At 44.2% G+C, this 128,668-nt stretch overlaps 6 protein-coding genes across 9 annotated transcripts; 3 read left to right on the forward strand and 3 right to left on the reverse strand.

The window, feature by feature from the left end:
* Window positions 1–19,580: 19,580 nt before the first annotated feature.
* On the reverse strand, window positions 19,581–30,949 carry LOC130373810 (uncharacterized). Its single transcript, XM_056580439.1, has 4 exons — window positions 30,850–30,949; window positions 27,561–27,793; window positions 20,791–20,923; window positions 19,581–20,229 (listed from the first exon to the last, which is right to left on the reverse strand). The coding sequence occupies exons 1-4, from the start codon at window positions 30,947–30,949 to the stop codon at window positions 19,703–19,705; spliced, it is 993 nt and encodes a 330-aa protein (XP_056436414.1). The 3' UTR covers window positions 19,581–19,702.
* A 2,014-nt stretch (window positions 30,950–32,963) lies between these two features.
* Window positions 32,964–40,927, reverse strand: LOC130373834 (zinc finger protein 665-like). The gene is made up of 9 exons (XM_056580468.1): window positions 40,608–40,927; window positions 39,653–39,786; window positions 38,773–39,056; window positions 37,821–37,887; window positions 36,960–37,243; window positions 36,011–36,077; window positions 35,296–35,408; window positions 34,976–35,042; window positions 32,964–34,736 (listed from the first exon to the last, which is right to left on the reverse strand). The coding sequence occupies exons 2-9, from the start codon at window positions 39,741–39,743 to the stop codon at window positions 33,235–33,237; spliced, it is 2,475 nt and encodes an 824-aa protein (XP_056436443.1). The 5' UTR covers window positions 39,744–39,786; window positions 40,608–40,927; the 3' UTR covers window positions 32,964–33,234.
* A 19,703-nt stretch (window positions 40,928–60,630) lies between these two features.
* LOC130373813 (melanoregulin-like) lies at window positions 60,631–64,847 on the forward strand. The gene is made up of 6 exons (XM_056580443.1): window positions 60,631–61,008; window positions 61,299–61,530; window positions 63,174–63,264; window positions 63,834–63,991; window positions 64,092–64,162; window positions 64,814–64,847. The coding sequence occupies exons 1-6, from the start codon at window positions 60,932–60,934 to the stop codon at window positions 64,824–64,826; spliced, it is 642 nt and encodes a 213-aa protein (XP_056436418.1). The 5' UTR covers window positions 60,631–60,931; the 3' UTR covers window positions 64,827–64,847.
* A 5,258-nt stretch (window positions 64,848–70,105) lies between these two features.
* On the forward strand, window positions 70,106–72,679 carry tent5c (terminal nucleotidyltransferase 5C). Its single transcript, XM_056580232.1, has 2 exons — window positions 70,106–70,240; window positions 71,358–72,679. Exon 2 carries the CDS (start codon window positions 71,381–71,383, stop codon window positions 72,512–72,514), a length of 1,134 nt encoding a protein of 377 aa, XP_056436207.1. The 5' UTR covers window positions 70,106–70,240; window positions 71,358–71,380; the 3' UTR covers window positions 72,515–72,679.
* Window positions 72,680–79,106: 6,427 nt separating this feature from the next.
* gdap2 (ganglioside induced differentiation associated protein 2) lies at window positions 79,107–107,242 on the reverse strand. 3 transcript variants are annotated; one of them, XM_056579265.1, is made up of 14 exons: window positions 107,008–107,242; window positions 106,138–106,371; window positions 102,329–102,468; window positions 101,493–101,646; window positions 100,612–100,700; window positions 100,367–100,443; window positions 100,110–100,269; window positions 99,440–99,590; window positions 96,669–96,745; window positions 96,366–96,442; window positions 95,956–96,095; window positions 94,227–94,281; window positions 88,369–88,512; window positions 79,107–82,266 (listed from the first exon to the last, which is right to left on the reverse strand). In XM_056579265.1, the coding sequence occupies exons 2-14, from the start codon at window positions 106,317–106,319 to the stop codon at window positions 82,225–82,227; spliced, it is 1,488 nt and encodes a 495-aa protein (XP_056435240.1). In that variant the 5' UTR covers window positions 106,320–106,371; window positions 107,008–107,242; the 3' UTR covers window positions 79,107–82,224. The 3 variants fall into 3 exon arrangements, with proteins under 3 accessions (XP_056435240.1, XP_056435241.1, XP_056435239.1); XM_056579266.1 differs by having other exon boundaries at window positions 106,794–107,242; XM_056579264.1 differs by having other exon boundaries at window positions 106,817–107,241.
* A 261-nt stretch (window positions 107,243–107,503) lies between these two features.
* Window positions 107,504–121,073, forward strand: wdr3 (WD repeat domain 3). Of its 2 annotated transcripts, none has more exons than XM_056579262.1 (27): window positions 107,504–107,589; window positions 108,140–108,342; window positions 108,791–109,000; window positions 109,348–109,466; window positions 111,710–111,788; window positions 111,961–112,056; window positions 112,290–112,388; window positions 112,759–112,860; window positions 112,989–113,089; window positions 113,316–113,420; window positions 113,708–113,962; window positions 114,893–114,986; window positions 115,378–115,479; window positions 115,785–115,867; window positions 116,157–116,295; window positions 116,873–116,929; window positions 117,074–117,174; window positions 117,405–117,516; window positions 117,730–117,864; window positions 118,235–118,285; window positions 118,443–118,508; window positions 118,654–118,746; window positions 119,110–119,160; window positions 119,364–119,407; window positions 119,936–120,064; window positions 120,272–120,365; window positions 120,777–121,073. In XM_056579262.1, exons 2-27 carry the CDS (start codon window positions 108,169–108,171, stop codon window positions 120,930–120,932), a joined length of 2,847 nt encoding a protein of 948 aa, XP_056435237.1. In that variant the 5' UTR covers window positions 107,504–107,589; window positions 108,140–108,168; the 3' UTR covers window positions 120,933–121,073. The 2 variants fall into 2 exon arrangements, with proteins under 2 accessions (XP_056435237.1, XP_056435238.1); XM_056579263.1 differs by lacking the exon at window positions 107,504–107,589 and adding an exon at window positions 107,668–108,021.
* The last annotated feature ends 7,595 nt before the right edge of the window (window positions 121,074–128,668 follow it).

Genomic DNA, 128,668 nt, shown 5'->3' on the forward strand with positions numbered 1-128,668 from the left:
ACGGCGAGCGGCCAGCGAAGGCCCTGGGCAGCGGGCTCATGGGGCTATGTCCCGCCCCACAAGCGCCGGCGAAGGCAATTACGGGGCAAGGGAGAAGCGTGTGACAGCGAGAGACCCCTCTTTGCTAAAGACGGCTGTTTTCTCCCCACACCCCAGTTAACGCCGGAGCCTATCGGCTCGGCCATAACTGTTTCACACGCAACTCCCGCTACATAATAGGCAGGCCGTCAATAAACCTTGTATTATTGATCGAGCCAGCCCTTCATTGCTTTTTAAAAAGGCAACCTCGCCCGGGTAACCAGCCCCGCCCACCTCCATCGCAGGCCGCGGCGAGTGGCCAGCAAAGGCCTCGGGCAGCGGGCTCGTGGGGCGATGCCCCGCCCTGCAAGCGCCGGCGAGGGAGAAGCGTGTGTCAGCGAGAAACACCTCTTTACTAAAGGCGGCTTCTCCCCACACACCAGTTAACGCCCGAGCCTACCGGCTCGGCCATAACTGTTTCACACGCATCTCTCGCTACATATAGGCAGGCCGTCAATAAACCTTGTATTATTGATCGAGCCAGCCCTTCATTACCTTTACAAAGGCAGCCTTGCCCGGCTTACCAGCCCCGCCCATTCAATCGCAGGCTGCGGCGAGCGGCCAGCAAAGGCCTAGGGCAGCGGGCTAATGGGGCGATGTCCCGCCCCACAAGCGCCGGCTAATACGGGGCGAGGGAGAAGCGTGTGACAGCGAGAACCACCTCTTTACTAAAGACAGCTGTTTTCTCCCCACACAGTTAACGCCGGAGCCTACCGGCCCGGCCATAACTGTTTCACACGCATCTCACACCACATATAGGCAGGCCGTCAATATACCTCGTATTATTGATCGAGCCAGCCCTACATGACTTTCCCCTCACCACATCATGCCTGGCATGACATCTGGCGAGACGGCCGCTAAAACGAGCTCCCTGTCTACGAATGACACGCAGCTCGTTCACAGTGTCAGCAGTCTGCTACCCAGTCACAGTGTTATTCCTCCTCGCGTCCCAACGCTCAGGAGAGAGGAGGCTACACTCTTGTCACAAGCTGAGCAGGCAGAGCATGCCTCTGCTAATGACACACACACCCAGCCCTTTCGTATGGAAAGCCAAGAAGGCCACAATCCGGACCTAGATTGGCGCAGTAAAAGTGCAAAACCGTACGGAAACCGTACGGAATCCGTACGGTTTCCGTACGGTTTTGCAAGAATTCCGTACGGAATCCGTACGGTTTCCGTACGGTTTCCGTACGGATTCCGTACGGTTTTGAATGACTAATAGCCGCGGCTATTAGTCATTCACTCCGGCTATTAGTTATTCACTCCGGCTATTAGGTATGCAGAACGAGCCCCTCCCCTTCTTTGCTTGACCACTAAGTTTGAAGGCTGTCTAACCAATCAGTGAAGAGAAAGACCAGACTAAAGTAACGCATTGTCGAAACTAGAGCGGCAGTCAGTGCCTCCATGTTTCGCCGTAACATAAGGCTGTGTTGTCTTTACTAGTTTCACTACAATGTAATGACCACCACTAGCTAGTGGAAAATATATTTGTGTCTAGTACAGTGATATATTTGTATATGTTAGGCTATATATTGAGATGGCAGTGTGCGAAATACCCATCATTATTCGGGGATGCCCTCATCCCCAGATTGTTCGCGATATGCAGTAGCCAGCTCGGCCATAACATTACAATATTTCATGGATGCAAGCAAGCCAAGACAATCGATCTATATCTATAGCCTACATGACAACACGCAGACACACACACACACACACACACACACACACACACACACACACACACACACACACACACACACACACACACACACACACACACACACACACACACACACACACACACACACACACACATTAAGCACACTGGTAAAGCAATAGGAGCCTGCATTGGCTAAAGTTGTTGGGATGCACCTTATTTTATAACAGGGAGGGGCAAAGTTGTGCATTACAATGCAAACACGACAATAATTGGCACCGTTCTTGCGCACTCAGAAGAACATGCAGTAGGACCGATCTTGTGACATTATTTAACCATCCATCTACAGCTAATACGATCAGACAGATACATCATCGATCACATAAAAGCCCACAACAAGCCCAACATCACCACGGCAGGTGCGCTCTCTCTCGCACATTCACACAATCACTCCAACTTCTCCAACTCCAAGGCAAGGCTGTTTCACTAAGACCACAAACAACCACAACTAACCAGCCTACATATCCACAATAATGCACAACAATCAGTTCTATACATTGCGTCTATCTTCTGTTTGGTGCACATGGCTAATTTGCATAGTTTGCACCGGACTGTCGGCTCCGCTTGTCAAAAAAATAGAACGTATTTGTGAATAAATGCTTTGAATTCTGAATACTGGACTTGGTGAGCTTGAATAGGCTAAATCTAAGTGACCTTTAGTGAGATGGCCTAAAACGGAATACAAATGAATTATTCTAGGACATATAGGCTTTCAGGATCAATTCAGAGGTTCAACTGTTCGTGATTAATTTTGCTTAGCCAGTGAAAGTGACCAGCTGTAGATTCCGCACTGTTAAAAATACTTCACTACAAGTAGGCTATAAGTCCTCCAAATAATTCAGCAGAATTGCATTACTGCCACACGCATAGGCAGCAGTAGTCATTATGCGCTGAAATGGTCCCTGCCAGTGTTTTTCTATTCTGATGTTTGTGGATGAATCTTTCAGCTACAGCTTTGTTACATTTCCTTGCGATGGTTTGCTGGTTTAACTATACAGCAATAAATCAAATGATGCAAGATGATGTGTCCGTTGCGTGGCTGTCATGTGAGAGCCGTATACGCATTTTAAAAACACCTGTAATCAGCGTGACTATGACTTTCCGAGCGGATCATGGGGGGCTCTTCAATCATTTATTTTTCAGGATTTTCTCCCGTCATCCTCCAGTTTATTGCAAACATCTGGAGATAAGTCGGTTTAATTAAATACTCAAGTGAAATACAAGTGTACCTCCAAATTGCACTTATTGTACAGTACTTCGGTAAGGGCATTTACAATCCATCACTAAAGTTTTAATAGAATATTCTGATTCAGCGGATTTAAAATGTATTTGTATAATCTTCACAAATCTTGCAGCAATGCAATGTTAATATATCATCATGGGAAATGAGTATTCTGATTCAGCACATTTACTATTTATTTGTATAATCTTCACAACTCACAGCAATGAAATGTTAATTTATCATCATGGGAAATAGCATATAAACAAGCTTCATAAAAATTCATTTCTAAGCAGTAGGCCTACTACATATTTCTCAACGTAAGCATCATGACCATAAGCTATCCCAACGTTTCACACCTTTCACACAGTAGGGCAGCATTAGTCATACATGATTAACAACACATCAAATAAACGTTATTGAGGGATAACAGTGAATAAAACATCTGCGTCTTGGGTAAAGATGGGCTATGCTTAATGTGAGGAGCAGAGCCCGATTGGAAGGAAGCCCATTCAGGACGAATTTTACCCGGAGAAGGCAGCTTCCAGGCAGATGAAGATGGGGGGCTGTAGATGGATGGTTAAATAATGTCACAAGATCGGTCCTACTGCATGTTCTTCTGAGTGCGCAAGAACGGTGCCAATTATTGTCGTGTTTGCATTGTAATGCACAACTTTGCCCCTCCCTGTTATAAAATAAGGTGCATCCCAACAACTTTAGCCAATGCAGGCTCCTATTGCTTTACCAGTGTGCTTAATGTGTGCTTAATGTGTGTGTGTGTGTGTGTGTGTGTGTGTGTGTGTGTGTGTGTGTGTGTGTGTGTGTGTGTGTGTGTGTGTGTGTGTGTGTGTGTGTGTGTGTGTGTGTGTCTGCGTGTTGTCATGTAGGCTATAGATATAGATCGATTGTCTTGGCTTGCTTGCATCCATGAAATATTGTAATGTTATGGCCGAGCTGGCTACTGCATATCGCGAACAATCTGGGGATGAGGGCATCCCCGAATAATGATGGGTATTTCGCACACTGCCATCTCAATATATAGCCTAACATATACAAATATATCACTGTACTAGACACAAATATATTTTCCACTAGCTAGTGGTGGTCATTACATTGTAGTGAAACTAGTAAAGACAACACAGCCTTATGTTACGGCGAAACATGGAGGCACTGACTGCCGCTCTAGTTTCGACAATGCGTTACTTTAGTCTGGTCTTTCTCTTCACTGATTGGTTAGACAGCCTTCAAACTTAGTGGTCAAGCAAAGAAGGGGAGGGGCTCGTTCTGCATACCTAATAGCCGGAGTGAATAACTAATAGCCGGAGTGAATGACTAATAGCCGCGGCTATTAGTCATTCAAAACCGTACGGAATCCGTACGGAATCCGTACGGAATCCGTACGGAAACCGTACGGAAACCGTACGGAAACCGTACGGATTCCGTACGGAATTCTTGCAAAACCGTACGGAAACCGTACGGAATCCGTACGGAATCCGTACGGTTTCTGTACGGTTTTGCACTTTTACCGCGCCAATCTAGGTCCGGATTGTGGCCTTCTTGGCTTTCCATACTTTCGGGCAGCGCTCCTCATGGGCTGTGAGGAGGACTCAAAACAAGAGGCTGCACAGCCGTTTTCAGAGCATTACTCAGAATGGCTGAACGCATGCACCCTGGCCCTCGCAGTTCATGTACTTCAGCGAGTCAAAGCCAAAGTTCCTTTCCCCCAATTCCTTCTCAACCATGGCTCAGATAACCCCCACAACAGTCTCGTTGTGGAAATACAAGACACGTCAAAGAACCGACAAGAAACACTTGCGTTACAGTGTGTGCTTCAGTGGAGGCTTCTCCATTGAGGAGAGGGAGATCCTCCCTAACATTGTTGAGAATAAAAAATGTAGATTGCCCAGACTATTGTAATGAATTAATGCCCTTAAATATGACTACTTTATTGCCTTTGACTATATAATGTTCGTTTCCCTGGGTAAAGGGACATTAGCACCCCCTATCGCCTTTTGACATTTACTTCAGGGAGGAACGTCCTCCGTCAGCCTCCGTTGACTCCCATTCATTTTCCCGAAAGTACTGGCGGCCGGTGGATAACATGGGTTTCAATGGGAGAGAGGAGGAAAGTCCTCCTCTGAGTGGGTGGGACCTTAAGGGGTCTGATTGGCGCAAAAATCTATCCGTCTGCGCTATGAACCAATAAGCAGGATCCCTGGATGTTGAGCAGTGTTGCCAGATTGGTCCGATTTCCCACCCAACTGGGCTACTTTTAACCATGTTAGGCTGGAAAAATTATCATTGGGCGGGAAATCTGCCCAATCTGGCAACACTGTCGATAACAAACCCGGTCTGCATTGCCGCGGTGCTCAGTCTGAGAGACGCAGAGCAAGTGAAATCTGCGATAGCGAGATCCTAAATGCACAATGGAAACATTGGAAACGGAGGACATTGTTAACGTCTTATTACAAAAAGCATTCCATTCATTCAGTTACAGTGCTAAGTTAGCGACCAAAGAAAGAGGTAGACCACTTCCCAAAATCAAGGTCACCAGAAGTAATGGCAATGTCAGTGTTGTGAGTGCTACATGGTTTGCTAGGTACGCATGACTTACTGGTAGCATTACAAGCAATTGTAACTGAAAATAAACATAGCTAAATAACTTCAGTCAGTGAGGGCAAAAATAGGCCCAATGATAGGCCCAGATTTTTTTATTTACTTTTACAAATCAATAGTAGGCCTGATTTGACTAATATGCTTTGCATCCTTTCCTTCTCAAATTACAGTGATGCCACTGGTGGCTTTGTATACATTTTATTCACATAACTCCCTCCCTGCTATTTTGTAGTTCACCAAAACACCCTGAAACAACTTGAGTCTCACATTCTTATGCCACCATACACATACAGTGCAAGCAGGCCAATGGCAACCAAGCACGCAGTCCTTCCTCCCTCACTTTAAAAACCACCAGCCGCCACTGGTGTGTATTCACACACACACACACACACACACACATGTGGCGCTCGCACGGTCGAGTCTCATTGGCGGGCCAACGTCTCTGGGTGGGCCAGGCAGAGTAAGGGGAGGAGCTTAGATGCTTGATGACGTCCTAAATAAAGACATTCCAAATCAGCGCGCTTGAGCCTCCGTTTTTTCAAAGGCGAGCAGAACAGCTAGTGCTCGTTTTACACCAAACGCAAGTTTTAGCCACTGGGGGACCATAGGCAGGCTAGGGGAACTCATATTTATGTTAGAAAACCTCATAAAGTGAGATTTTCATGTCATGGGACCTTTAAACAATGGGAGGTGGAGTCAAATATCCATGCTGAGAGCTCTTGTGTCTTATCAGACACATTAGCGCTGCTCGTTGATGACGTGCCGTTAGACGCATGACGTATGTTATGCTACGTCTGACGCATGATACTAGCGAGTATGTAGCTGTGTTTCTGGTACTGATCAATAGCGATAGCCTTAAAAGGCGAAGCCTATACGACATAGAACGATAGTTACGTATTGTAACTCTAGATTTTATGAGTTACGGCGCAGCCTTTTAAATGTCGGCCTCATTGTCCTTTAAATAGCTGAAGAAAAGCTGTTTATTGGGAGCAGAACGTCCGCCGGCGCCCGCGTATATCTGCGAACTGCGGACGTGATTGAGGCCTACGCCGTTGTGGTGGGTCTTTTTTTTCTTTCTGCCCCTTGCTCCGGCCTGGAGCATAGGCCATCGACGACGACTCTCCACTCAGCACGGCTCTGGGCTCTCTTCTCCGCCTCCCCCCAGCTGGATCCAAGCCTCTTCAGCTCCGCCTCCGTGTCCCGTCTCCAGGTGTTCCTGGGGCGTCCTCTCTTCCGCTTCCCCTGGGGGTTCCAGGTCAGGGCTTGCCGTGTGATGCTATCTGCGGTTTTTCTCAGTGTGTGGCCTATCCACCCCCATTTTCTTCCCCGAATCTGTTCTGTTACTGTCTCCTGGCTTCCTCTCTCCCACAGCTCTTTGTTGTTGATTTTGTCTGGCCACCTGATTCTAAAGATGCGTCTCAGACAGGTGTTTATAAAGGTCTGGATCTTCGTCATTCTCCACGTCTCTGAACCATAGAGAAGGATGCTTTTGACATTAGTGTTGAAGATGCGCACTAATTGATGTTGCTATTTCTTTGGAGGCCCAAATGTTCTTCAGGATGATGAAAGCTACTCTGGCTTTGCCTACCCTGGCCAAGACGTTGCTGTCTGTGCCCCCCTGATGGTCTATGGTGCTGCCAAGGTAGGTGAAGGAGTCAACTTCCTGAATGGGTCTATCATCTATATTGACAGGGTTGGTGGTAGGGGTGTTAATCCTCATCAGTTTAGTCCTCTCCTTGTTTATCCTGAGGCCTGTTCCGAGGGATGTTGTTGCCAGTTTTGTAGTCTTGTCTTGCATCTGCTTGTGATTATGGGAAAGACTAGCCAGGTCATCACCAAAGTTGAGGTCTTCAAGTTGTTTCCAGAGGGTCCACTGTATGCCGGTCTTGCTTCCTGTTGTGAGGGTCTTAATAATCCAGTCAATGACTAGAAGAAACAGGAAAGGTGACAGTAGACATCCCTGCCGAACTCCAGACTTGACCTCAAAACTGACTGACAGTTGGCCTGCGTGTAGGACCTTGCAAGACATTCCCTGGTAGGTGTTTTGAACCAGGGAAATAATCTTCTCTGGGATGCCATAGTGCCTCAGTAGTTTCCACAAAGTCTCTCTGTCAACACTGTCAAATGCTTTCTCGTAGTCAATGAAGTTTATGTATAGGGGGAGTCCCATTTCTATTGACTGTTCTATAATGATGCGTAGGGTGGCGATCTGGTCTGTACAGGATCGATTGCTCCGGAAGACTGCCTGTTGGTCTCGTAACAGGGGATCAACTGCAGCCTTTATTTTATCTAATAGAATTCTGTTCAGGACTTTGCCTGGTGCAGACAAGAGCATGATTCCCCTGTAGTTGTTGACCTCGGCACACTTATCGTACAGGCGTCTCTCCGGAGACAGAGGGTTTTTCGGGACAGAACCGATCCCTTGGCATTGTCTGACGATATTCTTTATGAGAGATACAGAGGGTGTTCGTTATTTGATCGTCCTTGTTGGACCGTATGTAGGCAATGCTACACAAAGAAGCCGTGCACTTACTGTTGCGCAGTATGTCTGTGCTTCAAGTTCAAGGGTGGCCCCACGTTCAATGTACATTAACCTTGGATCAAGTGTCGTGTTGTCCATTATCCCTTACATCAGGGGTTTTCAAAGTGTGAGAGTGAGCCCCCCCTCAGAGAAAAAAATTCAGCTGAGCCCCCCTCCAAATTTTGAAAGCTATCTTAATTATTGTACACATTTTAAACATCTCTGATCATAATTTTAAAACATTTGAAACATATTTTTTAAACATTTGAAACATATTTTTTAAACATTTGAAACATATTTTTTAAACATATTTTTTAAACATTTTAAACAAATTTCTGAAACATTACAACATCTTTGTGCGTTTTTAAACACATTTCTTAACACAATTTAACAACTTTATCTAAGCATGTTTTAGCTATACATAAATACATTTGAACATCTTAATCTGTGTAAACTGCCAGTTTACACAGATTCATTCAGGGTCCCCGACTCTGAATTTTCAGAGTCGAATCAGATCTGCTTTTTCAGTCCAGAGATTCGACTATTAGGCAGGGTTTGTTTACCGGCGTTGCTATGGTGACCTAAATTATTATAAGCAACTGAAAACGATGCCGGTTTGAAACTAAAACTGTGATTCTGAAAAAAGTATAAATGCTATCAAAATTCCGTTTGGGTAGTATTGAAGATACAAGTGTGTAGATTTGTTCAATGGTTTGAACGATAGTAAACGGTTGAAAAATGAATGAGTTACGATGTCTAGAAGTAGGTGTATCAGAATGGGCAGACGTCTTCAATGAAAACAGCTGAAAACGAAGCGGTATGAAACTAAAACGGTGGTTCTGAAGAAATTTTAAATGATATCGAAATTCTGTTTCGATATTATTGAAGATACAAGTGTGTAGATTTGTTCAATGGCTTGAACGATGGTAAACGATTGAAAAATGAATGAGTTACGATGTCTAGAAGTAGGTGTATCAGAATGGGCAGACGTCTTCAATGAATCAGCTGAAAACAAAGCGGTATGAAACTAAAACGGTGGTTCTGAAGAAATTTTAAATGATATCGAAATTCTGTTTCGATATTATTGAAGATACAAGTGTGTAGATTTGTTAAATGGTTTGCACGAAGATAAACGGTTGAAAATTGATTTAGTTAGGTTACTTCTACAGTTGAAGTACGATTGATGATTTGAATAATCGACTTTCAGGTTTTTCTTCGGGTTTATTTTTTTCTCACGTCGCGCCCCCCCTGAAGAACTCTGGCGCCCCCCAGTGGGGGCGCGCCCCACAGTTTGAAAACCACTGCCTTACATAACCGCTATGTCAGTGACTCAATTAGGCCTAGGCATTTTTTATTCTACAAATTCATATTATAGCTGTGAGAATTGTTAAGAAAAATCACCTCTATAGTCGCCCTGGAGTCACAGGCCGACAGTCTCCTGCAAGAATCAGGGAAACCTAGACATTCTTTCCAAAAATTAAACATTTAGAAGAATACGTGATACTTTGCTTTGATAAATACCTCTAATTGGAGATTGATTGTCGGTGGCTCCTCCAAAATAATGTTTGTACCTTCAACTAAAAATGACACAATTAATTGACACTCAATCATTTCACATTTGATTAGCAAGACAATTATTTATGTCCATTGCCAATACATGAATACATACTCATTACAAACGCCTTGGATGTCGAGGCAGTGGGGTCAGAGGACATCCCCCCTTCCACTCCTACCATCATCGGCCGACCTTCGTTATTGGCGTGAGCCAGCTCCTCCGAAGTGGTGAAGGCTGGTGCAGCGGTCCCCCTCCCAGTCGTATTCATTTGGGTTTTATTTTTATTTGCTACAGGTTTTCAACATGAGATTAAAGGTTAGATTAGATTAGAATCATAGGCTAGATTCACCTGAAATTATAAAAATGGATGCTTACAATTTGCCACATTGAATAATATTTATATATGTTTTTTTTACATTGGCCCCATGTTCGTAGGAGGGTGCTGGCACCACATCTATGGGGGTAAAAGGCATGATGATACATGATATTTTTTAGACAATATACAGAATCTTTTCACTTACGAATTAACACGGTCGGCTATTTTTTGCCAGCATGCCACCCTAGCCATATTATGGGCAACCGTGTTCCCCTTGGCTGTGATTTGAACTTTTAATTCCTCGTAGGAGTTCATAATAATACACTGCTCGCCTTGGGTGAAATACACCGCTCTTGCTCGATTCATTTTGCATAAGGGTGAGTCAAATCAAATGACGCGATAAACGCCCCTTTTATGTGAACGCGCATTGAACCTAAAGCGGAAAACCTGGTTCAACTAATTGAATCTAAAGTGAGCGTCATGGTACCATTTAACTCTGATTGCGAGTTGCGTCTCTGTCGAGCCAGGTTTTCCCAAGAAAGCCTGGGTATGTTCAGCGAGGTTCATGGTATACCCCCCAGGCAATTTAGGCCGCATAAATCTCAAAAAAGGCCCGCTGTCATGGTCTGTCTGTTTCCTTGTCTTGTTTTGGTGTGTTTCCTGTTTTACTTGGGTATCTCTGTCTGGTTTCTCCCCAAGTCAGGTCAAGTTTCCCTCCTGTGTAATTACTTCTCCCTCCCCTAATGTGTTTCAGCGGTTACTCGTTGCGTGCCGTGTGTTTGTTATTGAAGCCCTTGTCTTTCCTTTGTTCCTTGTCGGATCTTTGTAGTTCGTGGTGAGTTGTGTCCTGTGCGTTACCTGTGTTCCCGGTTTTCCCTGTGTTGCCAGCGTCCCCTGTGTTCTCGGTGTTCCTTGCCTTTTGCGTTAATAAATTATCCTTTACCCGAACTGTCTGCTATTGGGTCCTACCTGCCTGCCTGCCACCCGCTACCCGTGACACCCGCGAAATCCTGGAGGGACTGGATAATGGCCCCATGTCAATGGACCACATGGGTTTCATGCAGGCTCAAACTGGCTGTTAGGTGGGGCCTAAATAGGCCACATACATGTCAGGTGTTTTTGATGTTTTCAAGAAATATACTTTGCAAAACAAGGCATTCACCTCAAACAATTACAAAAATATATTCCTGTTTTCAGGAGGAAATGAAAGATTTTTTTTTTTTTGCTGTTGTCAAAAACATTGGGTTATAAATGAGGAAGTAAGAAAAGGGACATTTTCTATAGGGAACTGACACTCTTTTGTAAGTCTTCGGTGGACATGAGCCCTCTAAGTCTTGCTACATTTTTAAGGTGATAATATGCAGATTTTGTAACTGATTTGATGTGACTGTCGAAATGTAAATCTGAATCCATGATAACCCCTAGAAGTCTGGCTTTGATTGAGGTTTTCAGGGACAGAGAGTGAAGGTGTTGGGCTACTTTAAGCCTTCCCGTTTTAGAACCAAATACAATTATCTCTGTTTTGTCCTCATTTAGTTGAAGGAAATTTCGGCACATCCAGTCTTTCACATGCTCGATGCACTGGCACAGCAGATCTATGGGCCGATAGTCATATGGTGATGGCGATACATAGATTTGCGTGTCATCAGCATAGCAATGATGGTCAATATTGTTATTTTGCCTGATTTGCCCTAGTGGGAGCATGTAGATGTTGAATAAAGAGGGTCCTAAGATCGAACCTTGTGGTACTCCACATGTCACATTGGTTGATTCTGATACAAAGTCGCCAATGGAAACAAAGTTGTTCCTATTTTGTAGGTAGGACCTGAGCCAATTTAAGACTGCCTGAAAGCCCCACCCAGTTTTCTAACCTGTCCAAAAGTATTGCATGGTCTACAGTGTCGAATGCAGCACTGAGGTAAAGTAGCATTAGTATTGAGGTTTTGCCAGAGTCTGTGTTAAGACGGATGTCGTTTACAACTTTAATAAGGGCGGTCTCAGTGCTGTGCAGGGGTCGAAATCCTGATTGGAAGGGGTCATAGCAACCAGTTAATGCCAGGAAGTGATAAAATTGCTGGAGGACAACTTTCTCAATGATTTTACTTATGAAGGGCACATTTGATAGTGGTCTGTAGTTGTTAATAATAGAGGCATCTAGGCTCTGCTTTTTTACACACACACACACACACACACACACACACACACACACACACACACACACACACACACACACACACACACACACACACACACACACACACACACACACACACACACACACACACACACACACTAAAACAACAACTCGGGCTGCTTCTAGGACATTTTGGGTGGATTTTGAACGGTATGTGGGCAGGACGTTTTTTGCAGGCAGGACCTGGCAACCCTGCGCTGTTGCCCGAGGTGCAGAAATGTTCTGGAACAGATCTGGATCCACCATGGCCAAAATAATTGTCATGAATAGCATGAATAGATTCATGCATTATCATTCAACTTGAACATGTGTTTTTACAGTATAGAGTGGTGGAGGGATGACGTATGTTGGCCAACCCAGAAGTGAGCGTCGACCTGGGTTTCCCTTGACAAAAAGCCAACGGGTTTTTCCATTGGATTTTGGATTATTGCAGAAAAATTAGCATCTTTGAAGCACCTCCACAAAAACTGAAAATAAATAAATAAATAAAAATAACTGCTCCAAAGAACGAAATGTAAACCAATGCATTCTGAATGGTAGTGTTTCTCCGATTTTTCCATGCTACACAGAACGAAATGTAAACCCATGCAAATAAAGACTTCATGGTCATGATAATTTAAATATCATTATTCTCCTCAGTGTGTAGGGTGGTATTCAGTGGTGTAGTCTACGTGATACGCAGGTATACGCCGTATACCCACTAGGAACGCACCAGGATTTGCGTATACCCACTTAAAAATGTGCACGGATACGTATCAATCGTCTTGTGACAGATCTTTCACTTCTGTGTTTATTTTTCGCAAATACCGGTTGGGTATAACTGCAATAAAATACTTTAAGCAGGGGAACTTATCTCCTACATTCACAACATTCATAAAATTCCCCCTGCGCGCTCTGCCCTGTCTCTGTTACGAAGCGCGAAGCTGCCCATGCGTCTCTTCACGTTAGTTGGCGGGCCGAGCCCCTCCTTCTCGCGTGTGTGTGCGTGCGCATGCGCGCGTGTGTGTCTGTGTCTGTGTGTGTCTGTCTGTGTGTGTGTGTGTGTCCAGTCCTCCCATATTAATGTGTAAACCACATAATAAGTAGTCAACAGAAGACAATGTTTTAATCCCACTTTATATCTCCTTGTTACTTTTAGATGAGAACCCCTGGCCAGCCTTTCAGACTGGGTGTCAGGCTAGGGAATTTAAAAACAGGTATCCTTGGTTAGAGTGGAGGGGAAAAGAGTTAGGTAAATGTCAGCCAACATACAGTTGGTATACACAATTGAAATTCATAATGTTAATCACTATGCAAATGAGAGTATAGCTAATTCATGGTCATTTTTAAGGTGCAGTAATTTCACACTTTTACACAATTCAATTACTGTATGGTATGATAGATAACAACAGTAAGAGCTCAAATTAGAGCAATTGAAAGAGTGAAACATTAGAGCAATTGAAAGAGTGAAACATTAGTCTCCTGTCATCTCCTTCTCATGCACTGGTTAGCCATGGTTGTAAAGAGTTCATTAAATTATTTTGAGTAGATTTTTTCCTTGTTTAGCATATGCCACCTATACTATAGATATACAAAGGACAACTCGTCATTTTTGTGTTGTATTTGTTCATACTGTTATTAAAACGGATAAACCTACTCAGCTTTCCATGATTGCTCATAAATAATCGTTATACTCTTAAATCAGTGGGTTGTAGACCCCTGCGTTAGTGAGTGTGGTGCGACACCCCATAAGCGCCACACGCGTACACGTACCGGTGGGACGGGATTGTACGAGGCTGGGAGGGAATCATCACAGTATACCCACTACAATAAAATAGACTACACCACTGGTGGTATTCTATTTTTTTCAACGGGGCTGCATCCAGTCACTTGACTGTCATGGTTTCTATGGTGGTTGCTATCGACCAGCCCCACTAATCCTTACATGGCTCTAAAAACCACGCGGCAAAGGAGCTGCCGTCCATTGTGTTGTTTTTGTCGTAAACTAGGGTCCGATGGTTAAAAAATAGACAGATATTCCAAGCAGTGGCGATTTCTCTAAGACTGCAAGGGAAGCTCAGCTTCCCCTAAAATTTCGAACATTAAATTGTCAAATATGTATTGTTGTGTTAACATTTCATTGACTACAAATTCGTTAAAATACGTTCATGCCGAAGACGAGTTCGATAAGAATCTTATCCAAGACTGACTCGATTTTGTTAACATACATTCCCGTAATGTCAATGCATTAGACCGTAGAAGCCGAGCGTCCATTCACTTCAATGAGACTGCATGGAACAGTTTTTTTCATTGCCTCGAAACTCGACGGTCATTGGATAAATGCCCAGATTTGTCCCGCCCCCGGACGCTCAGCGTCTCTGGGGGTGGATGGAGCAGTGGGCTGGCCTGTGCTAGCCTGGACGCTGGGCTTCCGCGTTATGATTGGAGGATCAGTCGAAAGTCTGAATCACTTTTTGATTGACAGCTATTTTGAGATATACACAATCACTTCACTATCTGAGTTCAGTCCCATCGCGGATTTTGCAAGTAAAGTCTCATGACAAACTGCAACACATTTCTTGGTATTTGCTTGGCGAAATTGCTTCCATTATTAATTTCTTACACTGTGAATAAAACACATTTATTGTATTTCCTTGTTTCAGTTTAACATACTTTCCGCATTTCCTTGTTCCGAGATTAATATCGTTTTGTTAGTTCGTTCATTTATACTGTTGGCTAGGTCGGAGTGAACTAGCCAGCTAGCATTTTCTTGAAAAGGAACGGAGGGCCGAATTGAGGTATAAATAAATTGACAACTATTTTGATGTAGGCCAAAAATGAGCTTCCCCTCTTTAAAAGACCAGCAGCCGCCACTGATTCCAAGGTATCCTTAAAAGGCAGCTTGGATGTTTTTATTTTCTGCAGTTTAGACTTCTTCTATAACCTATTTTTGAAAGCAAAACACCAAGCTCAATGATTTAACGAGGCAGGGTTATTTGAAACAATTTATTAAATATATATTTGTGAGACACGTTAACGGAGCACTGAACTAGGCCCTCTCGGATGCCATTAGTTTCACTACGACTCCTTTCAGAGTCGTAGTGGAGACACAATCCTATTCCCCACTTGTATTGGAGTGGACGGCGATATCTACTTCTGGGCCACATGAAATGACGGACCCCGTCCACAGCCAGCTTAAACAGCTGCAATACCAGGCTTGGCCTCTGAGCACTGGTGGATTGCGGAAGTATGTGCCGCTCCTGGTGGCCTGAGGTAAACCGATAAGCTAATTTAAGGTAAAAAGCTCGTCCCTATATAGTGATAAAACAAATGTAGGACGATAGAATGTGTTATCAGTTTGTTTGTGTGTTTTCCTCCGTCCAGTATGGTAACAAGGACGTTTGGTTGTACGTCGTTTACCTGGGAATAATGCATTATTACAACTAGTTAAGCCAACAGTTATTGTTTGATAAGGTAAGCTAGTTAGCACGGGGAAAGAAAGCAAAAGGCTTAGTGACGAGTAGACTTCTTCAGTAAATCACCGATGTCACAATAGCTCATTTATTAACACCACTTGAATTTATCTGTTTAACGTCATGTAATTACACCTTTTGGCTTTTAAATTAAACGTAAATTAATTTTTGATTATATTGCGCCCCCTACTGGTGCAAAGCCTGACATAAATGATGTGCAATCAACTTCAACTTTGACAGATGAAGGCTATTACTTGACAGAAAATGTCCCTGTGTATGTATATCAATATAGGCCTATAAATAATCCTATTTTAAACCTGTACGTGTGCAATGTTTTCTCTAACAGCTGTCAAGCTTTAGTACGGGATAAAACCTTTCTTATAGCAACAGGCTTTAGCTCAAATCAGCATCTGGCACCTGCATTCAGATGTGACATGTAACTCTGCATTCATGCTTTTGATTAGAATTCTTATCTTCCTCCAGTAGACTACTATGAATACAGTTTGTAAGTGTTGATATGATAAAAAGAAAGTGGAGAACAGTCTTTTACTTTACAGCTTTCTTTGAAAGCCAACACTTGGGTCACTTCATAAATAAGGTTTTCTAAGGTTAAATACTTAACCTCCCATCAAATTACTATGAGTGAGAGAATTGTGTAGCCCCTAATACAGTATGCAGTGCTCTAAAAAAAAAAAAAAGCTGCTCTCAAAGCAGCCTTATAAACCCTTTTTAACCCTATTTTCCTCCGACATTCCTGCGTCTCCCCCTGCGTCATAGCCCGTTTCAGCACCATGTCAGCGGACAGGTACAATCCTACGATCGTCTTGAGTGAAGCGAATGCGCGTTCACGTTAAGAGGAGTTTCGGGAAACGCTCCAAAGAAATTATTGATGGTTCGAAAGATCCATCTTTCGAACCATCTTACGAGCGAAGATCCATCTATATCGGGAAACGGGGCCCTGGTCTCTCTTCCTCCAGGACACATGCGAGCCTTGACTCCGTTGCTCTTTGCTTTCTTTGAAGGATAGAAGTAAAAACAAGGATAATAAAATTGCCTGTAGTGGAGCGGGGCATTATAAATTTAAATAATTGTAGGTAAATCCTATAATGCAGATCTTACAGAAAAATAAAAACTACTTTTTTAGTTGCTAACTCCTCCATCAAGGCTTCCCCCGCCTCCAGCCATTCTTTCAATTGTCTATTTGACACAGATGCCATATTTTAGACAAATATAAAACATAAGACAAAAAAAAGGACAATCACAATAAAAACTAAAAACAAGGACAATTTTTGCTAAAAAGACATAATGACAAAATGGCCCTTAATAGAGCCGTTGGATTTCTAAATTGTGTTATGGAGATTTGAAAGGTGGCTTGATGTGCAAGAAGAAACACATCAAATTAGTTCAATAAAATTATTGTTGGCACTCAACAACTATTAGGCTAAATATAATAAGCCTATATTATTATTCCTAGCTGTTATTTCACTATTCACTTGTTTAAAAAAAATAATGCAGCGTTTGACTTTCTAATGACCGTTTCATTCTGTATTTTTCCACGTGTCGTGTGTGCTGCTTATTAGAATAAAATTGACATGAATGATGAGGATTGGACTGTATAGGTTGGAGCAAAAGCACATTTTAAATACCATATATGGATAGCACTAGCTAGCTTTTACGTTAGCATGTTAGTGTTATAGCTTTAAACAAGGTAGCCTTAAATAACATCTTCCAGAATCCTTTGCAAATTGACTGTAACAAAACATGAAACTGAACCAACTTTATGTTGCGTGATTTAAAGAAACATCGCTAAAAACAGATTAATACCTGACAAAAACGCTAATTTAAAAACAAATATTACAAGAAGCTAACAAACTTACCAGAAAGACGGCGTTGAATCCATAGATATATATAGAACACTAGATACGCCGGTGTGGCGGCGTATCTAGTGGATCTTCATGTGGATCTTCAGGTTGCTTGTCTGACTGAAGCGCTTCGTGCATTGGTCACAACTGTAGGGCATCTCCCCAAAGTGAGTCGACATGTGGAACTTCAGGGCGCGGCCTTGACTGAAGCGCTTCGGGCATTGGTCACACCTGTAGGGCTTCTCGCCGGAGTGAGTACTCATGTGGATCTTCAGGTTGCTTGTCCGACTGAAGCACTTTGTGCATTGGTCACACTTGTAGGGCTTCTCCCCGGAGTGAGTCCTCATGTGGATCTTCAGGTCGCTTGTCCGACTGAAGCGCTTCGGTCATTGGTCACACCTGTAGGGCTTCTCCCCAGTGTGAGTCCTCATGTGGATATTCAGCTGGCCTTTCTGACTGAAGCACTTCATGCATTGGTCACACTTGTAGGCCTTCTCGCCGGAGTGAGTTGTCATGTGGATATTCAGGTGGCTTGTCCGACTGAAGCGCTTCGTGCATTGGTCACACTTGTAGGGCTTCTCCCCAGAGTGAGTCATCATGTGGCGCGTCAGGATGCCTTTCAGACTGAAGCACTTCGTGCATTGGTCACACCTGTACGGCTTCTCGTCGTTGTGGGTCCTCATGGGGACGATCATATTGGCATTGTTGGGAACAACCTTTCCACACAAGACACCGGGCCGGCCCTTGCGGCCGCCCTGATGCCCAGTCAGCTCCTCAAGGGGGACGAGCCGTACGCTGCAGTTCAGGCTCTTGGCCACGCTGTGGTCAGCGGACAGCGAGCTCAAGGCCTCCGGTTCTGACTTGGCAGGGAGGGTGTCATGGACGTCCACCGCCAGTGGGCCCTCCCCTTGTCCGTAGATGCTCAGGATGCGCAGCTCCCTGTTGTGACTGGACATGTGGGAGGAGCCAGGGGCGTCCACACGCAGACTCTCCGAGGTGGCGCTGTCACGTTAAAATTGTACCGGGGGCGAAAATTGTACCGGCCTACGTCATCGTTTGTTTACATCCTGACAACCTGACAACCTGCCCTGCAACAGACGACGCGATGCAGAAAACATGTTTCCAAACGACGAAATAACATAATACAGATAGCGGATCGCTATCTGAATTATGATAGATAGCGATAACACTTGTTTTTACTTTATATTTGTATTGTATTTAATTGTTTAATCGAAACAATAAAGAAAATTGCCCGCAAAACGGGCGATCGCGTCAAATGACGCGTCAAATCACGTAGGAAGGTTCTTGAACATTCTAGACTATGAAACCTGCTTAAAACACTCAGTTTACTAGCTAAATTCGATTAAACAATTCAATACAAATATAAAGTAAAAACAAGTGTTATCTAGCGATCCGTTATCTGTATTATGTTTCAAGAACCCCCTGCGTCATTTGACGCGATCGCCCGTTTCGTGGGCAAAACATTGTCATTTGATGCGATCGCCCGTTTTGCGGGCAATTTTTTTTACTGTTTCGATTAAACAATTAAATACAATACAATAATAATAAATACTTTTTACAATGAATTGCGAAAAAATTAGAGCCGTCAAGTGCTTAAAATATTTAATCGCATTAATGTCATAGTTAACTCACGATTAATCGCAAATTCTTTTTCTATGCTAAATATCCCTTGATTTTTTTGTCCCATAATTCTTCTCATTTTAATTCTCTTATCAACATGGTGAAGTGCATCGGCTTGCCTTGTGCAAATGATTTTTTATTGATAACAACATTGGCATATACTGATCAAAACAGGACGATACAAAAAAAGAGCCTATAGTGCAATTAAACGACTGCTTCATAGCAGTCGTTTAATTGCACATAGCAGTCAGGCTACTGCTTCTTTGTTTTGAGCCAAAGAAAAAAAAAATCTTTATTTATTTTATTATTTTATTAATAAAATAATTGCGTTAATCGCGCAATACATTTTTTAACGCTGTTAAAATTGGTTTGCGTTAACGCCGTTAATAACGCGTTTAACTGACAGCTCTAGAAAAAATATATACATAATTTTTTTGATTCAAGACCCTCGCATGCAAGAATGAGTTCACATCTGAGTGTAGGCTAAAACGCGATGAACTATTTACAAGTGCAAAAATCCCAACATATTCTTTATTTTGCTAACCACTTTGCTGACGAAGCATTGTAAGGAAAGTTTGTCTGGTACATTCGATTACCTCGCTCAGTGTAAACGTGCGGATCACACAGGGGAAAAATTGTGCATAAGACGGGCATATTTGGCGGTATAAAAACATTTACTGAACCATAAAGGTGTGGGCTTTCTATGGGTTTGTTATAGAATTGTAACAGAGGAAGCCTCTCTTTTGGAGGGTGAATGAGAAGATGATTTCCAACCTGCACACTCAGCTCCTCGCGGCAGACCAGCCGCTCACCGCGCTCCAGGCTCTTGGCCACGCTTTGGTCCGCAGACAGCGAGTTCAGGGACTCCACTTCTGACGCGGTGAAGAGGGTGTCATGGCCGTCCGTCGCCAAAGGACCCTCCCCTTTTCCGTAGACACTCAGAATCTTCAGTTCCTCGCTGTGGCTGGACCAGTGGGAGGAGCCAGGGGCGTCCACACCCAGACTCTCTGAGGTGGCGTTGCGCTGAGTGCTACGGTCTCCAAAGGCATCACAGTCTTCTGCAGAAGGAGAAAAAAAGGAAAAGGTATATTTACATTTAGATATTGCATAAAGGGAGGCATTGTGTATTTGTACACGTGAAAGAAACTCTTTAAATGTATGCAACATTGACACAGAGGGTTTAAAATGTGTACTGCTGACAAAGATTCACAGTTTTGGAGAGGGACATCTCCTCCAGCACCCTCCTCCCTAGACTCAAAGCTCAAGTGGTTGGCCAGGTTAAGGACACTCAACGAACACCAGCGCAAAATTATCTGAGCACCACATGACATTCGAGGCAAGCGCAATAATTATATTTTGACACTAAAAAGCAACAACGTGTCCTTCCCTGTAAGCTGCTCAGCTAACATTTATACATTTTTAACCCTTCTGGGCTCTTGACTGATTCCATCTTTGAATTGCAACTCCAAGTTTAACTTTTAGCAGGGTGCTGGGCATGATGCTTTTTCAAAGAGGACCAGGCTTTTTAGCGCAGGTAGAATCTAGCGTCAGCCTAGAATCTATGCTGCCTAGAATCTACTACATCAAGGGAAAAAATACTCAATGTAGAAAGCACACACCTTCACTTTTAAAATGGGGCTGCGAAGTTTTTAAGGATAGCTGTGTGCCTACAGTACGTGTTTCCAGGTGGTCTGTCTGGCAGGCAACATCCCTTGAGAGAAGCTGCTGAATGTAAGCACTTGATGAGCTGGCCTGCGTAGAGACAACAAAGTAAAATCAGTACTCAATTTATTACATTGTATATATTCCAGGTGCAAGTTGTAAGAAGATATAAGATAAGCATGTTTCGTGAATTACATTAGCCTAATACTTAAAATTAGTTATATGAAATGATATTACATCCTTGATTTGTTTACATATTTTATAGTTCATCTCATCAACTCAATACCATGACATCAAGCTCTGCAGAAATCTGCTAATAACCCTTTGATTTGAATCAGGTGTGAAGGAGAAAACATGCCTATAATAGTGTTCCGTAATTGTCATATTCAAACCACACTGGGTGACTCAATAAAACTCCCTCAAGAAAAGATTTGATAAGTACATTTAGTATAAATGATAATGTGTCATTCAATTTGATATCTCATTCAACTTAAATTGGAGTGGATAAAAGTGTGATTAACCGCGAGTTGTCTCACCAAACGATGTGATTATAACTTGTAATCTTTGTCCAGCCGTAATAAATACACTATTGATGGAGATGGTTTCCCCTATTTTTGTCCTTTAATCGTATTCCTTTGCAAAGATTGACAATGAATGGTCTAACAAATACCTTCATGAATAACGTGTGTGTGTTATAGTTGTGTTGTGACGCTAAAATCAACGTAGCAGACTAGTAGACGACTACTGCCGCACAGCCTGGTGTGAGGTTTGTCCCATTTCCGTACATCCAGCTGTTTTCGATTTGCGTTTCTTCCTCAAGTACGTACGGTAACACCGGGATTCCACCGGACGCGTTACGGCAACGTTACGGCTGCGGCACGTCTTGGCCGCGACTTTGCCCTGCTCGCATTTCCACCGGGCGCGTTACGGCAGCGCAACGCTGCCTTGCGAGCCAGCCGTATTCACGCGAGATCACGAGATCCCGCGATAATCCTAAACCTAATGTACTAACCTTCCACTCCCAAAACTACTGCAATTAAATGCCAGGCTTTGTCCTTTCTGACATTGTTCTTATAAAAAGGATGATTTGAGACCCTTTGATTGATTGACTGCTGACCTGGGTCCAGTTGCACCAGCAGAACGTAAGGTCCCACTTAGGCTACGTTGAACGTAAATCACCCAAACGTTCGACTTAACACTCTACTAAAATAATAGCAGTTGCACCAAGCAGATAGTTTCAACTTAACACTAAGTTATAACTTATCTTTTACACCTCCCCTCTAGCTGGTGTAAGTTCCATACTAACGATTAAGAACCGTTAAAAGAAAAAAACGTAAAAAAATTTCAACACTAACGCAGGGTAAAGATGATGGCTATTCGTTTTGAGCAATGGGAAGAGGAGTTTCAATGCGATATGCGCCGGGAACGGATTGTCCGTGACCGTATCGATCCATTTCTTTATTATGATGATGTTGAATTATATGCGCGATTTCGGTTTTGCCAGGTGGAATATTATATTTATTTATTTATTATAAAATCCGCCATCAAATAGCTTAACCTCACGCCTATACCGTCCAAGCAAATTTTAGAGAATAAATGACTGAAAACTGTATTGTTTGCCCTCTCATTTGGGTGCTAACGCGTCTTCACTCGGGTAAGGTGGAAACTTGTATTTCCTGTTTACATTGTTATCTGTCAATGATTGGCTTGAAATTATCTAAACGTCATTAAAAGCGACACTGGTACACTTTATGCACTACTAGTAACGTTACAACTTAAGTTATGGTGGTGCAACCAAAATTTAGAACACCTTTAGTTTGACACTAGCTACGTCGAGCGTAGGGTTAAGGCAGACTTTACACCCGAACTTATGATCGGCTTTACGTTCTGCTGGTGCAACCGACTGCTGGTGCCACCGGTCATGACGTAATAATGTTGGTGTTTTATTTATTGTGTTTTATTTTGAAAATTGAGCGGAATGCTCTATGGCTTTTACTTTTTCACTTCCTGCCCTAATCAATCTGCTCTGTTGAAATTGACGCGGTTCAGCAGCGGCTCGCGGCAAAAATAGGAATGCTACGGAATGATAGCGCTGCGGCGCGGCACGCCCCTCCTGGGACGCTGCTGAGACGTTCCGCAGCCGCGCCCGGTGGAAATGGTCTCATTGATTAGAGTGGAACCTATCTGCTGCGGTGACCGCGACCAAGACGTGCCGCTGCCGTAACGTTGCCGTAACGCGTCCGGTGGAATCAGGCCGTAACATAGCAACTACGCACGGCTCATCAGTAAATCAGCGTAAAGGTACGAACACACCAGACGCGTACCCGCGTAAAGATTTACGCGCGTAACGCACCTAAAATGTTGCTTGACCATTTTGTGTCAAAAATGGTCCTACGCATACGCTCCTAACGCGCCTACGCTCCCGCGCCTAGATGAGTCCATGTCCATGCAAGTGAACGGAGCGTTCCCTCTTCGTCATAACTATCAAACCAAACATCCTTCACATTCACCGAGCGAACATTACGAAAGTAAAATGCACATTTCTCGCTAAAAATGTTTCCATAAACGCATTTAATGGCGTAACTATGTTACTATTTCCAACCAGAATAAAGAAAGTTGTCGGCCGTGGCTGCGCTGGAGTCCGAGGTAGGAAACCCAAACGCCGCCGTGTTTGGGTGATAGAGTTTAGATCGGGTTAGATTAAATAATCTCGGATATAAATAACAATAATCTGGTTAAATAACTTCACATGGTGTGTCTGGTGTGTTTCCAGCATTCGTAGTGTTGATCAGCAGATATATAGTCCGCCAAGACGTTGAGGTTGCTTAGTAACCAGAGACTCTGTCCATGCAAGTGAACGGAGCGTTCCCTCTTCGTCATAACTATCAAACCAAACATCCTTCACATTCACCGAGCGAACATTATGAAAGTAAAATGCACATTTCTCGCTAAAAATGTTTCCATAAAAGCATTTAATGGCGTAACTATGTTACTATTTCCACCCAGAATAAAGAAAGTTGCCGGCCGTGGCTGCCATGGACATGGCTGCGCTGGAGTCCGAGGTAGGAAACCCAAACGCCGCAGTGTTTGGGTGATAGAGTTTAGATCGGGTAAGATTAAATAATCTCGGATATAAATAACAATAATCGGGTTAAATAACTTCACATGGTGTGTCTGGTGTGTTTCCAGCATTCGTAGTGTTGATCAGCATATATAGTCCGCCAAGACGTTGAGGTTGCTTAGTAACCAGAGACTCTGTCCATGCAAGTGAACGGAGCGTTCCCTCTTCGTCATAACTATCAAACCAAACATCCTTCACATTCACCGAGCGAACATTATGAAAGTAAAATGCACATTTCTCGCTAAAAATGTTTCCATAAAAGCATTTAATGGCGTAACTATGTTACTATTTCCACACAGAATAAAGAAAGATGTCGGCCGTATGCTTCTGTCCAAGCTCACTACTCTCTGCCAGTGACGTCGGGTCAAGCTCAACGCTGATTGGGCAACGCGGCTAATCGTCATGCGTATGAGCGTAAAAAGTTCAATTTTTTGAACTCTTGAAATGTACGCGCGTATATATACGCGCGTAAATATACGCTCGTAAATATACGCGGCTAACGCGGGTAAAATGTTGCTTTAGCGCATGTAACGCGTGTACGCGTCTAATACGCGCGTAAACCAATGGTTCCCTATGGAAAAATTTACGATTTTATACGCGAGGTACGCGGGTAACGCGTTTGGTGTGGCCGTACCTTAAGGGGGAACAGGAACTGGGAGTAACTGGCAGTATCATGGACCAGACGGAAATACGTTCTCCCGCTTCTGTCTTTGGTTTATTTGACTTAGCTAATATAATTGTGTACGAGTGTACGAAATAATATGTGTCTATACTAAAAAATACATTTGAAATGACAAGTTAAAAGTAGGAATGTCTTAAGTCTATCAAATGCATGAACCCTTTTCCATATTTCCGGTAAGTCATTGTGCTGTGCTGCTGTGCTGTATTGATGTTTGAGAATGTGCTGCCGGATCCGCCACCAGATGGCGCCCGAGATGGGTTAAACGTTTAGACCCGCCCACATTTAGCTCCTCCGCTCGAAAGCGGGAGAATGTATGATACTGCGCGGAATTTTCCTTAAATGTGGGCGGAGTTAAACGTTTAAGCCCGCCCACATTTAGCTCCTCCTCGATCTGCGGGTTGCAGTCAGGGGCACTTGGGAACTGGGGGGGAACCAAATCGGGTGCTACAGCGGCCATGATTTAGGCCCAATCTCAATCCTTTTCTACATAGAAAATCTCAACCCTAGCCCTCGCTGTTGCGCGTTCACGCGCCGTGGAGTCATGTCCCAATACTGTTTAAATGTAGCTTAAGGGGAAGGGGGAGGGCTAACATCCCCTCAAAATTGCGATTTTCGATGGGCACCCTCAAAGCGATTCAGTTCTGACTTGCTCCCACAATACCTTGCGAGAAAACGGAAAATCAAGAAATATCCTAGACAAGATGGAGGACGAAAAGATGCGAAAGGATTGGAAAAACACAAATGTAAGTATTTTCTCTGTAATTAACTAGTAATTATTTTATTAATTATACTCTGCAGCCCGGCCGAGGACTCTCGGAAGATCGCGAAAGTCTGTGGCCGATTTTCGCGGAAGATCGCGAAACTCCCCGGCCGACTTTCGCAGGCCGCCCGACCCCGGTTCTCGGCCGGGATGCATGCCCGATCACGGGCTCTGCATCCCGGCCGTCGACCGGGCTGCAGACCGGGCTGCAGACCGGGCTGGATATCATGTCGTATGATATCCAGATCTTCCATGTTCTAGTGACTCCAGGTTAAAAATAAGCTTTACTATACTAATATATTAGATTAGATTAGATTAGATTAGATTAGATTAGATTAGATTAGATTAGATTAGATTAGGCTTTATTGATCCTTTTGGGATGACTCCCTCAAGGAAATTGATTGTCCAGTAGTTTACAGAAAGAAACACAACACAATATTAAATTATATACAATACAAGATAAACAATACACTCTAAGATAACTATAAAAAGTAAAATAAAAAGTAAACAGTAAAGAATAATTATAATATAATATAAGATAAACAATAAACTCTTAACTAACTATAAAAAGTAAGCAAAAAACAGTAAACAGTAAACAATAAACTCTTCTAACTCATCTAATATAGAAAGTAATTTTAGTAATATTATTAGTTATTAATTATTAATATTCTATAAGTGATATTATATATACTAATATATATATTATATAAGTGATATTATATATACTAATATATATATTATATTAGTAATATTATATAAATATTATTATACTAATATATTATAGTATATTAGTAATATTACATGGTTAATCAATGTATTTTTTGGCAGTACTATATTGTGTACATAGCTATTATATATTGTACATAACATATGGCCATATCAACCAGTTCTGGAATATAATTTCTGTTTCCTTCTTATTCGTTTTCTTTCAGGACTTCGTTGAGTCCACTGCCACCAGCCCCCCCCACCTCTCCCTCATGCTCCTCCACCCCTGGCACCTCTTCCACCACCCCAGACACCCCTTCCAAGAGGAGAGTGCCAGGGGGCAGGCGAGGCATGAGGAGAGCGAGGCAAAGTTGGCGGAATGGTGGAGAAGAAGTGATTCTCCACCATTCTCTCAAAAGCTGAGAGAGTGTGTGTGTGTGTGTGTGTGTGTGTGTGTGTGTGTGTGTGTGTGTGTGTGTGTGTGTGTGTGTGTGTGTGTGTGTGTGTGTGTGTGTGTGTGTGTGTGTGTGTGTGTGTGTGTGTGTATTTTTAGGTGTGCGTGTGTTTGTATTTTTAGATGCGTGTGTGTGTATTTTTAGATGTGTGGTTCAGTGTTTCTTATTTAAATAAAGTGTTTCTTCTAAAGTGTTCTTGTTCTTAACCGATTATTATCTAAGGGTGCACTCACACTAGGCCATCTGTCCGTGGCCGTGGCCGTTTTAGCACCTAACCGTGCTCAAATCTGCCAGTGTGAGTGTGGCCAGTCTGGCTAATACCACCTTTAACAGTATTATTATTTTTTTAACACTTTATTTAAACATGCCAATTACAAAATATAAATACCATTTCAGGTTAAACATCTTTACAATGGGTCTTGCTCGTTGCCCGAGACAATGGCAGCCAGTCTGTCTCTTGTAACATTACCAGGGGTCTGGTTATCTGCTAGGGGGCACGGGGAGGCCATGATGACGTCACAGGGTAGGGTTGTCCCATTTGGTAGGGGATCGGTTAGGGGTAGCAATGAGGGGTAGCAATGAGCATGAGCAATGAGGGTTAGGGTTGAGATGTAGGGTTGAGACAGTGAGCAAAGAAACGGGATTGGGCCTTAGTCCGCTGTCCTTTCTTATAGGTCCATGGTATTTACACACATAACTGTCTTGTTTTTGTTTTATTTATTTCTTATTGATTATGTTTATTTATTTATTTATTTTTTCCACAATGTCTTGTTTTTTTAAAAAATGTTTGATGACTATATGCTATGTAAGGTGACCTTGGGTGTCTTGAAAGGCGCCTCTAAATTAAATCTATTATTATTATTATAACTGATGCTATCTACCGTAGCATTAGCGACAGTAACTTGGCTGTTAGCTGTAGCGCTAATGCTAAAGTAACTTTATAATGGTAACAACGGAACAATATACAGTAAAGCAACACAATGATATGGCGTCAGTTAACTTACTTTTTCGAGGTTTGTAGCTGAGCCATGGAGAGTTGGTACTGATCCAGACTTGATTCTCAGACGTTGAGCAAGTCCAGCTCTGTATTGGCCCAAGTTGAGGAAGCAGTCGTCAGTGAAATGTTTGGCGCAGACAGGCGCATTTCCAGAGACAATAAAATTAACCCACTGGTTCTTCAGCGGCTCGGAGGAAGGAACAAAATATAGACTTTTGTGTTCATTTGTACATCCAAACACTTAGCAACTGCTATGCTTCGCTCGTTTGCGAGCCGGTGCGTGTTCCAATACCCGTACTTCCATGAGTACACTTAAAGGAAGTACACTATCTGCACTATCCGTACTCACTTGAGTACGCTAATTTTTCAGATGTGAGCGCTGTTCCAAATCGAGTACTCCGTGGTGCACTAACCGGAAATGACGATCACGACTGCCGCCGTGGCTCCTCCCCCGCAATAAACATCCCGCTTTGAACGGTGAACTCTTTACGCCTAGCAGCTATAAAAACTACAAAATGACTCTATTAATGCAGGCTATGTGGAAAATGCGCCGACTTTGTCTCAGCCTGGCTCCGCCTCTTCCGCTACGTAGCTAAGATGGCTGCCGTTGAGTACGGAGAGTGTCCTCTGCTTCGATCCACACTTCACGATTAGCCCATTTTGAGTACGGCATCCGGGTCCTTGAAGTATACTTCTTTTCGCCGGATCTGAATTGGAACGTACTGCGTACTCAAATTTTGAGTACGCAGTACGGACAGTACGGGTATTGGAACACGGCCATGGTGTCTCTCAAGGAAAGAACTACAGCCGTTTCTCAATTCGCGTACTTGTGCGTGCTCGTGTGCTCGTGGACTCGTGAAACGTCATCAGTCGTTGCCCGAGCACTGTTCCAATTCGAAGCACGCATCAAGCGAGTACTGTCGTAAAACCCGGAAGTGTTCTGGATGCGTGCTCGATATCGCCGTTTCACCGAGCATGCATCGGAGGTGGCTCGTGTGTGCTTGCTCCCGCTATAAATCCCAGGATGCATTTCGCACTCGCAGCAGTACGAGGGCGGACAATATGGAGAAGACGCACAAGTTAAAACTGTAGCTTAAATTACTCTTAACTTATATATATATTTATATAATATATAATATAATAATAATAATAATAATAATAATAATAATAATAATAATAATAATATATAAATATACATATGTAAGGTCGTGTGTGTATAGCTTATACACATGACAGGACACTCATATCTTTTCAATTGTTATTCATTCAGAATATTTACATACTATTTGAAAATGAAAGAGGCTGGGATTTTGTTTTATATCATTTGTTTATATTGTTCAGTAGTATATGCCTAACGCCCCGTGCCCACTACATGCGTCCGTTGCGTGATCCCCATTGACTTTAACGCCCCGTGCCCACTACCGTCCCCACGGACGCATGTAGTGGGCACGGGGCATTACGCCCCGTGCCCACTACATGCGTCCGTTGACTGATGTGGGAAGGCGTGGCTGACTGATGGGGGAGTAGTCTTTGCAGAGGCATCCGTCAGCCAATCAAATCGCTTCGCCGGGTTCTTCCCGCTACTTCCTGCTTGTTGCGATGCAAGATGACCCGCTTTCCATGCAGTATCGTCAGAGGCCGAGTCGCGTCACAGTGCTTAAATGTGCATACGCGATTGTTACGTCCCCCGCTAGGGGAAGGGGTGGCAACATAAAACCAGATGTCTTTGGTTAACTGGAAGTTGTTTATTTGTTTATTTAGCCCAGAGCATGGGATAAGTTCCCGTGTAGCAATTAACAAGAACCTCGATCAACCAACAAATAACCATTCGAAGACCCAATATGGCAAGCTTCATATCCAAGGCCAGCTGCCGTGGATGTTGAGCTCGCCCGTGCTTTATCCTCCCGGATCCTCGGCCCTCCGATGCAGCAGCCAATCACGTCCGGGGACAGGCACATCAAAATTAACATAATGGTCAACAAATCACACGCGGGGAAAAACACATGATCATTAGCATGAGCATCGACAAACTGAGGATTTTACCCATGAGGGCGGGGTGTCAATCAGCAACCGTACAGCGATCTGATTGGATGACGGATCCGTCGCTGCCAAAAAGTTGAAAATTTTTCAACTTTCTGACGGAGCCGAAGGCTCCAACGGAACGGACGGATCCACAATGCATTGCGCGTCCGTCCCCATTAAAGTCAATGGGGATCACGCAATGGACGCATGTAGTGGGCACGGGGCGTTACCCGCACATGTTTGAAATAAACTATCTAAACTAAAACTAAACTATATATATATATATATATATGGATATGGATATATATATATATATATATATATATGGATATGGATATATATGTTATATTTTATATTATATTTTATTCTTAATATTTATTTATTTATTTATTTGTGTATGTATATCTGGAGTTCGTGACAAAAATAATTTCCCTCTGGGATTATTAAAGTATTTATCTATCTATCTATCTATCAATGATGTGAAGACAGTCCATCAATTCCTTTGTTTTATCCACTGAATCCAGATTTAAAAGGGTGCGCATACTAAAAACTGATTCTCCAGCTGATCCAAGCCTCCGGTACAGTCCTCCTTTGCCTGGAATAGCGCCCCCACTGGAGAAGTACATGTTCTACAGTCTCTCTTTCTCCACACTCACACCTGCCATCTGGGTGTTTGCCAATCAGAGCCAGCCCACTCCTCAGCCCACAGTGTCCAAGCCTCAGTCTTGTGATTGCTACATCATCTTTTCTTATGCACCTAAAAGTGCACCTATCTTTATTTACATTTTCCTGTATTGTAAAGTACGCCCTTCCCTTCCTCTCCTTCTCCCAAGAGTTTTGCCACCTTTCCTTTAGAGCCCTGTTTATTTTTTCCATGTACTCGGGTACCCCATATTGCAGATGAATTTGCACTGTTTCCTCCTTCTTTGCTTCCTCATCCGCCTCCTCATCCGCCTCCTCGTTCCCTTTCACACCCACATGAGCCGGCACCCAGAGAAACCCCACCTCCCTCCCCGCCTTGTAAACTCTGAACACAGACTGTAGTATTTCCACAATTAAATCCGGTCTGGACTTGGATTTTCCTTCTTTTATTGAAATGAAAGCTGCAGCTGAATCACTAAATATTGTTGAATACCCCTGTTTATTATCCTCCACTCATCGTAAGGCCCATAAGACTGCCACCATCTCTGCTGTGAATACTGACATATGATCTGAGACTCAATACCCTATTCTGTACCCGATTTCAGGAATGCTAATACCCACTGCTACTTTACCACTCTCACGCTCCTTTGACCCATCAGTGTAAATGAGTAGATGGTCTCCCCATACTTGTTGCTGCCAGACTTCTATCTCTTTTACTACACCCTCTGACATCCTTGATTTGCTTACTCATAAACTTGGACAACACTGGGATCTGGGATCAGCCATGACGGAGCAACTGAGCGACACACTGGAGAACAAACACTAACATCCCTAATACCAATTTCCTGCGCCACAGATTTAAGATTTTCTGCAAAGTTAGTTTTAGTTTTTCTTATTCCCATAAACCCCCAATGATCACCCAGTAGGTCTTTTGTTGGTAACACTTCCCTTTGTCCTTTGAGCTTCATTAGGTATTTCAAGCCAAGTTTATATCTTCTTAATACTAGCGGCATCTCACCCATTTCTATTAGTAATGCTGCTATTGGAGTTGTACAGAATGCTCCACAGCACACTCTTAAGGCTTTTGCTTGGACTATGTCTAATTTGTTTAACACTGAAAGAGCTGCTGATCCATAAACCATGCATCCATAATCAATTGCTGATCTTATCATTGCTCTGTAAATCAAACCCTGTCCGACTTGTTCTGAACTATGTAGGTCGACCATCATTTAACACCACTAGCTGTTTTTTGTCTATAAACTCTTCTACAATTTTCCCATTCCTATTTCTCTTCTTGCTTCCCCACAGATCATTATGTGCATTAAAATACCCAACCCACACCATTGGTTCACTAATCCTATCCAAAATTTCCTGAAAATGAATCTCCTCCAACTTGATGCAGGGGTTATACAAATTAACAATGGAGATTTCCCCCCGGTCAGTCCACACTTCTGTGACAACACATTCCCACACTGTATCCATCTCCATTCTTCTATATTGAACTCCATTCTTAATAAAAGTTGCACACCCCCCTCCTGCCGTACTCCCTCCTATCACACTTATATCCCGGAATTCTAAAATCCAGTCTTGGTTTCAACCAAGTCTCCTCAATGCAAATTAATTCTGGCTTTTCCTCAAAACCATCCAACATTTGTTTAAACTCTTGCCCATTTGCAACCAGACTCCTGGCATTCCACTGCATTAAATAAAACATAACACAAGGGACACTAATCCCCATCAGAATCCCCATATGTACTTTCCATTTCCTCTTCCTCATTAGCATCCAAGCTTGGATGTTGACCTCCAGGCCGTCGGGAAAATATCCTTTTAGTTTTGATATAGTGGTACATTTTAATTATTTTGCATTGGTTCTTATTGGTTTGTTGAATATACAGGTTCCTATTCGATGAACGAAACATCAAAGACGTATCAAAGTTAATGCATGTGGAACCATTTGGGGGCGGTGAATCCTCCTCGGTGCAGTTCACCTTCTGAACTGCAGACACACACACACACACAGCAAGTAAAAAGAAGAAAGACCGAACACAAACCCTACCCCTGTTACTGAACACACAACATGATGAAGGATTCATCAAGATAGGCTTGTTCTCCTTTCCCAACAGTAACTGAATTACTCAGAGTATTGAAGAAACACTTGTCACTACACTGTCTTGTTTCAACACATTGTAGTAATTTGGAGCCGATTGGACAATTCAGCCAATGAATCTAATAGGCTACCTCCCTCAGCAGCATTCGTGCATTGCACAACATAACTACATGCAGAGAGAAGTGATAGTTTGTTAATTAGCAGAGAGCCGTAAAAGCACTTTCTACCCATTTCAGTGGAGGAATTGGACTCCTCAATCACGCAATGTTATACTTAAAAGGAACAAGTAAGTTACATATTAATTAAGTCTTTTGGCATGTAGCATATAAAAAACGGTCCCAAACTGCATTTGAAATAGACCTTGAGACTCGGGTAAAACACTATAGGACATTGATCATGATATGCCTCAATATCAGAATAACAAGCATGGGTCAAATAGCAATGGCTAGTGGAATGAAAGTGAAAGGGCCCTGCAAGTCAGGATGTAGGCTATGAATCAGAATACATTTTTAGCTAGTGGGCATCCCAGAAACCAATTCTATATTTTCTTGGGGAGGACCCCCGTCCATTACTGCACCCCACCCACGAATTGGATCACCAGCCGCCGCTGCAAACAGGGAGTGAAGGGGGACCAATGCTAGGAATCTTTGTGACTTTGTCCCGTTAGAATAATGCTGCATTCTAGAGGGAGGACCGGCTTAAACTGAGCATCACTGAGATCTAGACATTTAACCAGGGACCTTTTAAAATGGATCATCTTCAATCATCTTTGTCCTAGAAATAAGTTATTCAACACAGACATCAATTATTAATAAAAACAGAAAGCGAATCAAAATTGGAAAGCATTTAATCGTAATGAAAAGAAAAACTAAAAGCAGTAATTTCAACCAATACAGGACAGAGGTCTCAATCAAAGCGTCCCGCTGCCCCGTGCCAAAGTGTGCTTGAGCATGTGCACACGCAAATTGCTTGGGTCGCTGTAGCTGGCATCGCACTGCAGACACACGCAGGGCCTCCCCCGGGAGTGAGTCCTCAGGTGGATCTTCAGGGTGTCTTTCTGACTGAAGCACTTCTTGCATTGGTCACACTTGTAGGGCTTCTCGCCGGTGTGAGTTCTCATGTGGATCTTCAGGTTGCTTGTCTGACTGAAGCCCTTCATGCATTGGTCACACTTGTATGGCTTCTCGCCGGAGACCCCGGAGTGAGTCCTCATATGGATCTTCAGGTTGCAAACACGACCGAAGCGCTGTTTGCATTGGTCACACCTGTAGGGCTTCTCGCCGGAGTGAGTTCTCATGTGGCGCTTCAGGGTGGAGCTTTGAATGAAACACTTCGTGCATTGGTCACACCTGTAGGGCTTCTCGCCGGAGTGAGTTCTCATGTGGCACTTCAGGGAGGAGCTTTGAATGAAACACTTCGTGCATTGGTCACACCTGTAGGGCTTCTCGCCGGAGTGAGTTCTTCTCATGTGGCACTTCAGGGCGGAGCTTTGAATGAAACACTTCGGGCAATGGTCACACTTGTAGGGCTTCTCGCCGGAGTGAGTCAACATGTGGAACTTCAGGCTGCAGCCAAGACTGAAGCACTTCATGCATTGGTCACACTTGTAGGGCTTCTCGCCGGAGTGAGTCCTCATGTGGATCTTCAGGGCGGAGCTTTGAATGAAACACTTCGTGCATTGGTCACACTTGTAGGGCTTCTCACCGGTGTGAGTCGACATGTGGAACTTCAGGTACTCTTTCTGACAGAAAGACTTCGTGCATTGGTCACACTTGTAGGGCTTCACCCCGGAGTGAGTCCTCATGTGGATCTTCAGGTAGTCTATCCGACAGAAAGACTTCGTACATTGGTCACACTTGTAGGGCTTCTCGCCGGAGTGAGTCGACATGTGGCGCTTCAGGGTGGAGCCAAGACTGAAGCACTTCATGCATTGGTCACACTTGTAGGGCTTCTCGCCGGAGTGAGTCCTAATGTGGCGCTTCAGCCGGCATTTCAGACTGAACCGCTTCGTGCATTGGTCACACTTGTAGGGCTTCACCCCGGAGTGGGTCCTCATGTGGACGATCATATTGGCATCGTTGGGAATAACCTTTCCACACAAGTCACCGGGCCGGTTCTTGCGGCCGCCCTGATGCCCAGTCAGCTCCTCAAGGCGGACGAGCCTCACGCTGCAATTCAGGCTCTTGGTCACGATGTGGTCTGCGGACGGCGAGCTCAAGGCCTCCAGTTCTGACGCGGCAAAGAGGGTGTCATGGCCGGCCACCGCCAGAGGGCCCTCCCCTTGTCCGTAGACGCTCAGGATGCGCAGCTCCCCGCTGTGACTTGACGTGTGGGAGGAGCCAGGGGCGTCCACACGCAGACTCTCCGAGGTGGCGCTGCGCTGCGTGCTGCAGTCTCTGATGTCATTGTCTTCTTCAGAGAGGAAAACAGAGAAAGTGATGTTTTTAATTAATCATTTTCACAAAGGTATGTACTTTGTACACACTTGTGTGTTGGAAGAATCATATTTGGACATTCTTTCCAACTTCTATTTGTTGATTATGCATTATCCTTGTAGCCCTTTGGATGGTCAAGGGTTAAAGGCTCCTGCTGAGAAGGCAGAATCGAGTACATTCTCAGTTGATTTCTTTCATAGATGCAATGTGACTAACCTAGGGCGGGGAAGCCTCCACCAATATCCTCTTCAACCTTGATTGAAATGGTGTCTGGGGTCTGCTGCTTTCCACATAAAGAAGGAAACACACACAAGACATATTCTTTCATTTTCACAGAATAGCTGTTAATCCCCACTACCGACAGATTAGGCATTTTTACACTGCACTTGGAACGACCTGCAATTTCAATGTCTTCCCTGTGTATTTTTTTTTTTTGATCTAAGACCCCCGCATGCAAGAATGAGTTCACATCTGAGTGTAGGCTAAAACACTATTAACAAGTGCAAAAATGCAAACATATTCTTTATTCTGCTAACCAGCAGTTCCTCGCTGTGACTGGACATGTGGGAGGAGCCAGGGGCGTCCACACCCAGAATCTCTGAGGTGGCGCCACACTGAGTGCTACGGTCTCCGAAGGCATCGCAGTCTTCTGCAGACGGAGAAAAAAAGGAAAAATTAATTGTTTTGACACATTATTTGAATAAAGGGAGGCATTGTGTATCTGTACACGTGAAAGAAACTCTTTAAATGTATGTCACATTGACAGAGGGTTTAAAATGTGTACTGCTGACATAGATTCACAGTTTTGGAGAGGGACGTCTCCTCCAGCATCCTCCTCCCTAGACTCAAAGCTCAAGTGGTTGGCCAGGTTAAGGACGCTCAACAAACACCTGCGCAAAGTGATCTGATCACAACATGACTAGCGAGGCAAGCACAATAATTATATTTTGACACTAAAAAGCAACAACGTCTCCTTCCCTCTAAGCTGATCAGCTAACATTCATACATTATGAATTCAGTGATGTTTGAGAATGATAAACCAGCTCATGTGGCATCCGTCTTGAAACCCTTCTGGGCTCTTGACAGATTCCATCTTTGAAATGCAACTCCGAAGTTTGACTCGTGTTTTAGCAGGGCGCTGGTCATGATGCTTTTCAAAAGAGGACCAGGCTTTTTAGCGCAGGTAGAATCAAGTACATTCTCAGTTGATCATGGTGGTTTTCTTGCATAGATGCAATGGGTATTACTAACCTACGGCGGGCAAGCCTCCACCAATATCCTCTTCAACCTTGATTGAAATGGTGTCTGGAGTCTGCTGCTTTCCACATAAAGAAGGAAACATACACAAGATATATACTTTCATTTTCACAGAATAGTTGTCAATCCCCACTAACACATTATGCCTTTTCACACTGCCAAGCTGATTCCGTCACGGCTTGGAACGCCCTGCAATTTCAATGTCCTATGTAAAACTGAGGGGTAAAATCCCCCTTCGTCTTGGAGCTGGCTTTCTTGGTACACCGGAGAAGGCGGGCCTACACACGGAGAGTAGGACTCTTTACAATGAATGCAAAATATATTTACATATTTTTTGATTCAAGACCCTTGCATGCAAGAATGAGTTCACATCTGAGTGTAGGCTAAAACACGATTAACTATTTACAAGTGCAATAATCCCAACATATTCTTTATTTTGCTAACCACTTTGCTGACAAAGCATTGTAAGGAACGTTTTTCTGGTACTTTCTCTTAGATCGACCATCTTTCGTCTTCTTTAAATGCAACTGCATCACCTTCTCTCCCATGATGGTCAGCCGCTTATGGATTTCGCCGTCTCTCCAGGCATTCATGTTGATATCGCTGCATCGTCTCTGTTGTAGAGACAATGCAGCAACACCTCCACCCAAGCCTCGCCCCTCGAACCGCAAGGCTGTCTTATCGCATTCACATCAAAATGAAACCGCCAATATGTGTAGGGACAGAGAGGGTTAATAGGGGTGCGAAATACAGCCCGTAAATTACCTCGGTCAGTGTAAACGCGCGGATCACACAGGGGAAAAGTTGGGCATAAGACGGGCATATTTGGCGGTGTAAAAACATTTACTGAATCATAAAGGTGTGGGCTTTCTATGGGTGTGTTTTGGAGTTGTAACAGAGGAAGCCTCTCTTTTGGATGGTGAATGAAAAGATGATTTCCAACCTGCACACGCAGCTCCTCGTGGCAGACCAGCCGCTCGCCGCGCTCCAGGCTCGTGGCCGCGCTGTGGTCCGCAGGCAGCGAGTTCAGGGCCTCCACTTCTGACGCGGTGAAGAGGGTGTCATGGCCGTCCTCCGCCAGTGGACCCTCCCCTTTTCCGTAGACGCTCAGAATCTTCAGCTCCTCGCTGCGACTGGACATGTGGGAGGAGCCAGGGGCGTCCACACCAAGAATCTCTGAGGTGGCGCCGCGCTCAGTGCTACGGTCTCCAAAGGCATCGCAGTCTTCTGCAGACGGAGAAAAAAAGGAAAAATCAATTGTTTTGATATATTATTTGCATAAAGGGAGGCATTGTGTATTTGTACACGGGAAAGAAACTCTTTAAATGTATGCAACATTGACACAGAGGGTTTAAAATGGGTACTGCTGACAAAGATTCACAGTTTTGGAGAGGGACGTCACCTCCAGCACCCTCCTCCCTAGACTCAAAGCTCAAGTGGTTGGCCAGGTTAAGGACACTCAACAAACACCTGACATGACATGCGAAGCGCAATTCTATTTCGACACTAAAAAGCAACAACGTCTCCTTCCCTCTAAGCTGATCAGCTAACATTCATGCATTATGAATTCATTGATGTTTGAGAATGATAAACCAGCTCATGTGGCATCTGTCTTGAAACCATTCTGGGCTCTTGACTGATTCCATCTTTGAAATGCAACTCCCAAGTTTGACTCGTGTTTTAGCAGGGCGCTGGTCATGATGCTTTTCAAAAGAGGACCAGGCTTTTTAGCGCAGGTAGAATCAAGTACATTCTCAGTTGATCATGGTGGTTTTCTTGCATAGATGCAATGGGTATTACTAACCTACGGCGGGCAAGCCTCCACCAATATCCTCTTCAACCTTGATTGAAATGGTGTCTGGAGTCTGCTGCTTTCCACATAAAGAAGGAAACACACACAAGACATATACTTTCATTTTCACAGAATAGTTGTCAATCCCCACTAACAACACATTATGCCTTTTCACACTGCCAAGCTGATTCCGTCACGGCTTGGAACGCCCTGCAATTTCAATGTCCTATGTAAAACTGAGGGGTAAAATCCCCCTTCGTCTTGGAGCTGGCTTTCTTGGTACACCGGAGAAGGCGGGCCTACACACGGAGAGTAGGACTCTTTACAATGAATGCAAAATATATTTACATATTTTTTGATTCAAGACCCTCGCATGCAAGAATGAGTTCACATCTGAGTGTAGGCTAAAACACGATTAACTATTTACAAGTGCAATAATCCCAACATATTCTTTATTTTGCTAACCACTTTGCTGACAAAGCATTGTAAGGAACGTTTTTCTGGTACTTTCTCTTAGATCGACCATCTTTCGTCTTCTTTAAATGCGACTGCATCACCTTCTCTCCCATGATGGTCAGCCGCTTACGGATTTCGCCGTCTCTCCAGGCATTCATGTTGATATCGCTGCATCGTCTCTGTTGTAGAGACAATGCAGCAACACCTCCACCCAAGCCTCGCCCCTCGAACCGCAAGGCTGTCTTATCGCATTCACATCAAAATGAAACCGCCAATATGTGTAGGGACAGAGAGGGTTAATAGGGGTGCGAAATACAGCCCGTAAATTACCTCGGTCAGTGTAAACGCGCGGATCACACAGGGGAAAAGTTGGGCATAAGACGGGCATATTTGGCGGTGTAAAAACATTTACTGAATCATAAAGGTGTGGGCTTTCTATGGGTGTGTTTTGGAGTTGTAACAGAGGAAGCCTCTCTTTTGGATGGTGAATGAAAAGATGATTTCCAACCTGCACACGCAGCTCCTCGTGGCAGACCAGCCGCTCGCCGCGCTCCAGGCTCTTGGCCGCGCTGTGGTCCGCAGGCAGCGAGTTCAGGGCCTCCACTTCTGACGCGGTGAAGAGGGTGTCATGGCCGTCCTCCGCCAGTGGACCCTCCCCTTTTCCGTAGACGCTCAGAATCTTCAGCTCCTCGCTGCGACTGGACATGTGGGAGGAGCCAGGGGCGTCCACACCAAGAATCTCTGAGGTGGCGCCGCGCTCAGTGCTACGGTCTCCAAAGGCATCGCAGTCTTCTGCAGACGGAGAAAAAAAGGAAAAATCAATTGTTTTGATATATTATTTGCATAAAGGGAGGCATTGTGTATTTGTACACGGGAAAGAAACTCTTTAAATGTATGCAACATTGACACAGAGGGTTTAAAATGGGTACTGCTGACAAAGATTCACAGTTTTGGAGAGGGACGTCACCTCCAGCACCCTCCTCCCTAGACTCAAAGCTCAAGTGGTTGGCCAGGTTAAGGACACTCAACAAACACCTGACATGACATGCGAAGCGCAATTCTATTTCGACACTAAAAAGCAACAACGTCTCCTTCCCTCTAAGCTGATCAGCTAACATTCATGCATTATGAATTCATTGATGTTTGAGAATGATAAACCAGCTCATGTGGCATCTGTCTTGAAACCATTCTGGGCTCTTGACTGATTCCATCTTTGAAATGCAACTCCCAAGTTTGACTCGTGTTTTAGCAGGGCGCTGGTCATGATGACTTTCCAAAGAGGACCAGGCTTTTTAGCGCAGTTAGAATCTAGCATCAGCCTAGAATTTATGCTGCCTAGAATTTACCAAATCAAAGAAAAAAAAATACTCAATGAGTAATGTACACACCTTCACTTTTAAAATGGGGCTGCATAGACTTTAAGGACAGCTTTGTGCCTACAAATATGCGTTTCCAGGTTTTCTGTCTGACAGGCAACATCCCTTGAGAGAAGCTGCTGAATGTAAGCACTTGATGAGCTGGCCTGCGTAGAGACAACAAAGAAAAATCAGTACTCATTTTTTTTACCTTGTATGTATTCCAGGTGCAAGTTGTAAGAAGATACCAGAGAAGCATGTTTAGTGAATTACATTGGCCTAATACTTAAAATGAGTTCTATGAAATGATATTACATCCTTGATTTGTTTACATATTTTATAGTTCATCTCAACAACCCAATACCATGACATCAAGCTCTGCCGAAATCGGCTAATAACCCTTTGATTTGAATCAGAATAATAGTGCGTTTCAGGTACACTTTTTTGCCCGTTAATAACCAGTTATATCTGGGAGTACAAGAGGGTAGAAGGGGGCGAAAACACGGGTTACCTGGAACGCACCATATGTATTTAGGATGAGTTGAACAGGTCAATCTCCTCATCAGTAAAACGCTAGAACTACTGCGGTCCAGTGGCCGGTAGAATACAGTTGTATTCGTTTGTTGTAGTATGAGCAGACATTGTAAAACATTGCATTCCCTTGGTATCCAAGCAGTAGAGATCAGTGCCTGTAGCCCCTTTGTTGAATTGTGCCCATTCTCGTGTGATGCCCCATGCTTGCTGAGATGCACACTCGACTTACAGTGTGTGTATTTATAGGAATGATTGGGCGGCCATGTATTAGTCCACTGTCCTTTCTCTATAATAGGTCCATGGTATTTACACACATAACTGATACTATCTACCGTAACATTAGCGACAGTAACTTGGCTGTTAGCTGTAGCGCTAATGCTAAAGCAGCATTAAAAATTTTAACAAGGTAACCATACAGTAAAGCAACACAATGATATGGCGTTAGTTAACTTACTTTTTCGAGGTTTGTAGCTGAGCCGAGGAGAGTTGGTACTGATCCAGACTTGATTTTCAGACGTTGAGCAAGTCCAGCTCTGTATTCGCACAAGTTGAGGAAGCAGTCGTCAGTGAAATGTTTGGCGCTGCCGTGTTCTAGCAACGGGACGGCCATATGTTCCTGACCTCATCTGACTCCCGCGCTGCGTTTGTATCCAGTAGGCGTGGCCTATGACGTATTGGCTCCGGCTTCCTCATCCGTCAAAAGATGCTGCCAGCATAGATATGTGTTCTATATATATCTATGGTTGAATCTCGAATCTATAATCCGTCCGTCCATCTTGTTTCTTCTTCTTCTTCTTTTTTTGAGTTTATTTGGCGGTTATCAAACCAATATGGTGCATTACCGCCACCTACTGTTTGTTTTAGAGCTTCGATGGAGGTTATACGTTATAAACTATGCAAAAGAACAAAAGTAAATAAACAAAATCATATAGATAGAAAACAACAGATTAAATTATAATCTGTCAAATAAACCTGTTGCTTTTAGATAACTCAATACATGTTTCCATGCTGGTGGTCTCAGTGAGGAAAAGGAGAGTAAACCCTCTAAGGTCAAGCTTGTTTGACCCAAAGCTTTAACATTTTTCAACAGCTCCCTTCTCTCCAAATTGTACGCTTCGCATTGTAGTAAAACATGCTCCACTGTTTCTCTTCCATTGCATTTTGGGCAGACCCCTGTTTCATGTTTGCCTATGATGTTCATACTGTGGTTAAGACATGTGTGCCCTATGCGTAGTCTTGTGATGATAACCTCACATCTTCTGTTCCAGCAGCCCTGTCTCCTTGTTACCACCTGCCTCTGGATTCTATGCAGGAACCGACCCTTATTTTCCCTATCCCATTGTTCTTGCCACACCTTGTTGATTTCTGATTTAATTATTGTTTTAAAGGCACCCAGTGCAACTTTCGAGGCTTAAAAATAAACATTCAATTTCTAGTCTTTTTTACACGTAGTAAGTTTCAATAACTCCATACCATTACATACCGACATTCAAGCAGCAAAGATGAGACGTCGTTGTGTGGTGAGAACTGATAACAAATCGATAACAACAACAATGCCGCCATTTTCTTTATTTTTTGTAACCTACAATAAATAAAGCAGGCTTCCAGTCAATGGAAAAATGGCTTCTCCCCACCGGCGATTGTTGTTGTTTACGATTTTCTATCAGTTCTCACCACACAACGACGTCTCATCTTTGCTCCTTGAATGTCGATATGTAATGGTATGGAGTTATTGAAACTTACTACGTGTAAAAAAGACTAGAAATTGAATGTTTATTTTTCATTGAATGTTTACATAAAGTTGCACTGGGTACCTTTAATGGAACACCCAGCTGTATTTCCTGTTTCAGTGCCTTTTTGCCAACATGTCGACAACCTCATTGCCTTCTACTGCAGCATGGGATGGGACCCATAAAAAGCCCACCGTTATTTGCATTTTTTCTATTTTAAACAAACTCTGAAGAACCTCATAAACTAGATCAGGCCTACAGGTAGATTTGCCATTTGAAATGCTGATTAGAGTTGCCATTGAGTCTGAGCAAATGATGCATACTTGACCTTCCCTCTTCTATCCACCAGAGAGCCAATAAAATGGCTAACAGCTCCACTGTGAATACTGCTAAATGATCTGACGTTCTTTTGATAATTGATACATTAAACTGTGGTATGTGTACTGCTGCCCCTGTCCTACCTGTGTCTGGATCTTTTGACCCGTCTGTAAAAATTTGAATTGACCCGTTATACTTATCACTTATATACTGTTGTATCAAACTATTCATCCCTCCAAATTCATTACATCGTTTTGATTTCTTAATAATTTCAAGATCTACTGTAGGCATGGGGAAAAGCCACGGGGGAGTTGCTGGTAGTGGTACTGTACAGCTATGTGTTAGATTGGATATCCCTAACTCCCTGGCAGAGCTATCTCCTACCCATCCAAAACTATTTAGCTTTGTACGCCCATGCTCCCAGCATGGCTCTAGAACTGATTTGGTTGGATGATCTTGTTTGTGTCCAAATTAGTCCAGTATACCATGGACAACTGCATACGCCTCAAATATAATGGTAACTCTCCAACCTCCACCTGTAGAGCTGCAACTGATGAAGTCTTGAATGCCCCACAACACAGCCGGATGGCCTGTGCCTGTATTACATCACATTTGGTAAGATGTGACTTTGCAGCTGAACCATAAATTATGCAATACACGCATAGTCTAATGCTGATCTGATTATGGCAATGTACATTTGCTTAAGAGATTTCATGCTGGCGCCCCAGCTACTTCCAGCTAAGCACCTCATTACATTGATTGCCTTTTTGCATCTCATCACTCCTCTCTGGATATGCTCTCCAAAGGTCAGCTTACCAGAAACCGGAATAACTTGTACTTGCTTTACCATTTGTCCATAGAGTATGATTCGTAAGGTTGGATTTTCCCTCTTCCTGGAAAAACATATCACTTGAGTCTTCTCAACTGAGAAACGGAAGCCCCACTTATTACCCCATTTCTCTACTGTGCTTACAGCTGCCTGTAGCTTATTTTCAGCAAACGTACCATTACGGCCTTTAACCCACAACGCCCCATCATCTGCATACAGAGACCTTCCAAGACTAGCATCAACCTCTGAGAAAATGTCATTAATCATAACACTAAAGAGTAATGGACTGCACACACTCCCTTGTGGGACTCCATTCTCTGTAGGATAGACCCTAGAATGGGTTGCCCCCACCCTCACTTCCATAGTTCTATCCTTAAGGAAATCCAATACCCAATTAAACATCCTCCCACCTATTCCCATGCTTTCAAGCTTAATAAGGAGACCATCCCGCCACAACATGTCATACGCCTTTTCAACATCAAAAAGGATGGCGTCTACCATCTCCTTATTTGCCTGGGCCTTTCTAACTATATTCTCTAAACACAGCACAGGGTCCATGGTCGTCCTCCCTCTACGGAAACCACTCTGACTTGGACTAATCATGCTCCTGCTTTCTACTATGTAGGTTAATCTATCCGTAACCATACGCTCCATTACCTTACACATGTTAGAGGTCAGGGCTATTGGCCTATAGCTAGTCACTTCACTCTTATCTTTTCCTGGTTTCCCAATTGGGATAACCACAGAGTGTTTCCATGCCAATGGTAGTGTCCCTGATTCCCAAACCCTATTGAAAAGCTGCAGGATCACCATCTGTGCTTGAGGAGTTAAATTGACCACCATTTTATAACATATCTCATCCTTACTAGGGGATGTATTTCTAACACCTGCCAAAGCTCGTTTCAACTCAAACAAGGAAAAACAAACATTTGATGCCTCTGCAGTGTCATTCTTTTTCCTTACTGTGTTGGGATGTACCCTAATCACTTCATCCCTACCTGCTCTTGCCTCCTGGGTCAGATTAGCAGAGCTATGTATTTTAGCGAATGATTTAGCCAAAGCTTCTGCCTTGTCTTTGTTTGTCACCATGATTTCACCATTATACCTAATTGCTGGTAGGGCATATTCCCTCCTGATACAACCCATCCTTCGAATCATGCCCCACACATCACTGATCTTGGTATCTCCTCCAATAGTGTTACAGAATTGCTGCCACTGGTTTCGCTTGGCCTGCCTAATCACTCGTCTAACTACTGCTTGTGTTTTCTTATATTCTATCAAGTCATTAAAGGAAAATGAAGCTTTAACCTTCTTAAAAGCTTTGTTTCTTGCCTGTACAGCCTTTTTACATTCATCTGTCCACCAGGGAACCATGTGACGTTGTCCTGATCCACTTCCTTTCCCTATTATTTCTACTGCAGTTGACTGCATGGCTTCTGTTATCCTTGCATTAAAATCATCTATCCCTTCATTGTTTTGGTTCAGTCCCTCCAACTTCCCACTACACATCATGCTGTATGCCCCCCAATTAGCCTTTCTTAGTTTCCACCTAGGGAAGCTTCCCCCCTCAAGCAAAACTGGGCCCACTCCTACTTCACATATTATTGCCATCTTGTTTCGTCGCACGTTGATTCGTAAAGGAGGTCAAAGGTCTGAATAAGGCGCGTCCCGAGCAACCACGAGCGTCCACGAGCGGCCCCGAGACTTCAGAATGTCGTTATTTGCATGACCGCTAGAGGCGCTACATTTTGATACGCTCCAGTGGGTCGTAATTTGGGGCGGTACAAACGACCTATGCGGTCGTATTTTCTAGGAGGACAGGCTGTACATTTCTGTGTGGAATGGAGATAAAGTAATTTGTGTTGGAGGGTTGGTCAGTCTGTCAACAGTTGCAAATAGGGTTTTTGCAGTTTTAATGATATTGGAGAAAAATGTTTCTCTAGCACTTTTTAAGTCTAAATTGTAGGCACGGAGGCTCTCTTTATAGATATCATGGTGAATATGAAGTTTTGTTTTACGCCAGATGCGTTCAACCTTCCTGCATTCTTTTTTCTGTGCTGTTACAGAAGCAGCTTTTCTCCAGGGTGCCTTTTGCTTTCCAGAATTTTTTTTAACCTTATAATGTGCAATGACATCCATGACTTTCACAATTTTCAAATTAAAGTTTTCTACAAGATCATCAGCAGAACATGGGTTGAGAGGTTGTAGCAAGGGGATGGCCTTTTTAAAAAGTACATTAGAATCTTCATTGATATACAGTTTTTTGACAGTATTTGATTTTGTCTGTCTGTCGGGAATAAAAGATATGTTAAAGAAAACACAAAAGTGGTCAGACAAGGAAGGATCAGTCACAGAGATATCAGAAACATTGAGGCCCTTTGTGATAACCAGGTCTAGAGTGTGCCCCTTACAACGAGTAACCTCTTTCACATGTTGAGACAGTTCAAATGTGCCCAAAATGGTAAAAAGTTTTTTGCACACTTGTCATTCAAATCATCAGTATGAAAATTGAAGTCAAAAGTTATAACTAGACAGTCAAATTCTGTGGAGATGCTAGACATAATTCATTGTCATAGAAACATTTTTCAGAGTATGTGGTTGGCCTGTAAATAATTAATAGGAGAACTCTGGAGGAGCATTTCAATACAGCACTAAGGTATTTGAATGATGGAAAATCACCAAATAACATCTGTTTCCACTGAAATACATTTTTAAATTTCTAAATAAATTTACATTTATTTAGCAAAAAAAACATATCAACAACCACCCTATACAGTAAAATCAAATAACACAAATACTACAACTATCAAAAAGGTCTGTGCCTCCAACCAATGCATCTTCCCACTCTCTCCCCTCTCCCCATCCCAAAGGTTGCAGTAGGACCATAAAGAGGCCATGCCTCTATGGAACAAGTTTTGGGGCTCTAGAGCAGTGGCGTGCACAGACATTTTGGGGGGCAGGTGCTCAGGGAAAAATAAGGGCACATTAAAGTGTCATTTCGAAGTGAAGAGTGATCATTACCACTTTTCTAAAGCAGCATCCTCCTCAGTGCCATGTCTTGATGTTGATGACCTCACTATGATTGATCTTGATATATTTTTCTATAGCAAGCAGGAGAAGGTCAGAGAGACGTTCTTCTCCACACAGACTTCTTAGTTTAGTTTTGATAATTTTCAGCTTTGAAAATTATCTCTCCACAGAAGCAGTTGTCACTGGCAATGTTTCATCGATTTTTATCATCTTCACAAAGGCAGGAAAAATGAGCCGGCCACTGTTTTCCCTCAGTATGGCAAAGATTTCTTTGAGGTCTTTTGCAGGAAAGCTGGAGTGGAACACCTTTAGTTCTGTCTTCAGCTGGTCCTCGTCTTCTCCATAGAAATCAGGATGTGGACGGCTTCTTTGGCTTCTGCGTTTGGCGTGCTTACCCAGTTGGCATGTACCGTGAAGGGGTGAAAGGACTGAATGATTCTAGCAGTGGGACTTCAGCTCCTCAGTCACAGTATCCAGAAAGGAGGCTTAGGGGGCCAACAATACACTCTAGACTCAATTCATTTATGTGTTACATCGCCGGTTGGGCAGGGCAGGGGAGTAGGTGTGTGTGGGCAGCAGCTGTGAACTACAGCTGCAACGCGCCTCCGTTTGTGTCCGCTCTGCGCGTTCACGTTGCAAAGGAAGAGAGTTGTGTGCGAGGAGGAGGGGGGGGGGGGCATATATATTGAGCCATTATTATCACACGTTTTTAATTGTCGAGCCTTTATAGATGATAATGTCGGCATGGGCCACATACACAAAAATTCAGATTATTTTATTTTTTTCAAAAGGGCACTTGATTGGGTCAGGGGGCAAAGGGCAGGTGCTATAGCACCACCTTGGGTCTACCTGTGCACGCCACTGCTCTAGAGTCAATAATAGCGACGCTATTGAAATTGTTGCTAAATAAAAAATCCTCAAAAATAAGAAGAGATATATTTTTCAAAACTAGAGGTTTTAGTGTGACCATAAAGCGGCCATACCTCTATGGAACAAGTTTTGGGGCTCTAGAGTCAATAATGCTGCGCTGTTGAAATGTTACCATTGTGGTCATTTTCAGTTTTGCTCTTTGCAGACGGTCCCTAAGCTCGCGGCGAGTAGGGTCTGTCTGCGTCCTGCAAGACGGAGGCATGACTTGTAGTGGGCGTAACTTGTAGGAGGCGTAACTTGTACTAGGAGGCGTAACTTGTACTTTTCTAAATCGCGGTCCACGCGAGATCTTTCTCTTTTCGCGGTATATAAAAAGCCTTGTAAATCGGATATTCAGATAATCATGTCGGTAAGTAAAAAGAAGTGGATTAACAAGAATGATTTTTTTTTGTTTTTACAAGCTTAATGAACTCTAGAACTAGGGCAGACTACTTGTGGTTGTGATACGGTTTAACATTCTTTGAGAAATGTTTGCACGCTTAGGCCTACTGTTAACGTTGGGATCAGGCTGCATGAAATGATGTGAGGGGTGGTTTCAACCCTGGACCATATGTTTGACACCCCTGCTTTGTGTTATAAGGTCATGTTCATGAGGACCTTATGCTAGGACAGTCACATTCATATGCCCTCATAAAGACAAGATGATAGTGAGTGCAGGGGTTTACTGTTTCTTTCTGATTGGTTGACCAATACACAGAGATCTTGCACAAAGGATAAATCCTGGGGAAATGGACAGAGAAAACTGGGTACCATTTTGAGGTAAGTGATATTCATTTGTATCAAGCTTTTCAGCCTGCATTTATTTGCAATTGCAAACTTCAATCGGCACAATTGCAATCAATGCTGATGGTGGTATTATTCTGTTAGAAGTTTCCTCGGCAAACCAGTGGGAATGACCGTGGAGTCTTTATGATAATGGTAAGTCGTATTTAAATGTTTTCATGTCGTTCACCCATTACTGTTTTCCTTGTTTGTTGTTTTTTGTGCAGTTGACCTTGTACGTTGCACTTGATGCTCGATTCGACTACACCATAGTAAGGAAAGATCATTTATGTTTAGTGTGATGGAATTTATAATAACTACACATTTAAAGATGTCATAAGTCTACCTATTTTATGTTTAGGTAGATATGCCAGCCCTTAGGAGGTGGTGGTGTATCATGCTGATGGAGAAATTCGCACTGGACAAGTACTTATTTAACGTTAGGGCATTTACAGATTCTCACATGATTCAACCTTTATTAGCAGGATTCATGCTTCAAGTCATTGCATTTCTGATATTTTTTAGCATTTTCCACTCTTATCTCCCTCCACTACCTCATTTAGCCATGGCAAGCTTTTTGCACACTGTACCAAAGAATCCAGGGATCTCCTAAAAGGTCCTCGGCAGCCTGTGATGCATCTGAGGAAGTGCAAGTTAGAGGAGATGGAGGTAATACGTTTGTCTTTCATAGAATGCCTGGTCAAAAACAGATGATGGTTGTGTTTACATTTGATAGATGAAAATGTAGACATCGTAACAACAAGATTATTGGCTTTTATTAGTAACATCTGTGCTTACCTTGCTACTTCCTGGAAAACTGGCTGCTGCAACATGGGTCCATTAACCAGAAATAAATACCGGTAACATAATTAAAATAGTATGAACACGCTATACTGACTTTTGCATGTAGAATCACTGCCATTAACAGTAAGACCTAGCCAGGCAGCGCCGCCTAGTGGCTCCGCTCAATTCTCATTTCGTTCCACCACATACGAAGTGAAAGCGGATGGTCATATCAGGCTAAGTAAGACCCCCCTCACAACATACACAGTTCTGCCCATCCACAGTAAGCCCCCCCCCCCCCCCCCCCCCCCCCCGCCTTTCATTCTTCGTAAATTAGTCCCGTGTCCACCCTACTCCCTTCTGTATCGAAACCGCCATGTTGTATTCCCTTGAGTATGCGCCGAAGTAGTACAATTCACAATAAACATGAACATAGCTGTTGTAACTCGGCCTTTGTGACTCTGCCTTTGTATTCTATCAGGCCATGAGCGTGGAAGAGCCAGACCCCAAGGTCAGTTTTCTTTGTTATCATCAAATAAGCTTTCTAGGCTTTTCTTGAGGACACCCTCAACATATTCCCAAACATACCTTTTGCATATTTGAGCCTTTGTCTATCTAATTATATGACTTTAAGATGAAAGCTGCTTTTTAAGGTGCTAGCTATGCTTACAGTACTTTACGACCTGCCACATTTGAGATACACACGTTTGAGATGCACACTGAACCGTCACAAAATATTCTATGCTGTACAGCAATTTGGTCAAACATGCCATGCCAAGGGCCGAAATGTCGTTTCATTTTTCTAATTCGCCATTTGTATGTGCAAATTTAGCTTTAATTATAATTACTGTTTTAGCGATAATGCAGGAGGGCTAGATAAATTAGGCTTAAATAGCATCCAGGAGAGGTGCATCGATGAGAATGCAAGGAATGAGGAGGAGGAGGAGACGTAGCTTGCTTCAGACTATATTATGTTCAGCCTTGTTTATTTAAATACTCGGTAATGTCTTTCAGTTTCTATAAAGTTTCGATAAAGTTTGTTTATTTTGCCTGAGTATCTGAGCATACACCCCGTGCATGACTTCCCTCTGTACCACGACCACAGCTCTGCTTGATCTACCCATTAAATAAAGGAAACAAAGTAACAGGCACTTACATTGTCACAAACTTAATACCCTGAGTATTAACTAAGCTGCCTCATCTGTGGATGGCACAAGCCTTTTGGCCTTTGCAGTCAACTCGCCGTCAGCTGGCACAGAAAAAACGGCTGTCTCAAGAAGAGGAGGATGTCACCTGAAAGTTTAGGGGAGCTTTCAAATCGTTCCTTGAAGTTTTCTGCAAGGGTTGACACAAACTCCTTCATTGCTGGATCTTCCTGCATTTTTTCCTTCTCTAAATGCTCACACAGACGTGGGAAGTGCCACTTTCTCCCTTGAATGTCTCTCTCCTGAAGGTGCAGCTTCGAATGGAGGGCTTCAATCGCTTCGTACATGTCAGCAATAGTGTGGTTCTTCTTGCCTTGTAGCTGCAGGTTAAGGTGATTCAGATGAGACATGATGTCACACAAAAAATTAACATCTGCCATTACCTTGGCGTCAGCCCGCCAGAAATTCGCGGGCTTTTGGGCTCTGCAGGCTGGATAAAAATGACACAAGTTCATCACGCAGGTCGCACACCCTCTCCAACACAGGGCCTTTACTCAGCCAGCGAACATCGTTGTGCATCAACAGATCTTTGTGTTCAGCTGACATTTCCTCGGCACCTGCTTTCATAGCTCCACAACTTTTGTTTTGATTTTTTCCTCTTGATTTAAGATTTCACCAGCCATGTGAATTGCAGATTGTTTAATGAACTCTGCATCAGCAAAGAGCTTCTTAGCTTTAGCAAGCGTCCAGGAAACATGCAATGAAGTAGCTGTTGCGCTCTCTTGTGCCGATGCCCTTTTGCATATGGTTAAAACTGACCGCTTGCATGATGTCAACATGCTTGCAATCTTTTGTTTGCGTTGCTCAGATGTTTCTGGGAAACTTCCATTAAAGCTACTACACAGCATGCAAACAGTTAAAGTGTCAGGTTGTCAGATTTAATGACAGCCACGGTCTGCTTGCGTTGGCATGGTCCGGTAAAGAAAAGCAATACTTATCGGTCCATTCAGTTTTAAAGTGGCGGTTCTCCTGGTTAGCCTTCCTTTTCTTGGCAAATGACATGTTTCTTTCATCAATTTTCAATCCGTTGATTTTTGACAAAGTTGTAATTCCCTGGGATGACTAGCGGGAAAGTGACAGCATGCGGCGGCTACTCTCTGGCGTGTGACGCTAGTGAAGTTGAAAACACACAAAGCACGTCATTACGTATGCACGCAGTAACGTCAACGGTCAAGTGGATGGTGTGGGCTGAGGGGAAAATATAGCAGGCCCACCATCCACTTGAGCGTGGATGGTGTTATCTGTTTTTGGAGATAACATGTGAATGCGCTGGGTCAGCGCGGGCCGGACATTTGGCTCTCGCGGGCCGGATCTGGCCCGCGGGCCGCTAATTGGGGTTCACTGCTGTACAGGCTAGTAGATGTTGCTTGCTTCTTTCTGCCCAGAGTTTGCACAGTGCAACAGTGATGACGTACCTGAGAAATCCATGTATTGAAGACCGGCAAATATATATAAAATGAAGGCTTGTAATGTAAACGCTATAATATGAAGGCTTTCTCATAACTATCCTCCCTGTTAATGACATTGTTCTTGTCTTGTTTCTATCAGTAATATTTATTTTAATTCATTGTTTTCTATCATATGCAGGACCTTGAAAACATGCAGCAAGCGATCAATAACTATGTATTCAATAAAATTATTTGATTATTAATCTGCTGTCTTTAATTCTTTGAATTATTAATCTGCTGTCTTTTGGTTAAAAGTATAAAGGGATAAAGTAGGCTAAACTTAAGTAGGTTCCCCACGTTAAACTCCGATATGCATTACATGTCATTGTAAAATTGTAATAGGCTTCTTTTCTTAAATGCATATGACTCAGGGATGTCAGTTTCACGTAAGGCTATGATTAAGCTAATCAAGAGCATATCAAGATTAAGCTAATCAAGAGCATATTTTTAAATGAGCGGGTTGGGTGCATTATTTTTATATAAGGCCTAATATTTGAGGTCCGAGTTGCGGTAATTTATGTACCCGCGCACCACTGCTACATACTAGTGTTGGCTCGTTCGTTCGTGAACCGGTTCGAAGGAACGAGTCTTTAGGACGAACAAACCGAACCGGTTCGTCTCTCTCGTTCGTTCGGTCGTCTCGTTCACCATTCCATTCACCGGAAACTCGGCTGAACGAACGAACGAGTTTCCTGTCGCACTAATTCCACCGAGTCTGACTGACTCAGCTGAGAACCGTGCAGTGGCATGCATTCCATGATGCGATTCACCGTTACCGGAAACTAGGCTGAATCGCGAACGACTCCTCCACGTTCAGTCGAGTTTCCGGTGAATTGATTCACCGGAAACTCGACTGAACTGGGAGGAGTCGTTCACGAATCGTATGTTCGTTCAGCCTGGTTTCCGGTAGCGGTAAATCGCATCATGGAATGGACCCCATTGCAAGGTTCTCAGCTGAGTCAGTCAGACTCAGTGGAGTTAGTGCTACCGGAAACTCGACAGAACGAACGAACGATTCGCGAACGACTCCTCGTGGCGAACTGAATCACGTGAACTGGGTCACGGAAACGAATCATTAAATCTACCACTACTACATATACAGATCATTTCCGTGATTTAGAAAAGTACTAGACACGCCTCCGACTACAAGTTACGCCTCCGACTACAAGTTACGCCTCCTACTACAAGTTACGCCTCCGTCTTGCAGGACGCAGACAGATACTATAGCTGAGTTTGCACAGTGCAACAGTGATGACGTACCTGAGAAATCCATGTATTGAAGACCGGTGTTGTGCCGAAAAGTGATCAGCTGCCAGAAAGTGATTTCAGCCGCGGGAGCGAGCACAGCCTGTTAAAGCCAGGCTATATCGCCTTGAAACATGTGTGCGGCAGCAAAGTCAGAACAATCCTACTAGTCAATAGCACTACAGGACTATTGTTCGCTGTATTAACACAGATTTGTATTTTAAGGTGACAAGACATCAACGTTGTACGAGGATCGACGTCTGATCAGTCATAGGCTACACTGTAAAAATGAAAACTTAAAATTGTTGGTCTCATTATTATTTATGAGTAAAATGAATATAAAACATTAAATATTCATGTCAACTGTGCAATGCAATTTAGTCCAACCAACAATGTTGACTTTTGGGTCAAGAGTTGGGCTCACTGTAGCATCTTTGTTAGCAAGACACACGGGTTTAAGTCAGACATAGCTGTGTTCGAAATCGTTCCCTATCCACTCACTCACTATTCCCTATATAGTGTTCATGATATAGTGCACTATTTAGGGAACGAACAAACGAGAATTCGGACACTACGCTTACGATTTCTAAACGTCATTTGCGTCAGTAAATGCGCCGGGTATTTCTGTGACGCAGACAGATGCGCCAACATCATGTAAACAAACCGGGCACTCACGACGAAAGCTGGAGGTTGTATTGATGTTGAATGGTACATTTCCTTGCTTAATTAATTTTGAATGTTAAATATTCTATGTTAAATCCCAAATAAATTGTTGACATTTCTAAACGAAAGCCGGAGACTCCATCATTAAATGTATTCGTTTTCGCGGTTATTCAGCTTCTTCTTCTCCTCCGGGGAAACACGACCGCATTGCATTGTGGTATACGGGAGTAACATGTAGGGTACATCGTATGTACTGTGGTGGTTAACATAATTCCCCCACGGAACTATGGGTGGGGGGGGTGTTTAGCACGGACCCTTTTAGCGGACGGAACGACTGTCCAGTTCAGTCCGGTTTTGACATTAAGAATGAACGTCTTTTTGTATTGTGTTCATGAAAACTTTGTGCTGGATACTCCGCCACCGACTCCCGTCTCTCGGCACTACACTGGTGACCCCGACGAAGGTCTCGCTGAAGCTTCAGAGACCAAGACGAACATGGCGAATAATGCTTTTATTAAGTTGCCGGAGTTCTGGGAGTTTTCCCCAACGGCGGGATTCGCGCAGACGGAGGCGCAGTTCGCCATCCGTGACGTCACGGACGACAACACACGCTACTACCACGTCATGTCGGCGCCGGGGAGATCCACTGCGACCCGGGCGGCGAATTTCATAGCGAATCCCCCGGACCACGGCAAGTACAGGGACCTCAAAGCCTTCCTGTTGAAGACTTTTGGGCTGTCACAGTCAGAGCGGGCCCAACGCTTGTTGGCTATTCGGGGCCTCGGGGACAGCAAACCCTCTGAGCATATGGAGATGATGCTCAACCTGCTGGGTGTTGAAGAACCTAACTTCCTCTTCATGGAGCTGTTCCTCCAACACATGCCGTCTGGACGGCGCTCGCGGGCACGAGGATTACTGAGCCACGTGCGTTGGCGGAGGAAGCCGACCGTTTTTTCCTGGCTGCTCAGAGTTTGGCACCCGAAGTGCTAGCCCCAACACGCAGTGCCTGCCCACCGGACAGGGACAGGCTGACCAACAGAGCCCCAGTGGCCGCTGATGGCAGTGCCAGCAATGGTATGTGCTATTTTCACGCGCGTTTCGGCGCTAAGGCAAAGAGGTGCTGGTCCCCGTGCAACTTGAAGCCGACGGGAAACGCCAAGGCTTGCGCTCATTAGTGGCCGTGAGTGCAGGCACGTCAACCCGGCTATTGTTCATCAGGGACGCTCTCTCTGGCCGCGAGTTTCTTTGCAACACTGGGGCTCAGAGGAGCGTCCTGCCGGCTACGGTGGAGGACATCGCCCCTGGCGTCCACGGTCCACAGTTGAGGTCCGCTAACGACACACCCATCCGCACGTATGGTACAAAGACCGCGGACCTGTGCTTTGGAGGCCAGCGATTCAAGTGGGATTTTGTCATGGCCGACATCTCCTTTCCCCTCCTCGGCGCGGATTTCCTTTGTGCGCACAATCTGCTTGTAGGCGTGAAAAACAACCGCCTGGTGGACGCACGGACGTTCTCATCGTTTGAATGTGCCCGCGGTCGGGCGGCTTACGGCGGGCTCTCCAGCTCCCTCTCAGAGGGGGACGAATATCAACGCCTGCTCAGGGAGTTCCCCGGTATAACCCGACCTACCTTTTCCGCGGTCACGGCGAAACATGGTGTAGAGCATCATAGAGATACCAAGGGCCCACCCGTCTACGCTAGGGCCCGACGACTCAACCCCGACAGGCTGAAAGTCGCTAGGTCGGAGTTCGCCAACATGGAGCGCCTGGGCATCATCCGCCGCTCGGACAGCCCCTGGGCTTAACCACTCCACATCGTTCCCAAGCCAGACGGCGGGTGGCGACCTTGTGGGGATTACCGCCGCCTGAACGACGCTACCACGCCCGACCGCTACCCAATCCCGCACATCCAGGACTTCTCAGCACACCTGGCGGGCAAGCGGGTCTTCTCGAAGGTGGACCTGGTACGCAGTTACCACCAGGTGCCGGTGCATCCCTCGGACATCGCCAAGACAGCGGTGGTGATGCCGTTCGGGTTATTAGAGTTCCTGCGTATGCCGTTCGGGCTCAGGAACGCGGCTCAGACCTTTCAGCGGTTAATGGACTCGCCGCTCAGGGAGATGCCCTTCGTTTTCGTGTATTTGGACGACATCCAAATACACACACAATGCTGGCAAGTCTAACGTGGTCGCAGACTGCCTCTCGAGAACGGTCATCGGGGCTGTCCAACTGGGCCTGGATTACGTCTGCATGAGAGTGGACCAGGCCTCCGACCATGGGTTCCAGGCCCTGAGGGATTCGGACACGGGATTGCGCCTGGAGGAGGTTGCGGTTCACGGCTCGGACGTGAGGCTATGGTGCGACGTCTCCACAGGCCAGCCTCGACCGCTGGTCCCGTTGTCCTGGCGCCGGCCCGTTTTTGAGGCGTTGCATGGCCTTTCCCACCCCGGCAGGAAGCCGTCTGTGAAATTGGTTTCCCAGAGGTTTGTGTGGCAGGGACTGAGAAAGGACGTTAGTGCTTGGGTCAGCTCATGCGTTGACTGTCAACGGTCCAAAGTGCACCGCCATATTAAGGCCCCCCTTGGAGAGTTTACTGTTCCCGAAAGGAGGTTCGACCACGTCAACGTCGACCAGGTGGGACCGCTTCTCTCCTCTCACGGGTTCACCTACCTCTTCACCATGGTCGACAGGACGACCCGCTGGCCTGAAGCTGTTCCCCTCTCCTCGACGTCGGCTTCTGACGTGGCACGCGCGTTCATCGGCACTTGGGTCGCGCGCTTTGGGACTCCTTTAGACCTCTCCTCGGACCGGGGCTCGCAGTTCACCTCGGAACTCTGGAACGCGGTGGCTGAGGGGTTGGGGGTCAAGCTGCACCGCACTACCGCCTATCATCCCCAGGCAAACGGCTTGTGCGAACGTTTCCACCGTTCCATGAAGGCAGCCCTACGGGCCAGCTTGAAGGACGGCGACTGGGTGGATAGGCTGCCATGGGTGATGCTCGGCCTCAGGTGCGCCCTCTTCGGCGGAGCTGGTCTACGGGCAGGCCCTACGAGTGCCAGGCGATTTTATTCCTGACGCCTCGGTTCCTGGTAAAGTCTACTCCAAGGTGCTGGAAAGGAGGGTTCGGCCGATCGTCGAACCTCAGATTGAAGAGGAACAATGCGGTTTTCGCCCCGGACGTGGAACTACGGACCAGCTCTTCACTCTCGCAAGGATCCTGGAGGGGGCCTGGGAGTATGCCCATCCGGTCTACATGTGTTTTGTGGATCTGGAGAAGGCGTATGACCGGGTCCCCCGGGAGAAACTGTGGGAGGTGCTGCGGGAGTATGGGGTAAGGGGGTCTCTCCTCAGGGCCATCCAATCTCTGTACTCCCAAAGCGAGAGCTGTGTTCGCGTTCTCAGTGGGTGCTGGTCTCCGCCAGGGCTGCGCCTTGTCACCAATCCTGTTTGTGATATACATGGACAGGATATCGAGGCGTAGTCGTGGTGGGGAGGGGTTGTAGTTCGGTGGTCTGAGGATCTCGTCACTGCTTTTTGCAGATGATGTGGTCCTCATTGGATCATCGGCCTGTGACCTTCAGCACTCACTAGATCGGCTGGCGGCCGAGTGTGAAGCGGCTGGGATGAGGATCAACACCGCTAAATCTGAGGCCATCACTCTTAGCAGGAAACCGGTGGATTGCTTACTCCGGGTAAGAAATTAGTCCTTAGCCCAAGTGAAGGAGTTCAAGTACCTCGGGGTCTTGTCCGCAAGTGAGGGTACTATGGAGCGTGAGATTGGCCGGAGAATCGGAGCAGCGGGGGCGGTATTGCGTTCGCTTTACCGCACCGTTGTTACGAAAAGAGAGCTGAGCCGCAAGGCAAAGCTCTCGATCTACCGGTTGATCTTCGTTCCTATCCTCACCTATGGTCATGAGGGTTGGGTGATGACCGAAAGGACGAGATCGCGGGTACAAGCGGCCGAGATGAGTTTTCTCAGAAGGGTGGCTGGCGTCTCCCTTAGGGATAGGGTGAGGAGCTCAGCCATCCGTGAGGAACTCGGATTAGAGCGGCTGCTCCTTTACTTAGAAAGGAGTCGGCTGAGGTGGTTCGGGCATCTGGCAAGGATGCTCACTGGGCGCCTCCCTTGGGAGGTGTTTCAGGCACGTCCAGTGGGGAGGAGACCTCGGGAAGACCCAGGACTAGGTGAAGAGATTATATCTCAACACTGGCCTGGGAACGCCTCGGGATCCCCCCGTCAGAGCTGGTCAATGTGGCCCGGGAAAGGGAAGTCTGGGGCCCCCTGCTTGAGCTGCTCCCCCCGCAACCCGACCCCGGATAAGCGGATGACAATGAGGATGAGTAGGACGCCTCGGTTCCCTGGTCAGCGGCCAGACAACGTTCCTCCCTGCAAGAAACCGCTAAGGTTTTCGCGCTTGTTCCCACGTCGCAACACGGCACTCCCACTTTCCGCATGCCCCCCGATCTGCGCACGGTGGACTATGTTTTCATTCGCCACGACGCCCACCGTGGTTCCCTACGCCCTCCTTACGATGGCCCGTTCAGGTTTTTGAGCCATGGAGACAAGTGCCTGGTGGTGGACGTCGGGGGTAGGCATGAGACCGTTTCCTGGGATAGGGTTAGGCCGGCTAACGTGGACATTTCCAGACCGGTGGAGGTGGCGCAACCCCCACGCCGGGGACGCCCGCCTGCGCCGCGCCGTGCGCTGGCCGTTGAGACTCCAGCGACCTTGTTGACCCCCGGGACCTCCGGGGTGGTGGACGGCGCTGACGTGCCTGCTGCTTCCTCTTCCTCTGCCCCTGTCATCCGCTCGAGACGGGGTCGGGTCGTCGCCCCTTTCCGTCACGAGGACTTTGACTATGGGTGAATTCTGGGGGGGCTTGTGTGGTGGTTAACATAATTCACCCACGGAACTATGGGTGGGGGGGGTGTTTAGCACGGACCCTTTTAGCGGACGGAACGACCTTCCAGTTCAGTCCGGTTTTGACATTACGAATGAACGTCTTTTTGTATTGTGTTCATTCAAACTTTGTGCTGGATACTCCGCCTCCGACTCCCGTCTCTCGGCACTACAGTACCCTATTTTAAGTCCACTATATAGTGCCCTATATAGTGGACCACTGAGAATTCGAACACCCTACAAAATGGCGTGCACCCTATTTAGTGCACTACATCCATGATAGGGAACGATTTCGAACACAGCTCTGTCTGAGGCTGGGCCAACTACGGTGCGCATGCGCATTTCTGTTAGGTTAAGTTGGGTTAACGGGTTTGGGGTCTTTATTGTTTGTGTGTTGTTTATTGTGCGTAGTGTTGCCGCCACCGTTACCGAGACTTGCATGTCCGTTGGTTGGGTGTGTGGTGCGCTGTGTGTTGCGGATGTGTGTAAAATAATGGCAGCTCTCGGGATCGTGCGGTGTATGAGGCACGAGAGTTGCGTCACCTTTTAACCTGGGCTCCCGTCTCGTGCAGAACAAGTTTGACCATAATGTCAAACTTGTTCTGCTCTTTGGTTTGCTGCATTTAGACAGCGATTCTCTGCTGCTGAACTAGCTACATGTTGCTTGTTCTATTGCTGTCTGGCATTCAGAAATGTAAAATGGAAGTTTCAAATTATTAATTTTAATAAAGTGAACTTAATACTCGTTTTGCATTCTTTGAATATATATATATTTTTTAAATAAAATTAACCTTAATTTGAAATATTAAGTTAACACCCCTGAATTATTTTTTTTAGTTTGTAAAATCTAAAAATCTTAGTTGGTATAACTCTAACTTTCAAGTTTGTCTAAAGAAGAAAATCACGTTTTTGATGGGCTCAAAACTCAAAAATTGATTGCAGTAAGTTGCCTTGCAATTTTGAGTTTGCCCAACTTTTTATTTTTTACAGTGAAACAGAAAATTCACATTATTATTAAACATATCACGTGTGGTTAATCTTTAAATGAGATATTTAAATGTAGCAGAACAGAAAACATTAATGTTGCTTTAATTAAACATTTTATAAAATGTAAAAGATTACAACGTTTTTACATTGCATAATTCTTATATTCGTTATGGTATTCCTCGTAATGAAAAGGCTGAAAACCACATCGAGGTAGGCCTACTTCAGTTTTGACTTTGGTCCAACTATTTATTGGAGTCATATGACCTTTGGCAGACCATGAATATTAATAACCCTAATGTAACATGACATGAGGAAATAAGTATTGAGAGGAGATCGAAGAACATATTGGTCTTGATGCATTCACTTGTTAACAACTAGGTAACAGAATGATTGACATCCACAAACCAAAGCACTTACTCTATAAAGGGTCTTTCTCTCCATAAATGTAAATGCCTCTGGTGAATATAAAGCTGAAGGACTCACCTGAACTTTAAGTTGGCATGAAGCACCAGCAGGAACACCAGCTGCCCAGAGGACGGCATCATTCTGCCACTGTGTTTGGTACTTCGACAGACGATTGGACAAAAGCGACCGTATTGGCAGATCACTGCTGTTCACTGAGACCGGCGACCTCTGTCATGTACAGGAGCTTTAATGATAACCGGCCTCTTTACAAGCACAAGTTGATTTATTACCATTTTATTATCTCACCACACTTTGCCTTGTAAATTATGGTGTGGCAGTCAATGTCAATGTGACAGTGAACAAACATATAAGCATAATGTCTTTGATAGTTGGGTTGCATAGGATTCTCAAAGTGCATTAAAATATACTCAGATTTCCCGGTCCCTAAGAATGTAACTCATGGATGGAATTATAGGTTGTTTAGTCTGGAAACGTGAATATATGTTGTTTGCCTTGATACATAACTCGTATTGTTTGAGAGGGAGCTAGCAATCCGACTATTCATTAGGTTGAAGAATGTGATGTTTTTATAAGCATAAAACGGCCATGATTCAATCTTTTATAACTATATTCCATCACTGTAAAGGCATTACTTATTATTAGTTTGTAGTAGTGGTTGTAGTATTATTAGAAGTAGTATTAGTATTAATAGTAGTAGTAGAATTATCAGAGTCCCAGACCATTACAAGTTCAAGTTCAAATATATATATAATGCAAGATCTGCAAAATGTAGAGTAGCGTGCAATGTTACAGTAGCAGTCTACAGAACAACGCACACACACACAAACACACACACTCAAGGAATGTCCTCCTGTGGGTGAAAGAATGAAGTATTCATTCTCTCTCTCTATCTCTGTCTCTCTTTCTCTGTCTCTCTCTTTCACTCTCTCTTTCTCTCTTTAACTCTGCTGACAGTCAGACTATACCACCACCATAATATAATAGAGATAGTGAGGGAGGGGATAGAGAGGGAGTAAGAGATAGAGTGGGAGAAAGAGATAGAGGGGGAGAGAGGGAGAGAGGGAGGGAGGGAGGGAGGGAGGGAGGGAGAATCCTTTATACAGGAGAGAGGAGGACAGATTAGAGAAAGAAAATTTGTGTGAGAAAGAGATAGAAATAAGAGAGAGTGAGAGAAAGAGAGAGAGAGAGACAGAGAAAGAGCGAATCAGTGGGAGAAAGAGATAGAGAAAGAGAGAGATAGAAAAAGAGAGTCAGAAAGAAAGAGAGAATCAGTGAGAGAAAGAGAGAAAGAGAGAGAGAGTAAGCGAGAAAGAGAGAGACAGAGACAGAGAGAGAGAGAGAGAAGGGGGGGTTTAGAGAGATAAGGGGCGTGCAATACAAGTTATTAAATTACCTCTCCTTTTAGGGAATTTAGAAACAGCTAGGGTATGAAAACCTTGTCGCTAGCCTTGTTAGCTAGGTATGGCCATCGCTGGGCTGTCTTGACATGATATAATCTATAAAGCTTTTAGTTTGCCCTGATGGGTGCTGGGTACACCGTGTGCTGCTTTCCTCACCACATGCAGCACCACAGAGGCGAGAACCACGCTATTCTACGGTACGTTACATATGCCTACGCTACGACTGTCAGTGAGTGGATAATAATGTATAGTATAGGCTGATCATGCTTCAGTCGCTGGTATTACGGTTTACAGAATTCTTTTAATTTTGTTATTAAATTATACTTTTTGTATTAACTATAATAGCAAATAGTTATATTTATACGCACATTTTATTTGAATAAATGTTTTATTTTAATTGTGATAACTTTGCCGCCATCCTTGTTCAGAATCATGGTGTTCGACTGTGCTTGTCATCATGACAACTCTTACACTTATTTATTCCCAGTATGAGGAAGACCAAGGCAGCCAAAACGCCAGAGCCTGCATCCAGTGACTCCAGCGACCCGGCTAAGGAGGGCATCTTGGGGTCGCAACCATCCCAGAGTCCGTCCCCAGATCCCTTTCAAGGGAGGGAGCTGCGGCCCGCCCCTACAGCGTCCAGCTGCTCCAGGAGGGAGTCAGACACGGAGCTACAGGCCTTCTTAGACCTGAGGGACCAAACAGACAGCAACACAGAGGTGAGAATCAGACACACAGACTGACAGACAGACCACAACACAGAGGTGAGAGCCAAACAGACAGATAGACCACGACACAGAGGTGAGAGACGGAAAGACTGCCAGACAGACAGACCACAACACAGAGAGGAGAGACAGACATACTGACTTACAGACAGACCACAACAAAGAGGTGAGAGACAGACACACTAACGGACAAACAGATAGCAACATTAAGAGATAGACGGGCCGACAGACCACAACACATAGGTGAGAAACGTACAGACTGACAGACTGACAGACAAACAACGCAGAGGTGACAGACAGACAGACAGACAGACAGACAGACAGACAGACAGACAGACAGACAGACAGACAGACAGACAGACAGACAGACAGACAGACAGACAGACAGACAGACAGACAGACAGATCAACAGACAGACCAGACCACTGAGGTAAGATACAGACAGGCAGATAGTCAGACAGACAGTCAGACAGGCAGCAGGCAGACACACATACATACATTCATACATACATACATACATACATACATACATACATACATACATACATACATACATACATACATACATACATACATACATACATACATACATACATACATACATACATACATACATACATACATACATACATACATACATACATACATACATACATTCAGATCAGAACACTGAGGAGAGTGACAGACAGGCAGGAATAAAGTTGACAGACAGGCATTGGGAGACAGGCAAACATGCAGGCAGAACGACATACAGACAAGGATTCATTAATTCATAACATTTACAATCTACATCAAGGCCCCTATTAAGCACACATGCATACACACACCTGAAGTATAGATACAGATCTTTACTAGCTCCCCCGATAGACTCCTGCTCAAGGTTCGGGGAGCTATACTGGCACAGGTCCCTGATTAACAACATGGGACTAGTTTGATTGAATCTAGACGAAACCAGCACAGCCGTTTAAGATGTAACTCTGTAATTGTACAACTCTGCTTCTGCACAAAAGGTTTAGTATGTATAAACGATGGCCTATGGGCTACACAATATAGCTTTAAATGTATAATAACTGATGCAGTTATAATTGAATGTACAATGTTTCAAGTTGAGTCAGGTGGAGTTAATAATGAAGACCTAGGAAATGTATATCTCAGGGGTATTTTAAACTGTTCGCTGCGTGTAAATAGTGTAGTACACAGCGCTTCCACAGTAGGGCACACACAGGGGACATTGTACTGTCTAAATGAGTTTCTAAGACAAAATGTAAGAAGCCTGGCTCTCAATTTAAACAGAAAAAAAAGGAGTGTGTTCTTTCAGGGGGTCAATGCTAGCCCAACAAGGAATGCGTTAGGATCGATAAGAAATTACATTTCTTTCAATAAAGTGTTTTTATTGATCATTTGCTGTGTCCAAATATAGTTTGTTCTGTAAATTCTGAGCAAAGGCACATATCCCCAGCTGCTTTTAAAAATAATTGTAAAGATCATTATCTTCTGTTTTTTCCTTTCATGTGTGTGTTTGTGTGCGTGTGCGTGTGCGTGTGCGTGTGTGCGTGTGTGTGTGTGTGTGTGTGTGTGTGTGTGTGTGTGTGTGTGTGTGTGTGTGTGTGTGTGTGTGTGTGTGTGTGTGTGTCTAGGAATGGGAGAAAATTAACTACGACATTCATTCTATTCGCTGCACCAGAAGAGAGGTCTGCACTCGATGGAAGAAAATACTACTGCAGCTCGGTCAGACTTTTGATCTATACTCTCGTCTTAATTCATCGTATGCATGTTGCATTCTTATTTTCTTCACAAGCAATATTTTTTCATTGAACGATCTGACCAATGTCGATCAAGTTAGTCAAAAATGTGATTGTGATTTATTAGATAGACAAACTTAACCTTTAACTAACTTCATCTTGGTGGTCACACGGATTTGACCAATGAGGACACATAAAGTAACTCATGAATATATAATACCCCAAACTGATTTAATTCCATACGTTTTGTGACAATACTCACCGTGGCAACGAGAGGGCAATGTCGCCTCCGCAGGTGAGCAATAAGTGGCTTTGGAGCCTTTTCTCCCACTCTAAAATTCTTCTTTCTTTCGAATGGCCCCTAAAAAGTGTTCTCCCTGCGGGTTATGTTATGTTATTTACTTTACATTGTTTTGCAATTTGCATATGTTTATATATTACACAGGTGACAAACTATCATTACCTTTATTTTCTATTATCAATTTGTATTATTTTTTCTCTTCATTCACAAACAAGGCATTCCATAAATGACTGTGAATGAATGTGATTGTGAAGGTTACCAGTCCGAGGTGGAGTCCTTGCTGGGTATGAATTCCCCGAGAGACCGGCGGCAGAGTCTGCCGAGAGCCGAGGAGCTCCTACAACATCTGCGGGACCACAGCGCTCTGTTTCCCCCTGGTGGCGGTCCGCAGAATAGATACCTCCACGTAATGGTACTACATAAATTCATGCATACTCACAAACATACACACATAAATACATGTATGTGTATCCTAACATGTGTATCCCCCCCCCCACCACCACCTTACTCAGGACTGCCTGGTGTCACTGGACAGTGCTGAAGACTTCATCAGGCTGGCCACCGAGAAATACCCTAAGACAGAGTAAGAGATAGAGAGAGGGAGAGAAAGAGAGAGCAATAGAGAGATGGGGGAGAGAGAAAGTGTTTGTGTGTGTGCGTGTGCGTGTGTGTGTGTGCGTGTGCGTGTGTATGCGTGAAGAAATCTGTCAAATTTTTTATCAACTTGTCTGTAGTCTATCTGCATCGCTCCCTTTCAACAATATAAGTAAGCTGCCGTTATTCAAAGTATCATTTTGTTTGTGATATTGTGTAATCTGCCTCCATTTGTGTTCATAATGACACAGTATAGTTCTATGTGATATTAAAACAATCGCTTATGAAAAAAAAACTTTTATGCCTCCCCAACTGAACAACTGACTGAACTTTTATCAGTTTAATACTTGGGTTGAATCCATTATTAAAGATGTGGATTTTTATGTTATTCAATATTTAAAGCGCCACGCTTTTATAGGACTCAAAGACCCTTTTTACTCATAGGATAGGGTTTGTTAAACTTTAGTCACAAATCAGAAATCTTTTGCATCATATTTGTGTCAACCAATCATGTTACTGGAATCAGAAAGCACTTAATTGGCCAGCACATGCCGGCCAGCAGTAGTTAACTGTAGAAAAGTATTGCAGAATTGATTTATTACAATCCCTTTCTGACTCACCCAATAAGTTTTCTTTATAGAATATCTCTGTGACGAAAGGAAACGAGAAGGAACTTCACCACTGGCAGTCCGTGGTTTCCAGCCCAGGCCCCAGAAGTTCTGCTATAATGTAGTAGGACTGCTGGAGCCCAAATTAGTCCAAATGAAATCACTGAGAAAAATGTAAAACCTCCATACATGTCTACAATGTCTTTGTTTTTGTTCTTATCAGGTTCTTTATTATTTATATTATATCATTATTCTTGCTTAAATGTGTGCCTTTGTATAAAAGGGACCGGCAACTGGCGTTCACAGTTCATAGGAAGTAACAGAAATGATGTTGCAGCATTGTGGTATAGTGTTACACATCAAGACCCAATCTCAGCCTGCATGCAGTTCTCTATACCGAACCATGACATGAAAACCACAGGACAGGGAAACTTAACGTACCCTAGTTTCGTCGCGTTGTGAAATCTCTCAACAGATGGCGTTTTTTTCATGTTGATTGCTATGTTCCCACTGGGTACCCACTTTTTTTGTATTTAAGCTACAAAACCATATCCTTGTTACATTACAACGTGCCTATTAATACAGTACTCTGAAGTCTTCCATCAACCTAAAATGAAACACACAAACTAACACTACTGTCCTATTAGTGTTATTGACGTTCATCCTGCTTGTTACACATCTTCTGTATTAGTTTAGTGTGAGTGCGGACCTCCTGGTCCGTTTGTTAAGTAAGTAATCTAAGTAATGTTAGGGGATGGAGACAGTGAGGTAAAGAGAGGTCATGTCCCCACAAATCAGTGATTGTCTACCAGCTAGCTCTATCATTTTGGTGTTTAAACCTCATTATTCAGTACTAGACTAGAGCCTGTCTGTCTCCAGTGTCTGTCTGTCTGTCCGGTTCAGCAAACACAGACAGAGGGGGAGGTCTGTGGAAAAAGTGATGTGGCCGTAATGCGATGAGCCTGTTCCCACTCAGGCAGACCAAAAGCATACTCCTCATCTGTCTACCAGACCACCCCCTCCCCTGACAGCAACCGGCTGCAAACAGAGACGCTATGCAACTGGTGTGTAGTCTAGTGGGGTCTCCACATGGTCCGTCCCTACTTTATCTGAAGGACTAGATCAAATAAACCTAGAATGATGTCTAATGCAATGATGTCCTGTAGTTCCAGGGGCCACTTTTCGATTTTTGCTTTCTAATGGATGGATCAGCCTACCTCAACTACGTGGACTGTACTGAACATTGGATCCATCCTTCAAACATTTGGGAGGACATTCTCACGTGTGATGAAACATTTATATACAGGTTGAAATGGCCACATGGGTGTATGTCATGTTCCGATGCATGATGCACATTGATTATTGTTAAAGGGGTAATATTATTCCACCAGGTGTGCGTGTCACTGGTGGCATAATATAACCCCTTTAATTACAGAATTCAAAGTGCATTTTGGAGTTCTGCCGTCCATTGCTTAATGTCTCATGTCCCCGTATCCAAGGGTCACCTTATTTTTGTGTGGCTCTACTGAGCTGCTCAGTTTTATAAGAAAGAGGTAGAGTTTAACCACCATAAGTAGGGGTCTGGTGACATCACAGGAAGTAGGTTTTAAACTGCCTGTGAGTCAATCGATCAGATACCCAGAAGACCTCTGTCGTTTACTCCCTCGTGAAATGTGTGTGTGTGTGTGTGTGTGTGTGTGTGTGTGTGTGTGTGTGTGTGTGTGTGTGTGTGTGTGTGTGTGTGTGTGTGTGTGTGTGTGTGTGTGTGTGTGTGTGTGTGTGTGTGTGTGTGTGTTCATCTAGGTGGAACATATACTACTGAGAAACATTTATATCAAGTAGCCCTCTCATATGTATGAAGAGGTTTGGGTTGTGTGTGTGTGTGTGTGTCTTTTTGTGTCAGTGGCAACTCGACAGAGTTCCAACAAAAATCAAACCCCGCACAGACGCCGGTTAGTTACACCAACGTTGGATCAGTCAAATGTCAATGTGAGTGGCGTGTGTGAGCGTGTGTTTGTGTGTATGTGTGTGTGTGTGTGTGTGTGTGTGTGTGTGTGTGTGTGTGTGTGTGTGTGTGTGTGTGTGTGTGTGTGACCAGCCACATGTTTCCCTGGGCCCGGTGCCAAGCTGGGCGGGGGGGGGGATCCAGTGTTGATGCTACAGATGGATGGACAACCAGTAACACACACACACACACACACACACACACACACACACACACACACACACACACACACACACACACACACACACACACACACACACACACACACACACACACACACACACAGGTACACTTGCACACGCATCTATACATATGTATACACCAGGGGCGTTTCTGTCCCCAAGATAACCAAACGCACAGAAGTGTAAATGGCTCTAGGTTAGGCTGGCTACAAGCAGTATTTTTGACCACTCTATGTAAAAACTTCTTGTACACCACTCAAAAGTGAATACTAAAAAGGAAGTGAGGACGCTAACAGACAGGAAGTGTGTGTTCAAAAAGCTATGAGCAAGTTCTTAGAACTCAGATGGAAGATGAATCTCTGTAGAAGGTTACACAAAGGTGCATAACAGCTGCTTTAAGAAATAAACAAACAAATGTGTTGATATTTTGATGAAAGTAACCATTAGCATCAATACTATATCTTGTATAAACACTTTGAATTAGGTTAAGGAAAAGTTTCCACTATTCTTCGCATGTTTCTTGCTCTGTAAAGCTGCAATAAGGTGATAGCCATTGTGCCTAGCAGGAGGTACGAATTGGGACGTGACAACATGGAACAGCGAGGCAGGAATATGTTGTTATGTCTGTTGCTATAGCCCCCAGGCCCTGGATGGCCTTATCGGTTTCTTCCTCCGTAAAGCAGCATTCCAGTGAGGAATAGCACTCATAAATAATTATCTCTTAAAATCTCTTAAAAATCTCAAATTAAGATCAAACAAATATATGTAAATATTTAATGTTAAATTAATTATGATGCAAAATACTGTTAATTGACATATACATTTTGGGCATTTAGCAGAATCCTTATCTAATGTGACCTAAATGCGTACATTTGTCATAAAAAAGACAAACAATATATTGCAGTTGGTACAGTAAGGATGTTCATAGAACAAGTGCTAAGCACTTTGCTAGGTTAACCCGTCCCTGTATACAGCAAAGATAGCTAATTGCTACACGTTGAAGTACTATTTTTAATTGCCAGGACGTACAAACATACAATTTAAGATGTGTTACCTACCCCCACACATAACTCAAAAGAAAAGTCGCTCACTGGGACCAATCCTAATTATTTCTCAGTTGACCTTTCAAATGGTAATACCTACCATGGACGGAAATGGGCAGGATGTTTCTGAAGGGTCCTTACGGGAATAACAGGTATCCACCAAAACCATCTTTTTAGTCAACCCACCACACCATAGAATATCAACAACAAGACAGTGCCTTCGCTTTTTTAGATGGATAATGCTGTGTTACTTTATTTGATTGTAATATTGAAAAGTAATTGTAAAGAATAGCGATAGACTAGATAAGCAGGGGAAATCCAGTTAGGTCATTCATCAAGAGTTCAACTATTCATTGCTGCTGACTCACCAAAGACACATACACACACACACACACACACACACACACACACACACACACACACACACACACACACACACACACACACACACACACACACACACACACACACACACACACACACACACACACACAGGGGAAGACATCTGTGGTAGAGTTTATGCAAATCAACATCCTGTGGGATTTTACCCTATGACTTTACTATCAGTGCATGACATTTGTATCACAAACACACACACACACACACACACACACACACACACACACACACACACACACACACACACACACACACACACACACACACACACACACACACACACACACATAACCACCACAAACCACAAACCAGAACACCCAGAGCATCTGTGTGAGCGTGAAGAAGCTATTTGCTAAGCTACAAAGCTCATGCTCTTTGTTTACTTGAGTTCAACAGAATGAGAACAAGAGACAATAGTAGAAATGAGAAACATAACAGCCCTTCTCTGATTCTACACCCTGGAGGACTCCCCACTAGCTCACTCTCTTTCTCTCTATCTCGCTCTCTATTCTCTCTCTCTCTCATCCTCTCTCCTATCTCTCTCACTTTCATTCCCTCTCTTTCTCTCTCTGTGACGTAAAGAGAACATCAAAACAACAACACTTGTATGTGTGTGTGTTTGTGTGTGTGTGTGTGTGTGTGTGTGTGTGTGTGTGTGTGTGTGGGGGGGGGGAATTCCTGAGATTTCAATGTGTTTTACCTATATTGACAGACTAATATGATTATGACATTTGGAAACACCGGTTTGCTTGTAAGCTTTCAAGGGAAGGGACCAAAACATACCATCTTCTGTGGAATTCAAAAGGAGACCATTTTGTTTTCTGTTCTGTCATGTTCTATGTGTGTGTTTCTGTTTGTTTGCGTGTGTGTTTGTGGATATCTGTGTGTGTGTGTGTGTGTGTGTGTGTGTGTGTGTGTGTGTGTGTGTGTGTGTGTGTGTGTGTGTGTGTGTGTGTGTGTGTGTGTGTGTGTGTTTGTCGCCATAATAAAAACAATTCCAAGACACTATTTTGTCTATTTGCAACTGTAACTAATGAAGTTTTCTACCTATTTAGTGCTTTGTGTTACGTCATTATTCAAATGGGAATAGGGTCAAACCAGTGAATAAAATACTATAATTCATAATAAGTATAATTATGGTAGTTTTATTTTAATGCATATATACTTTATTTAAATTTAAATTTTCTATAGACCTATTTGTACTTCCTTTACTGTATTTGACGTGGGATGTCTATTGTCTATGTTCAACAAATACGTATTGTATCATGCATTATGTTGAAAAGAGCAATTTTAAGAGAAAGTATAAATTAATTAGTAGGGGCCTAACCTGAATCAGAATTATTAGTATAGTAAATTCATCCACTCACGTCGTGGTGACTGCACTGACGTTTCAAACGAGAACAGGAAGCGACCCTGGTAACCTGGCAACACAAAAACCTTCATCGACCAATCACAGGTCTTCAATCGGCGCATTGATACAACCAAACTTAAGAACGAATTGATTCAAAAAGCCCCCATCGTCGATTTAAATTGGACCTGAAGGTAATTTAGAAATATCCTCCTATAAATCTAAATAATTAATACTCTGCAACTATTTAAATGCACATTAAATAACCAAGAGGGACTGTATTGTGGGCTGGCTGTGTCTTCCGGCGAGGCTGTGGTTCGGCTTATAAATACCTGCTCTCAGTCAGCTGCTGAGGACGAATTTCTACATTGCAGTCTGCTGCGGTTGTCTGTCTTACTGGATTATATGGAAGTATCGGCACGAATGCAAACTTTCCTCAGTCTTTTGTAATTCGACCTCTATCCGTGGAAGACTTTTGAACCGTATGTACCTTTTTATTCATCACATGGAGAAATGACCTGCTTTGGGCGTTTAAACCTTTCACGTGTCATGACATTTCTGCTGATTTCGCCTTTCTTGACACGTGATACCGATATCATTCCCCGGTTTAACTTTTAAATGTTGGCGTTTTATGGCTCAAAGTGTTTTTGAGTTTTGATCGATAGATCTACCTAGTAGGCTACCCTTTGCTTTCGCGATTGTATGAATGACTTCATTGATTTACAATGTAACCAGCTGAGCGCAGTGGTCAAGCCGGACGGTTCTTTATAACATGATATCCATGATGTGGTGCTATTTGACTTGTACCACTGCTAACGTTGGTATGGTGTTTAGATGACATGCCTTTTTTTTTTATATACATTATCTTTCAACATTATGTAACGCAACTTAACATTTACACTCGGGCGTTTGGTGTCCACTAACTGGGTTTTGATATAAATGTGTCATTAATCACAAACGGGGAAATGAGGCTGACAGCGGTCATCAATAAATGAAGGCCGATACGGTTGGCATTCTTTGAATACCCGTCGTTTTGATTGACAATTATTTAATAAACAATAGTCGGTTGTCGTGTTTATTTAAAACGTGTGTGTGCCCGTCGCGGTTCTGGAACGGAAGGCTCGCGGCGTGGTACGCTCTTCTGGAAGCCAGGCGCCCCTTCGCCCCCCGCCCCTCCCCCCTACTCTGTTGCGCAGCCAGGTGTGTGTGATGCGCGCGCCCCGTTACACACCGGTGAGCCCTTAAAGGTCAAAGGTCGTTCCCTCTTTATGATATATTGCGGTTTCCCTTTCTCAGAATTTGGCTACTACAACACGTCCTATGGTATACTTTTATTTTGTATTGTGTGTGTGTGTATATATTAAGTGCATTCTTTAAATCAATAAGTTGAATCTTAATATTTTCGAAAACAATTATTATCCCTTCCTCCCTGTTTATCAGAACTCTTAACTGGTAGGGTCTTGTCACCTTTGTACATGTCAATACTCCTTCAAAGCAAGTACGTTTGTATTCTTTAAATCAAATCAATAAGGGTTGTATTCTATATGCATGAAGTTGTTAAATCGCTTGCGTTCTTTTTTTTTTCTTCTGTCCTGCCAGTTTATCTGCACTCTGATTGGAAGATGGCTACAGTGGCGACCAACCTGCTGTCCTGGGAGCAGGTGAGCCGCCTGGACGAGGTGCTGTCGGAGGCAGTGCCCGTGCACGGCCGTGGCAACTTCCCCACGCTGGAGGTGCGCCTGAAGGACATTGTGGCACGCGTGCGCTCGCGCCTGGAGCGCAGCGGCGTGCGCGTCAAGGACGTGCGCCTCAACGGCTCGACGGCCAGCCACGTGCTGGTGCAGGACGTGGGCTGGAGCTACAAGGACCTGGACGTCATCTTCCGCGTGGACCTGCCCTGCGAGTCTGAGTTCCAGCTGGTGCGCGACGTGGTGCTGGGCACCCTGCTGGACTTTCTGCCGGACGGCGTGAACAAGGAGCGCATCACGGCGGTGACCCTGAAGGAGGCCTACGTGCAAAAGCTGGTGAAGGTGAACACGGAGCAGGACCGCTGGAGCCTCATCTCGCTGTGCAACAACAACGGCCGCAACGTGGAGCTCAAGTTCGTGGACACGCTCCGCCGGCAGTTTGAGTTCAGCGTGGACTCGTTCCAGATCGTGCTGGACTCTGTGCTGGCCTACTACGAGCTGTCGCGGGCGCCCATGTCGGCCACCTTCCACCCGTCCGTGGTGGGCGAGAGCGTGTACGGCGACTTTGGCGCGGCAATGGGCCACCTGCGGGGCAAGCTGATCGCCACGCAGCGGCCCGAGGAGATCCGCGGTGGCGGGCTGCTCAAGTACTGCAACCTGCTGGTGCGCGACTTCCAGCCCACGGACGCCGACGAGTTCAAGGCGCTGGAGCGCTACATGTGCTCCCGCTTCTTCATCGACTTCCCCGACGTGGGCGAGCAGCAGCGCAAGGTGGAGGCCTACCTGCACAGTCACTTTGTGGGCGAGGAGCGCTGCAAGTACGACTACCTGATGATCCTGCGGCGCGTGGTGGACGAGAGCACCGTGTGCCTCATGGGCCACGAGCGGCGCCAGACCCTCAACCTCATCTCGCTGCTGGCCTTCCACGTGCTGGCGGAGCAGAACGCCATCCCCGACGCCTCCAGTGTCACCTGCTACTACCAGCCGGCGCCCTACGTGCGCGACCACAACTTCAGCAACTACTATGTGGCCAACCAGAACATTCCCACGTGGTTGCCGTGCAACTGACAAACATGCACACAAAAAACAGACAAAAAGTATTCATGAGATGAGCAAAAAAAATATGGCCGTATGCCGGGATAGTGGCCGCCGCTGGCGTTGAAGAGAACAGAATTGTTGCAGAGAAAAAGTTGAAAAAAAAATAAAGACAATATCTGGGCCATAAAAAAAAAAGCTTTCTTTTCCTGTGAAGGCATAGAGGACTGGGAACTTGCCAAGTGTCAAGAACTCAATCCTTGCGTGTCGCAATGCCATCCAATCCAAAGTGATCTATTTTGTATTTAAGTGTTATTTGGATAATTCTGTTTTTGGTTTTCTTTTTCAAATCTTTATTGATATGACGGCTTCCTCTTGTGCCTTATAGCTCCTCTGGGTTTGCACGTTTCAGTTGACTATGGTCCATCTTTAAAAAGGAAGGAGGATGAGAATAAGGCCTTAATGATTATAATTTATTTTGAAGTCATGTAACTAAATGAAGCAAAAAAAGCTCAATCTAATATAAAATGTATACTTGGGGTAAAAACAAAAAAAGAAACGCAGAGCACTGGTGTAAAAAGGACATACTTAAGAAAATATGTGCGTGTTGTAAAGTTGAGCGGCATGCTGTATCATGTGGGTTTAGGCGGTCTTTAGAGTCATGTAGAGGCTTTATGATTGAGAGGGGTGACGGACCGAGACCGCGGTTTATTTTTAATTTTGACGTGGAATTACGGAACGCACTTCCAAGATGGCGTCCCTCCCCCCAGGGCTGTGAGGACATGGGAGTGAGTGCGTGTGTGTGTGTGAAGGAAATGTCTTTACGTTTGTCTATTGGGGATTTTCTCCTCCACTTAAGCCTTTCCTTGTCGTTGTACACCCCCCTCCTTCCGGATCCTCTCTCTCCTCAGGAGACGGAGCATGCCTCTGGGAAGCAGGGTTCCTGGTAGTAGTGGAGGACGGCGTGGCAGCCAGTGCCTTCCCTTATAAGGAGCAGCACATGGCAGTCAGAGGCCGCACAGAGGGAGTCCCTGACGGTAGTCTATAATTATCTACTTTCTGGGTTGCGTTGGCATGGTGCCACCCTCTCGTCACACAGGGCGGCTGATTCACCGTTTGGGGACGATGGGGCAAGCATTTTTTTTTTTAGCCCCTTTTCGGGTCATAGGGGATAGGCCAAGGACGGGCTGGTTCACCAGCCAGGAATTCCTTTCCCCTTTTGGCACTACCGGCAGGGGTCGAGGCATAGCTGTTATGTGAAGCCAAAGGTTCTTGTCATCCGCTGACGTAGAACTGCCCCCTGCCTCCCCCCCAGTCTCCATTAAGCTACCAGCTTTACTCCCAACGAGCCCCTCCCCTCTCGGAAGTCACTTCAAGGGGAAAGTTGTACCCCTACCACCTTAGTGGCGTTTACAAACCTGCATTGGCTCCTATTTTGTGCGTAGCAGCATATGTACGCGTGATTGGCCTGCTTGAGAGGTTTTGTCTGGCTAACTGAATGGGGTTTTGGGGTAGGAGAAAAAGGCTAGGCCTCTAATGTAGCAGAGCTCTGATGGGACAGAGTGGGCCTCTACAACTATCTTGTCTTCCTGTTTGGTGTTAAGCACAGGCCACACGCCTCTAGCACCACCAGCAACCAAACCTCTTGGTGCCTTTTTTAAGAGTTTCTGTATCTTTGTTTTGAAGGTTGCGCAAGGAAGTCTTAACGCTGTCAGCTGTCTAGGGGCCTCCTCCCCACTTCCCAACCATACGACCAGTGCCGCACTCGGATTACGGGGATAGGGGCGCATGTACAGGCTTGGCATTTCATTGGTTAAGTTTGCCATTATTGTAAACATTCTCCCCATTTGAGACCCTTACTGTGCCGTTAAGATGGTTCCTCTAGTCATTCCTGTAGCCCTTCATATTGTTTTGTATTATCTGTTAAAGTTGCCATGCAATATTGTATCCACTGTACAATCTTTCCTCCACAATACTAATGGGGTCAAAGTGTCTTGTGTGAGGCCCTGTCTCTAGGGCTGCTTTGTGGAGGTCATTGTCATGAATTTGTAAAAGTCGAGTTCTAGAAGACTCCAAGCAGCCCAATGAGCTTGTGTCCCTCAGCAAATGGCTGTGCAGCCACCTCTGGTTAAGCTACGGCCCCCCCACCCAGCAAGCGTGGAAGGAAGCATAAGGTAATATTGGATGGATGGAGCACGGAAAGCTCGGTGTGATGGTGCATGTTAGGTGGATTCAAGGGTTTACAACTTCCAGGGTTTTCAGGTGGCTGATGGTTCGACTGTCCCATAACTTCACAATTTCCCCCCCCCATGTTTTTATGTGAGAAAATGGCTGCTTTGTTTTGGGTTCCTCTGAACGAGCTGCTTGACTTTTTTCGTTTTGTTTAGCTTTTTACTAGCGAGACATATTTTTACCGTGGCAGCAATGGATTCAGCCATTCCCTAGTCAGATTACCTTGAAAAAGGTAAAATAATGCCAATTGTTTGTTTCTTAAGCCTTGTGACCCACTTTTGGATACAACTGCAGCCCAACCCCAGACTGCTAAAGTTCTATGACCAACTAGGATCTATGATCGACTAGCAATGCTTGATGGAGTAGGATCAGGTTAGCCCTATGCTAGTTGGAGTAAAGGGCAGGGAGGATAGTCTGAGTGTTTAAAAGGTGGCATGTTTAGACAATCAATCCAGACCCAGACTGTGAATTGTTACTCCCTAGCCGTGTGTGTGTGTGTGTGTGTCTTCTGAGCTTGTTTTTCTGCTGTGTTTTCCCTATGATCAGTATTATGATTCCCACAGTTGGACCGCAAATACAGATAATACACATGTATTTTATCACCTTGTGGTCAAACTGGGAAGTGTATTTATTTCCTGTAGTTAGCCGGTCCCGCGCTTCAGGAACATGGATAACTTTACTAGTGCTCTCCTGTTTGTCTGCATGGAGAGTTTTGGGAATAACATGGCACCCTGTTTACGTTATGCAAGCGTGGATGTATGCGTGTGTGTGTGTGTGTGTGTGTGTGTGTGTGTGTGCATATAAACTACAAAATGTGGGGAAAATATGAAGTGTCGTACTATAAAAATATATTTTTGAAATGGTGATCAGTAAAGTGATAGTATGTCAGCTTTTGACTATGATGGAATTTCATTTATTCGCAGCACCTTTACCTCACGCTAGTTTACCTTCGGAAATGTATATCAAGAAAATGTGTTTGAAGACTTCAATGAATAAAGTATTGAACCACATCCCCTTTTAAAAATGTGTATATTTATTTTTTTCTCTGTTGTGGTTTTCCTGTGCAATCATGTGTATTTTGTCAGGCGTGGCAGATTTTTTTCTAATATTTGACATGAACAGTCGTTATTCAGTAACGTCTGCTCAAGATATTCACAGTTCAAATGCTTAAAATTATAGCTACGTTAGCATCTTGAATTAACGCAACAAACCTTTTTAGATGGCAGTTCATTGACAACAGGCCTAGAAACTGGGTAAACCCGTGGTAAGCCCACCCAATACCAATCACCTTAATCATAACATTTTTTTGGTATTGCACTGACCTCAGGAGTCTGGACTTCTCTGTACTCCCTTCTGTCTGCCTCATCTGCTCTTCTTCAGTTCATTATTCCTTCTTCCTACACTCGGCGATCACATACACACACAAAAGGAGCTTATCGCAGACTGCATCATTCATCTGGAATGGTCCAGAACAGATGAATCTAGCAGAATGAGGTCCACCACTCTAGCCAACCATCTTTATACATCTCGGTCATGTTTTATCGTTTTAGCTCCGTCTCATGCTCTCTCGCTCTCTTCGTCCTTTACACTCAATAGATCAAATCATCACATCAGATCCCACGTGATGCTGTGGATTCCTAGTATTGTAATTCTCTTGGTTGCTGCTCTAGTTTTTATATCTGGTTGGTTTCCAAAGTCTTCATGTGTCTATCCTTGGGAAGTGTGCGTTCGTTTGTCCTACAATTGGCAGGAGGTTAGAGGGCCGCTTTGGTTCCTAGTGATCTTTGTGTGCGGTCTGTTTTCTTATTTTGCTTACTTTATAATTTATGAACTCTAATTTGCATGGGAAATCTTTTGATACGTATTGTGATAAAATGGTATACTAATGATGAAAGGTGTCCGCTTAGAGTAACCATCGCATGAAGTCTAGTCCAGGGATTGGTTAACAGCTGGCAGTTTGAACAGACATGACTGCAATGTTTGTAAAGAGTTACAAAATGTTGTATTAAATACTATAGTATACAAAAAATAGTGAAATATCAGGTTCATATATTTCAGTTGAACTTGATCGGAGTTCTGAGACGTGTCGGGGTTAAACGTATGCCTAGCTGTGGGTAATACGTTTTCTTACAGTTGGATACGACCATTCCCTGTATACCAAATCAAAGTCCACTTATAAAAGATTTATTGCTAGATACACCACCCAGCTCAAACATCAACAGATGACTCCATGAATAGGGAGACATTCAGAGACTTTCAGAATTAAAAAAAAAAACGAAATTAGTGTTCAGTCTACTGTAAGATGATGGGCAAATGTGTGATGTGAACCAGCTTAGCTCAGCTGGCTGGGCAGTTCATTTGAGGGGTTTTGGAAGGGTTGTATGATTCTTGTAACTAAATAGAGGTTACAGGCTGACCAGCATCTTGTATTTGTAGAATATTTTTGGTACACAATGTTATCAATCACATCATTGAAATCAGTCAAGCGGCATTGACTACAGATATGTGAAGGTTATTCTAAGTGAGGAGAGATTTGACATGTAACACATTGCGACTTAACATATATATGAATGGCCCTTCTAAACCTTGTCTGGCCTCCGTGTACGAAGCCCAACTGGACTTCGGAGCCGACGATGGAAACAGGTGTGAGAAAGTGAACAGACAGAGCAAACTGACCCCCCCCCCCCCCTCGCACACCTCAACACCTGAACACATGCTTATACACACACACTCCCAAATTTCCACTCTGACATTAATAAAGTGCTATTTTATCTTGCACGGATAGACACCCTCACACATGCAAACACACCCGGAGGGACAAGGTGAGAGTTGAGGGGATGGAATATTTGTTTGGATGTGCTTGTATCCATATGCAACATGTTTCAAATCTAAAACGTGTGTGTTTATGTATGTGTGCACATTCTCTGCCAGCTGTACAGGAGGCAAATCTACTTGTGGCTGAAACAGAGAAAAGTCACAGTGTGTCTTCATGTCCTTCTCCACCCTCCACTTGTTCACACACACACACACACACACACACACACACACACACACACACACACACACACGACCCGGAGAAGCATATTATGGTCAGTAGTAATGATGGAGGTCTGAAGTAGGTTATGCCAGTGGCTTTGATGTTGACATCCCCTTGACCCTTTCTTTGACTTCGTAAAGAAAGCCACCACTGGGTTCCTTTTGAATCCTGTATGGTTCTGTCTCATCTACCTGTACATATAAGGGAATAAATACTAGTACCTATACTTCTCCATCAAATACTACATCCTTGACCTTGGAAAAAATACCTGAAACTTACACTACATGCCTCGCATTGCATACTCAATCACTGTCATCTTACACCATCAACCATCCCAATCCCCAAGCATATTTCAAATATCTGAAAGACAAGACACTTGTCTGATTCTCCTGCCTCTAACAGAAGCCAATCAGCTGTTTCCCTGCCCTGCTGCGGCCAATGAACTGCAGGCTAGGCAGTTTGATATCCCTTCTAGTGTCGCTGTGAGGTTAAAGGAAGAAGAACTTGAGCCGTCTCCCTCTTTGGTCTTTAATTAAAGCACTTAGCCAATTGGGGCGTGTGGGGCCTATGTGTCCCCTGGGTCTCCACCAACACCACCAGAACTTAGAGAATGGAAACTAACACTGAAGCCCAGCTGGCTTACTTTGCATCCAGGACGACTTGGGTTTCTACAACACAGGAAATACTTTGGTTGTCTCGGTGCGGAAGGCTGAAGCATGGTGTTCACGCATGGACTTCTTTGTTCACATATTCCATCGAATACTCACTCTGTCCCTCACTCACTCACATAATAGCCATTCTACGGCCTGGTTGATTTTGTATTGCTATGTGTGTCCCTGGAACATGCTGTCCAACCTGGACATGAGATTCTACAGTGCTTCACTGTACAAGAGCTATGACTCACATGTTAAATAAGGAGCAACCCACATGGACGTTTTAACGGAGGCATCAGGGTCCCATCAGCTGCACAACTTTCCCCTTCAAAGGAGCAGCTGAGACATGTCTACAGGCGCGGGTCTGGTCCTGCCGTTGCTTACTAATAAACTCTGATTGCGCCGACACGCGGGCGGCTTCTTGGCGCAGCGCTGAGGTCGGTTTGTCTGTGTTAAGCGAGTGACGGGTGGCCTTTGCCGATCTCGTTTGCTCGTGTTTACAAAGTAATGCTTTGTGTTCTCTATATCCCGAAGCTTCATGTTCTGGTGTTTTTTTTTGCATCCCTCCACTCTTAGGTCATCCGTCTTCACTAATACTGTTGACGAGTGAGCGGCTTTGTGGACAATGCCTCAGTTCTGAATCATTCGGTTCTGGAAGTTTCTCTATGCTAATTAGCTGGACCAAAACATGCTTAGTTTGTTAAACTATCCCTGATGGTGAAATGTTGAGTCGGACGAAAGGCCACATGATTCGAGAGTGCAGAACAAGCCAGAGAAATCACAGTGTCTGAAGAGTCCAAGCTTGATAGTTAATGTGAAAGATTAAGATTCATCTCGAAAAGAAGGCTTGGTTCAAATTAGTTCGTCATCAGATGGTTTTCCACATGGAAGGGGAATTTTAAACATCCTGAAGGCAAACTCTTGTGATCTGATGATGATGATAGAGTTGGAACCTTAGAGGCTGACATCCCTTGTCATTAAAGATTCGGGTCGTCCCCTTGTTAACAAGTTTACACTGTAAATTCTTACCCTCACATCTTGTTATATAGGAAGAGGACAGAGGCACACCGATTAGTGTCCCTGTGTGTTGCATACCCTGAATATATTTTCCCCACTCGGGAAACATAGGACCCTTTTTTTTCCCTATGTTCCCCAGTCTCATACAAAGAGGGGAACATAGACACGCTCCCGGCATTTCTTCTCTGCAGTAGACTGGAGCCGTATGGCCCTTCTATTATATGTCCATGGTATGGCCCAACTCACCTAGTGGCCATCTTGGTTCCATCTTTGTACTAAACGCTAGCTGAGTGGCATTCAGGTCCCCCCACCCAGAAAGTGGCCGCTCGGTGAATCAGGCCCATATATAAGACTGTAGCTAACACTCCAACTGCCAAAACAACTCACTCACTGAGGTAACTTGGCTTACTGGGGGTGATCTCTTCCCACTCTCTGATGTTGGAAATAGTGACTGAATGGACACACTAGGCAACCTCAAACACACAGTTGTAAAATTCATCAATTTATTTTTTCTTCATGGGGGGGTCTGGCCGGTCCGCCCAGTCTCTTCTGCTACAAAAGGGACATTGCTGGCCGTTCACAAACATTTTTCCTTGGCTCCAGTAATATAAACATTACAACTACAAACCGTTCATTATGACTTGAAGTGTGTTGTAGCATGTATAAAATATACTTTGTTTATTATATAGTGCATACTTCATAGAATTTTTTTCATAGTAAATACTTCCTGAAGTTTCAGGTCATACTTCCTGTTACAAATACTCTTGTTTGCAGGACTTTCATTTCAAAAAGACAAATTCCACAATGTTTTTCATTCCTGAAGCGGGACTTTTTCACCAGAAAGACTTAGAATTAAAATTCATAATTTAACGAAAACAAATACTTTTTTAATCAAACGTGTAACCAAACGATAATTTAACGGGATAGCCTTTGTATTGTGAACAGACAGTTGTTCCTTAAGGTTGTAACCCTTCAGCATCTCCAGCAAAACAAACAACACTTGCTTGCTGTTTATACATTCTAATCTAATGACAATATTGAATTGTACAGTGTGCGCTGATGACATATTGATTAGGTTGAGTGATTGACTAGGCTGATTGAACAGACAGTCTTGTATTTTCCTGAAAACAGAGTTACCAATGACAACATGAAAATGTGTTTCTATAACGCACTCCTGTCCCCATGGTTTGAACGCTTGTGATCGCCAGTCGAACAAAGTCAGGACAGATTGTTGTTGAAGATTCCGTTCTCTAACTGGGAGGGTAGTCGATGGCAACCAGCCGGGGTACCCCCAACTGAAATTAAGGCAACGATCACCTGAATGGGGAACCATCACTTTATGTTCTGAAATGATGATTACAAAGGCAAGTGAATAGAGCGGTTTGATTTGACGAAAGCAGCTCGGAAGACGTCATTTTAAAAGTAGCATAGAACGTGGGAACAGGAAACAGATGGAGGGGGGTCGGGTTAGTTGAAAGGTGAATTACGACATGGCAGGGGCTGATTCATTACAGACAGCTAACGTTTCTCGGTCCATCTTTAGGCATCCCCGTTGGAATGTACACGTATGCGTGCGCCCATGTGTGCGTGTGTACACATTTAACCTAGTTTGTGTGTATGTGGGTTTGGAGTGGAAGTTGGTCACCACAAATGATGACGCTAATATAGTGGGGCGAGCAGGTTAGCGACAGAGAACATCCACATTCTACTCCCTCTCTCTTTCCATCACAGGTGGAGAGACATTGACCACCAACACATTGCGTGTCAGAACACACAGTGGAAAAAAATGCTAGTCCTTTAGTCCTAGTAAGTTCATGTAAATAATTGTGTGTGCGCTAAAGCAAAACCTGCTTTGTGTTGACATTGCACCTCAACTGATTGGACAGATCAGCCACTGGAAAGTTGTGGGCCAATCGGTTAATGCCAAGAATGCCAAAAACGACCATCAGACTACAAGAGAGCTGCCACCACTTGGGTTTTTCCACGTACCCAGCCTGATTGGCTGATATTAGTGCCAGCTATGCTTTGGCAACCAGCAGGCAAATCAGTGGAACCAGTGGGCTTGGGTTTGGTGGGAATGTAAACCAGAACATTAAATTCTAGTTGGACAAGTTAGACGTCCACAACCGCAGCAGAGCAGGCCATCTATTAGACAGCTTGAGGACATCTACATTGCCTCGATACAAGCATATTTGGTACAAATGCATTGAAAGTGAAGTTAAAATGTACGCAAAAGAAAGGGACAAGTGAAATAGGAATGACATAGACAAGAGCAAGTAGTCTTTCACAGTCGCTCCGTCACACATCATATTCATAAGGTGGGGATTTTCCTGAAACCCTCAATAGCCCGAAGGGTTTAAGCAAATGAATGCCAATATTATTATTACTGCAACGCCGCAGTGGATTGGCTGGAAATCAGCTGTCAATCAACACAGAGAAACCTGCTGTTGACCTATAGCTCCAAGCTCCTTGACTTTAGTTTTCATGAGTCAAGTTAATCTTGTCGTCTTTAGTGTTTCACCGACTGGAGGAACTGGTGGAGGGAATAAACCTTCTGAAGAGTCTGGTACCAACCAGAAAATGGCCATCCATCTCTCCTCTCCCAATGGCTCTCGGCTCAGGCAGGTTGAGAGCTCGTCCACCAGTAGTGTTTTCATAACATGACCGAAGAAGGTCTTGAGACCTTGGAGTCCTGTCATTGGCTAAGGTGATGGTTGGTTGGGTTGTGGGCTGGTATTGACCTTCAGATGCTCTCCTCTGTGTGATGTCCAACCCCCGACTGAGGCGTGTTGATTGGCTGAGGCTCACAGCGTGTGGGACTGGGATTGATTGTAGGGGCCGTTCACCTGCAACAGAAGAGGAGATGTATGGCAAGCCGAATTGTCATTTATTAACTAAGTTTGACTATCCGGAATTAAAATTTCAGATATCAACAACTTCTTTCTGACTAGTCGTAATTACATTTAGAATAGTTGGAATTTTGATTCAAGATATCAGTAACGTAATTGTGACTAGTCGAAACGACAGATAGAGATATTTGTAATTCAGTTTTGACTAGGCGAAACTGAATTACAGATATCTGCAATGACGACACGGAAAAAGACATTCAACTCGTCACACATCTTAAATGACAATTGCAGATATCTGTAATTCAGTTTTGACTAGGCAGAATGAAAGTTAAAGATATCTCAAACGTCATTTGAGTGCGAATTATTGGGCGTGACGTTTTAGATATCCAGAAATACGTAATTTCCCCATGCCGCCATAATCAAAGAAGAAGTTGGTTCATTTCCTTATTTTTATGAGAAAGGAGCAGTCATGGCGTTGGCTGTAATTGAAAAAAACCATCAGAAAATACCAGGAAATTGAACGAGTGAATGATGATTTGAACGACAACGACCTGCTCCGCTCCCGCCTAAAGCGTGAGGCGGTCCTATAATTTGTCAACACAGATATCTGAAACATCATTTTGCCTAGTCAAAACTCAAATTCAAGATATCTGTAATTAGATTTTGACTAGGCAGAATGAAAGTTACAGATATCTAACATTTTAGATATCTCTAATCAAAATTCCTTTCAAGATATCTATAACTTGATAATAGATATCTACAACGTCATTTTGACTAGTCGTAACTCCAGTTAGAGATATCTACAACGTCATTTCGCCTAGTCAAAACTTAATTTAAGATATCTGAAAAGGGACATGTAGATATCTTGAATTGAGGTGAATTAAAGATATCTTGAACTGTAATTATGACTGGTCAGAATCAAAGTGTAGATATCTCAAACTGGAATTACAGATATCTACAATTCAGTTGCAGATATCGGTAATTCACAAAGTGGATATCTGCAACTGAATTGTAGATATCTGCAATGACAAACCCCATAGACATGAATGGCGAAAATGACGTCATTTCTCCTAGGAGGAATGTCTTTGTGGATATCTGAAATGACAATTGTGGATAGGAGGAATGTAGTTGCGGATATCCGAAATGTTAGTTTTGACTAGTCGAAACTGAATTGCAGATATCTGCAACACATATCAGGTCTAGCGAATTTATGTCAAATCGGCTTGCCATGGAAATGATGAAGGCACGATGGGCTACGGGACAGAAGTCAACATGTTCCTCTAAATGAATTCATGTGTTTGACTGAAATGGAACTGACTTTAGTCACTTTGGATAAAAGAGTCTCCTTAACTACTAAATCTAAGATAATGGAGAAGCTTTAAAAAAAAAAAAAGATCCGTAACACTTACACAATATACAATAAGGGTACATAAGATAATGCAGTAATAAGAATTAACCAACAGTTAATTAACAGATACGTTTTAACTAGTAACTTTTACTAACTAGAACTACATTACAAAAACATAACCCTAACCCACTGATCTAAAGCTATATCATGCTTTATTAATGCTTATAACAGCATCAACTACTGTTCATTAATGGATTACTTAATGAATGTATCCCTATTGTAGTGCTACCAACAAATGACATTTGATGAAGCCCCCAGACAGCCGAGCAGAAGGTGTCCAACGTCCACTTATCGTGGTTTCCGTTACTGTGGTAGCCGGGCACAGCTCCAAGCAACTGGACATGAATATAACAGGCATTTAGTCGTAGTTACGAAACATTTTCCACGATCTGTTTTTAAACAAAGGTCAGAGGTCGTTCCGGGACCCATATGCTGCTGTCTCACAGAGCGGGAGGGATCTTATCTCAGCGTACGCATGCAGCCAGGGGAAAACACTCCGAGCAAAGGGATCCAGGAGTACTCTGACGTCTGGCCTTTGTTTACCATGAGGATGGGTGGGGAGGGTAGGGCCAGATCTAAGCTCAAGGCCTGGAATGGAAAGATGCAGAGCTTCCATTTGTTTTCTTTCCTGTTATGATTCTATTTATTCCCGACCCGCTTGATTGTGATTAGCTTCCGGTTTTAATGTGATGCAGAGTGTCGCTGGTAGGGGAAGTTCTTGATCTCTGAATTTATCCACTTGGTTCTCACCATGTGGCTACTGGTATAAAACTGAAGGAACCCAGTTCCTTCAGCACAGGCCTGAGGGCCAGGCTACTGGTATAGAACCCAGTTCCTTCAGCACAGGCCTGAGGTTCAGGACACTGATGTAGAACCCAGTTCCTTCAGCACGGGCCTGAGGTTCAGGACACTGATGTAGAACCAAGTTCCTTCAGCACGGGCCTGAGGTTCAGGACACTGATGTAGAACCAAGTTCCTTCAGCACAGGCCCGAGGGCCAGGCTACTGGTATAGAACCCAGTTCCTTCAGCACAGGCCTGAGGGCTAGCAGTATATAACATTTCCAGTAACATGTATGTACCATTATGTATTATAGTATTCCAAAGTATTTAAAGGGAAACCAAAACAAAGATATCATTATGATTATGCTTGCAGAACCAAACAGCAGCACTGAAAACCCCTGGCACTTTGCGATGGCGTCTTTATGACATACTTCTGGATACATTTAATTTCTCCATATGAATCATTTAGTTAAGGTCCAATATGGGTCCAACAGAAGGCATAAATATATGCACAATCTCTGTATATCCTCTGCTGCAGTCCAACACACACACACACACACACACACACACACACACACACACACACACACACACACACACACACACACACACACACACACACACACACACACACACACACACACACACACACACACACACACACACACTCTTCAAAGAGTCCCAGAACAATCATCTTGAGCAAGTTGTAAGCTAACTGATTAAATACATGCCGACACCAGTGATGAGCAAAGGCTCTAGTGGCGCATTTCCACCGGAGGCTGCGGGTGCCGCACCGTTCGTGTTTCCACCGCCAAAGGTGTGCGTGATCCGGACTGAGCTGTATTGAGCCCGGGGCCGCACTCGTCTCACAGTACTCCTCCGTTGGGGTACTGAGACGCCTGAAGGGGTGCCGGCAGGTTCAAAGTACATACGCCGTCCGTTGATTGGTCAACAGAGTCATCACTTCCGTGCGACAGGGGGATAATAACAAACAAACACAGTACCCGCAAGGTATTTCTGGACACAGCGAAAGATTAGTTTAACCGAAAAAGTTTGCTGTCCTTCTTGGACATCCTACATTGTTGCTCTTTGTTCATTGTGTGCCTGCGTTCTTCTTTTTCTTGGATTTATTAGCAGGCTACACTATGTCGTGCTGCTATGAGATCATGATGCTTACGTAGCTGTCACGGCTATCGGCATACAGCTTAAACCCGCCCTACCATAAGGGTACTGTCGGCGGTAGGAACGCGAGCTGTAACTGAGCTGGGCTATACCACACCCTCACTACTGGGCTGAGGCATGCTGGAGTCCGAAGCGCACCCGCCGGTGGAAAAGGGGCACTAGGAGAGAAACTAGAACCCGAGGAGGAAAGGACAAATAGGTGAATTTAAATTGTGATTTGGATTGCCGCAAGCACATGCACACACTTTATGTTCCTGGCCAAAGAAACATCCAATTAAGATTAAGAAGATAAAAGAATTTAGCTTTTTACAGTCAACGTCATCACAACTTTGGGACCGAGAGGCATTGGCCCCAATCATTTAGACAAGTGATCAAACTTTATTTGGAATAAGCAGCATCAAAATGAGCGCTTGTGACGCGTCTGGTCAGACGAATCGATACCCAGCTGACACTTCCGTCAGGACCACGAGTGTTTGAGAGCCAGCGATGGGGTCAACGGCTTCAGGCTTTGAGACATGCATACGATGGCACAAAAGGCTCTCGTGTCCTCGTCGTTGGTGCGGTAGTCAACTCATCCTTCATGAATTACAATTGCAGAACCCGTGTGTCTGTCTGCCTGTCTGTGTGCAGTATCCTATATACACACATATACATGCAAAGTGTGTGTGACCGTGTCGTGTGTTCCCATGTGTGTGCGTCTGCATGCCTGCATCGTAACCAAACCATGCAAGGGCTGCCGCACATGAAAGCACGACTAGCTTACGGCTACCGCCGTTTCCATAGCGCACGCACGCCATTGTCAAGGTCGCAGAACGGCGTGCCAGGCTCAGGGGCTGAGGCTCGCCATTGGGAGATTGATCAATGAGCGCTGAACAATATTCAGACCATGTTCATCCCACGGGTATCCAATCGCATATCAGTGATGTTATCAGGTCTCCCTAGTTTGGCACAATGTCCCTTACCAAACTGTATTCACCAAAGGTGAATACAGAATAGGCCCACAATGCCTTTTTTATTGTGCTGCGTTAGGATATAATAATAATGGAAATTAATTGTCTAATTATACAATTATAGAATTATGCAATTATTTCAAAGAACACATGATGACGAATCACGCAGTTGAAATTTTTACTTTGGGATGCTGCCGATGTTTGTCATGAACACACATATTAGTTTGAGACACTGGCCATATAAATGATGTGTGCACCAATGAATAATAACCAACATAGCAGTGGAGAACTCTACTCTGCGTGTGCGGTGATGTTTGTCGGACACAACAACACACACACACTTATTGTATTAAGTTGCTTCTAATAGCCCTGTCAAATTCGAGACGTTGGATTTATTTGGTCTGTTTCAGACAGACGGAACACACACAATTATATATAATAGATTTGGTTATGCCGTTGATCTCCTGTGATTATGAACTCTATTTTTTAATGGAGACAGGGCATTCTCTGCCAATGCTCCCACACTATGGACATATGGAACCACCTATCACTCCACATCCGCTCTGCCCCATCCCTGCCCACGTTTAAAAAACACCTCAAAACATTCCTCTTCACTAAGTCCTTTGACCCCTAACCTCCCCTTCCCCTCTCCCCTTTTTTGTTAAGCGACCTTGGGTATCTTGAAAGGCGCAATCAAAATCCAAGTTGTCGTTATTATTATCATCATCATCATTATTTAATAGCTCATATACTTGTTTCAAAGAGTACATATTCGACAATGCTTCACAAATAGTTTCCCGAGCTTCACACACAATGTCCTTGTTCTTTGGTAAAACATTTGTTGAATATAAATATCAGCAACCTAATAGTATGACATATTGAATATAATATATAATATAATATAATATACTATACTCTTATAGAACAATATAGAACAAGACTAATCTAAAAATAAATCTATAAGCTATATTTTGATTTGCAAGCGAATATCGTCAAACTGAAATCACGGCCCTTAAAGCTGAATCTTGGGATTATTGTCCCTCACGCAGGCGTACTGTCAACGCAGCGATAGTGAAACAGTTGGCAGCTCCTGTCTCTTGTTAACGTTTTTTTGCACTCGATTTTGGTGGAACCAAAGGTGCGTTCAGAATCGCAAACATAGGCGAACGTTCGCGAACGATTTTAAACATTTTCCGTTAAACGAACATAAGCAAGCAAACGTTTACGAACATAGGCAAACTGTCTGAAGAGGTAGTTCTCCACAAACAGAGATGGATCGAGGACTGCAAGAGATTGAGGACCCGACATTCGTTGCCATGGCATTAAACTAAACTATATTGAAATCATTTACTCCTTTCCTACACAGAAAGCAATAGATAAAACGTTTCATATAGCCTATCTACACCCTTACTTCAACTGTTGTCTTTTGCATCCTAAAATGCGATTTGAACGTTATATCGCAGTAAGTGGGTACAACTTCGGTGACGTAGCCCTCTATTCTTGAATTTTCCGTACTGGTTGTCTGCAGTAGGCTTTCAACGAGGTCGACCACTTGCAAACCCTTTTCTGTAAACTCTTCCATTAACATGGAGGCTGCCGCTAATACCATGGCCTTCGTATCCATTTTTTTCTTTCACAGTTTGTTTAGAACGGTGTTCAAAAATCGTTCGAAATTAATTGTTTAATGTAAACGCGTTCGTTGCGAACGTCTATGTTCGCTGAACTTGAACGCACCTCAAGTGTGTGATGTATGCGTGTGAGTGTTCCTCAGTGCTCACCCGTGCGTCGTAGTCCAGCACAAAGGGTGGGATGTCTATCTCCTCAGGTCTCATGCAGGTGAGCAGCTGGCGCAGACTGTCCAGATAGTGAACCTTCTCCTTCAGACCAGACACACTGAAGGACGTGAAGAACCAGGTCGAGAGCTGCGGGGAGAGAGAGCATGAGAGAGAGAGAGATGGAGCGAGAGAGACAGAGAGATTGAACGAGAGAGACAGAGAGAGGGAGAGAGATGGAGCGAGAGACAGATTGAACAAGAGAGAGAGACGGAGTGAAAGAGACAGAGAGTGAGAGTGAGTGAGTGAGAGAGTGAAAGTGAGTGTGAACAGGAGATAGAAAAGATGTAGACCAAGAAAGGGAAATAGAGCAATGGACAGACCCAAAGAGAGAGAAGAGAGAAATATGGAGTAAAACATGTAAAATGCAGAGTTTATATTTGAATGTTAATGGTGTGCTACATGTTTACAGTGTACAGTATGTGATCGTGTAAAACAGTATGTGATGTTTACTGTGTACATTAAGTGATGTTTACTTTGTACAGTGTATGTCGTTTGATCTATTCAGTCTGTTATGTTTACTGTGTCGTAAAGTAAGAAGTTTACCGTGCACAGTAGGTGGTGTTTACCGTGTTGTAAAGTATGTGATGCTTACTGAGTACATTAGGTTATGTGTGTGCGTGTTTGTGCGAGTGAAGGGCAGGCTTTAGGACCATGGGGTTCTGAGCAGAAGACAGGAACTTTGGGTTACTTAACGTAATCCCTGGTTCTTTGATAACAGAGTGAGGTGTTTCACCAACACGTCCCTCCTTGCATTTACACGGAAAGAAACCGGTATAGAATGATTTGAGAAGGGCGGGTCGACTGTATAAGTGCAGGGGGCGGGACCCTGTGGCACAGTCCGACCTGTCTGTCAAGGACAGACGTGGTGCAATTGGAGCTTCCAGTAGTAGGTCACGCCTAGGCGATTCCCATAGTGAAACACCTCACTCTGTTATCAAAGAACCAGGGATTACGTTAAGTAACCCAAAGTTATTTTCTAACTTCGCTCAGTGTTTCACGATGGGAGATATAGACCACTCCCGTATTGCATATGTCTCCCGAAGCTATGCAAATTCAGCCAGGCATCAAACATCACTTTGAGTCTGGTGAGATTGTCTCCAGCACGGCTTGAGAAACAGAAGGCCCTGAGACATCCAGCCTATAGAACCTAACAAAGGTGTGAGGCGTAGCCCAGCTCGCCGCAGCACAAATGTCATGCACCGACACTCCCCTGAATAAGGCCCTGCAGGCTTATCGCCAAAGCCAACATGACAAGCTGAGATGGCCGCCAAGTACACTTTAATCGTGGAAAAGGCCTTACCCTTTTCCAATAATCCCTGTAGGAAACACAGTAGGTCCACCATAGAACACTGATATGGAATGGCGTGCCTCGAGTCGCACCAGTCCTCAAAAACCCGCCACTTGCCCCTTTAGAGCCGGCGAGTGGAAAGGGCCCTTGCATTCGGAATGGTGTCAACGACCTGTGCAGGCAGGCCTGCCACATTCAAGTTCCACCTCTCACGGGCCAAGCCCAGAGCGCTACGCGGTCCGGGTGCGGATGGTAAATCTCCCTGCCCGCTTGGGAGAGGAGACCCCTGCGCAGGGGAAGGGGCCATGGGTCGCCCGCCAGGAGTTGCACTATTTCCGCCACCCAATGTTTGGATGGCCACCGCGGCGCTATCAGGATTAGCGACAGACTCTGTTCTCTCACCCTGGCTAGGGTGGGGGAGATCAGGCTGAGAGGGGGGAAGGCATATAGCAGCACGTTTGGCCATGGATGGGCCAGCGCATCTACCCCTAGGGGAGCCCTTACATCTGACAGGGAGAAAAACAACGGGCACCGAGTGTTTTCCAGCGAGGCGAAGAGATCTACGGCTGCCAAGCCGTATCTCCGCCATATTTGTCCCACAACCTGTGGATAAAGAGTCCATTCCCCGTACAGGGGGTTTCCTCTGGACATAAGATCTGCTCCTCTGTTCAGGACACCCGGTACATGGGTCGCCCGAAGGGACAGGAGTCTGGTGCTGCTCCACAAGATCATTTCTCGAGCTAACTCGTGTAGTTTCAGTGAGCGAGTGCCGCCCTGCCGGTTGGCGTATGCCACTACAGTGGAATTGTCTGTCTTTACCAAGAAATGGCGGCCGTGGATAAATTGCAGGAAGTGTTTTAGAGCAAGGAACACTGCCCAAAGTTCTAGGAGGTTTATGTGAGCCTGAGCTAGATCGCGACTCCAGGTGCCGTTCACTGCTCTGCCCATCATTGTCGCACCCCACCCTGACAAGGACGCGTCCGTTGTCATGGTTACCCTGGACGACACCGCCCCCAGCGGGACGCCCGCTGTCAGAACCGTGCACACCGACCACGGGCGGAGAGCGGTAACACACGCTGGTGTTACTTTCACCTTGCGATTCAGGTGGCGACGGGAGCACAGACGTAGTGCTGCGACCCAGCGCTGAAAATCTCTCATCATCAGAAGACCCAAATGCACTACTGATATCACCGAAGCCATAAAGCCAAGCAGGCGTAGGCATAACCTGAACGATACGGTCTCTCCCCGCCTGAAGAGGGAGAGACACTGCGTGAGAGACGTTAGTCTGCTCTCTGATAGTGTGACGCGATAAGAGAGAGAGTCTATGTGGAGACCCAAATATTCCGCACATTGTGCGGGGTCCACACGGCTCTTTTCCCAATTTATGCTGAATCCCAGAGTCCTCAGATGATTTACCACCGTAGTAGAATCTCTGCCTGTTCGCGTGAACTGGAACATATCAGATAATCGTCCAGATAAGAGAATATTCTGATGCCGCTGTTTCTTAACGGTGACAGTGCTGCCTCCACACACCTGCTGAACACTCTCGAGGCCAACGATAGCCCGAACGGGACCACTTGGTATTCGTAAGCCCTGTTCTGAAAAGTGAACCGGAGAAATTTTCGGTGTGCGGGATAGATGGCAATGTGAAAATATGTGTCTGACAGATAGTTACAAACCAATCCCCTGGACGGATTGAACGACAGAGCAATTTGTGTGTTAACATCCTGAACGTGTATTTGCGCAGATGTCTGTTTAACACACGGAGATCTAATATGGGGCGAAGGGACGAGCTCCCTCTCTTCGGAATGAGAAAATAACGGGAGTAAAAACCCTGTTGAGCTTGCTCTTTCGGGACAGCCCTGATCGCTTGTTTTCGCAGCAGGGACGATATTTCGTCCGCTAGGATTCGTGCCGAATCCCCACTGGCCATAGAAACCAACACGCCGTTGCATCTGGGTGGTTTCATAGCAAACTGCAGTCTGTAACCCTGGGAAACCGTAGACAGGATCCACGGGTGAACTGCGCCACTGTTCCACTCGCATAGCGAGCGGGCTCATGTGATCGCGCCCCAACGACGTCACCCTCGGGACGCAAGGGGAGAGGTCTGCCCTCACAGGAGAAGCATGAGCTCCCCCCATGAGAATGTAGGGACCAAGACATCGTTTTATTTTGTTTTGTTTTGTGCATTTCACCCTTGGCTCTGGGCCTGGTTGCGAAAATGCAGGGTTTATTGTGTGACACTGGGAAAATGCTTGGTGGCACTGTGTCAATTGTTGCCCCTGTCTCAGTTCGCCCTGAACGTGAGGCGAGAGAGACTGAGAAAGGGCCCCTGGAGAACTTGAACATATCCAGGTCCCTGAACCATGGAACTCGGGGCTTTGCTCTACCCCCCCAAGCTTTCTTTTCTTCATGGGAGGGGGAGAGAGAGAAGCTGGGATTGCTAGGTCGCATGCTTCTTCTTCCCCTCCCCGGGGTGGGGAGAGCGGTTCCTGGCTGCCGCAGCAGCGAAGGAGTGTTTGCCCCATGGCCTTCGGTTCTCTGACCAAGGCTGTTGGTCGGCCTCTGGGCCAGCTGCGTGGGCTGGTCTGTAGGCTTTCTGAGGCCTGTTTCCCCCTTGTTTTCCCCTTGCTGCCGCCGCGGCGGCCGCAAAGCCTGACCTCGCTGGCTGGGGTGGGCGGGGAGCCTGTTTTCGGGCACTGCTCCATTTTTCCAGCACTGGACCAAACAGACCCTTGGTTGGGTCATATGCAGCATCCATGACCTCGGCTTTCTGCGCGTCACTCAGACCGGAGAGACTGAGCCATAACGCTCTCTCACCCCAGACTGCGAGTCCCATGACTCGACCACAGCCCTGAACTGCTCCCCGTGAGGAGCGTAGGACCAGGTCATTGACGATGCAAATTTCATCCCAGAGGGCAGGGTTGGGTGACCCAGAGTCTAGCTGGCGACCCATTTCCTCTAGGATTTCAGCCTGATATGCAGACAGTAGTGTCATGGCATTGAGCGAGCATACCGACTGCGCTGCATATTTATACATCCTCTGGTAAGTGGAAGCGGTGAGGCGGTCCATCTTACCAGGCAGGGAGATGCCGGAAGAGGCGGAGAGAGAGCGACGATTCGGGTGGAGGTGGTAAGCCACTGAAGGCTCCACAGCTGGGGGTTCGGCCAGCCCCAGCTCACCCATCCCGTGGATCTCCAGCTTTGAGCAGCCCTTGGTTGGAAGCTTGCTCTTAAATGGGCTGGACCAGTAGCGGCTCATTTCCTTCATGAAGATGGGAACTGCTGGTAAGAGCTGCTTAGAAGGCGGCTGGGCTGGTGGAAGCCTCTTGCCGTCGTACAGGTCTCTCTCTGCCCCTTCAGCATCAGGGGCTGCAGGCCATTGAATGCCTAGTTTTGCAGCGGCCCGTTTGCACACCTCGTACAGGTTACCGTCTACCGGTTGTACAGCGTCAGAGGCGCTAGGGGGTCTGGACAGTTGGACCGGAAAAGTGGAGTCGTCCTCCTCCTCCTCAATTCCGTCCATGTCGAGGAGGTCAAAGTTGGCGTCGCTGTCGCCCTCTGCGTCCTCAGTGCCCGGTTCCGCCTCGAGAATTAAATCATCGAATAGCGGGGGCACGAGCGGGGATGCCTCCTCCATCATGTCCGCCCAGCTCGTTGTCGCGTGGGACTGATGGGTGCTCGTTGAGGCTATAGCGGGGGCACCCGCCAGGCAGGGATCCTGGTTGTTAGCCACCGTCACCCTTAGCCTCCTTTCCAGAATTTTCTCCGGCATCGATGTGCAGTGAGCGCATGAATGCGGGTCCACTAGCGAAGCTTGAGCGTGTTTAATGCCCATGCACGCTATGCACATGGGGTGGGGGTCCCGGCCTGATATGGAGGCCCCACATGACGCGGGGCACAGGCGGGATACAGCCTCCCTAGCCTTCGGCTCCGACCCTTTGGTGGGGGTGGCGGGCGAAGGCATACCGCAGAGTTCACTCGCCGTGATGCGTTCGTTATACTCCGGGTGTTTTGGCTCAGCCAACAAGCTAATGTGTACTGTGCCGTGGTAAGCTCGCCTTGGCGCGTTAGCCGATAAGCTACACCGTAAACCAGTGACACCTGTAAACAAATACAGGGTAACCGGAGAAGCAGCTCGCCTTTATGCGGACACTGCCCAGCGGGTGTAGTAACAGATAGCTTCTTACGAAGTTATTACTCAGCTGAACCAGGTTAAAAGCCTACGACTGCGTTCGGCGACGGAATCCTTGACGGCCCGTCTGTGAACTGTTAAGCAGTTTAAAGCTAACCTAGATGAGCTGAGGGAGCTTGAGTAGCTTTCTCACGGGAAGAAAGCGAGAATGATTTGAGGAGGGCGGGTCGACTGTATAAGTGCAGGGGGTGGGACCCTGTGGCACAGTCCGACCTGTCTGTCAAGGACAGACGTGGTGCAATTGGAGCTTCCAGTAGTAGGTCAAGCCTAAGCGATTCCCATAGTGAAACACCGAGCAAAGTTTGAAAAAGAACCTACCTTGGCTCTGAACGTGGGATGGACAAAGTAGAAGGCCCTCAAGTTTTTCTTAAACCTGAACATGGACACACACGTGAACACACACACACACACAAACACACACACACGCACACACACACACACACAGGGACGAACCCAAAATTCATAACCTCGATTATATTTCAATTACTGAAACGCTACAACAATGTTTTAATACTTTGGAATTAGTCACAGGACCATGGGAATTCCTGCAAAGATATCTTCTCTAAACAGGTGTTGTTGAAGTAGTAAAGTGGTTAGGATGATGAGACTTCATAATTGCTTACATATAGCTACTGCTGCCGGGTAGTAGGACTTGTACTGGGGTATGTCTTCAACAGTGTTAGCTTAACTGGCTACACTCCAAAAGCACAATCGAACCGTACAAACGAACCCAATGACCGTGAAACTACACCATTAACCACACACACACACACACACACACACACACACACACACACACACACACACACACACACACACACACACACACACACACACACACACACACACACACACACACACACACACACACACACACACACAGCGGTATCTTGGGATGATCTATATTTGTGAATCAAACGTGAGCCCTTATCACCCAGGATCTGTGACTCATGCACAACGGTCTCTCTTTCTCATACTCAAAATGGCCATATTTGACTCTGGTCAGCTCTTTTTTCCCCGCAGATCATTTGTCTTTCCAACAGAGCAAGCCTCTCCCCTACAAAACACCCACACTGACTTTGCATTCTAATGTGAACACGTGTCCCTTATTGCATTGATCCAGGTTGCATTGATCCAACGTCATGCTTAACATCTCAGTAAGAAATGGAAAGCTGGGAAACTAACCCCTGAAGAGTTACATCACAACGTAGGATAAAAAAAAACCTATTTTTGTGTTTGTTTTAAACGTCTTAGTACTACATAACAAGATGTTTTAAACATCTTAGCATTTCTACTATGATTTTTTTCCATAATCGAGCAGCCCTAGATCCCCAACAAAGTAGTCTGTTAAGTTTAGTCCCTTTCCCTAAAAAACACTGCCAAGATAACAGCACTCACTGTACAGCCCTCTGGGTGCAGACACAGTACCCCGGGGTGCATGAACACACTCGACACGCATATACAGAGAGCTCTGACAGGCCAGAACCAAACACCTGCTTTTGGCAGTGACATCTCTCCCAGCGCTGCTCTATAAACCGGTTTCTACACCATCCACCTGTTTCCTGGTGCTGAAGGAGCACAGTAAGGCAGCCCAGGTAGCCTGTTGTAGGGTCAACTGTCACAGGTCCGCTTTGGCTGAAGCCTGATACCTGCTGATCCTAGCAGCACTAAACTAGGAGTCTGATTCTTGTCTGTCCCTATTGTGTGCTGCTTTGTGATGCTTTATGTATTCTTGCATTCTGTCACTGTTGTGTGTGTTACTGGCTGTTATAGTTGTGTGATGATGAAAAATCTCTTGCTGGTTTCCCCTTGTGATGTATAGCTTTGTGGAAAATAATTTCCCCCAGGGGACAATAAAACCGACTAACCAAAAAACGATATAATACCGTAACTTACAAAAAACTGGCTTAAAATCGTACACACTAAAGTCCCTTTTAATTTTACTTTAGAGTGCCTTTTCAGAGTCAATTTCGACGTTGCGGGCAGGCTCTTATTATGGGTGTGGTTTTACTGTGGGCAGGGTCTTAACATGGTGGGCGGGTCTTACTTGGCGTCTACAATATCGTAGAGGTTCTTCAGGAAGTCTGTGTCCAGGTGGTTGTGTTCGCCGGTCAGCGTGTGGAAGTACACCATCACATACTCCTTCACCGCAACATGGTCCATCACATGGATGAAGTAGAGCAGCGCCTGGACACACAAACATATATGTAGAAAAAGCCATATAGATACACACATAAAGACATGCAGATAAAAACACACCAGCATTAGGCTGGTAGTGTGACTATGCTATTTATGCTATTTATGCTCTTAGCTACTTCTATTTTATTGTTTATTGCATAAACCATGGAAGGAGCAGGCAATGCAAGCCTTTCACTGCTAGTTGTACATCTGTGACTTTGTGAGTGGCTAACAAGGCATGAACCCGGAGGTCCTAGGGGGAGGAGAGGGGGAACTCACCTTCTCCAGGTCAATGATGCTGACGGGGATGTTCCTGCCTATCACTACCACCACCGTCCGGCCACACAGGTCCACTCCTATAGACAAGCACACACACAAACAAACTTAACAATGCTCCAGAATACAGAAGTTGGCTAGCATGGAGGTATGGGTGTTTTCTAAAAACATCCAGGACATTCACATTGACAACCTTCTATGGTTAAACAGATGAACGAGGTTGCCATCTACTGGTAGGTTGGGCAAATTACACTGGTACGGATTAATATACAGGTCAGAAGTGACAGACGGAGGGAGAGATCTTACCAGTTTGGTATAAAGCCTTCAGGGCTGCTATGTCTGACAGATCTTCTGCTCTAGCTCGCCCCAGCCAGCGGTTATAACTAGGAGGGAGGGAGAAAGGAAGACATAGTTGAGATAATCTAAAGGTGAGAAATGTTGGTTTCTCTCTCTAGCTATACTCATTGCAAGGCCTTCTCATCTGACACAGAAAGCCTGGAACAGAGTGCATCAAATGTTTTTGATTGGTGAGAGAGAGGGCTCCATAGGACGCTGCTTTGTTGAGTTCTTAGTAAAAAAACGACACAAGTTATTGTCAGGTTCTTATTATTTTCTCTCCGGTGACCAAAGGCTGGCGTCCACAGTTTTTAGGAAGTAAGAGAACAGAAATAGTATTGTGATAGATCGCAATAACGCTAAAATTCATGACCCTCTCTCAGATTCTTTCTATCATCATATTTTCCAATCATGGTTATTCTAGATCGCCAATATATCTAGATGCAGCATGTACCTTTAAAAATTATTATCTCGTTATCTTTAATATTCCAATCCAAATATATATCCATATCCATAATGTTAACTCCCCTTATGGAGTGCAGAGCAACATTTTGGATGGCAGGCACAGGGTGTGTCAGATCCGTGGAAAAGAGACGTCCAACTGGTTTTAAAATTCACTCATCACTCATTATGATTAACGGGGCTAAGTGGGTAAAACATAAGTTCATCACTGAACTATATTACAGCTTTATTGCTCGATCTGACAGCTCTATTACTTGATATAAACCAAAGTAGTCCAGGCGGGTAAACACATTATTTCCAACTTACTTTTAAGACGTGCTTGCATGCAAAACCCCTGATATTGTCAATGAAAATCAAATTAGAATATCCCTTCAATTGACATATACAATCTGATGACTATTTTGCCTACTGTCCGCCTGTAAAGGTCCCATGGCATGCTACTTTATGGATGCTTTAATATAGACTAGAGTTTTCGCTCACGCGTTGCGCACGCTCAACCTCTAGTTGTAATTAAACCCAAAGCAATAATGTAAAAGTAACACATTTCTGGGCGGATAATATAATAACATTTTGCCTATCATTTTTCAACTTATAACATTCGTTCACCACAAATGACTCTTAAAAGCAGTGCCAACATTTAAATATTTTTTAACCATTCAGCGAACGAAAAGGCAACAGGTTGATTATCATTTAGGGGGCCACTCAATGACATGCAGAAACGTCATCAACACGCCCACTGAAGTGATGTGTGAAATACAGACTTTCTACTCCTCATTCACATATAAGGTAATTTACCTTTCCTACGGAGAAAATACTACCCCAGGGGTAGTATTATTCAGGAGATTTCCAGGGTACAAATGTCCGGATATGTTGTTCACAAATACGGCCCATCAGGAGAATATCAGGACTTACACGTGTGTCTGAAAGCAGCTAGTGTGTGAGCATTTGATTACATTATAAAATTTAAATTTAGGGTAACAGGGGTAATTATTCAATTGAAAGTGTAGTTTACCTATGCATGCAAATCAATTATTAAATAGTTTATACTGTTATTCAGGGTTGAAAAGTGCAAATACTATTGGTTAGTTGAAAATAATAATCATCATTGAGATTAAACATCTCTTCCAGGGTCCTGGCGTTTCAGGCGGCTCAAGGAGAAGAGTAATATTCCATTTGAGCAACAAAGTGTAGTCTTCTGGTAGACACTATTGACATAATTCACCATACTGTGTTATTTACATGTTTTCGCTCTTTGTTTTTGTAATATAGTAGTATAGTTACTTAGTAACTGGTGCGACAGTCCTGCTATTATAGTAGTAAGATATTAGTGGGCCCCTAACACAGTATTTGAAGACGTTCCCGAAATTCAGCCGTGGTGCAGAATTAAAGCTTTCCTCAAACGCACCGTTTTGATGTCTGTAGCTTTAATGCAAATGAGGAGGAGAGAGGCGGGTCAAGGAGGAGGGTGGGGGTGTGGCCCTGAGCAGCTTGCGGCCACAATACCATGCGCTCTGTTTACAGCGGATGTATCACAATGGTGAGGCGCATACAGCCTTTGGCAGTGTTCTGTATATATTCTAGAACACTCCGGGTGTTCCGGCGGTAGTCCTTGAGCTCTATATCAAAATAATATCATATTATGCATAGATATCTATATCATTTAATACATATTATCATGGCCAAAAGCTGTGTGCGCCTCCAGACGATATTATGAATCTCAAACGACTGTGACGGGTTCTCCGACGTTTCTGGTTCTTCCACTTCCTCATCAATCTGAAGTAGACTGAAACGCGACATGGAGGAGAAAGGGATTGTTGTCCGCGATTGTTGTCCGCGATTGTCTCCCGCCGGAGCTTGCTGCCCGCCGCCGAGGGACCACCTCGGCAGCGGGCAGCAGGGCGGCTCCAGCGGGAGAGAATCGCGGCCAACAATCGCTTTCTCCTCCATGTCGTGGTTCATGTACTTAAGGGAGTCAAAGCCAAAGTTCCTTTCCCCCCCCCAATTCCTTCTCAACCATGGCTGATATAACCCCCACTACAGTCTCATTGTGGAAATACCAGAGACGTCTGAGAACCGAGATGTTATGCGCCATAACACCAACAGCAGAACGGTTATACAAATAACAAAGAATTGTACAACACTTGCGTTACAGTCTGTGCAATCTCACACACAAACACCCACACACACACACACGTGGTGTTTGCACGTTCGTAGCTCATTGTCTCATTGTCGGGCCAAATGCTGTGAGGCGATTGGTTGGTGGAGGTTGTTGGACTCACTTCCTCTGGTGCTGTTTCTGCATGGCTGCGTCTGATAGGTTGCCCTGCAGGATGAGGCGGCGCTGTTTGTCCACGTCCCCCTCCATCCGGGAGAACGCATGCTGACCCACCTGGGCCATGTCCTGGTCCAGACTGTCCTGCTCGTACTCCTCTGGACACCCACACACCAAGGTTATTATATTGGTAACCAAAGCAACAAACAATGAAAGTTTAGGGTTTTTTCGGTAACTGAAATAACTATAAATAAACTTGGCTTTACAAAGACATTGTCTTTCAGAATTTGTCTTTTGTAAAAGATTCTTTCATAAAATATTGTCAATAAATGTTTTAAATGATATTTTGTTGAGCTTTTATTACACAATTCTTTTTCAGACTTTGTTTAATCTCGCCCCAAAACAATATAAAAACGATTAAATGCATACAGCACAATCAAACACATACACAGGCATAAAGATCAGAAAATGAGTAATTGCACATTACTTATGATCATTATCTTGGGGGCTACAACCAGGACTTGGTCTTGTAACTTATAGAGCAGCAGTGGCTCTAGGACAGGACCTTTTCTGGTGCCCCTCTTGACTATCTGTAGATCTACAACCTGGACTTGTTCTGCTACCTTCTGGACCAGCTGTAGATCTAGAATCGGGACTGAACAGGTCTGGTCTGGTACCTTCTTGGTTCCCTGGTTTCTCTGTGATGCGGATCTGTCTCTCAGGAATGATGGGTTCTCCCTCAGAGTTCCCGATGTCGCCCGGGACGAGGGGCAGACTGGCCCGCTCCTCTTCCTCGGAGCGGGGGAAGTATAGAGGTAGCAATTTCTTGTAGACCGGCTGTGGAAAACGGAATACATGTTACAGAGTGTTAATTCAGAGGGCAGGGCTAAGCATCATGGGTATAGAACAGGCGGAGCTTGGGTCGTTGACCCACCTCTTCGTCTTCTGATACTGCAAACACCACCGTCTCAACGCCCTCGCCATGGTTCTCTAAGAACCTGCGTACCGTCCCTATAGCACACAAACAAAGTGAAAACATCCGTAGCATTCTAATTTACACACTATTTATATTCCTGAATACACTTGTAGCTGTGCTCATTACATTCCTGTAAAACATATCATTGAATTAACATACATGTACATGTGTAGTGTGTGTGACGGTTTGTATGTGTGTCTTACTGAATGCGATGTGTGTTGCTTCCTCCAGAGGGTAGCCTCGCTTCACGGTGCTGACAACACACAGTCCCACGGAGGCCATAGACTGCTCTCTGTTCACACACACACACACACACACACACACACACACACACACACACACACACACACACACACACACACACACACACACACACACACACACACACACACACACACACACACACACACACACAGAGTTTAATCATAGACTAAAGCCCCCATTCACAAATAGTTCCTGGTCAATTACTTGGATAACCTTCCAGGCAGGCAGGCACCTCTAGCGATTTCCACTATTCACATTTGCAGCTAGGTTCTGGAAGATTAATCTTGCGCCCATTCACGTACGGCATAACAACGCTGGAATAGATGGGACAAGGCACAGCCCAGCAGATGGCGGTAATGCAGCCAGTCATGGACAAAGGAGCTCCCTTATTTCAGAAGGTTTCCCGTTTCCAATCATTCTTGAAAAAAATGAGCTTTGCAAACAAAATAAGCTATAATGAGTGTTTTGACTGGTTGACTTTATCCTGTCTTTTGTCAGACAGACATAACCACATTGTTACTGCTTGCGTGCGTACGTGCATGTGCGCGTTGGTTAATGCAGATCTGTATTGTTCCCATTTAAATATTACAATGTATCACATCCTTCTTTGACAAAAAGCTGACCATAGTCATTTGTCTTACTTCACACACACAAGTGAATGACTAACAGACAGACAAACAGATGGATTTTACAGACAGGCAGACAGATAGACAGGCAGGTCATACAAACAGACATACAGAGATGCAAGTTATACATACAGTCAGAAAGACAGACAGACATACAGACAGGCAGTTCATAGAGACAGACAGACGGGTCTTACAGGGCCAGCTGCAGTATGTTCCGGTAACAGCTGAACAGAGAGCTCTCGGCCGCCGTGCGGTACTTGGTCTTGTATTTTGGTCCCACAGTGTGAATAATAAACCAGGCCGCCAGGTTAAAGCCCTTGGTCACCTTGACCTCTCCTGTACGGCAGCCTGTTGAGGACAAAACAGTGGATTACTATTACATCCATTCAGCTATTGTCATTTAGGATACGCCCTTATCCCTACAGTGAATATAGAGACAAGTCAATAAGGACGTGTCCCATCCTATCATTGGCATGTGGGTTGATCGTCTCGACATTGTTACTCCAAACAAGATACACCCATTGTCAAGTTGGGACACCCTACTCAACGTGGGAACGTGTAAAACAGAGGGGTATGGCGGATTGGTTTGGGGTAGGAGAGACATGAAATAAAGGCCTGTACATGCTCGGAGGACTGCAGCACGTAAGCAACACAACAAGGGGTCTGCAACACCAAGTAGCAACATGGTTGCAGCGCCACGTCATGTACATGTCGATTAAATAAAAATATGTGACAGCTACACAACAACCACTTAGATGTTGCGGATCAGTGGTGAATTGACAGCTGAGGGCACGTGGGAAAACCCCTAGCTGCAGGCTACAGTTAACCTAGCTTAGTGTTGATCTAATCAAATCACATGCATAGGGCTAGGGTTAGCAGTAGATCTAGAACAAGGACTGATCAGGTCTATTCTTGATTAGCAGTAGCTCTAGAACAAGGACATGTTCTGGTCCATTCTAGATCAGCAGTAGCTCTAGAACCAAGAATTGGTCTGGTACAAATTAGATCTATCAGCGCCCCCCTGGATTACCTTTGAGTTTGAGCAGCTCGTCCCGAAGCTCAGGCCCAGCGTGGTGGAGGACGCTGTCTGAGACGGGGTTCTTGTCACTCAGAGATTCATTGCTGGTGTTGACCACTGCTGTGCAGTTCAGCAGCGCTACGTCACCCACACTGTGAGGGAACATCACAGACACACACAGAAGTTAGACTTGAATTTGAACCTTCTACAATGAATTCAGATTCATGTCATTAGGAGTTAGGAAGACTACAGGTAGGAAGATTGTGGACGTTAAAGGGGACCTATTATGCTTTTTCGACTTTTATGACCTATAAACGTTGTTATAATGTTTGATAGTCAGGTTTAACCATACACAAAAAACGATGTAGACTTTCGGGAAACTCTTCCCCTCATCTGGGCGCTTTCAGCATTCTCTGTCAACGCTCGGTTTCGTCCTTCTCCGCCCCCTAGCCCCCCTCCTGCCAATCCAACTCCGTTGTGATTGGTTACCTTCCTTGAAGCGCGCGCGCGGGCAGATTTGACCAGGCATATGGGGGCGCGGCAGGAGTACATCTACGTAGATGATTTCCCGGAAATGTGAACAAGTGAATCGCAAACGTTTTCCCGAGTGTTTAGCGCTCTGCACAGCCACCTCAGACTGTCAGCAGGGAATACGTCGAAATGCATGTACGTCATTATTTTACACTTTAGTATGGTTACCCATGACTATCAATCATTATAACAACGTTTATAGGTCATAAAAGTCGAAAAAGCATAATAGGTCCCCTTTAAGGATCAAACCCAGTGCCTTTCGGCAGTGAGTTACACACCAACGGCCAACCCTATCCCATCTTATTGTGGCCAAGACAATAACTAGCTGAAAGGCAAACCCCAATGTCCACAGCCTGATGATACCAAATGCGTAAGCCCTACTTTCTGCTTAATGACCTTTAGCTCAGTTCCCTGTTGCTTTGGATTACAGAATCAGCTAGTGACTAGTACAATAGTCATCTGGGATCCAGCACTAGATTATAGCAGAACTTCTGGAGGAGATTGCATGGGGCCTGGGCCGGAAACCAAAAACTGATGGGGCAGAATTCAACAGTGTTTCCTGTTTTGTTACTTACAAATTCTATTGAGGAATAGTCCTTCATAGGCTTTTTTGAAGGGGATTGTGTGTAAGTGTATACAGTGGCCAGTCTACTGAGAGTTTAGCACTTTTTTAGAGTTTACCAATGCTGGGCGAGTTTGTCAATTGTGTGCTTACTGCTTGAATGGTCAAAACAAATATGAAGAGAAGGAACGTGAAGCAACCCATTCACCTGGATTTAAGCTTGGCTTTAGATATGAATCAAATATATTAATCTAATGTAGTAATGGTTGTTGTGCATGCTAGTCAATCAGCAGATGGATAAATACTAAATACATCTTGCAGCAGCAAAACGACTGAATAATTTCTGCTCTGATATCGATATTCTTTCAAACAATTTAACATCTTAGTGATCCAGAAGCTAATCTCCTTTGAGTTTAGCAACATGTGCATTCCTCTCCCTGGTCCCTGGGTCCTGTGATGCCAAGAGGTTGGTAGCAAAAGAGGAAGTGGGGCTCAAATCGAACGCACGAGACCCGGCCTTAAACAAGGCCTTTTCAACAGAGAACCAAGGGGGTCTTAGCATAATGCAGTCACATGACGCACAGCGCTTCTGAAACAGCCGTAAAAAAACAGAGTTCCCCAGAGGAAGGTTATAAATAGATAAGGTGAGACACAGTGTCACCAATGACAGGAGAGTATATTGTCCTCTCTTTGTATTATCCATTTGCCAGTAATCCTTTTGTACTGTTTTTATGTATTGCAAGTCCATATTTTTTTGTAATTATGTTAATGTTTTGATTCGAAGCACCATCGTGCTTGTAATAAGAAAGTCCTATATAATAGTTGTTGTTGTTTTTTTGGTTTTTAAACCAACCCCACTACCTTGCAGTTACAGTATGTTTACTACTGGATTTACTTTCTCATAAGGATTTTAAACATCAGTCCTTTGCTACCTGGGGGATGGGTCCTACACGGGGTCACCTGATATGCATATATGTCTCAGGAGAATGCTCACTTATAAGCTATAGATATTTTATGATTTTGATAATAACAAAAAGACTTGCACATAGCACATTTAGTCTGATGGGACGATGTGTGGGGAACTATACACAATAATGTACGACGTTGGAGGTCACAAACATTTTTTGTCTTTAAAACGAGGACAAAATTGTGTGTGCGTTCATGTGTGCGTGCGTGCATGAGAGACAGAGAGGAGATCGAGAAGTGCAGCCCGAACAGACCACTCTTTGTGTGTTTATGCCTTAACAAGATCATCCAATTCCATTCTTACTTGATAAGTCTACTCATTAACTTTATTCCCCCTTAATTTTTCTAATAGACAATTGAAGTGGATGTTATCTTGAGAAAATATTTTCCAACAAGTCATATATAATAACAACAACAGACCTTCCATATCTTATTTCCTGAGCTTCTGTAATCAAACATTAAAATTGTTGATGTTTGACTTGCAGTCTTGTGAGATCATGTGGATGTCACTAGTTGACTGATTGTGCAAATCAGTCTTGCCTTATCTCCTTGAAAACTAGGACCAAGCACTCGACGGAGGGTCAGTCTGATTGGCAGGAGTTTATTGAACAACGTAAGGCAGCGGCCTTATTTGGAAATGAATTGCCTCCCAGCAAAGGCCAGGCTGATATTCATTGTGAAACACAATTGAGAATATCAGGATGGACTCACAAGAACTTTGTTTCTATTCATAAATCATTTGGTCCCAGAAAACTGTTTAGGGCGGAAGAATTAAATGACCTAAATCTAAATAGTTTAGAATTCCCTAAGAGAACTGGACATTTGTAGGTGCTGTTTTTATTCTACAACAGGATTGAACATCTTTGGCTACAGCTATCTACTAGAGATTTGGGATCTGCAGTATAGTGTATGTGTGTGATGCATTCCTTGGTTACTGCTGTTAATTCCCTCTGAGCTGTGGCAATCCAAAAAGGGGGAAGGACAAAGGCAAAGCACTGGAATAAAAGAACAGCAGCAAAGCCACAGCAAGGCACACATTTAAAGGCTATCAACACATACAGTATATAGAATCTGGTTGGAATATTTGAGGAACTAGGAATATCTAGTAATGGGGCTTTGAATAAAATTTGAATGGCTTTCAGTCGTACAGAAAGGAATTTGGAATGGTCTGCTACTCAGACATTAAAAATAAATAACAGAAAATATCAACAGAACACATATGTAATATTGCTCTTGGGAAAATGTGTTTGTTTGAGAAAGGCAAGAAGCATTAAAGATTGATATAAATAATAATTATCATAATAATAACACATTTGATCTAAAAGTGTGTAAAAGGAGTTTGGTATGGAAGATAGAATTGTAGTAAGATGTTATGAGCTAGCAGATAACCGGTTCCCTTTAGGAAAATCAATGAGTTGTGATTATATCTGAGTGAACAAGGAGTATTTAAAAGGAAAGAAGACTGGCATCTTATCAAGGCATCTGAAGCCCTTTGAGACATTCAAGGTGATAGAGGACTATACAAATAAGGTTTTTAATGAAAGGTTGGAAGTTGGTCTTCTCCGCATGGTTTCTGCTACCCCTGCTCTGCCCATACCTGGCAGCAGAGTCATTAAATCAGGGAAGTCCAACTCAGACAGGAATATATTAACGTTCTGCCATTGAAAGAGAATGCAGAAAAGTGAAAGAGAAAAGCAAAAAGTAAATGCCAGAATAATAAATAAAGACTTTAAATAGCCATCAAGGTTGAAGCTCCACTCACAAGAGGACGATCTTCCTGTTGATGTCGGGCCTGAAGGGAAAGGGAGAGGAGAAGGACTGCTGGCTGACCATACTGTCGTCGTGCTCCTCTTGCTTAGGGAGCAAAGGCTCTGGCTGCATCTGCTCCCAGGTCAGTAGCGTCTGGATGTCAACAAACCGGGAGCGGGCTCCCAAGGGGTCCATGATGACAGATAGTGGTTGCCTTCTGCACACCCCACCGCCGTCCGAATTAGACCTTTTTTTGTGGGGTTAGTGCAAAACGAGAGTCAATAGAGAGACAAAAGGACTGTGTTTTTGAATAGCTCGATTCATTGTAAATGTGTGTATCTGTTATAAAAACCGAAGTGGTTTGCCTCTAACTAAAGATGATTACATCCTGAATCTTTACTTACTATTGATCAAGATCAAAGTACTCTACACCGTATACGAAATAGGTAATTACTGGTGTCATTCCTAATGAGGGTTGACTCAATCCAGGTTTGGTATTTGTTATAAAACAGTAAAAACAACAGTATCGGGAAAATAGGTTCCTGTAAACGTATTTTTTGACACCAGCTGCGGTGGCAACACCAAAAAATTGGCGATAGCCAAACATGATCATAGAGCCTACATACATAGGCTTTATAACTTCTGAAAATACTCAACATGTAGGCCTACCTTTTGGAGGTAGAATATCTCACCTAGTAAATCAGCATTGTCACCAAAGAAAAACTCGCCTTGACGATACCAGAGATATGCTCGCAAATAAACGATGGATAGCGATCACTGGAATTGTGATGATCTATTTCCCGTCTCTTGTCCATCAAATGCCGCAATAAATGTAAGAAAACGCAATAATCGATCCGTTAAAACGTTTATTTATGTGGTTTACCGGCCGTTTCTGCAGCATGCTGGTGAATGTTGAGATCTGTGTTCCTGATCAGCTGACACGCAGGACTGTAAGGGACGTGCGAACAACTCCCTGCGCTCGGCAGAAAACGGAAAAAATGAAAAATCACAACAGCGACACTTGTGCGTGTCACACCGCAAAGGTTAAGCTATTTGGATGATATAGCGTATTTTTTTAGATGCACATTTTTAAATTGTGATATTAATTCCATGGACTCTACAGATAAATTATGTTTTGACAGTTTACATACAGAACTATACGTCCCAGTTTTCGCAGCCGAAAGCAATAGATTATCTACACGAATCCGTGGGACCAAACCTTGGCAGGAAGTCACTGAACTATAATTAATTATCCACCAATCCAAACATTTGTGCAGTAAAAATTGAATGTCATGAAATAATTACGGGCGGATAAATGTAGAGTTGTTACAGGGGAAACATATCATTTATTGAGCATTAAAATAATATCTTCATTCGATTCGTACAGTCTGGCGAGGCATTCACACACGCCGGATGCGCTGCGCTGTAGTGTACAAGCAGAGTGAGCTACACACCGCATTTACAGGTAGGAAAGGAAAACTATTTCAGGCATTTACACTTCTCACGACTATAAATCAGGTGTATGAAATGACTTCAACTTGAATAGATTTGTGTGTACGCCGTACGAGAATGAACAGACCCGTTAAACGTCGGAACTTTTCCACGTGGGTTCGGTAGTATCCAACGCGAGGGTGTCGTTGCGCTCGATTTGCTGTTCGGCTGCAGTACACACGGAGTTAGGGGCCGCTTAAACGCGTTTTGCAGTTCAAAGGGGTTATCCCCGATCGCACTAAACTACACAATGATAAAACCAAGCACACTGCTACAATCTGCAAATCCACTGTCAATACTACAGCGTGCAGCATTGCTTATATCTGGTTAACTTACTAACAATAAATGCACAGTTTTGTTGTATATGTCACCGTTTAGTACGAATAAAGTGATACATTGGTCAGAGGTATATGAATATATATCTGGTTGTCTTATTGTCGTTCGGTAATGACTATTGCTGTAAACAGGAATTTCCGTCCCATGATTAATATTGTCTTATGATATGTGTTTTTGCTTTAACCCAGATTAAGTGATCGTCAAGGCTTGCTGGGTCATGGGGTTGACCAAGCAGTACCTGCGCTATGTGTCCAGCGCTGTCTTCGGAGTCATCGGCAGCCAGAAAGCCAACATCGCCTATGTGACGCTGCGCGGGGGGGAGAAGGCAAGGCACGTCGCCGTGGCCGCCTGCGAGCACGTATTCATATGGGACGTCCGAAAAGGAGAAAAGGTAATATTATGGTCTATGTTTGGCGTGCGTTGAATGTGATACATTGCTCCCTGGTAATGGTTCCTAACTTACTGCCTTCACTACTGTCAACGTAATTAACGCAAGACTTGATGGATGTATGATTTAATGAATGGATTTTTGTGGAGTTTATGAAATTGTTGGATTCCTTGTAAATTAGGATGGTTATTGTGTGTATGGTTTCTGCCCCAAATACTTCTGTACAGACTGAAACAATTGAGTAAAGTTATGAAACTGATGTTTGCAGCGGTCTTCTTTCTTCCCTTACATAGTAAGAAGAACCTCAATGTATCATTTCCTTTAACCAAGTAGCCAAAATAATCCAAAATTCCTCTCTCTCAATTCAATGTTGCTTTAAATAAATAAAAAAGTTGGTGTAGTTACCCAGTTCTCTCATCTTCCTCTCTGTATATCTCTCTCCCCCGACCAGGTGCTGATCCTGAAGGGTATCAAACACGAGGTGACCTACCTGTGCCCCGCCCCCGACGGCAACCACATCGCCGTGGGCTACGAGGATGGAGCCGTGCGCATCTTCAACCTGCTCAGTGGAGAGAGCAATGTATCGTTCAACGGACACAAGACCGCCGTCACCGCAATGGGCTATGACGCTCTGGGGGCGCGTCTCGTCACAGGTTCCAGGGTACGATCTCACCCCCCATTGGCTTATCCTATTGGACCCAACCAAAGTGTTGGAGGTGGAGGATTTAACCTTCCATCTGGGGAAACACCAAATCAGAGAGAGTGTGTTTGGATAAAACCTTAAACTAAATGTAAATGGGATTGCTTCTGTATGGTCACATTAAATGTAAAATCGTGTTTTATCTGCTTCCTAATAAATCGTCTTATCCAACCTCTGCTAGTAATGACAATGTCCCAGTGAACATAAGTGCATACATCTTCCATGTCCTGTTGTTTGTTTGACTTTACCAGAGTCTGTGGCTCACTCTTGCTGTCCCTGTCTTTCTATGTCTCTCTCTTTCTCTCCAGGACACGGATGTCATCGTGTGGGATGTGATCAACGAGTGTGGTCTGTTCAGGCTGAAGGGCCACAAGGACTCCATCACCCAGGCTCTCTTCCTGGAGAACCACAACCTACTGGTGACCAGGTAACTGCCTCCTTTGCTACCCCTCTTAGCCCTCATCAGTGACCTCAGCCCTGTCCCAATACCCCTACCCCCTCACACTACTCTAGCCACTACACAATGTTCAAGCCTCTGCATTGGACAATAGTTTTGACCCTCCAGATCAGGGATGGGCAACTGGCGGCCCGCATGCCCACTCAGCCCGCACATACCGGTAATTAAAAAAAAAATATATATTATAATAATAATAATAATAATTGATCGAGTTACAGAAAACTCGTTCAAGAAAGATGAGAAGAATTCATAGAATTCAAAGGCAAACCCATGCGTCTAGTTTGCTTAGAAGCGATATCAGTCATTAAAGATATCCACTTAAGTCGCCACTACAAAAACTACAACTGCTTGTTGGGTTTGAGTTCATTGAGTTGTTGCACTTAATGTTGGGCCACTGTTTTTCAGTTTTTTGACTTCATTGAATGATGATGTATGTGAGCCCTTTGCACTGTTAAAAATACTGACCATTCATGTGGCTGTTTGAGCATGGAAAACATGAAATTAATGTATGTTGGTTCAATTAACATACCGTACATAGGTTATGATTCTGGACGATTTTTTAGGTAGTGGCCATCGCCAAAATGCACCAGAATACAGGAAATCATCTACCAAATTCAAAATTATGTAGCTTCTCTCAGCTCACGTTTAGTTGAAGTGTGCAGTCATGTGGCCCTCCGATGGTTATTATAAAAAATGTGGCCCTCTTTATCATGAAAGTTGCCCATCCCTGCTCCAGATGATGACCACTCAAACTCAGTGAATGCAGATGCTGAAGGGGTTAGAATGGAATGCACATCAACAATGACCCGCAAAGTGAAGAGCATAAATTAATCTAAAGAAATCCAACATGATAAATAAACTAGAAAATGCATTTCCTGCAGAAAATGCGGTGAGTGCTGTAGTAGGAAATCGAAATTCCCTTTGGATATTATTGAAGATACAAGTGTGGCGATTTGTTAAATGGTTTGAACGAAGGTAAACGGTTGAAAAATTATTGAGTTACGACTTCTTGAGAAGTATGAGTGTCAGAATGGGCAGAAGTCTTCAATGAAAACAGCGGAAAATGAAGCCTGTATGAAACTAAAACTGTGATTGAGAAGAAAGTTTAAATGATATCGAAATTCCGTTTCGATATTATTGAAGATACAAGTGTGTAGATTTGTTAAATAGTTTGAACGAGGATAAATGGTTGAAAATTGATTTAGTTACGTCTTAAACAGTTGAAGTACCAGGCTCTACCGTCCTCCCATTGACTCCTATGTTATAAAAAGATAGTATTTTAAAAGTAGAATATCTTAAAAAGTATAAAATATTTAAAAAATCTGAAAAGGAGCGCGCAATTTGAAGCTATTCTGAACATTAGAATATGAATGGTGTCTAGGGGAAAAATTGAGGAAGAAGATAGGTCCCAAAGTTTGTAGAGAATAATAAAGAGGAAAGAAAGAAAGAAGAAAACTTATGAAGAACAATAGTTATGCGCTGGATGCAGCACTCACCTAATGATATAATAGTGTATATACAATTTCATTAAATACCTTTTATGAGTGTAATTAATTCCGATTTCATTTGGTAACTTACCCCTCTGGCTCCGAAGTGAGCTGCTCCAAAAAGAGTTGTAAACCCTCCTTTATCACTTTTTAAGCCTCTTCCACAAATAGTTCTCGGTAAATAAAATAAAATGTACCTATCAGGCACATCGTGCACCCTTTCAAACAAGGCTTAGAAATGTGGGAATAGATGTGCCAACCCTATGGATGCCAGTGGCAATAAAGCGGACTGAGAAGTCCTCCCTTATTTTGGAATTTCTCCCAAACCATTATTTTAAGAAGGAGCTTGTTTGCAAACAAAATAAAATATATTGTGACCGCATCACCAGAAAAGCATTTGCCCATTAGGATAAAAGTCATGAATTCAAATGCATCCTCAGAGTAGTCGTTTGATTGGTTTGCTCACTCAACGGGAAAGAACCTAACATCAGACTGACGTTACCCAGCACGTGTCTCACCTGGTAATGTTACTGCTTTCATGAACAACATGAGCGTACCGGCAGTGGTACACAAATCAAATCATTTGGTTGTTTCCAAAACGATGGGTTGTCGCCCATTGGTGCATATTGTGTATTGGATATATGCACGGCCTATTGGATGTAAGCACATCGATAAATTATAGATATTTGATGATACATACTTTTGTGTGTGTGTGTGTGTGTTTAGCTCCAAGGACAGCTTTGTGAAGTGGTGGGATCTGGACACGCAGCACTGCTTCAAGACTCTGGTCGGCCATCGCAGTGAGGTCAGTACAGAAAGGACCTGCTCCGGCTCTCTGCAGGATGGCTTCCTGTCAGCCAGGCACAAGCTGAAGCGGACCTTGTAGAGAGATTGTTGAGTCATTGTTGTGCATTCTAGGTTGAATTGACTGGTTTTATGTGTGTGCGTGTGCGCCTGTGTGTATGATTGTGTCTCAGGTATGGGGCATGGTTCTGCTGGACCAGGAGTCCCGTCTGCTGACGGGGTCTGCGGACAGCGAGCTCAGAGCCTGGGACATAAACTACTTGTCGCAGGTAGACCTCAACGCATCACTATAGAAGCAACACACCATGTACACCTCATAGCCAGTCTCCACTGGGCATGTGCAGTATTCTACTGCCATAAGTCTGTTCAGTTTAACACTCTCTCATTAAGACATGACTAGCACACATTGCCGATAACTTCAATTCAACATTCCCAATGCCTGTCTCCGTCCATCTATCTGTTTTCCTGACCGTCCGTCTTACGCCATGTCTCTGTGTGTCAGGAGAAAGATGAGGGGGAACCGAAAGAGAAGAAGGTTAAATCTCTGCTGGATGATGATGACGAGGCCGAGGATGAAGCTATGGACGAGAGCCCTGAAGATGTGAGCTTTAGTTAATATTGACCCCCAAGCACTGACAAGTTAACAACCCATTATGGAAATTATCCCAATACAAACCTCATTCCTCCATTTAACGTATTCTTCTCTACCTCCCTCTCCCCTCCTTTTTTTTCTCTCAACCTCACTCTCACTCTATCTCCCCTGCTCCCTCCCGGTCACTCCTTTGCCGCCTTACACTTCTCTTTCTCTATCTCCTCTCATCCTCTCTCACTTGCTCCTTTGCCCCCTATCTCTCCCTTTACGTCTCTCCCTTTGTCTCCCTTTGTCTCTCCTCTCATTCGTCTCACTCCCTTGCTACTTCCTCTCTCTCTCTCCATCTCGGCCTCTTTCTCGGCCTCTTTCTCTCCATCAGAGGTTACTGAGCTGTAAGAGTGCTGGTTCCATCCTCCGGGAGGCCAGGGACAGGGTTGTCTCGATGACAATGGACAGCAAAGCCCGCATCCTCGCCTGCCATGTGAGTAACCCTATCGTTATCATACAAACCCTGAATATAATATCGTATCATCAGCCCTTGCTATCTTCTAACCCAGATGTAAATGAGCTGCTAATGCTAAATCCCAAGTGTATGTGTTGTGTCGCCAGGGTAATGAGCCAGTCCTGGAGCTCTTCAAGGTTCTGTCAGCGAAGGACGTGGAAAAAGCCATGGGCCGGAAGCAGAAGAAAGCCACGAAGAAGGCCGCAAAGTATGCACCGTCTTTTATACGTACTAGTACTACTACCACCTCTTCAATTGAAGTGCGTTTTCTGTTTTATTGCATGTTTTATTTTTGAGAGTCAGGTAATGAACAAGCTCGTAGGGGTTACGGGCTATTTGGTCTAGCATGCCTACCCTTGTAGCTGGGAGTCGTACCCCCTAACCTCTAGACTCCCCTGCCCCCTTCTGCCTGGTGGGATGTCCCCCTGCTGTAGGCTGAGGGAGGACACAGACCAGGAGGTTCCAGAGCCCGTGGTGCAGAAGACTCTGGGAGACGAGATCACAAGACTGACCAAAATCAGGGCTTCTTCCAAAATCAGGTGAGCTTCAAACCAGGCCCCCCGCACCATGTAAGAAACCAGAAGCACCATGAACCAAACCCTACCCAAACTAAATGCACAGTCAACAAAACACACCCTAAACCATGTACAACACAACCCAACATGCCCCAAATGCACCTTGAACCAAACGCACAGATGTTTTTCTTCTTTTTATTACTGCAGTTGTAATATGTAAAATGTAATTCATTGTTTATTAGTATTGTAGATGGGTGGACTGTCTGTTTTGTTGGTATATGTATAATAGATGCTGTTATTATTGATTTTAGATGGGTTGACTCTGTGTGGTGTACCGGGGGAGAGCTGAAGGTGGCGCTGTTGCTCCAGAACAACACGGTGGAAACCTACAGCCTGAAGCTCTCAGACCACCAAGCCACGCCCAGGGCCACGCCCACACCTGTGGCTAATAAGACGTCTCGGCTGACACTGGCGGGTCATCGCACAGACGCTCGCACGCTGGCGTTCAGCTCCGACAACATGGCCGTCCTGTCAGCCTCAGGCGACACGGTCAAGGTCTGGAACAGGTGAGGACTAAACATTGAACCTCCATCTTAACCATGCAGCATTTAACCTCCATCTTAACCATGAAGCATTTAACCTCCATCTTAACCATGAAGCATTTAACCTCCAGCTTAACCATGAAGCATTTAACCTCCATCTTAACCATGAAGCATTTAAACTCCAGCTTAACCATGAAGCATTTAACCTCCATCTTAACCATGAAGCATTTAACCTCCATCTTAACCATGAAACAATTTACCTCCATCTTTACCATGAAACAATTTACCTCCATCTTTACCATGAAACAATTTACCTCCATCTTTACCATGAAACATTTAACATCCATCTTAACCATGAGGAATTTAACCTCCATCTTAACCATGAAACATTTCACCTCCATCTTAACCATGAAACATTTAACCTCCGTCTTAACCATGAAACAATTAACCTCCGTATTAACCATTGAATATTTCACCTCCATCTTAACCATGAAACATTTAACCTTCATCTTAACCATGAAACAATTAAAGTCTGTCTTAACCATGGAATATTTCACCTCCATCTTAACCATGGAACATTTCACCTCCATTTTATCCGTGAAACATTTAATCTCCATCTTAACCATGAAACATTTCACCCGCATTTGAACCATGAAACCTATCTTTATCTTAGCCATGAAATATTACATTTAATCTCACTGTGTTGCTTTTCCGCTGGCACATAAACCATACCGTACTGTGTGGTTTGCATGCTGGCTGTAGCTATCGCAACCTGTTTATAACTTGAGACTAAGTGTACATTTATTTAAATCTTGACCATGAATCATAGAAATAATCTTTGCTAGGATATTTCTGTTGCGGCTGTCTCACGGCATTTGATTGGTCAATCTTCGTTTCTGTGATTGTGATGCAAGTTTATTGGATTGCTAACAGGAAGTCCCTCCTCTTTGTCAGGTCTACCCTGCAGGTGGTGCGAACCATGGAGTGTGACTACGCCCTCTGCTCCCTGTTTGTACCTGGAGACAGACAGATCATACTCGGAACCAAGGTACGCACACGTGTGTACACACAGCATTTTCCTCTGAGGGACTGAAGCTTGCAGTATAACAGAATAGAGCCAAACTGGTGCCGGTGGTACGCTGGGTCTCGTTGGTTCCATGCGGCTTGCTTTTATGTTTTTACGTTGTTGACTGTGTAGTCTGCCCAACCTGGACAACACTCAGTGACATCTGGTGTTCTTTAACCGTGTGAAGATGACTTGTCTTACCAATGTGAATAATGTGTGGAATCGTCAACTCTTTTAGTCTACCATAAATTAACAAACGTAGCAGGATGGACAAGGTGTGGGCCACTGCCGTAGAGTCTGCACCAAATTTATATTGGATTTAAAACTCAAGTGTGTGTGTGTGTGTGTGTGTCTGTCTCACTCTTTCTCTCAGAGTGGGAAGCTCCAGCTCTTTGATCTGGCCTCAGGAGGACTAATGGAGAACGTTGCAGCCCACGAGGGAGCTCTGTGGTCCCTTGCTCTGTCTCCAGATCAGGTATGCCTCTCCGACTACCCGTCTGTTTGTCTCTCTACATACGTGTCAATCTGTCTGTCTCTCTACCTACCTGGAAATCTGTTTGTCCCCAGGCCAGGTTCACCTGTCTCCTTGTTTCTCTCTCTCTCTTGCTCTCTGTCTCTCTTTCTCTGTATGTCTGTCTTACGGTCTACATCTCTCTGTGTATAATTGTATGTATATTTGGTTATAAAAGTTGTTAACAGATGTGTGTAAATATAAAGACGCATGTGTATGTTTTTATAAAATGTACATACTGTTTATGCTAAGTGTGTGTTTGTGTGTAGAGGGGTATTGTTACAGGCGGTGCAGACAAGACGGTCAGGTTCTGGGACTTTGAGCTGGTCAAGGGAGAGGAGAGTGAACAGAAGTAGGTCATCGCTTTGAGCTTATCAGAAACCAATAGTCCTTCACTGTATTGTAATGATGCTCGTAACTCCATCATAGGCTTTGTGAGAGCTCCGTTCAGGGCATTGTAGTCATGATAGCTGTATCCTTAACTAGTCGTATTAGTATGTTGTTTATGTATTTGTATTTTCTCTGATATTTGCAATATGTCATTGTATGTTTTTAATGGACTTGTTAAACATTAAAATTGTTAAGCTCTAAAATATTCTATGTTTCCTAACCCAAACTAAATGTGTGTGTGTGTGTTTTAGGAGGCTAACTGTGAAACATACGCGGACCCTGCAGCTAGGAGAAGACGTGTTGTGTGTGAAGATCTCCCCGAACCAGAGGCTGCTGGCGGTCGCTCTGCTGGACTCTACGGTCAAGGTCTTCTACATGGACACGCTCAAGGTATATAATCCTGACTCTTTCCTGACACACACACACAAGGTGGAACAATCCCACTGACGGTACTGATTCATACACGCGATACATACGCGATGTGAAAAAATCCCAGAGTGCAACATCAACTTTGTTTCCGGTATAGCCCAACCGATATATCGATAGGCCAATTTTTTCGGCTGATCACACATACATCTTATTGACCTATACGTTTGCCAATATGAGCTCATTTAAAAACTTTAACCGAGCACATCAACGTCAACACTAACAGCTTTACATCCTGTTCTGTGTGAAGGTAGCTCCTCCCCATACAGTTGGTCCCCATTATGTTATCCAATGTTGCTGTGGCCCAAAGCATTACTGGAGGGTGAGCAGCAAAAGAGCTGCTCCACCTCCAAAATACCACCAAATAGATAAATCATTATATCTTGAATAACGGCCGATATATCTATATTTTGAATATCGAGGGCCTTCCCTCCAGTCAGATTCAATATGTAGATTAATATGGGTCCTGTGGTCTGTTGAGTTGGCAGTGCTGAGGTTTTTATCAAAGGAGACTTAAGTCTTGTTTTTGTGTTGCCTCTAGTTCTTCCTGTCGCTGTACGGACACAAGCTTCCCGTTCTCTGTCTGGACATATCCCACGTAAGTATGCCAGAAAAAACCAAATGATTCAACAAACAACAATTATTCCACTATCTCTCACTCAACGAAACAAGGAAGTCATACGAAAGTTATCCTTAAACAGTTGATTCATATTTCTTCTTCTTGTGCTCCCCTGACCTCCAGGACAGCACACTGATCATCACAGGCTCGGCCGACCGAAATGTCAAGATCTGGGGGCTGGACTTTGGAGACTGTCATCGCTCTCTGTTTGCCCACGACGACAGGTAGGGTCCCAGAATAAACCGGGACACATTGAGGCACATTATAACGATGTCACGTTTACACACCTTGGGTCCCGATTGTGAAGACAAACTACAAGTTTAACTGCTGGGTCATGGTGTCTTGTATTGCCATGAAAATGTTGGCCAAAAAAATGCAAATGCACTAATAAAAGCAATAAAAACTATGATTAAACTAATCAGATGAATTGGCATCCATTTCTCTCCCTTTCCAGCGTCATGTTCCTCCAGTTTGTTCCCAAGACTCACCTGTTCTTCACGGCGGGAAAGGACAAGAAGATCAAACAGTGGGACGCAGACAAGTTTGTGCTCATCCAGACGCTAGAGGTGTGTTTCTATCCCTCTCTCATCAGCCCTCTCTCATCAGCCCTCTATCGCTTCAGCCCGCTCTCTTGGTCTCACAAACACTGCTCTTTTTACGTTTCTAGAACATTACATTTTTTGAACCTACCAATCAGCAGAAAACAGTGTAGTAGTTAATGAGTAGACACTTTCTGTCACCCTGACAGACAATAATGAGCCCTTAATGTGTCCCCTCAGGGCCACCATCGGGAGGTCTGGACCCTGGCTGTGAGTCCTAGTGGAGACTACCTGGTTTCCTCCTCCCATGACAAGTCCCTCCGGCTCTGGGATCGAACCCGCGAGCCCATCATTCTGGACGAGGAGCGCGAGATTGTGAGTGGGCTAGCCTTTAGCAGTTTAGGAGTTTGAATGGTTGTGAAATACACAACCATGAATAATTATTTTGTAACGTTCAGTTCCGTAGTTCATTTCTACCAATCATATTGTTTATATTGTCATATTTCATGTAATTTTTAAAAAAGTTACTTTCATTATAGAACTTAATAGCCTTAATTATAATGATAAATATTTTATATAATATTATATGCATATATATATTATATATGTATCTGACTACTAGGTACGACTTGGTATTTTTAATCTCAATTGTGTGTAGACCTTTTTGTTTCACTCCTATTTCATCTGTACAACATCAAACAATGTAAATAGTAGATACCTTTTGTTCCCGGCCTTTGTTTCCTAGGAGCGCGAAGCAGAGTTTGAAGAGAGCATTGCCAAAGAAAGAGAACCTGTGGTGAGTGCACATGAATAAATAAATCTAAAAATGAAAAAATAGAGACAGAATTGTTGACTAACTTTATAATGCAATCTCAACACATGTATTGTGAAAGTGATTTTGCGTTTGTTTGTGTGTAGTTGTCACTGATTGGTTGTGCCCTGTTTGACCTCAGGTTCCCGGGGAGACGGAAGGGGAAGTGGCTCCGGCCGCCAAGAAGACAGTGGAGACGGTGAAAGCTGTGAGTTGGTTTGTTTAAACACCCAAAGAGCTCTGGCTGGTTGGCGCCAGCCAGAGGACCAGGTCATAACAGAAAACCCCTCCTTGGCGTGTGTGTGTTGTGTGTTGTGCATGTGATGACCTGCCTGTGTGTTGTGTGTGTGCAGGCTGAGAGGATCATGGAGGCTCTGGAGCTCTACAGATCGGAGAGCCGCAAGTTGGAGGAGCACAAGTACGCCTGTGAGAACGCTGGCAAACAGGTACATCATTCACTCACACACTCACTGGCCTTGCAGGGTTAGCTAAAGCATGCAAGCACTTTAGCTTGGATTCATCCAGAAAATAAGAGCGACTTGCCACCCCCTGTTAATGCATGAATATCAAATCAATATTTTTTAGACATGGAATTGCACCCCGACTAGTTTTGTACTGTGACATAACTGGTAGTTAGGCATATTCAAGAGCTACAGAGATTTTTTTTTTCTCCATACATTAACTGAGGGTGCCCCTCTGCAAGTTGATGTGTAACCAGTGACTTGTTTTCCTAGCTTTGCTCTGTCTCCATCTAGTGGCACTGTCTACAGAAATCCTTAAATAATCTAATACTACATTGTATTTTGCAGTTGCCTCTGCCCAATCCTAATCCCATCCTTGTGGCCTTTGGGAATGTATCGGTAAGTCACAACTGGATCTGTCTTTTGTTTTGTTGCACTAGACTTCAAACGGCACCAACTTTTCTTGTGAACCTCTGAACAGATGACAACAGAAATCAGTCTGCATCGCTCTGATGAAACTCAACTAAAATCTGATGACATTACAATGTAGTGAGATGTTGTTGATCGCCATGGTAACCCAGTCTGTCCTCTCGTCCTGTTAGCCTTCCCGCTACGTGTTGGACGTCATCAAGAAGGTCCGATCCAGGTGAGAACTCCTGTCCACAATGTAACCTAATGATCATGCCTGCTGTTTTACCCGCAGCCAGTAGCTCTCCAGCTACAGGTCAATTGGCTGCAAAGCCAATAGTTTAGCAATGCTAGAAGCTTTTCACCTAGGCTTGCTAACATGAGGGCAAACCCCCAAATAATGTAACCTAGCCAACATAGGTGCTAATCTTATAGGGTTGTAAGAGAAGGTCAGGTTGGGGATCTTGTCTTGATCATAAAATAGTTTACCGCCATTTGGGTTTGAATTAAAGGTGACATACTATACCACCAGTTCTGAGTGATTAGCCAGTAAAGTTTTTAGTTGGACACGCCCACTTGTGATGTCAGAAGAGGCAGCTTTTCAAAACGGCTTGTAACGGCTAATCACACCACACCTGGTGGCTTGCCATGGGAGCTTTAAGAATGTTTAGATGTACAAGTCCCAAGTAAAGCTATCCAGTTAGTTCTGATTGAATATTAAAATGAGAAGCTCTTATAGTTTAACTGTGTGTCTTATCTGTAACAGTGAGCTGGAGGTGTCTCTGCTGGTGCTGCCCTTCCCCTACGTCCCTGAGCTGCTGACCCTCTTCAACAGCTACCTCCAGGGGAATCTGGAGGTGGAGCTGGTCTGCCGCTGCCTCTTCTTCCTGCTCAGGTACATAGCAGGCTGGACAGATGGGTCATTATACAGGGTTCTACCTGCTTAGGAACATAGCAGGCTGGACAGATGGGTCATTATACAACCCATCATCACGTGTAGACAGATCATGATATACCGGTACATCAAAAAGGGCTGTGCAGAATGATTCCCTTGTTCATTATGTGTCACCATAGTGTATTATTATGGGATGTGTGTTTGCAGGATCCACTTTGGCCAGATCACCAGTAACCAGATGATGCTGTCAGTCATTGACCAGCTGAAGGACAATACCATCTCCAAAATTCGGGAGATCCGAGTAAGTAACCATGCAGACGCACCCTATTATGGGATATATATAAATATTTTTTAATCATTACCGGCAAGTCTAAACTTGATCCAGTTATTATTGAGAACATTATTTACTATTTAATCATTAGAATTATTCAGATGTGAAAATTAGGATAGGGCTTCTACATAATGGCGCACATTGCACATACCTCCATTTCGGAAGTATAGGGCTTGTACATCAGAATGCATCATGGGATTATTTTGAATTGGCTGTGACATCACCATGATCACTGTATTTGAGTTGTATCCAAAAGGTTGTAATGGCTTGGGAAATGTACATTTACATTACCTCAGTGCGAACAAGATGTATTAGACTGAAAGATACAATAGAAGAGTGTGTTATGCGTGTCTAAAAGGTGTTTTCTCCCCCGCCCTGCAGGACGTGCTGGGCTTCAACAGCGCCGCGCTGCAGTTCCTCCAGAGAGAGCTGGAGAGCAAGGAGGAGGTGATGTTCTTTGCCGACGCCACCGGGCGTCTGGACGAGAAGAGGAAGAAGAGGAGGCGGAGGGAGAGAGTCATCCTCACCATTGTCTAGACCACCAGGAGGATTTATACCGTTTAGTTTTCTATGTAAGCGCTGATGATGAGTCGTTAGAAAGGATGTAACTTACCCATGACGTTTTTTTATTTCCGCAAATAAACTGTCTCAAACCCGTGACAATGTCTCTTGATGGCTTTCAACACGAATAAAAGCGAGTGCACCAACGAGCGAACTGCTGTAAAACACCACAAGCAGGGGCGCCACATAAAATACAATATGTGGAAGAGCTTGGAGAGAAATAACTCTACACACACACAGGGTGGTGGAGGTGGGGGGCGCAGGGTCGAGACCCTCTGAGTACCAGACCACCAGGTCTCCCCCACTTGCTCCCTCTCTGGCAAGAACCCCTAGTCCCTGGGTTCCCACACACCCCCCAGTCACCCGCCAACCCGGCGCTTAAATCACCCAGATGTATCGGGACTTTACGGCGTGTAAATGTACGGTAGAGTGGATTTACCGTCGCCAGGCACTGGACCCGCAGAGTAAATCTAGCGGTGTCAGAGAACAGCTGGACAGAGTTGCAGCGGAGGTGGATTTCTGTCTTGCCTGGTTTTGTAGCTTAGGCCTAATGTTCTGAGCATTAGAAACATTCAGATTAAGGATTCTTTAGCAATCCCAGAGGAAATTGTAGGCCTTATTTGTTGCTGAATTGCTCTTCTCCAGACAGTACAAAAAATGCATGTAAAACCAATGTTTATTATCACAATAAAAAGGCTTGCTTATGTGCATAGGACCTATAGGCCTACAGGAAAAAAAAAGAAAGAAGAAAAATATAATCTAAACAATGTGCATTCAGACACTTAACTCTCCACCAGTGTGCTTACGTGGCGACCAAAGTGAAACGTTAAACATAACATTTAAAAAAATCTTCACTCCGGGTTAAAGTTAGCATGATCTCGGGGCCGACAAGGAAGCCCTACAAGAACGACCGTAAAGACCGCCGTAGGGTCGGTGTCGGAGCTGTAAATATCACACCTATGAAACATTCCTCGGGAATCTTTCCCACGCCGAGCCAGCCGTACCGCGCTCAGATTATTTACAGACTGTATAAAAACGTAAATCGTCTCGGGTTATATTTGTTTAGCTACTACTTTAGTCATGAGGGATAATAACAAGAGCCACGTTTAGGATATAATACCTTTTAAAATGGTGCATTTTCTCATTAAAGAATAGGGAAGTAACACAATAATGTTACTCATCAAGGTAAATTCAAATAAACTAATCCAAATGAATTTGTATAATATCTAAGGTAAGCCTGAATACAATTTTGAATAAAAAAAAGTGAATTAAATAAATATCTGAAACCATGAATAGGCTACATTCAAATTAATAATAAAAAAAGATCCACTTCTACTTTCACAAAGTCACCCGGGGCCTCACTGGCCTCGCGGTATGTCTCGACTGGAGGATTTCTCTTCATAAATGGAGGCCTCTTCTGTAATTGCTCGCTCTCATAGACCCCCTTTTATTTTATATATAGGCCTACATAAATACCAAATACCAGGTGTTTTAGTCAGCGTATAATCTTGTATTTAATTTAATAAACCGACTGAAGCTGAATTCTTATGTTCTAAAAACATGACCAGAGCAATTTGTTTTAATACTTCTATAAATAAATATAAGCATTGTTTTTTTACTTCCTTATTCTTTTTGTAAAATATAATATTTTATGTTGCGTGTATAATGCAATTTACAGTTTAGTTTCAGAATAGATTTTTAACTCACCGCTAGGTGGCAATATTGCATCTATTAAAACCTTTCTGCAACAGATCGTCAAAGTAGGTATTCTAATCATCGTCTGTCTTTAAAATGTTCACCTGCTGCTGTGTACAGCTCATATAAACAGAGTAGAGCAGTTTTCTCAATGATATTTATGAATATCAACAACATGCTTTTATGTGAAAGGTTAATTTGCAAAAACAACTTTCTAAATCTGAGATACATTCCATTATCATTATATTCAAGAGATCAATTACAAGATGCATCAATTTAAACAACAATTATTATGGCTTTAGTTTCTAGTCAAAAATATAAGTTGTGCTAATATATTCATAAAACAATAGATTAGGGGTAGGCTAGTAAAACAACGTCAGAAAAGGAAATACCAGTTAATGCACTCTATACGTTACTCTGTGAAGGGCAACCTTCAACCAGACTGGATTTTCCAGCTCAACGTATAGCAATACATATAGTAATTTTCTGTCCCTGGATGAATAACAGTTAGGAAGAAAAGACGATGGTTAATCCAGGTTTAATAAGAAACCAATAACCACACTTTGATTCATCAGAGACACTTGGAAAGGTTAATGAACGGAAGAGTTGTGTGTTGAGGAGCAAGGCTGACTTTAGGTTAGTGTGGGATCCTGAACCCGGGGCAGATACAGTTACATATCAGCTCCGCACTGACATTGTTACAGTGCGCAGTTGTAACACGGCGCTCGGCGGTTCTCTGGACTGGATCTTTGTCTCTGGATGGTAAATCTGATCTGGGATATAAATATGTGTGACCCACATCTATGGGAGAATGCGCCAAAGGTTCAAGTTGCTCCATTAAAGAGCTTGACTAACCATCACACATGTGGCGGCCCGCACTGGAGGCCAACACGCAAACACACAGGGAACAGATGCTGAATTAAATATACTCACACCATACGTCAAACTCAACCCGGGCTCGCCATGGGACGTGCCATTACGTTACAATTACATTCACATGAAAATAAGTAATTATGTCCGCACAGGGCCAAGTCAAATGTAGCCCAGCAGAATAATAGGCCTAATAAACATACCTGGTGTGACCTTGATGCACCAACTTCGATGCACTTTACTGCCACTAAGAAAGCTAAAGAGAATGACTGACATGATGGTTCTGCTTCCTTAAACCACTCGCCACTTGTCCAGCTGCTTTTTGGAAACTTGGTCGTGCAGTACTAAAAATGTTTGTAGTTAATAAAATGTTGAATTGATTGTTCTTCCCTGGAAACCCAACAAGCTGAAAAAAATTTGTGGTTAAAGTGCTGATCAAATTTTTTTAATTCTGTCTAAACTTTAAGAGCAGACAAGAGTTCTGATCGCCCTGCATCCTGGCTAGTGATTGGCTGAAAGGTCTGACCAGTGAGTCAAGTCCGTCCAGCTCTCACCTGAGGAACACAGGCCAGGTGTTTGGGCTGGTTACCAGGGCAACCGGTCCCTAGAGACAGGGGTGGGGAGAGGGTGTGTGCTAGAGGAACGGGGGTACGTAGGGGGGTCTGTTGAATGATGAGGTGATGTTATGAGCTCTGGCTAAGAGCAACTGCTCGCTAACTAACCTCAGGAAGTACGCAAACAAACACACACACACACACACACACACACACACACACACACACACACACACACACACACACACACACACACACACACACACACACACACACACACACACACACACAGACACACATTAATAATAATAATAATAATAAATGAAATTTATATAGCGCTTAATATGGTACTCTAAGACGCTATTAACACATATGCACACAAACACTCATACATGCAAACACAAACAAACACAAGTCCACACACCCATAGACAAAGGCACGCGTGGACGTAGACATGGGCAAACACAGGCCTACAAACACAATCTCAATTTAATGATTTCTATATTTCTACTTTACTAACAAATTTTCATTAACTTTTGGATTTTCGATTTTATGAAGAATAAAAGTTTAAGTTTCCTAACCATTGATCTATTTCTGGATAGGTTTGTTTAAAAGAAACCGGTGGTTTTGAGTCTTTATTTTTACTGCCACCTGACTCTCGCTCCTGACTCCTACATACAACACACATTCCTACACGCAGCCACATGCACCTACACACATGCAAGCACGTACATCTGCACAAAAAGACACTTGCACCCAGACAGTCTTTACATACATTCACACACCGAAGTACCATATACCCCCCCCCCCCCCCAGCCCAGTAGAACAGTACAGGGCTGATGTAATTAGTGATTTTAAAGCACAGCACTTGGTCTTACAAGCCATAAACAGACATTCAATCCAGGCCCCTGGGAGCCCTGTTTATTCTACAAGTTTAAGGCCCCGTACAGGGCCCTCCAGTGTTTACCCTGCAAGAACAATAACACCACTATGCCCACCACCAGGAATGCCATTCATTTGTCCAATTAAAGGCAGAAAATAAATACAAATCCACGTCAACCTGCAATGCCCCAGTTTGTTCCAAAAACACTCTAATAAGTTGCGACTCTTCTGAGGGATGTGGAAACGTCGGCTCGATGCGCGGGGAAACCCTCTGTGAAACTGGAGTCTTATTGAAGGTTAAATCTGGGGTTGTTACCTCGATTATACAGCGCCGTAAATCTGGTGCGCCTCGGCAACAAGAGACTCTGTCCGCTGAAAGCCAGGAGCCAGGGGGAGCCAGAAGGCTCGGCGGAAAACAATAGCAAGGTCGCATGCTGGATGTTTGTCCGTCGCATCGAAGGACGAACGTAAAGCGCAGCGGGACGATTTGTGGCCGTTCATTACACATGAGAAAATAGGATTTCCAGAACCGCACTGGAATCCTTTCTAAGTAAGCAGATTTATGACAGGGAAAACAGTTTTAGCTTTTGAGATTTTTTTTTAAAGCAGGAGTGGTATAATTTCCTGCAAACACAATCGTTGAATTGGGACTGACCAAGGGGGTAGTGTGTCTACGATACGCCCCCTGCTGGTCGAACTGTGATTTACGAGGGGTACGCCAGGCTGACAGACGTGTAATTTCCTGTCAGAAATGACCGGCCGGGTCCGTGCAGCAGCATGCCAGCCAGACAGAGAGGCCTTTCTGACATGGCTCTGAGCTTAATGCCTGGCTGGGTTCTGGCGGGACAATCGTATTGTAACCACTTTAAAAGTTTCCCCTCACATTTTCCTACCAAAAACTAAGACTGCTTTAGCTACATGTTTAATGTATTTCCTCTGGAAATCCATAAACACACGCTTACACGTGGCTGGCCATGTTTACCTGTTTTATGGGAGCGCCCAGATCACATGACACACCTCGTAAATACTAGCTGAGTGCAGACCAAACCCATTGCAGGTTGGCTGTTGGAAACAGTAAGCTACTGCTATGAAGGGGAACACCATGATGAAAACAATGGTGAATACACAAATATGAGGATGAACATGATTGTGATCATGATGGTTAATACATTATTACAATGGTGGATATGACGGCGAAAATGATGGTGAATACGTTAATATGAGGTTGGATATGATTGGGGAATAAATGAGCATGACGGTGGATTCAATTCGGAATACCATGGTGAATACATGAATATGATGGTAGATACGATGGGCAAATAAATGGTGAATAAATCAATATGATGGTGGATACATTGATGAATACATTGGTGAATACATCATTGTGATGGTGGATATGATGGTGAAGGGGTTGAATGGTGAACACACCCACATGATCCTTGAATACAAAGGTGTTGTATAATGGTGACTTCATGAAGCCGCTTTGATCAGCCTATAACAGCCTGAGGCCCTCTAGTGTGGGTTCAGGGAGGAGACAGAATATTCACATCAAACCACAGCTCAACAACACCTCTTTAGACTCTCCTCCCCCTCTCTACTCCTCCTTTATTTCCTCCTCTCACCTCCTTCCCTCTCTTTTGTTTCACCTCCTACTCCCGCTTCTCTTTCTCCCCTCCTCATCCTGTCTTTCCTCCTCTCACCTCCTCCTCTCTCCTCCCCTCCTCTCCTTCCTTGTGTCCTCTCCCTCCTCTCCTCTGAACTGACCATGGTGTCATAACAGGAACATTTGGTGTTGAAAATAATCCAGGCATCTCCTTAAGAGGCGGAGCTACTTGGAGCTACTTGGAGAGGAGGGAGAGGACACAAGGAGGCGGATCACATGTCGGAACCCCTCAGGGCTAGATGCAGCAGGGTGGGACCACCCACACGACACAGTGAGCTGTCAATCATTAGATTTACATCACAGTATTCTGTTACTTCTTGAAGACCTGCGTGATGTGGGTACCAGTCTCTGTATTTATACAAGTAATTCATATTTACTATAACAAGTGTTCTGAGTTTCAAGCAATCACACACATAAGCACTCATACACACGTTTTTATTTTGTCGTAAGGTGTGCTAGCACTAAACTGTTTGTCTGGTGTTACTCTGTAGGAATACTAGTTAAACACGTGTTTGTGTGTGTGCACGTCGGTGTGTGTGTGCGTGTGTTTATGTGCATGTGTGTGCGTGTGTTTATGTGCGTGTGTGTGTGTGTGTGTGTGTGTGTGTGTGTGTGTGTGTGTGTGTGTGTGTGTGTGTGTGTGTGTGTGTGTGTGTGTGCGTGTGTGTGTGTGTGTGTGTGTGTGTGTGTGTTATTGGATAATGCAAACTAGTGATTCCAGTTGATCGGAATGAAAACAGAAAAGAGAGGGAGAGACTGAGAGAAAGAGAGGAACAGAGGACGAGAGAGAATCCTCTAACTTGATTAAACACTAATACGAAGCAGTCAGACATAGCTGCAGGGAGGCCCCTGGAGTGTGTGTGTCCTCCTCTCCATGATCACTTTCTTTTTTCATCTCCCTCTCTCCTCCCTTCTTCTGCTTTCTCTTCTCCCTCACCTCCCCCATTCTCCCTACCCTGACTCCCCATATCCGCCACTGACAGCTCTATATCTGCCACCTTCCTTTATTGACAATCATCTGCTCTCCTGGCACACACTCCAGCTCTAGGGTTTGCCTTCAAACAAGTTTCATTTGTTATATTAGTTTCCGACATACGTTCCCAACATGTTGATTAACTCTGGATGCCAAGCTGCAAGTTGCACTTTGAAGTAAATCTTTAAAGCTGTACAGTCTGCTGTTGGGCGATTATTAAACAGAAATGTTAATATGACAATTTGTATGCAGTCTGTGCCAAGACAAGCAATCTCCCATTAATCTGAAGAAAAGGAGGGAACTGTACCAACAAGTTCAAGTCCACAGCGCCCCCTACCTAACCCTAGCCATTAGACCAACCCGATGATCAACGTTTCAATCTGCAGATCGTTCTGTCCACAATCCCTTTGAAAGCCTTTTACAAATGTATTTTAAATGATTGGAACATTCATCGCTCGGGGGAGGGAGTGTAAATTAATGATGGATGATCTTCAAAGAAATTCAAAACAGTTTTTATCCAAAATCCAACACTGAAACAACCCTGAAGACATGGCTATACAACAAGCTACAGGGTGTCTGGGGAGCACTTTTAACCCCTGTATGTTTACATATCCATCTGCTTTGTTTTCTTATGCTAATCTGGACATATGTGTGTTTATATCTAAGATGTGTTGTAGATCACTTGCAAATGCTGCATTTATACTCTTCTATATACATTTGTTATGTGAGATCAAATGACTGATGATTTTATTTTTATTAAATCAAATTGAAAAGAAAAGCATTTTGACTCCCGGGCAGAGTGCCACCTCTCAGTGGGGGGCCTCAAACCCTATAGGCTGTCCGGCCCCTGCCAGAGCAGAATATAAATTTCCCCCGCTGGGAGATTTACCATGCGTATCGCGGGCGCCTTGTGTCAAAACTGTTAAAATAAAGAGTGTGTGACACCGCCGCTGTCCTGACTTGTAGCACATTTGGAAGGTTTGGAATTTAGTTCAGCAGACACCGCCAATGACAAGAATGAGAGAAAAAGAGAGAGAGGGAGAAACAGAGAGAGAGAGAGAGAGAGGGAGAAAGA

This window comes from Gadus chalcogrammus, chromosome 20 (assembly GCF_026213295.1).
Source record: "Gadus chalcogrammus isolate NIFS_2021 chromosome 20, NIFS_Gcha_1.0, whole genome shotgun sequence".
In the NCBI taxonomy this organism is placed as follows: Eukaryota; Metazoa; Chordata; class Actinopteri; order Gadiformes; family Gadidae; genus Gadus; species Gadus chalcogrammus.

What these genes read in the sequence shown, in the direction of transcription:
- LOC130373834 (XM_056580468.1), bottom strand. Translation starts at nt 39,743, where the DNA reads ATGTTGCCTGTCAGACAGAAAACCTGGAAACGCATATTTGTAGGCACA. An exon ending in ACGAGGAGCTGCGTGTGCAG is followed by an intron (nt 36,078 to 36,959) that starts GTTGGAAATCAT and finishes TTATGTGGAAAG; the next exon opens with CAGCAGACTCCAGACACCAT. An exon ending in GTCACAGCGAGGAACTGCTG is followed by an intron (nt 35,043 to 35,295) that starts GTTAGCAGAATA and finishes TTATGTGGAAAG; the next exon opens with CAGCAGACCCCAGACACCAT.
- gdap2 (XM_056579265.1), bottom strand. Translation starts at nt 106,319, where the DNA reads ATGGACCCCTTGGGAGCCCGCTCCCGGTTTGTTGACATCCAGACGCTA. An exon ending in CGAGCTGCTCAAACTCAAAG is followed by an intron (nt 101,647 to 102,328) that starts GTAATCCAGGGG and finishes TGTCCTCAACAG; the next exon opens with GCTGCCGTACAGGAGAGGTC. An exon ending in AACATACTGCAGCTGGCCCT is followed by an intron (nt 100,701 to 101,492) that starts GTAAGACCCGTC and finishes GTGTGTGAACAG; the next exon opens with AGAGCAGTCTATGGCCTCCG.
- tent5c (XM_056580232.1), top strand. Translation starts at nt 71,381, where the DNA reads ATGGCTACAGTGGCGACCAACCTGCTGTCCTGGGAGCAGGTGAGCCGC.
- LOC130373813 (XM_056580443.1), top strand. Translation starts at nt 60,932, where the DNA reads ATGGGTGCTGGGTACACCGTGTGCTGCTTTCCTCACCACATGCAGCAC. An exon ending in GAGAACCACGCTATTCTACG is followed by an intron (nt 61,009 to 61,298) that starts GTACGTTACATA and finishes ATTTATTCCCAG; the next exon opens with TATGAGGAAGACCAAGGCAG. An exon ending in ATAGATACCTCCACGTAATG is followed by an intron (nt 63,992 to 64,091) that starts GTACTACATAAA and finishes CACCTTACTCAG; the next exon opens with GACTGCCTGGTGTCACTGGA.
- wdr3 (XM_056579262.1), top strand. Translation starts at nt 108,169, where the DNA reads ATGGGGTTGACCAAGCAGTACCTGCGCTATGTGTCCAGCGCTGTCTTC. An exon ending in TTGCTCTGTCTCCAGATCAG is followed by an intron (nt 115,480 to 115,784) that starts GTATGCCTCTCC and finishes GTTTGTGTGTAG; the next exon opens with AGGGGTATTGTTACAGGCGG. An exon ending in CAGTGGAGACGGTGAAAGCT is followed by an intron (nt 118,509 to 118,653) that starts GTGAGTTGGTTT and finishes GTGTGTGTGCAG; the next exon opens with GCTGAGAGGATCATGGAGGC.
- LOC130373810 (XM_056580439.1), bottom strand. Translation starts at nt 30,949, where the DNA reads ATGTCAGAGGGTGTAGTAAAAGAGATAGAAGTCTGGCAGCAACAAGTA. An exon ending in CAGCTACAAACCTCGAAAAA is followed by an intron (nt 20,924 to 27,560) that starts GTAAGTTAACTG and finishes GTCTCTACGCAG; the next exon opens with GCCAGCTCATCAAGTGCTTA. An exon ending in GCCCCATTTTAAAAGTGAAG is followed by an intron (nt 20,230 to 20,790) that starts GTGTGTGCTTTC and finishes CTCCTTCTGCAG; the next exon opens with AAGACTGTGATGCCTTTGGA.